Here is a 104,526-nt window from a genome sequence, read left to right as displayed (position 1 = left end):
ACAGCAGTGTTCACTTCCATGAAATTATTTTATTTCTAATGTGTTTCATGTCTTATTTCAGTTTGTCATCCTCTTTATTCTTACCTTTACTTGGAAACAGAATGATCTTATCTTGAAAAACCCTTCAACCTTAGTTTTTAATTTAAAAGGAGGACAGGGGGAAGTAGGAACTGGTTGCTACAGCAGTGTTATGGGTTAGCTGTGGCTATCAGCCAAACTCCCACCCACCTGCTCCATCCCTGCTTCCCATCCTCAGCAGGATGGGGAGAGAAAACAGTAGAACAAGAAAGACAAAAAAATTAATGTGTTGAGATAAAGACAGAGAGACTACTTGCCAGTTACTTTGGCAGGCAAAACAGACTCAGCTTTGGGAAAATTGACTTAATTTATTGCCAACTAAAATAAAAATGTAACTAGTGGGTAGTGGGAAACAAAAAGGCAAGCATTGAAACAACACTGTTCTTCCTTCCTTTCCCATGCTGAACTTGATTTCTTCACTCACAACTCTTCTACTTGCCCAGCCCCCTCAACCCAACTGAACACCGAGTAGGGCAGTGAGGATGGAGGAGAGGGAGGGTTAGTATACAATGGTTTCTCTCTGCTTCTCCTTCTTTCTGACTCTTGTTGTCTGCTGCAACATGGGCTTTCCATGGGTTGCGGTACTTCAGGGATATCTTTCTGCTCCATGGCCTGCAGCATGGTTCTCTGCTCTGGCACCCGGAGGAACTCTTCCTCCTTCTCCATAATGTTATATTTTTTGCTTCATTTATTTATTTATTATTCATTTATTGATTTTTTTACAAGTAGCCCATATACACCTTAGGTATATGAAAGGCAAATAATAATGTTATTTGTGTTAAGGAATGGAAATAACTTCTACATCAGCCATTCTGTGTAAGCTAGAGAAAATGGCATATAATTTTCTCACTAGGTTTACAGCACACATTTAATACTATACTTTTTCACTGACTTTTGTCCCTGCTCAGATAACAAACACCATAGTTATTTTTATGTTTTCAGAAGGAAACAAATGAAGTTAAAAAAGCTGAAGTGAAATCTGGCAATAATAACACTTTGTCAGAGCATAAAGGACTTGCTCAATAAGCAGGAAAAAGATTTTGGTACCTAAAAAGGGGAAGTATTTTTATCTACAATGCGCTTTTAATATATGAATCAGCTTCTGAAATACCATTTATATCATAGTAACTCCCTGTACACAGGATATTGGAAGGCTTTTGGGAGTTACATGAACGCTTTAAAAGACCACAGTAGTCTCCCCAAATTAAATGTAATTTAAGAAAAAGTGAGAGTTGGAAACAATTGTGTATACTGATAAGAAATAAATTAATAGATTTTTCTATGCTACTAAAGCATTAACAAGACCTGGAGCTTCACTTCATATGATTAAAATACTGTAAGGTTCTAGAACAAATAACAAACAATGACTAAGGACATTAATAATGTGCTTCAGGGCATGAGCCAAAGACTAATCCACAGACAGAAATATTTTTGTTTACTAGTACATTATCTAACTGTAGCATTTTTTGCCTTGTAGTTGACATGATCTATTGCTGATTACACCAACAGAGCATTTGTCACACCTGGAATTTACCTGTTATGAGATCTGTCTAAGTGTTCTCTATTTTGTACTCCACACCATTATGTTGTTTAAGTCCTTACAATTTTTAGTCTAGGCATTATATCTTCAAAGACAAATTAATAGAATGTGTATTTCTTAATAATAAGTTAGCACTTTTTTAGTGCAATTTCTGAGGTTGACCCAAGGAAGGCATTGAGATTTTTAATCACTTAAAAGTAAAGACAGCTCTATAGTTAGCATCCATTGAGGAAAGTACTGTTTCACATGCTTTATAAATATTTAATTATGAAAGAAAATAGGATGGAACTGTTATGGTACAGGTGACTTCCTGCATCTGATTTCAAAAAGGATTCTCAGTTTGAAGCCTGATCTATTTTAACAGTATGAAACTTGTTGTCTGCAGCAGTTTATTTCATGGTTACAATAAAATAGTCAAATTTGAGTGTTTAAATGGTGTGTTTAAATCCTAGAAAAGAATCAAAATGTTCTTCTTGGTTTGCAATGGTTATCTGATATTTTCAGCACATTCACTAAATGTGCTGAAATTTTCCTTCTTTTAATTGCATGATTTTGCTCTCATGTTTACATTTTAATCACTATTTTTCTTGTTTATGGTAACTAATTTTGTGAAGCTTTAATGATATGTAGATGTTAGCACTACGTTTTTGTCTTAACAAGTTGGAATCTATTTCAGCTTAAAAAGACTATGAAAAGTCTATTTATTCCTTCCAACTTTTATGTCTAAGGTTACTTGATAACATCCTTCTAATAGCCACAAAAGAGGACTAGGGCAGATGAGATTACAATTGGAAACTCATCAATGTAAATTGATGCCTGGACGTTGCCTTTAGCTGTCTTCAGCTTTGAAAGTAGGAGTAGTGGCTGGGAAAAAGTGCAAGGTTCTTTTTCGGTTGGGACGAGCAATAAAATTAATTCTACTGGAATGGATGAAAAAACTGAGCACTCAGCAGCGAAACCTGCAGATGAATTAAGTGTAAGTAGGTCACTTAAGCATTCTTGCTTTCTTGGCAATATTCTCTCTCTTATGATCTAAATCTTAGATATAAAATAAACTTAATATCTCAGTTATAACTTCCTGTTTCATAACTCCATCTGAAAATGTCAGCGTCTGATTTTATATCTTCAGATTTCATGTAACAGCTATATTCAGACAACTGAAATAATGAGATTATCACTGTGACAATATGAAAAGCTTATATTGTTGTCATGACAGCACATTTTTCCAAAAAGAAATCAATCTCTAGACAAGAAAGGCAATATTAAAGTAGGTAAAACGTTTTGCTTTTCCCTAAGATACAGAAGAGGCTTATTGCAGAAGTGTTAACTCATGACAAGACAATTATTAAATAATTTAGTGTATGGTTGCAGTCAATAGCAATTTTAGCTGGAAACCAGTTCTAGAATACAAGAACTAGGTTGCAGTAGAGAGGAAAGCTGAATTAAGAATTGTGATCCTTAATGAGGGAAGAGAACTACTTAACTTTGTCTCTGTTTTTCATGCTATAAAGTGTTTATGGTAAACTAATGCAACCTGGAGAAATGTTTAAAATGTAGAGCATAGCATTCCATATTCCTATGAATTCTTTGAAACAGAGAGAATTTTGCCATGCAAGCCTTGATTCGTGAAGTCCTTTGTTTTTTTTAAGACGTTTATAATTGCTGCAGAAGCAACGAAGACATTGTTTAAAATGAATACTTACAGTCCAGTAATGTCAATCTTGAGCAGTCTTTCAAGATCCTTGACAGGATCTTTGTATCTGGTTTGATCTATAGATACAAAAAGGAATGACATGGAAAAAAATTAAATACAAAATGTTCTAGGGGAAAGATTGATGAAAGTGGCAACTGTCCCTGTTGATCCACAGTGGCCTAAATTTCAGATGTCAGAACTGAGCATTCATTGGGCTGACTCATACTGTCCTATTGAATGCCTGAGTGTATAAGGGAACTTTACATGACAGATCAGAGCTTTAAACAAATAGGTAATTTGTATTTTATCTTTACATCTTTTATTCAATAAGACATTTTTAAAAATACAGAAGACAAGCAAAATGAGTCCTTGATAAGAACATGCAAAACAAGTGCAGTTAATTAGCAATATGGAAGATAGGAGTCTGAAATCTTCCAATTAAGTATGTTCATGTTTTGTTTGAGGAAATTGTAAAGTATACCACTGGGTCTTACTACCGTTCTTGTTGTTACTCATTAGTCATTTTTCTTCTCAAATTTAAACATCCTCAGCTCTGAAGTCAAAGGTTGCCAGCCATTGTATTTGACTATGGGACTGGCAGGTTATGTTTGATGGTGTTGCTCGTGGTCTCTCTGTGAGGATACATGGAGCTCTTTTATTGAAGTCATTGTCCCACTGAGTATTAAATATCTCCACATGTGGAGGTGTCCTGACCTCTCTGGGCATGGCTCAGGTGCATGGCTCTCATAGTTAAAACCCATATCTTTTTTCTTTTCTTCACCCACCCTGCCCCTACTGGAATTTCCCCTGCTGCCATGTGTGACTGTTGTGGCTATCTCCTCACTGTGCATCAGTGAGAAAAGTGTGGCTCTGTCTCCTCCTTAACCTACTTTAGGTAGGGAAATATGTAATTAGATTTACTCACACTGACTTTGCCTACTTGTCTCCAGCTAAATAATCACAGGGCTCTCAATTTTTGCTCTACATATGTCTTCCAACCCCCTCCTGCCTCTCAGTGGCCCTCCCCTGGAGTCACTCCAGTTTAGCAACATCTATGTTATACTGCTGACCCCCAGGCTGGGCACTGTTTTCAGGCGTGGGTCTACTAGTGTTGTGCAGAAGGAAACAACCAGTTATTGTGGATTATTTTACAGCACTGCTTTTGCAAACGACTACTAATTATGCTTGCCATTTCCTGGGCACCGAGCTCCATCAGCACATAGTTTTTGTAGCCATTATATTAAACTTAGTGTCCTGCATTGTTAACTCGGAGTGCAGTTCTTAGCTGAGTACCTATTGACTTTCATAATCATCTTCCTTCTCAAGTGAAATATAGTTAGTAATAAAAAAATGAGTCTTGTGTCCACACTTCTTAGTCTACAACAGGCCACGTGGACTTGCAGCGTACCTTCAGAGAGGCTTCAAAGAATGAAATGATGGTAAATAGCCCAGGAACTTGTTGAAGCCTTTCTCCTTGCTGCCTGCCCGTTGTAGCTCTGCAGAGGCTATAACGGTCTATAGAGCATAGGAACAGACCGATCTGCCCCAGTTAAGGTCTGTGCTCTTTTATGTGCATCTGTTCTGGTGTAATTGTGAACCCTTTAGAATATTTCTGTGTGGACACTGAAAGGGGAAGGTAATGGGACAGGTATGTACCCCACAGCAGAATGAAACTATCTGCACCTTGAGCAAATCGTACACCAACAATCATTGTTTTTTGTCAGAGATTCCTGACTTGCATTGCTGAGAGATGATGTATGTCTGAGTAGGTCCTAGTCCACAAGTGGCATAAAATCAGCTGCCAGGTGAGGAAGGGCTACTTTGAAAATGCCCTCAAAATGAATTAAGAGATTCTAAAGATGAAGATCAAAACAATAAAGCAAGCAAAAAAAAAAAATTTGATTTGTGCTTCACAGAAGACTTCACGCTAAAGCTCTTGCCACTGTTTGCTGACTGGTGTTTGTCAACATCTCCAGTCATGAAGAACCCACAGCTTCCTAAGGCAGCCTCTTGAGAACTCTCTCAGTAGCATTGACATGGTTTTGGAATATTTTTCCTGAATATTCCTTACTGATGTGGCAATATCATGGAATTCATTTTATAGTTGTGATATAAAGAGGAAATTCAAGTTTTTTAATGGTTCTGGTGTGGCTAAGTATCACAGCTATGCCTGTGTTCATCCATGACACACTTCTTCATTAACGCTTGGAGTGGTCCAGGAATTTGCCAGCTAACCTCTGCAGACATGAGACAATGAATTGACTTATGAAAAGGTGATTGAACCTCTAGCTGATCTCACAACAAAGTATTTGGGAGCCATGTAAGTTCTCTGAGAGGGAAGTTTATGAAGTTCCAGAGATTTCCCTAGGCAGCTCTTGCTGTGCCTGCAGAAACTGATAGACATTATTTTCATGCTCAAATGTGCTATTTCCTGCAGAGGAAAATGCCTGGGGAAGTGTCTGGAACAAACAGGCTTTCCAGAACGGACCAGACTGTAACTAGATCAGGTACTTACAGGAAGTAGGAACGGCTCCAGCAAATGCAGAAATGGTCATATAGTAGTCTTTCGTATGTAGATAAGATGCTTAGGACATATTATGAATGTAGCTTAAAATCTGTGCCTGTGGTTGAAAATAAACTGTCAAGGGCCTGTGTATCCAGGTGATGATCTTGCCCAGGTCCTGTCCCAGGAAGACTTGTGCTGTGTTCTCCTGTTCACTGGAGGAAGTTTTTTCTATAGGTAGCTGGGCATTCAGGAGGAGACTGTCCATGCCCGCTGCTCCTCATCCTAATGAGGAATGAATGGGTTGAGCCCACTTGTATTGGGATAGTTCTGCTCTCAGAAGAAAGAGGTCTGTTAATTTTTTTTTTTTGGGGGGGAAACAGCTGTGTCATTTTGACCATGAGTTGTGAGGTGTGTGTGTACCTGTCTTCTGGTTCCCTAGTCAGGAGACGACAAGCCTTAGTACTGGAAAAAGGATTGACTATTTGAGTACTGTGTTAACCACTCCCTCCCATTTCACACAAAGGAAGGAATGTATGGCTGAATACGTGTCTGATTCTGCACCAAGCAAGTATTTATTTAGCCAAGATTTGGGTCATGAGACACCTTGTTATTTTATGTTACCGAACTGCTGTTGGAAAGTTACAGTTCTGCAGTCCCTGTCTCAGCTGCTGACAGTGCAAGGTAACTCAGTGTTGCCTATCCTCTGGTTTAAAGAGAGATAATTTACCTTACACTAATGAGGTTTGTATTGGTAGGGTTGTGTTGGGTAGCTGTTGCATGTTGAGCTGTTATCCTAGAGTACCTTGTGTTTTCACATCCTTATACAGTAGAGACAGACTCTGTTCTATCTGCAAGTGTCTGGAAGAAAAGAACCCTAATTTCTGGCTGGAGTTTTAAACTGTGATTAAGTTAATTGTAGTTGTGCATATGCAGTAAAAAATAAATGTGTGGGAATCTCTTCAAGTTGATGACCAGTCAATAGCTTTTAGAAATGTTCCACATATTTTGTTGTCTTTCACTTTATTTTAGGTAGCCAACATCTCAGTCCAAATGGTGGCTGCAGAAGATAAGTTGGTAAAGAGGATCCTGGCAAGGACAAAACATGGCAAATTGAAGAAAAAAGATAAGTTGCTGTGGAATTTTCAAAACAAAATAATTCTCTTTACCCTCATTCTGTTCATTTTAGGAGTTGTAACCTGGACATTACTGTGGCTTTTCATTGGTGAGTTATTGAAAGCTCATGCTGATTTCATACGTCACTGTCCCCAAAAGAAATTTTAGCTGAGTTTAGGATCTCACTTTTCCTGAAGACTGTTTTTAAAGTAAACAAGGACCTTGTTTAAATGGAAGCTGAAAAACTTTTGGGTATCTTTGTTAAGACTCTACAAGTAATTTTAAGAACAGCATAGCTGCTGGCTTTAGGAAGAAGCGTGACTTCTTTAAGCGTGAGTTTTTTAAGTATTATACAAGATATTTTTTATATGTTGGCTAATTGCACAGACCTGACAGTTCCTATAAGCCTGATTCCTTGGAAATTCCACTGTGTTTCTTGACCTGCTGAAGGTCCTTTGTCTTTCATGCAGAATAGAGTTAAAGAAATTAAAGGGGAATAAAATACAGATGCGTCTAACTGGGCAGTAAAAGCCATGTTCTGCTCTTTGGATCCTTGATTCTTATGCTGCCTGAGATTCCTTAGGCATGCTCCAGAATCAGAATGTTGATATTGCCTTCATTATGCTGTTCCATTTATATGGTTTTATCTTATGTTTTGTGTAGGTAACAGGTGCTCAATACCTTCATATTAATCTAGAAATGATTGACTGTGAAGATGTAATATTCTTTCAGTAGAGCTGTTTCCATTTATAAGGACAAATAGATTAATTTAGCATACATTTAATCAGAAAAAAAATCTCACTGTTCTTAAAAAAAATAAAAGAATGAAAAAGAAAAGGGCTAACTCTTGTTTTTGATTCTTGCAGTTCAGGCAGAAAACAAAGATGCGTTGTATTTTGTTGGACTGTTTCGCGTTGCAAATATAGAGTTTCTCCCAGAATACCGGCAGAAGCAGTCGAAAGAATTCCTCTCTGTGGCACAGAATGTGCAGCATGTGGTAAGATGAGTGGAATGCTTGGCTAGCAAAAAGATCAGAGCTGTGAATAAGAGGTGTAACTTTTAGGTGCCATTGATTTTGCTGTGGTGTTCTGCTATTTTTTTTTTTAGCTTTTCCCTTCTGGAATACTAAGTCCAAAGGGTGGCTATCTGGAGGTAGGAAGAAGCTGACTGTTTCCAGTTTGCTAAACACAATCTGAGTTTTTAAAAGGTCTGTTTGACTTTTACGTTTAATAAAAAATTTACATATTTCCTCCCCACAAATTGAGGTCTATGAATAGAACTCTACAAAAACCTTTCAAAACTTAATTGCCACTTTCAAGATATCAAACTGATGAAGTCTTTTGCATTTAAATTGGTATCTGCTGCCAGTTCTCTACTTTAAAACGTCTGTAATTACCCTAGAGCTTTCAAACATATTTACATTTTCATTTCATTCTGATGCTAGGTATTCTTAAGACCATTATTCTTCCCAAACACCTTGCATCAGTCAAAGCAGAAATAGCATTCTGCTGTAGGCAGTTAAGGCTCCTCTGCAGTGGGAAAAAAAGGGATAGGAATCTTGGTTAAAAGAGAATTTGACTCTAAATACATTTGATGTGTGGAGGAAAAAGATATTAGTGTCAGAAAATGCGATACTGTCCACATAAGGATTCAAGCAATACTGTGAAAACTATTATTTTTTTGTTTGTTTAGCAATGTCAGGTGCAACCAAGAGTATTTTGAATAATTGCTAAGTTTTTTTCAACTTATAATATGAACTCATGCTCCTGTTTCCTATTTCTTCACTCCCAACAGAATCTGGATTACAAAAGACTTGAAAGCAGTCTGTTTTTCCTAGTCCTGCATGTTACCAGGTTCTTTTAGGCAGATAACCATGGCAGGATGTGTCCTTCTCCACTCTTGATGGAGAGGTCTAGCCTGCCGTGAGCCCTGTATCTTGCTTTTGTCCCAGAGCATCCTGCTGTTGTTGCACATAGTGCAGGGAGGTAACAGACAGCAAGTATGAACTGCCAACGTTACCATCTCCTATTTGAATGTAATTTGAAATTTATTTTTCATCTGTAAACTTTGCCTGAACTCACCAATGGATTTCGCTTTGCTGAAATTGTGTTTCATGGTGATGTGACTATTGACTAAGATTGCCAGTGGGAATGTGGGGGATTTGAGGTTTGTTTTTTCTCCTTGAAACCCTTTGGTTTATGGCTGCTGGGCCAGAGACCTCCAGAGTGGTAACAGAAGAACCTTTAAATAGTCTCCTTTCCTCTCCGATAATTAAAATAAGATATTAAATTCCTTGTAGCCTAATCTAGAGAAAGATTGAACTCGGCTCATTTTATTGAGGTCCTTAAAACCATTTATGTGTCAAACACCGTAAGTTAGGGACTAACATTCATGTGATTTTTACAGTCTTTTCTTCAAAATAATATCTGTGTTATTGTCCCTTTGGTATTAATTTTAAACATTAAGAAGAAGAATGAGGTTTGAACAGCTTGAGGGACATGCCACCTTGTGGCTTTAGAAGCCACGAGACTTAAACAAGAGGAAGGAAGTTTATTGTCACACTAGTATTGTCACATATGTCCAAAAAATGCTAGAATCACAATATTGCTTTCCCCAAAAGCAGTTCCAAAACATGAAATGGGCAGAGTTTTTCCTTCTCCACATATTTTGCACTGTGTATATTGAAAGAAACATGTTGATACCAAGCTGTTAGTGAAGAAAATGGTCATAAACTGAATAAAAATGTATGAAATTCCACAAAAACACTAGAAAAAACCTGTTTAACCATGAACATGATCGAACAGTGGAGCAGTTGTCCAGAGAGTCTGTGGACTCTCCATCTTTGGAGATATGCAGTTAGACATGACCTTCAGCAACCTGGTGTTGTTGACCCTGCTTTGAACAGAGGTGTTGGATTAGATGCAGTCCAGAGGCCCCTTCTGATCTCAGTCTTGCTGTGATTCTGTGGAAAAGCTTGGACTTATGCTACTAACAGCACCTTAGTAGTTACACACCAGATGTTATAAGCATGTGCTTGTTTCCTGAAGACCGGCCATAAGTTTCAGCATCAGGATAGAGAAGCCCTCTGTGTCTGGAATTTGCTGGACAAAGAATGGGCAACCTTTTCTAAGCTTATTTATTTGGAAAAAGCATTGCTCTACATGTCAAGTGGCCACGGACAGAAGGTTTGATGCTTTCTGGGACCATTTGACTTGTTATGGGTGCATTGAAGAATTTGTCTGTTCATGTCTGCTGCTCTGCCTACTTTGGCTTGTGTGTCTGGAAAGATGAGCATATTGCATAATCTTGGTGTAAAAGAGAATATTCCTAGGAAAGTCTAGGCATGTATCAACTCTAGGTATGGTGGATTTTCAAAAATGCTAAATCATAGTATTATCTCTTTCAGATGAACTTGGTCTACACAACCTCCTCTTTCTCCAAATTCTATAAGCAGTCTACAGTTTCAGAAGTCAGGTAAAACTGTGGCTAATGCAATTGCATTTATGCTGGGTAGTGTATAAAGTAAACAGCCCACAAAAGAAGCCTATTTTTGATGTTGTGATTTAATCTCTTTGCTATGCACTTGTACTGATAAAATATATTTATAACCTTATTAATTTAATAAAAGTAAAGGCAAACTAAAGTCACATAAGCAATTCCTTGTCTGCCATGAGCACGATCTAAGGTAAATAGAAACAATGTCCCTAAAGAGGTTTAGTGATACTTTGGCTGACAGGTCACACAGAATTTTAACCACAAACATGCTGTTAGAGCACAAGTCTGTATTAATTACTAAGTCGCACACATTTTATAGAAAATGTTATCAGTGTGAAACTACTTCTTACTGACAGAAGAAAGGGTGAATCTCTATGTTGTAATAAAGTACACTTTAATATTATGTATGCAGCTCATGCTAGAGGTTTAGTTATTCCAATCCACTTTAGCTAAATCCAGTTTGGGTTAAGGAACAGGAGTTTCTGGGGTACATTTGATTTAAAAGTCTCTCTCCCCACTAGGAGGTAAAGATTGGGGTGATTATGACCGCTAGTGATTTGCATAAGTAATCTAGGAATTGTTTCCCATATAGTGTAATGCACAGTACAAGGTGAGATGCACAGTGATGCAGAGTTCTGCATTTCTGGAGATGATAATTCTACTATTTCTGTTTTGGTAGTTAAACCAGGTCTAATTCGGGTACATATTATGATTTAGAGCTCCAAAGTCAGTAGCCCCCAAGAATTGAGTCTGAAGAAGACCCCTAAATGGGTGTGAAGAAGGTGTGAAGAGTTTCTTGTCTTTTCTTAGGAAAAAAAAAAAGAAAAAATACATTCAGTGTGTGTCAATGTAACAAGGCAAGATGGAAATGAGCCATGCACTTCTAAATTAATACTTCAGAAGCTTGTGTTATGAATCTAGTCTTCAAAAAACATTCAACATGATGATAATCTGTAGGACCTTTTTATTTCAGTAACAACAACAATGGAGGCCTTCTTGTTCATTTCTGGATCGTATTTGTGGTACCACAGGCAAAAGGCCAAGTGCTGTGTGAGGATTGCGTGGCTGCCATTTTAAAGGATTCCATTCAGACGAGTATTGTTAACCGGACTTCAGTGGGAAGTCTTCAGGGTCTTGCGGTTGACATGGACTCCATCGTACTAAGTGGTTAGTCTTAACACATGCTCATAACCTTGAGGGAACACTTGCTTAAACAAACATTTTTATCTTGGAGTAGCAAATTCTATAAATAACATAATCTTTATCCAGCATCTTCAGCTTCTAATACTAAAACTATTATAGAGAAGAAAAAAAAGATGAAAACCAAAACCAGATTTTAGGTCAAATCAAGGGTACAAAATGTCCTTCTGAACACCAATTGCAAAAGTTCCTGTAGTAGGAGTGCTTATGTTCATATTCAGGGTCTAGGTCCAGCACCTTGTAGACAGCTTGGATTTGCGTTAGTCTGTGATATTAAAAGTATAAAAATATCAAAGGTTAAGGTTCCCACATAGATTGAGCTTGATTGAAAATGAGATTCATATCTCTCCTTTATCAAAGATTAAAAAACAAGTTATAAAGCTGTGCATTTATTAAACAACTCCTGTGCCATTCCAGTCTGGAGAAGAAAGTATCAGTGTAGGATTCAAGTATATTGTAGGATTTTCAGCTCCATGAACAAAGGATAGAATAAGCTTCATTTGAACAACTCTGTCCAGCTGAAAGAGACTTTCTGAACAAGAGTGAGAAAATGACCTCCTGGGTACCTCTGTCTCAGTCCTTCAGTTAAATTTGGCTGCTTAATTGACATACGTTCTTTTCTTGCCTAAGGCACTAAGATATTTGAGGCCATCCAAAGTTGTTTGCAGAATTTGCAGAAGTGAAGGGAGCTTGGGCAGCCTCCCTTGTTGCGATAGCTGTTTTGTCCTGTGAATTTAGTGTTACTAATGAAGTGTGATTTAATTAAACCCTGAATTCTGGATTTTGGGCAATTTAGAAGATTCACTCAACTCTCTTTCTGTGCAGCAGGTCTTCGGTCAGATTATTGGTCAACAACAGGAACAGGTAATTCACCATTTTGGCAGCCTTTTGGCAGGGCAAAGGTGGAGGACAAAGCTTTTACTTAAAGCCTTTGACTCAAGGATACTGTTCAGTGTTAATTTAAAAGGATTAAATTCAGCTTTGGCATTTATGTCCTGAGTTGCTGTAAGAATGATCAAGAGTCTTGCATGAAACAAATATAACCAATTTATTTCCTAAACTCTTCTGATTAGTCATTTGCTGTTCACCCTGTGTTGAAGAGAAGATTTAGCTAATTACATTTGACGCAGATGTGATAAGTCTTTGGGCTGGCGGTCATCAATCAAGTAGGGATGTGCTGGCCTCCCTTGTTCTTTGGCACAGGCTTACTTTTAATCATCTGAAGTTGCACCCTTTCAGTTTTTGAAGAGCTTTATACCTTTCCATGTCTGTACTTGTCTTTTCTGAAACATTAACTTATACAGTTTCAACAATTACATTTTCATCTGTGATTTCTGCTTCTGTTATCTTGCAAGGTTTTAATTTGCATTCTTTCTCAGAATTCAACAATTACTTTTGTCAGTGCAGCGCAATCAATGTCTCCTAGTGCTGCTGTCCATGGGTGGACTTTGGGTCACAGACACTGGGCCATTATTTGCAATGCTTAGATTGATATCAGCCTATAAATTCTCAAAATTCAAGTCAAGTTTGCTACAATATTCATTGCAAAACCTTTCCTGACTTAAACTGCAATGTATAGCAATATCGGCATTCCCTTACATGCATTTTAATTCTATAGAAGACTGTTGTGCACTGGTGCTTACTTGTGTAGCAATTTCATTTCCTTGTTCATTGTTCCAGGGCAGAGGAATTAGTAGTCAGATCTTCCACTTCTATTTGTTTCAGAGAACATTCCCTAAAGGAGAAGAAAGTAAGAACAGTGCAACACAAATATTGATTCTACAGCTTTTTGGGGATTTGTATGGTATCCTTCACACAAAGGGAGAAGGATGACCTGTCATATTCTAGTCATCTTTCAGAGACTTATGATGTAGTGAACCAAAGGTGGCAACTGGTCTCTGAGAGAAGTGTATGCAATGAAGTTGCAGGGAAACAACAACACGGACTGCTGCAGGAGTTGAGAAAGACTTATACTGGTGCAATTTCATTTGTTGGGATGCTTTCAGTCTGTCTGCTTAGGACTACAGAATATGATGCAGGGGTTATAGTGTTAATGCAGCAGCATACAAGGAAGGTGCATCACATGCTTGTATTTTGAAAGCAATGAAGTTACTTTGGCATGAAGATGCACCTAGTTATTATTTCAGGCACAGCAGTGGAGTGCAGATTTATTGAAGAATGGGTGGGAGAAGGGACTTGCAGAGATTCAGCTAGCGTGAGTGACTTTCATTGCCATGGTACCTGGCCATGCAGATCCCCATTGGGTAGAGACTATATCCAGCTTTTGTTTCAACACGGTATTCTTGCATTGCTTCTAATTTCAAAGCCAGCTCCAAAATCTCTACATTACACTCCTCACCAGCAGTGAGCTTGTCACCTTATCAACTACTAAGTAGAAATAATGGTAGTCACATAATTCTAAAGATTATGGATCAAAGCTGACTTTGCTAAGGTTGAGTAAATAAGGACAAATAACTATTATACAAAAAGAATGTTATTGGGAAGAGATAAGAACAAGAAGGAAGAAAGAAAAACAAGGGCTCAAGTAAAGCTTTAAATAGTTATAACTGTAATTCAGTTCAGTGGTATGTGACCCTTACAGATTGTTCATGAACATTCATAGCATTAGTTTCAAGATTGTAAATTAGAAGTGGAAGTCAGACAAAGCCTGCCATTTCCTGGCTTGATTAACTGTTGGTTAAAAGGCCAACATTTAAGTTGAGTCAACAATTGATAGTGAACTTTCACAGAGCTCTAATTGGTTTTCCGTGATAGTAACTATTGCGGAGACTTATCTTTTTAATAGGTAGACATTAATGCAAATATTTGCTTTGAATATTATTCTCCTTAATTTGCATTTTCCTCTTTCTCACCTTTCAAAGATATATGTTAATAGTTTCAGATATGACCAAACAAAAAAATCCCTAAGCTTTTTGCTGAATGGTAGCTGCAATACTGAATTGAAATAAATTTTCTGATGAAATACTGAATTGAAATAAATTTTCCTGTCTAAACTATGACACAGCCTCACAGCCTTTCTTTTTTTTTTTCCTTAAGAAAAGTGTTTTGTAGGCTAGGCTATATTGCTTACTTCCTTTTCTAAAAGTGACTTGTAACGCTAAAAAAATTTTCAGCGCTCGACAGGACATACTCCTGGTCTGAATTAATTTTGACCCTGCTTTGAGCAAGGTGTTGAACAAGAAAGGTCCTAGGATCCAATTATTTCACTAGAATGAACTGATGAATCTGAATTTAGTGGTGGGACTTACAGCCCATTTTACAATAAAGTGTTAAGAAGCTGATGTTTGAACAGTAATCTAAAAATCCCAGAGTAATGGAAAATTGTAATTTGTTTTGTATTTTGTTTCTATTTTAATTCCTATAAATATCCTAACATCTGTAGGGCCAAACAATTGATTTCTGATTTGATATACATTTCCCAGTTAAGAGCTATTTAAGCATTTTATCTTCTGAGAGCTCCACAGATTTAACTGCAAACATCTGTGCAAAATGGCAGTGCTTTTTTGTAAATACCCTACAAGGACTTATTTACAGCACTGTTTGTGATGTTCTGAAGTTTTATGAATAGACTTTTCTTTGATCACGGACTTGTAACTGAGATGCAAACAAAGAGTAGCATGGACTACTTTGTTTTCACAATTAGCTTTGCATCCATATATTGCTTTAGTTTAAAATTATTTTTAGGATTTTTTTTTTAATCTGTGAAGATGTAATAGTTTTGCAGTGAGTCTCTGGTGTTGAAAATATGACTTTTCTACAGGAACAAATTGTATGTATGATCTGTATGCTGATCGCCTACATGAGCGCTTTCCTCTGGATATCCATGCTACCTCGGGGGGAACAATCTGCTACTTTAAGTTAATTGCATCAGTGGGCCATCTTATTCGTCTTTCAATAGTATTCCTTCAGATTGAAGCAGATAACTGTATCACTGACTCACTAACCATTTATGACTCTCTGATGCCAATCAAACATAAAATACTGTACCGGTGAGTATAAATTTCCATTGAGAATTCATTGATAAACCTCTGTTTCTTTATTTGCTTGTTTGTAGTCAACTGCATTTTTGGTGGCTTTTTGTTTTGTTAAAAATACTCTGATCTTCATACATTATACACATAACACCTGGCAAAAGTCTTTTTTGTCTGTTTTCACAAAAGTAGAAAAGTAGGTTTTGCTAATAAAAGAAAGACTAAAATATTCTTTTAATTCTTTATCCTTCAGCTGGAGTGCATCTTCATTTACTTGTAGAACTACGAGATGTTCACACTTTACTGGGTGGAATTCTTTGTTTCTTAACAGGAAACAGATGCTAACTCAAAGAAAATGTAAAATTGTCCTCCCCTAGGCAAACTCATCTTCCATATCAAGATTAGTACTCTTCATATGAAGCCTGAAGTTCTAAAACTAAATCTCACAATCCTTTGGCTACTTACCGGCACTCACCAGTGCAGTGTTTTTTTTAGCTGCTCTATTTGAGTAGTTTAGTGAGTCATTAAAATCTAGAGTTGAAGCTCTGATGGGTTGAGGGATGCAGATTATTTTTTTTTCATTATTATTTTTCTAACTTTTTTTCCCTCTCTTTAGTGATCCATTAGGCTTGCTTAGGATTTTTTTTTTTGTTTGAAAATCCTTGTAACTACTTCCATAGGGCTCTGTCATACCAGAAGGTGTAGACAGCTTCTCCATCAGTCAGACAAAGAGCTCAGTGTTTTGACCTTTGAAATCCTTTTCTCTGGCCTGTCAGTGTGTGTATAATCCTCAAAAAGAAGCGTTGGCTTTTCCTCTTTTCACTGAGTTGCCTATAAAACAGCATATGGTGTTCATCTACATGTTAGTATCTGTAGAGAACTGAGGATTTCTGCTAGGTAATGCATAGAAAGCAACAACTTTTTAAATCAGACTAGTTGATTGGCTCAGGTGCTTAATTTCTGACTTGAAGAATAACTTGCTAGTCTTTCCCACTCCTCAAACCCAAACTAAATCCGTTGGTCTAATAAAACCAATTTGCTCTTTCTACAAGATTTTCTTTACTGCTGGCTTCATTAATTTTTGCTTGGAGTGAAGGCTGACAATCGGTATTATCTCCTAGAACTAACCATTCCATCTTCCTTTTCATGTTTGCAATTCTTTTTTGTAAGAAGTAACTTTCCAATACTGAGTTTCTAACCGGCCTTGTAGTAGGAACTTCTGTGTATAAAAGCATGGAGGTTTTTAACTAGGCTGTGAAATAGATAAGCTCTGCACCAGTGGAAGATTGGTGAACAGAATTTCAGCAATATGTTGGGGTTTTGTTTTGGTTTGTATTTGTTTTATACTGGTTGCTTATCTATGTACTCTCCTTTGTCCTCCTCAGAGCTTGTGAACCAGCTGATTCATTGGTGTCACTCGTGTCCACAAATAATCTCATGCTGGTAATGTTTAAGGCAGCACAAATGAAGGAACAGAAGGAATTCCATGGCTATTTTGAGGTCATTACACAAGAAAGTAAGTTTATTATGTGTTTGAAAACATTTCTTGTAATGTTTCTGCCTAAGATCCCAAAGTGGCTGTCATTTTCCTGACTAAGGGTAAATGACTCCTATATCTGAGTTTCCTTTATTTCTACGTTCCTATCTCTCTCCTTCATCTTCCTCCGCATTACCAAGTGTCTGTCTTCCTTCTGAGTAATTTAATCTGTGCAGATCAGCTGTTCTTACATGAAATACGAAAGTAGAAGGCTGAGACCAGTACTGAGTTCAGTTGGTCAGGACTGCAATGTACCACCAGATGGAGTTGTTCTTCCAGGTGTTGCATGGCTCTGGCCTCTCCTGGTTTGGGACTCCGTGATGTCAAAGGTGGAAGGAGTCCAGCACTAAAGTGCTCTAAATGCACCAAGTTTCAGTAAGTAACACTTCAGTAGCCTTGTCTGCATTTTCTTTTGGTTCCCTGCCTCCCCGTTACCACAGAGGAGTCAGTTATGGTTTTGTGTTAAGTTCATTATCTGCTTTTTATTGCTTTAAGAAGTGGTTAGATCATAATGACAAACAGTACAATGAAAATCACACTAGTAGCACAAAGAATAAAATCTAACACAATCCAATGCAAAGAAATTCAAGCTGTTTAGAAAGATACTGCATTTTTTTCATGTTGAGTGTAATTATATATTAAAATACCATCATAAAAGCATATGATGAGTTCTCTATTGTAAGCAACTTTAAGTTCAGGACTCTTACTTTGATTGGTTGGCTGGTTTAAATTCAGGGCTGGTTTTCTTTGTTGGTTTGTGCACATGCGCGTTGCTTTTAATGAATTATCTCAATTCATTGAGCAGTCATAAAAACGTTTTGGCTTCCAGAAGGCTGGTTAGATTAGCATATTGTCCATTTCTCTTCTAATTGGCTGCATTTTAAGACTAGAGATCTTGATGTACTGCTGCAGTGTGAATGTATTTTGCAACACTGTTCACGAAGACTTGTTTTACGGAATTCCCTTCACTGAAATAACTGATGTAAAACCTGACAATATTTTCTTCTGCTCCAGTGCAGTACAGTAAGCATTCCTGGACTTTCACATCCCTGTTCTGACTGTGTTGTTGGGAACAGTGTCTTTTTTACAGCTCAAACACAGATGTAATTCCTAAGCTGCCTTGTTTTGCAATGGAAGACTACTGATAATTTCGGATGCTTAACCTTCTGAAGAGATTTGCTGGAAGTATATTAAGGTTTAGCAAACTTTTGCCTCCTTTTTTTCCCTAGAGTGTGGAAAAGCGATAGTGACAAAAGAGAAAATGGGCTATGAAGGGAGAATCACAAGTCCCTATTACCCAAGCTACTATCCACCAAATTGCCTTTGTGCATGGAACTTCCAGGTAACATGGATCTCTTTCTATTTTAGGCACTGTTGTGTCTTTTGTGCACACAGAGCCTGTAAGTATAGCAGAAATAACTGTGTATGGAGTAACCCACATCTGTAAGGAAATCGCTTCTATACAAATTACATAGATGAATAGCTGGCTGTGTTAGGATTTTTATTGGAGTTTCCACCCCACCTCCTTTTTTTTTTTTTTTTTTTTTTTTTTGGTGCTTATTCTTAGCAAAGAGAACATAGTTCCTAACCTGTCCTGTTATAAAGGCAAAGAGCGGAGATAAATTTTGGTGTTTAGCCTGCAGAATTACTTCACGGCAGAGAATATAAGACTTTAATTCCCTTCTTCCTTCTCCCCAAAATTTGAAAAAAAGAATATTTATAAAAGGCTTCTCTAACCTACTTATTACTTCTTCTTCTCTGATGTCTCTTGTGAGCCTGTTTTGTTGTGCTTCACGTCCTATCAGCACAATCCTACAGCCTCTTTTTTTTCTTGATATCCTTTTTCTCCATCTTTTCAGGTACTTCCCTGAAAACAAATGACTGAAATTTTACATTTGTTCAAAATAGTCATGCCTTGTCTGATGACATGAGTGTTCCCCTATTAATGCTGTTAAAATATGATCTTTGGCTTACGATTTGCCCTTTAGTGTTTTCCTCTCAAAGAATACAGCAATGGATTTTATGCGATCTACTGTTTACCCATCTTTCTGCTTACGATAGTCATGTCTGGTTAAGGTAGTGGCTACCTGTGTTGAATCACACCAATCTGAATGGAGTCCAGCTAGCGGTAACCGACAGCCTCCTCTTCTAGAAATCTAAGGCCATCACTTTTTTGCAAAACTTCAAGTCTTTAATTCATCCTGGACTTCTGAGAGAAATTTTTCTGCACACTTAACACAGGCAGTCCCCAAGACTTATTTCTCAAAATAGTTTAATTTTCCAGTTCAATGCTGAAACTTCCCTCATTTCCCAAATCCTGTTTTCTGTAAGAGAGCAAAAGAAAAATCTCCATTTCTGGATTCTTGTCCTGAACCAGCTCTTGTTTTTAAAGGAACAAGGAAGTTTCAATTAATTATGAACCCTCATGATACTGCTGGATTTAAAAATCTTTTGTAAAATGCTAAAGAATGCTCGCTGAACAGGTGCTAGGAGAAGACTGTAACGTTGTGGTAGAAATAATCCCTAGCATTACAAAGGTGACATATGTATTCAGTGCGGTATCTTACCTAATGCTCAATAGGGCTGTGTGTCCCTAAACGAGTAGATTTGGATGTGTTTGAGTGCTTTGATCTTCATACAAAAGATGCTTTCTATGGCCAGTTGCTTTTTGAAGATGAAAGGACTCTTGGCTAGAGGGGGAGAAAGCATGCAGCTGTGGTGGGGTTTTGCCAACCTCTGGTTTTGGTGAAGGCTGAATAGCTGGCAGGTATCTCAACTGCTGCTGTTGAGCTAGCATAGTCAGCACAGCTCCCAGAGCGTGGCATTTGCCAAGCACTGTAGCTGCTGAGACAAGACTTTTGTGTATTATGTCTACAAACTAAGAAAGAAGACTGCTCTGTGTTTCTTGCTCACAACAGACTCCACAGAAGAGCCTTGGTATAGCTCTGAAGTTTCATAACTATACCATCAGTGAGAAGAACATTAAAGGCTGTGAGCGAGGATGGTGGAAAATTAACGAACGCATGTAAGTACTTCTGTATGAATTATTAAACTAGCATTGCCAAAATAAACCTTTCCATCACTACGCAGCTTACTCAGAGTTTCCATGAGGACACAGATTCTTCACTGATGTCTCTTACCATTCTTTCACTTTGCCTGGTGGTGTAACTGAATCTTTGTAAAACGCATACATGTAAAATTGTCTTTAGAGGAATACCAGAAAGATGAAAATGAGAGCCTTTGGTATTCTCTGGAGAGAAAGAAATTAGAAGAGTTGAGTAAAGGCAGATATCCTGTGAACCCAAAAATAATTCTGGATTTTCTGGGATCATTGAACAAGGCCTGTTCAACCCCTTCCATGCGTAACTTAATTCTATGATTGCTCACAACAGTGCCCAACTTAATTAACTTCTCAGTGAAATCTGTTACAATGAGATTATTGAAAACAGAAGAGTAACTGCTTCTGCATTCCAGTCACTGGCTCTTGAAAGAGAAACCATACAGACTGGCTGCCAAGGTACCACTGTATTTCTTAAGGTTTTTTTTAATTAAAACATAGATGTTATTTTTTAGTAAAATACTGCTGCTTTCCCATGCACATTGTCCACCTATTTTTTCCTCATCCTTCAACCCCTGGCAAGGTTAGATTTAGGATGTTGGAATTTTAAAATTTTTTTAAACTTTCTTCAAGCTTCATAAAGTCAGACTTGAAACTGAATTTCTGAACTCACTAATGAAATTAAGTGAAGTCAGCCAGGCCTTTAAGAGCATAATTGAAAGAATTACAGAGAGGAGAAAAAACTTTCACTATTCTTTGGTGCCATGCTGTACGTGTATAGAAAAAAACCCACTTTGTCTGAAGCTTCGTTAGATGATCTTTAAGGTCCCTTCCAACTCAAATCATTCTCCTAAAAATGTGCCTTGATAGGAATAAATTGCTGCACTAGATGGACACATAAAAATGCTAGTCAAAATAAGCAATGTTTTGTGGGTTTATGGGTTTTTTTGGCCTTCATGCGAAGATTGTGCTAATAAGGTTCCTTCAAACCTCTAGGAACAACTTTATCTAACCAGAGACATTGAATGCAGCCATGCAATTCTCCCTCACCTTTCTTCCAATGGGCAGGCAAATGTTCGTCTGCCTAGTCAGGGGTTGTTGCAGCTGTTGAACTGCTTTTGCTGCAATTCTCATAGGCAGAAATACTGACGAGTCTCTGTAAGCAGACCATTAGAGGTTACAAAGAGGTTGGTGGTGTTTTATTTTCTTAGAGCCACTGGTGCAATATCACGTGGTCTGTGGTATAGGATGAATGTATATACTCGTTTCCTGAAAGGTATCCCAGTCCCTGCTTCAACATATGGCACAGATTCCCCTTAATTATTTTCTCTCTGTGATAATGGCACAGTGTTACAGACAATACCTAGCAACCTCCATTTAACCTGGAGAAATGCCTAGTAGAAGGCTTCCAAGGTTCTGTAGCTCTGTCTTACAAATCCCAGAAGCATATGGCATTTCTCACTGTGTATGAGAGGTAGCTTCCTTGATGTAGCTGTCTCGGCTCTTCCACAGATGGACAGGAGCTTCCTGTACATCTGGTGAAATGAAGTTGTTTTGTGTAGTTGAAAAGTGGGCAATGCATCCTGCAATTTTTTTTTTTTTTTTAATGGTGCTAAGGTTTGTTGGCGGGAAGTTGTGTAAGTCATTGACAGAAAGAGAAAACGTAGAAAATGTCCGAAGACTTCCTGTAGCAGGAAGTCTTCAGTCTTAGCCCTGGCAGGGTTGGGTTTTTTTGATGATTAAATTTACTATGGTATAAAGCTGTTAAATTAACTCTGTTCTTTGCATCTGTTTTCAGAATGCATAAGAAGATACTATTTTAAAAATTATTTTGTTAATTTATTTTTTGCATTGCTGGAAAAGAATCTCCTACATCTGTTAGAAGGATGTTTCATTGTCATAGGGTGCAACAAAGCATGTGTGGAAACGTATGAGTGAGCATTCGTTCAGAGGCATGCATGGGACACCAGGCAACATCTATCCACATGGAAATCACCAACCACTTTCCCCGCATTCCTTAACATGAAGAGCAGTCCTGGTGCACTGCTTGGTGTTGCCAAAATAAATGGGCAAAATAGCTACCTCTAGATAACAGTCCAACAGTCCATTTAACAATACAATAATCCATTTTCATGTTCTTCAAGCTTATTCTAACTGCAGTGTCTGACTTCACACTGCTGTCAAGCGTGTGTGCCAAGTGTGCTAAGTATCAATACAGCTGCTTCTGCTCTTGAATTCCTAAGTCTGTTTAGACTGATAAGTACTTTTCTTGGCAGGAGTTTTAAAGCCAGAGGTTTTTTTCTCATAAGTGGTGCATTTTTGGGGCACTGTAGTGGAGCAGAGAAAAGGGTCCTTATTTCTACTTTTTGAACAACCTGTACTGACAATGTTCACTGTTTTATTATATTTTAAAACTGTCTCCAATTTTTAAAGCACCACCCAGCAACCTTTCCCTCTTAAAGTGTTGGTTGGTCAGTTTGTTTTTTTTTTTTTTGTAGGGGGGAGGGCTGTGTGGGTTTTGTTTGGTTTTTTTTGGTTTTTTTTCTTTTCCATAAACAGTAGCATCTAAATTCTAGTTGCAACATCTTTGGCACCTTTGATCAAAGAGGCAATAGAAATTCATTAGCAACGAATACATTAAATGTTTCCTGGCATCAGAGAGCATTTAGGTTCCTCTGAGTAAAGTGACACCTAGGCAGAAATCCAAGGAAGCTTTTTGCCAAAATGTCAGCTTAAAGCAGATGCACACCCGAGGGTTGTTGGGTTTTTTTTTTTTCATCTAAAATAGTTAATTGAAGATATGACTCTCAAAGGTGAAGTTCCAAAATGCAAGTGGTAGACGAGGGCTGAGTGTCTACCTAGAAATAATTTCAATATCCCTAAATCTACTCCTTTCTGCCTCCAAAGTAATTGGACCAATTTTATCCCAATGCCTTTGTCTGCTCTTCTTTTGGGGCAATCCTCAAAATCAGAGCAGCTAAATTTACTGTCCACTATGCTGGGACTTCCCCTCCCGCTAAACTTACTTAAGTATTCCCTAAAATCCCAACCATTCAGAATAGATATCAGAAGTGGTGACCAAAATACCCATATTTGTCTTGATAAATATCTTTGTTACATCTCCATTCCTCCAGACTTCCTGGCAAAATATTCTGCTTGCATGTGTGCTGTCATGAAGGATTATGAACAGCATTTTGAGGAATGAGCACTGTTTCAGATTTTGGTTCTTATTTAAATTATGGCAGCTGACTATATTGCTGAATTTCAGTAATGTTGACATTTAAATTTTATGTAATGCAATTTGATGTGAAGGATTCTCTAGAACTCCATTGTACACTTTTAGGTACTGCGGTTACTATGTTGATCACCAAACAGTCTTCCACATTGCAAGTTCTGCTGTCAACATCGAGCTTCAGTGCAGTTCGAAGGTGTCAGAGAAGCCGCTTCTGGTGGAGTACGGCAGCTATAACATCAGTGAGCGTAAGATGGATTATATTTTTTTCAACCCACCTCTGCATTTCAGACTGTGAAGCAGCATTTTTCAGGTCCAGTAAAACTTAATATGTTTTATGCAGGAAATTCTCCGTTGCTTTTCGGTTTATTTCCTTTTCTAATCTTACTGGCAATCAAAGAGGATTTTCTAGGTCATCAAGGCTATGCAGCTAAGGTTTGTGGGCATGTGCTCTGGTTTCCTGTAAGCACAGGGTCTGCTGTCTTGTGCACGGTTTGTAAAGCTTCCTGCATCTCTATGGCCAGGATTGAAATCTGCTGTTACTGTTTGCTTTCATCGCCAAGGTTTTGTTTGGAATGTTTCTATTACAGAATCACAGAATCACAGAATCACAAGGTTGGAAAGGACCCATTGGATCATCGAGTCCAACCATTCCTAACACTCCCTAAACCATGTCCCTAAGCACTTCATCCACCCGTTCCTTAAACACCTCCAGGGAAGTCGACTCGACCACCTCCCTGGGCAGCCTGTTCCAGTGCCTAATGACTCTTACTGTGAAGAATTTTTTTCTGATATCCAACCTGAACCTCCCCTGACGGAGCTTCAGGCCATTCCCCCTTGTCCTGTCCCCTGTCACTAGGGAGAAGAGGCCAGCTCCCTCCTCTCCACAACCTCCTTTCAGGTAGTTGTAGAGAGTAATAAGGTCTCCCCTCAGCCTCCTCTTCTCCAGGATAAACAACCCCAGCTCTCTCAGCCGCTCCTTGTAAGACTTGTTCTCCAGCCCCTTCACCAGCTTTGTTGCTCTTCTCTGGACACGCTCCAGAGCCTCAACATCCTTCTTGTGGTGAGGGGCCCAGAACTGAACACAGTATTCAAGGTGCGGTCTCACCAGTGCTAAGTACAGAGGGAGAATAACCTCCCTGGACCTGCTGGTGACCCCATTTCTGATACAAGCCAAGATGCCGTTGGCCTTCTTGGCCACCTGGGCACACTGCTGGCTCATGTTCAGTCGGCTGTCAACCAGCACCCCCAGGTCCTTCTCTTCCGTGCAGCTCTCCAGCCACTCTTCCCCCAGTCTGTAGCGCTGCATAGGGTTGTGCCCCAAGTGCAGGACCCTTTTTTGGTACTCTCTTGTTCATTATCGGGAGGTCCCGATAATGAACAAGAGAGTACCAAAAAACCAACTTCTTATTCTAAAATTTCCATCAGCTTAAGTTGTGTACAAGCAGAAATCTGAGCTGAAATACAACTTAAAAATTCGATAAAACAATCTTCCAACAGTGAGTTTTTTCAAGTCCTGAAGCAGAAACTGTTTACTGATGCTTTTTCCCCTGTGTTAATCTTACATGTTCGTGTTAAAGTAGTAGAGAAGCAATGATTTCTCATCACTGCTACTTCCCATATTACAGCAATTTTATGCATTGCATAAGAGATGGTAACATTATTATTTTAGATTAAAACACAAACATTTCTGTAATCTATGCCACCTCAACACAGGTTACTAACTGAAGTTGCAAAACACTACAAAGTTTGGTTATTGAAAGTGAGACTGTCCTTTAAAAGAAGTTGGCATTACAAGCTGTTTTGTGTCCTACTATGTAACACAGACTGATCTGGACCACTCCTAGTGTAAAGCCTGCAGTACATATTGCAGTAACAGATTAATTTAAACTCTAGAAATATTTTTTTCTGCTGGTAATGCATACAGGCTATTACACTTAGATCAACTTCATAATTCCTTGGAAAAGCTTAGTGACTGTAAACTGAAATGAACTGGCAATATTTAGGAAAAGGAAACATTAATTGTTTCTTTTTTTACCTCCAGCATGTCCACCTGGATATTTCAAGTGTTCTACTGGCTTATGCGTCCAGCAGATGCATCGCTGTGATGGAATAAACAACTGCTTCGATGAAAGTGATGAACTCTTTTGTGGTTTGTATTCACTTACTAGAGATCTTGACTGGAAAACTCAATGAATTTATTCTCTAGCGTTAAAAGTATAGACTATCAGTCAGTCTCTTGAGTGCTTAATTTATATTTAATTAGCAAGAGACAAGTCAAAGAATGAAGATGATGTGGCAATGGAAAGCATGAGAAAGAAAGTTAAGTGTACAAAAATAACTGTAATAGGCTATATTCTAAGTTTTCCTCATGTGATAAATGCTAGTAATTTTAAAGTTCCATTTTATTTTGTAATGAGTTGTTTAATTTTTATGGAGGAGTGACAAGTTGTGGTGCATAGAGTAGATGAGAGTGATAATAACTGTCCATGGTTAAAAGAGGGTTAGAACTCGGGCCACTGCTCCTGAGGCAATATTTGAGCTAGGATGGGTCACTGAAATCTTTTGTATTCTATTTTCTTCATGTGTGATGTGGCACTGGTGCTCATCCTTGTACTGTGCAGTGAAGCTATGAAAGTAGTACTGGTGCATAATTAGAGGGTAGTGCTAGCAGTACAAGTATGCTTCCGTAGCTGATTTCACTTATGTTTTTAAAGTTGACCCTGAGTGGAACTGTAACTCCAGCTTCGCAATACAGGATAACCTGCTTGTCTGCAATGGAGTAAGTGATTGTGAGAATGGAAAAGATGAGCAGAACTGCACTCACAGTAAGACTACTCACTTGATTCTTTTTTTCTCTCTTCTATCGTCTGTCCAATCCTGACTTGAATACTAGATGCTGTGTTCAGAGAGTTAAGAGGTACTATGAACTCAGCTGTATAATTCTGTTCAGTTTTCTGATATACTTATAAACAAGCTATTATAGATTTTTAAATGGTTTCTTTTTAATGAGCTCATGAACATCTGTTTCAGCAAAATACTAGCAGAAGAACTAAGTACTCTCGATGCAGGACAGTGATCTAGGGATTTGAATATTGAATCTTGGATTTTATCCCTTTAAAGTGTAATTTGTGCAAATTATTTCCTGGATCTGTTTTACCATCCATAAAATAACTATGAATATAATAGCTTTTCTGGAGCAGTTTTCAGGGTTATAAGGTTAATGTGTTTGAAATATCATGGAAGCTATAAATTTAGCATTGGGCATATGAAAGTTTTGAGTCAGCCATTTCTTTAACTTTTTAGAATGATTGGACATATGAAAGGAAGCACAGCTGGGAAGTGGTACAAGTAACTTTTAAAAAGAAAAGTAATGTTTTTTTGACCTGCTTGACTAGGCATTTTGTGCAAATGACTACAGGATGCTTCTGTGCGTTGACAAGAAAAACAGATTGGGTTTGAGTGGCCTCAAAAATGCCAAGGCTAGGATTGCAGTTTAACTGGATACAATTAGTAAGACTTATTTCACTGCTTTCATTTCATATTTAATACTGGCACATAAAGGAGGGCTTCTCTCTAGGCTACTAGAAGTTTTCTCTTTCTAGCCTAGCGCTTTCTCTACAGCTGATTTTTTGCTACTATACTCATGTTCATTAGTCCTGAGTGAAAGGATGGGAGAAAATCCTTGTTGAGACTCAACTAACTTGATGCAAGCCTTAATGTAGATGCAATTCTACTTTAACAGTTAATTCTGTTTGGAGATTGGTTTAAGCCATCCCAGCCAAATTATTCTTTGGCTGTATTCCCTCCTATCTATTAATACAAATGCGTGTCTTTTATTTGTGCACACATGTCTTCATGTGCTAAGCTAAACCAATGGTCTTTCTCCCCCTTCTTCCCCCCAACTATTTCAGGTATTCCTTGCACCAACCACACATTTAAGTGCAGGAATAATATTTGCATTAGGAAACAAAATGCAAAGTGTGATGGGATAGTGGACTGTATTGATGGAAGTGATGAAAGCAGCTGCAGTAAGTCCCTCTCAAATGTTCAACTTTTCAAACTTTGAACTTTTTACACAATAAAGCCCTTTATTTCTTCCTGACTTGGAGTGGCCGCAACTCATGCAGTAGGTATTGAATTTTTATTGCATCCTCTCAGTGACAGTGGGGTAATGATTAACTGTCAGTTTACTTCAGGTCTGGTTGCAGAAGTTCTTGTGGCAGGGTGAGCTTACTGTTATGGGAAGACCTAGTCAGAAGTCTTAGTCTAATTGTAGCTTTGTTAAGAAGCAGGGAAACAGGGTTAATGGCAGAGTGAATTTGGGTAGCTGGTATTAGTTTTTTGCCTGCAGCAATGTCAGGTCTTTCTATTGGAGTCAGACAGTCTTTGGACTTTGGGGATGATGATGCTGTAACCACAATGCTTTCTCTTCTCTGTCTTTTCTGGATGGTGAAGACCCCATTATTTCAGAGCATCAAGCTAGAGTCTACTCTCAAATCTTCCTACAGTAACTGCTGTACAAGATTTTTAGTGTGTTTTGCTGTAAAGTGAACAGGTGATTATTACTGCACTGGCAATAAAAGTGAGGTTTGGATTAGTTGCTTAAACTGAATATTCTTGAGTATTTTGTCTGGCCCTCAGCTGTTTCTGGCATGCTACCTGTACATCAAAACTGCCAGCACCTACCTTAGATCCAGTAGATCACCTTAAAAGACTAGCTATATGCCTACTTGTGTTTGGAAACGCGAATGCTGCTTTTGACTCTTTGGTTGAGTGCTGGAAAGTGCCCAGAAGCATTAACACCTGTGTGACAGAGTAAGAGACTAAAACTCCTGAGGAGAGGCTTTATGTGCGTGCTCTATGGACTGGTACAAGCTTCTATTGAAGGCTCTTTCTTTGCTTTTCAAATTATATTGTGTGGCTTTTTGTGCTGAGACATGACTTCTTTGCCTGTGAGTTAGTAATATACAACAGTTTCAGACTTTCAACTATTTCCATGCAAATTAATTATTGGACCACCTGGTTTCTGAAATAATAAATGGTCAAAGTCTACATATGTGGCTGCTCTATAAATATTTTTCTTGTATTTTTGTGACTGTTTTGGCAAGAAATAGGTATCATGATGATGATTGATTTCATTCCTTCCTCATAGATCCTTTCACTTTAGGGCTGAAAGTATTAAAAAAGAGATATGAGAGGTTATCTATTTTTATACCTCCATTTCGATGGTTATTAAATCAATGGATTCTTTGGCATTTCTGACATAAGAAATATCTAGAGACCATTTTTTGCAGCAGAGATAGAAAAAGAATATTTTTATGGAGTCATCTTTTGTTTCTGCAACAGGGTAGCCAAAAAGAGAATTTTTCTGGTTAGAGCAGGGAGAAGAAATAGATTTCAAATGTTTCAAAGTGTGAGATTCTTTCTTGCCTTATGTGGGAAGAACTCTCAATTAAGGTAAGCACGGGGGATGGAGATCATAACCTGAAATATCCCTTGCAGGTTGTGGCAGCAGCAAGAGCAGCAATCCCATCTCTCGAATTGTAGGCGGTATGAACACTGAAGAAGGTGAATGGCCCTGGCAGGTCAGCCTCCACTTTGTGGGAGCTGCTTACTGTGGGGCATCAGTGATATCGAAAGAATGGCTTGTCTCTGCAGCTCACTGCTTTCAAGGGAGCAAGTAAGCAGTCTTCCCCTTAACTGTCCCAAACATCGCCAGAGTCCCTGAACGCCTTTAACTTCCAGAGTCTGAACCACATTGAGGCAGGATATGTCCTCATCTTTCACCAGCTCCTCTGTTAGGGGTTATTTTGGGGTACTTTTTTAAGAGATGGCTTGTTTGTTTGCTCCCAACCAGGCTGGCCGATCCCAGAGCGTGGCGTGCTCACCTGGGGATGCAAATACAAGGCCGTGCAAAGTTTGTATCTGCAGTGAGACGGATCATTGTCCACGAATACTACAACGACAGGAACTATGACTATGACATTGCACTGTTGCAGCTGAGCAAGCCATGGCCAGATACAATGAGCCATGTCATCCAGCCCATTTGTGTGCCTCCCTTTTCACACAAGGTCCGCAGTGGTGACAAGTGCTGGATAACAGGTTGGGGACAAAAGCAGGAAGCAGGTGAGTTTTATAGCTTCGGTTGGGATAATTTTTGTCCCCAGGGGAACAGTAATTTTCACAGCTGTATGTGTGGAACACCTGCTTTTGTTGCATGGCTGAGTTGTGCAGAAAATCATAATGTTTTGAATTTCCTGTCCTATGGAAATAGGTTCCTGCACGTATGCACCTTCATATGCTCAGGAAAATGGACTCCTGGTCCTGTAGATCTGGAAGTCCGGTGTGCTCATCTTGTTAGCTTAGACTTGCTGGGAGCTATGCTTACTCCAAGAGGACGTAGTATTTTTTCACCCCTTTGCTACTCTTGGAGGTGTGTTAGCACACCAATATGGACCCTTTGCTGCTTGCTGCAGGAGGATGAAAAAGCTAGGTCTCCTTTTTCCCACCTTTAGTCTCTGAAGGCTGAACAGTCCTGCAGCGCCAACCTCAGCTGCAAGGGGCAGCTCTGTCCTAAGAGTGTAGCTTGACAAAATAGCCATGCCCACTGACAAAAAGGTCACCCTGTAATGTCATGCTGCCCCACTGCAGGGGTAGACCTGATCCTCCCACCACCTTGTCCCTAGCTACTTCTTCCCTGCTGTGAATGCTGGTACCTTCTGTCCATCTTGTGGCCATCTTCCTAAAGCCCTTCCAGCGTAACCATATGTGTGGTGGCTTCCCTCAGCATAAACCATAAAACCGCCACTACAGCAAGCTGTATGTCTGCCTCTCTCTTTAAATAGCTGTGAGAGAATAGATGGTTGTGAACAAAGTGCAACCATCTCACCAGGAAAGGACGTATGGTCCTGATATGATATGGATGTATGGTGTGGTGCGGTGTCTCTCTTTGGCCTGCTGGTTAGTCACCCAGGCAATTTAAAATGTGATTATTAGAAATATAAATAAGTTTTCAAATCCTGAAAAGGGTTTTAGCATGTAAACCAGCACTTGCATACTCTATGTCGGTGAAATTTCTTTGTCTATATCCAGATTTTGAGAGGATTTCCTGGTGACATTATTAGAGCTGTGGTAGTGAAAGGAGGGAACAATTCTGTTTAAATCTGTTTCTCTGGAAGTGTGTATCTTATGGAAAAGTGTTTAACCAAAGCTTTCAGACAGAGGTGACCAGTTTTTTGAGATATGTCAAGTTCTTTAGGCTGCCAGAAGAACAATCTGCATCCTGTAACTCTGACCCAAAATTTTAATTTTGGATCCAGCACCTTCAGAGGCACTGCTCTAATTGCAAACATATCTTGTTATAATCCACATACCTTTGTAAAATCCCACTTCTTTTTAAAAACAAAAAGAAAACAAATTAAGAAGTCTCGAGATGTTTTGCAAAAGGCATTAGAAGAAGATTTTTGGCCAATCCTAGTAATTGTATTTGGTCAGACAAATGACCAAGACCATGTTACACAAATACCCAATATTTAGAAGAGTTTGTTGCAGTTATTTGTTTGGAATTTTGAATAACTTGGAGACTGAAAGTATCTGTGAATTTTTCCTGAAGACTTCCTGTTCTGTATTTAAATACATGTGTAAAATGTTAAATTCCGTTTAATCATCCTTCTTTTAATTTATTTTCCAGATGATGAAGGTTCAGCAATTCTTCAGAAAGCAGAGGTAGAAATTATTGACCAAACATTATGTCATTCCACATATGGGATTATCACAGCTAGGATGTTTTGTGCTGGACTAATGTCTGGGAAAAGAGATGGGTGCAAAGTATGTATCCTAGCACACTTTGCATAGAGTTTATTTTGCTTTTCATTGTTGCATGATGAGGCGTAAGAACTAGCAGTTCACCTTGTGGTCCATATTCTTCAGTTTTGGAATACTTTCTCTCAGTAAATCAGAGTTTTCAGAGTACTGCTTCTTTACATGGATGAGTAGCATCGCAAAGTTTCAGTTGCGGGCCAAGGGACAGTCAATTTACAAGTCCCAACAGCAAGTTGAAGTCAGGCAATTTTTGGCACAAGAGTGTCCCATTTGAAGAAAAAACTGAGAAACAAACTTGTTTCTTTTCAGAATCCTCCTTCCTAATCCCTCCAGGGTTATCTGATGAGATGCGGATTATTAGACATAAATTTTCAATGTATAATATTCTGATATCACAATGCTGAAAGATAATAAACATGGAGTTCTGAGTTTATTTCTAGGGAATTGTAGTAAAATCAGATATGTGCACACACTATATATATTATATAATATAAAATATGATATATGATGTTGTATAATATATACTATTTTATATTACATAGAACTTATGTTCCAGTTTTCACTGATGTACGTAAAAGTGAGAAGAACACAACAGCTTTCAAGGCAAGAAAAGTCTGAGAATTTTCTGAGGGAGTATAGTGCACCAGCTGATTTTAGAGTTCAGCAAGATCATTAACATTAAGCATCATTTACACTACCTGCAGAATTTTTTATCTGTCTGGCCACTCAAGATATTGCCAATGAAAGGCTCAACTTACAAGACTTTTGGCTGCATTTCTGTAAGGCCAAATGATGTCAGAGAGGTTGTGTGTACAGCAGAGTCTTAGAGGAAAGCATAAGCTTGGTCCAAAACTTCCCCCAGAGTGTGCGCACTTTTTTTTGTGTGAACCTCTGCCAATGTATTTCTACAAGAATATCTGATAAAGAAAGTGTACTATTTGCTTTGTCCTGTATTATGGAATTATATCATCCTGTATAAAGCTTTGAAGTCTCTTATAGACTTCATTTTAACTGCCCCAATCATAAAGACTTTGTGTGCCCTTAAACATTATATGATGGCTACTAGAGGGCAATGCTTGATATTTTTCCTTTTGAAAAAACAACCAAATAAACAAAAACCTCCCAACGAATCCATTGAGGGATCCAATTTCTTTCTATTTACCTTTAATTTCAAAGAAGTTTTATCATTACTAAATATTGTAATAGTGTTTTAATTTCATTTTTTTAAAATGCTTGCTATTTTTTTTAAGTTGTTGGATATGAAACCTATCTATTAAGTAGCAGATTTAGTGCTTAGCAGTAAGTTTGATGCTAGGAAACAAAATGTGAATTGCAAATCTAATCCATGAAAAGTAATACCTTAGTGTCTTTAAAGAGTGCCATCTCTCCTATAGAAGAGGAGATCTTCTATAGAAAAGGAGATCTTCTAGAAGAGGAGATCTTCTCCTATAGAAGAGGGGATCTTCTATCCTTCTAGAAGAGGATTTTTTTTGTCCTCACAAATTTTGATACAACTGTGCAATCTCACCTGCTTAAAGAAAAAAAACCAACAGTTAACTATCTGATAGTTTGAACTATGAGAATGGCAGTATATAATAACATTTGGAATTACTCAAGCAAAATATCTCCTGTGGTATTTTGTCCCAATTTTAGTAATCTGTACTATAAACACATACCCTTAATATATTCTTTTCAGGGTGACTCTGGTGGACCATTATCATGTCAAAACAACAGAGACGGAAAATGGTTTTTGGCTGGCATCGTTAGCTGGGGTTATGGATGTGGAAGACCAAATTTCCCAGGTGTCTACACAAGAGTGTCAAATTTTGCACAGTGGATTCACAAATATGTGCCTTCAACCTTGTAACTAGAAAGCGCTTTTCCTGGAATACAATATATCCTGGATATTCTGCAATAAAAATCATATTTGGTAAAACTGGTCAGTGGCTGAATTTTTTTGCGTGTTTCCCTTTATATTCTGGAATACACGTAACAGAAGTAACAAATGTTCTTTCTTCAATCCTTAGTGAAAGAGGAAGAAACTGTTCTTGTAGAGTCTGTTCTATGCAGATATCTGGACACACAGAAGGAGGTGCAATAAACTTCTGGCACTGTTTGTTTTCCAGGCACCATCTAAATGCATATGCAATCATCTACTGGGAAGATGTTGACCACCTAAAGACAGAGCTTAAGTCTTATTCATTTCCTCTGAGATGTGTATGGCCAAATACTGTAGTAACTGTGAAGTAGCAATCAGCTGTTGGTACTCTTGAAATGCTACTTTCCCTATCTCCTCAATCAAAAACAACTGACAGACAGAGGTAGAGGAGGGGACTGCAGAAAGTGAAACCCACAAGGCCCTCACTTTTGGATATCAGAAGTTCTGTTAATCTTATTCCTTTTCCAGCTTCCATTTTAACTAACTGCATGATTTGGAATTAACTGTATTTCCTGCCTTAATTTCCTCATATTTGAGTTCATCCACCTGATAATTTGAATTCTTTGTCCTCAGGCAACCTTAACAACTTATGTAAATAAGGCAGTTTATGTTTTTGCAATGAACTTGTCCTTCCTCAAATAAAACTGATGCTTCTACCCTCTGAGACATGCTGTAATGGAATTGGATTCTCTGAATGTATATAACTTTTTAAAAGTCCTGATAGAATTTTTATAGATGATGCAAAAGCAGTTTTATTCCCTGTAGGCTTTTCCTGAGGGTTTTTTTCCCATGGAAGAAGGGACAATATATTAATATAAGTCAGTCAGCAGGTTTTGTGTGTAGAAGGTAAGCTGTTGCAAAAAAAAAAAAAAAAAAAAAAAAAAAAAAAGACTTGAACAAAAAACTCTGTCTACAATTGTAGTTTACATTCCTGATCTATGAGGATTGCCTTCCAATTAATCTCTTTTATTGTCTCTGTGTGATCTGAGTGGAGGTTGGTTTATTCCTTTTCTGTTTCTGGGCTCGTTTTGATCGTCTAGATTTTGTTCTTTGTGTGCTCTCTCTCTCAACAGGTATAAAGTACGTTATTTCAACACACACATCCTTAATTTTCTTATAACACACAGAGAATACCTTGAACTTGTTGGTTTGCCTACTTAAAACTGGTTTTAATTTCAAACAGGAGATGCGATCATGAATCGCTTTGCTGTTACATTTGTTCTGTGGCATAGGGGTCTGGAGTCTCTTAACCATGCGAGGACGGACAGCACAACACCAATATGATGATACGTGCACGCCATTTTATTGTAGTTTGACTTACATATTTATAGTTTGTCTTATCATTCAACGCCTAACATAATTGGATACAACCATTATTCACGCACTCTTCATGTCTTCTAGCGACTATTTGATTAGTTAACTTGTTGCTATCACATGTTAGCTCTGAATATCCTGTTTATCTAGTAAGCATTCTGCTTTGGTTACTTATTTCCCTACTATTGCTTACATTGTTCCTTAGGAAGTACACTGTATTAGCACTATCAGCCCAAGCGTGACCTTCGTACTGTGCCCGCTGTCACATAGACCAGCTTCATGTTACAACTCAGTACCTGAATCAAGGTAAAAGACCTCCCTTCATGTTACAATTTAATAGTTCAGTCAAAGTAAAAGGCCTCCACATTGTGGTACAAGCTTGAGGCTGGAAAATTCAGATGGTCTGTGGAATTGTGCATTTCTTCTCTCTCATAAATATTTCTGTGCATTCCAGCAGATGTTCATTAGAAGTTGCTTCATTTACTTTGCTCTAGGAAATTTTATCTGTAAATTGCTTGTGTCTCCTTTGCATTGTGTCTTAAATTATTTCCTGCTCTTCTGTTTCTGAAAGAAGGGGGTAACTGATCTGTTTTCAAATGATGAGATGATGATCCTGCTTAGCCTATTAGGAAAACAAAGAGTTACAGTGATAGTAACTTTTCCTCCCCACCTTCTTTGATTGCAGATGAGCTGGCTCCAGCTTCAAGCAGTATAGCAAAAATGAAATGAGAGAAGCCTTGTGTGCGTGGCAGGGAGAGCGGTATGTTAGTCTGGGTTATATTTAAGGAATGAGGTTAATTTAGGACTTCCTTATTAGGTTTGTTAAAAGGCATTTGTCAAGGCATCGTGATGCAGGCTTTGCCTTCCAACCGGGTTTCTGTCTACAGCATATCGGCTCCATATGACTCTGAGCAGACTGCAGGGCAGGTAAGAGGCACAGCTAAGCTTTACAGTAGGAATGCAGTAAATGATCTGCCTGCCCACTCTAGTATTGGCTTTGTACTGACCTCTGTTCTTCATATGCAAATTGTTTGTAACCAAAGCGATAGAGGAATTTTCCTCTCCAATTATAGGGCTTGAAATGCATGTCACAAACATGTGGGTTTCATATGTAATATAGCTTGTAATGTGAAAGATATTATATTAATTTAAACCTCTTTGAAAACTAAAAAGGCAAATATACTAAGATGTGGTACAATAGCTCTTCTTGCGTTATCTTACTAGTACTAAATGATAACTTTCCGTGTCTCTCTTTAGGAAAGTCTGCATATTCGCAACTGTCCATCCAACCAAGAAGGTTTCTCTCAGAAGTATTATTTCTTCAAATGGATGAGGAGAAGATGGCTTCTAGGAATACTACCCACAGTTTGTCTAATAGTTACAGTAATCATGCTAGTCCTGCACTACTTATTCTGTAAGTGTTACTCTCCAGCACGATCTGGAGAGTATTTTGCATTGTGTGAATGGTCAGTAAGAAAAGCTAAGCACAAAGCAGCTAAGCATGTAACACATGTATAGATTTTTTACTCTCCCTTTTCCTTAATGTCTTTTATGAGGCAAAAAAAAAAAAAAGCACAAAATTTAACTGTTGGTAAATGCACAAGAATAATGAAGGTATGTATTTTATGTCTAATTTTTTCTATCTCTGCTTATGAATACTATCATTACTATAAATGCCACCTTTCCAAAGAACATATAGGAATCAACTGTCTTCTATTAATTTTTTCAAAATAGAGCAGGTACGTATGTAAGCTCCTTGCTAGATCTCAACTTATAGACATTAAAATCATACCTCTAGAAGAGGATGGCAATGCTGAAAATGGAATTTTAGCAATTAAAGCTTACTAGTAGAAAGGTCTGCCTGAACCTGTACCTCACTCTCCTCCTTTTCTTCTGAACATTATACTATCAATTGGATTGACTTTGTGCTCTGGTAATTATTGTGTGTTTCTCCTAAGAACTAATGCCAAGGACAATGCTTTTGCAAGGCTTGTTCCAGGAGATTTTCTGTTATGTTATTATGTATCCTAACTTTTTAACCATTTTTCTTTCCTCAGCTCCTACTTTCTCCTTTCTTTATATCAGTGGAAGCATAGAAATTTCTAATTTGACTTATACAAATGACCTCAATGATCCAAAGTCACAGAAATTCCTCCTGCAAGCAGAAGCAATCCAAAATTATGTAAGTTCCCACATAAGTATGGCAATAATTTATAAATATTTATTACAGAATCAGACTGCGAATGAGAAGAAGGCTCTAGTCTGTCACAGGGCTTGTTTTTCCTAAAAAATAGTAAGTTTAAAGCTTAGCAAGTGCCTTGGTGGTATACAGCTTTAGGAATATAGCCAGACAGCTGAGGTTGTGTGTCTCACAGTAAGGCAAACATTTCCTGGGCAGTAAAACCTGGGGGTTTCAGTGTTATGCACAAATTATTCTTCTTAAAGGGATTACGAGTGTGGGGTTTGTTTTGTTTTACTATATTCAAACATTCTTCCTTACTACAATTTTTTCTGATGTTCTCTTTTTATTATAGCCCGGATTCAATGCTTAATTTTTTGTTTTGTTGTGTTTTCCCTTATCCTCAGCAACAATGCTTGCTTTCTTGCACTTCTTACACGAGTTCCTATTTGTGAGATCAATACTGTTCCTTGGTTACATGTGAACGGCAGTCTTAAATACAAAGCAGTTCTCTGTTAGTCTGTATTTCCCTAAAGAGCTAATCAAGCATCTGAAAGCCACTTTGTGCACAGCAAATACAAGTTGTTCACGTCCAGATTATATGCTGGAAATTTAAAGACTAAAACGAAACTATAAATGTATTCATAAAGTCTCTTTTTCAAGGCTAATTATTGGGAGCTATTTCAATGGTCTTGAAATGTGATATGACATAAAAGTAATTTTTTTTATTTAGTGGAAATGAATGCACGTTTATGATCCTTATTTGACATATTTTCTTAAAGTGATGCACAGTGTAATATAGGAGCTGGATGACGAAGGGGAAAGAAAGAAATAAGACAAATACTTTTACAGCATAAGAAATTTTGACACTAAAATGTAACACTTTTTTACATTTTCTTTTACTGTTATTTTATTGTCAGTTTGCAAAATCCTATGAGTCTTCCTCCTGGGGAGAGTACTACTTGAAATCTATCGTGGTGACTTTCAGGTAAGTTTTGTTCCAGCATGTGGTATAAACTTGAGATATTCAGTTGTGTTTGTCTTATCTTCTTTTGTGTGTTTTAAATTAGTTATCCAGAAGAATATACTGATACCTATAATATGGAATGAAAATGTAGAAATGCACTTACATATGTGAGCTAAGAGCTAAATTAATCTCTCACCCTGTAGAGTTGGTGAGAGAACTTTAATTGTGCCTTGGATTATGGATTGTGCTGTAGTTTCTTCCTCTGCTTTTGACTTTTGAAATCACAGTTCAGAAGGTTTTTTTTCTCTGCCACTTGAACAATCTTATTTTGGTTTTGTCTATTTAAATGAAGTTACTTTTTAACTTCTCAAAACAAAACTCATAGTCATAATTTTGGGCAAAGCTCTCTACGTAAGCGCCAGGTAAGAAATGTAAATACACTAAGTAGATGGCTGCTACTGTCATGACAGGCTTTGAAAGCTTCTGAAAGGTCAGTCCATAGGCTGTTTCAAAAGGAAGAATGTGATGGACAGGCTCTTTGAATCATTTAAATAATTATTTTTATACACACCGATACAGTTATTTATTTTATCAATTACTGTGTGAAAAGTTATATCAACACAGGGACATAAAATTATGTTGTTATATGGTGTGAGACTAATTTAAAAATCTTAAGGAAAATGTGTCTAGATCCTTAATATGGTTTTAAATGTGTATAATTTTGTGCAGGGATGGAAACATCCAATTCTGTAAAAATTATTGCAAGAATTTTCTCTGAGGTCTGGTTTTTGGGTTCAGTGTGTTACTGTTTAAGCAACTTTTTTTTAAGTATTTCTACTGTGTAGAAAAAGCAATTGTTAGACAAGAGAGGTCTTTGCCACTGTGTTCAGCTGCAATATTTTGCAGAGCAGTTCAACTGGCTATGAAAATGTGTGAACTGAAAATGCAGACCAGTGGCAAGCCTGTTCAAAATATGATGCATTTTTTTCCCTCCACAGTGAAGGAGAGTCTGGACTTCGAGCTTACTACTGGAATACATTCTGGGCACCACAAGATATAGTTGCTTCTCTTAAAAAACTCACTCCAGTTGAGCAAAAAGAAATCTGTAGTAAGCAAGCAGCTCGCATGTTTAGTTCTTCTGGGGAGGAAGATTTGGATCTTGCGGCAATGGAGCTATTTGGTAACAATGTACCTGTCATTTGAAATCTATTCTATCTGTTTTTCTTTCTCTGGTTTGTGTCATCGGCTCGTGTAGCTGATAGTTATTAAATTTCAGTTTCAGATTCTGCAGAACATGATGTGATGCTAAAATCAGGTAATTATTCTTCAATCCCAGCTACTCTAACTTTCGGGAAAAAAAATCCAGTAACATAAAAATGGTAGTTTCCCAGTTATGTGTATATCTGTAGGGCTTACAAACTAAACCAGACTAGGGACCTCCCTGGGCTATGCTTCAAATAAAGGCTGAGATGAAAATGCCTTACAGCTTTAATTCTGATGTTCTGAATAGAATGGTTGAAATTTAATAGATCCTTCTGAATTGCAGTGTGCTGTGGCTTCTTCGCTTGGCAACTTTTAAAAGGCTACTGTATAAAATTATACATAATTTGTTTGCTTTGTGACTAGATAACTTTGATTACTAATAGTTGATGATCAGTAGATCATCTGTAGAGCTTTAATTCACTTTGCCTGGTTTCTCCATATCAAGCACACCTCACGATTGACTTCATATTCTAAGTGCTCTCATTACATGGAGAGGGGCGGAGAGAAAATGGCAAAGGGACTAGTAGGTTTCAAGCAGAGATGGCAGCAGCTGCAGCCAAGTCCCCTCCTGCTTGATGAGTGTATGATGAGCTGATGGTGGTGAGGCATTGCTCTTCCTTGGCCAGAGCAGAAGGTGCAGCCTGGTAAGGAAAAGGGAATAGTTGTAAAAGATAAGAAGTGCAATTGTCACTGCCTCTTTTGAAATTTTAACCAATAACTTAATTTATCTTTCAACTTAACAGTTTTTCGGCCAGTGATCCAGCTTCTTTTCTTTAGCAGTATCCTTTGACCTGTATGCCAAGCCAGGTAACAACAGGACTCTAACTCTGATGAATCCCAAAAAGTCTTTTTATCAATGGAGGCTGCGAGTTCCTTCTAATTATGTGGTGAGACTGGTAGTCATCACTTTGCATGGTGTCACTCCAGAGAGCTGTGCAACACACCACTTATCAGCATATGATTTCCTCCTTCCTCTGCAGAACAAGATCATTACAAGGTATGATAGAACAGAACAAAGGTGTTTTATTGAACTGTACAGAAAAAATCTGAAACAGTTGAAATATCAAAATGATATCAAGCAGCCTTCCAAAATGTAAGACTAGAAATACACCTTAATTAAAAATCTTTAAAAACATCTTCCATATTTCCCTCCCCCAATTAATTATAAATTCCTGTGGGTTTTTGCTCTACTTCATGACTAATTTTTACTGGTTTCAGTTTCATCAGTTAATATCACAACTCAAAAAGATACAGACCCATTTTTCTTGGAGTATTGTATCCTATTACTTTCAGAAAGCACATGTTTTATAGTAGTTCAGTCACAGGCAGACCCCTGTTCATGACAGAGGTGCTGTCTATGGAAGGCCCCATCCTCACAGTCACTCCATAGTCTGTTTTGATAAGTGAGATCATATGATCTTGGAACCTTCAGTAACTACACTGCTCTCACTTTACAGAGTCAAATTTCATGTATGAACATCACACACCTTTCTTCATTAACAAAATAAACAAGTTTAGGATCTGAGGATGGGTGATTTCAAGGGAGCAATTTCTTTAAACAACTTTAGGAAGAGGCTGTTGGAGCATGCAGACTCAGCAGTGTCTGAAACGCAATTACTTAGTAGTGCTTTAACTTACTTCAAATAAGTAGATGGTTAATAGAGATGAAGATGACCAACTTCTCCCTTTCCTTATGCAAAAAGTATTGCCATTGCTGACAAACTGTCAGAAGACCAGAGAGACATGAGCTCAGGGGTTTTGTAAGGAGTTAGATTGTAGTATAACATGGAGAATCCTATTCCAGATGCTGGACTGTGTCTGATCTGCTGCTGATTAAGGGTTATTGCCAAGGCTGTTAATCCATTTTGCATTATTAGCTATGGCTCAGCTTTCTGTGCACCGGAAACGTAGAGTCAGCTGCATACACGAAAGAATCAGGAAGCTAGCAAATCGAGTGTAAGGTGTAACATATTCAGAAAACACTGATGCATTTAATTGTAAGACAGAAAGTTTAAGAATGTGCATTGATGTCTTGCTATCAAAGAACTGGAACAGAATTCAGTGACAGAAATTGTTAAAAGCTCCATAATGCCTCCAAAATGTTGACTTTTTCGGTTTCTTTTATTGCCAGCCTAGCCTAGCAAATGCGCAGGTATCAGTTTTCCTCTTAAGCTAAAAGCAGATAGTCATATACTTAGGACAGATGCAGTAGAACTAATAATCATATCTACAATATGCATCACAGCCAGGAATTATTTTATTACAGCCGTTGTTCCCTGACATCCAAGTCTAGGATCACATATGGTGACTGAAAGGATTCTCACCAGTATCTGTAAACTGCAGTAATGCAGCTGTTCAGTGACAAATACTAAAGAGTGAGTGAGCTGAGATTATGAGATACACTGTAAAAGCAGCTATCTCATGTGGACAGTGTTTTTTGTATGTACTTGCCTTGCTTTTCTGAGGCTACTCTGACAAAAGGTACAGCTAGATGATAACCCAGGCTGTCCACTGGATAGAAGATCAAGATGCTGAAAGATTTCTACATGGCAGTGGGGAGGGGAATAGCATTGTTCATTTTATAAAAGATTTGATGGTATTATCATAAAAAGGTCTGCAAAACAGAAGCAAACCACAGATCCATTGTGTAGTGTCTTGTAGGAAATGGGAGCAGATGATAGCCTACTAAAAGCAGAAGTAGACTACTGTCAGTTTAAGGTTAAAAAATTTGATTTTAATGCTACCACTCTGGATCTCAGTGATGAGTCATACAACTTGATGTTGTCAAACTCTTACTATGCGGGCTTATCTTAATTGTTTTAATTTGCTGTGCATAGAGAAAGAAAGCTGTTAGAAATTTTTCACATGCAGGTTTGTAAATTAATGAAAAGAAATTCAAAACATGCTGTGGATTTCAAAATGGAATAAATAGAAGAGTGAATTTTACAAATGCAAGAAATAGCATCTCAAATTGTAAGTGATAGCAAGTATTCAGATTTCAAGATATAAATTAACTCCTTGTTATTGAAACAAAAGGAGAATGATAAGAAGTAATTACCATGCATGGGTCTCTGGATCTTATGTGGCAGCTTTTGTGGTATGAAATCAAGCTGAATGTTAATAGGTTGGAAATGTTTTGAGCCTGTTTTTTGTTGCATAGATCCTGCACAACACTGCTGTGCTGTGTTGCCTTTTCGTCACTACCCACTACTGAGCTGTACCACTATCACTACTGAAGTAACTGCATCTGGCACTGCCTTTCTGATGTTTCTGCAGGTCTGAAAACTTCAGAGCACCTGTTAGGCAAGAAAATCTGCAATGTTCACCCTGAGTGACTAAGCCTCAATGCTGGGAAACTCTGGTACTCATGTAGTATCAACTGTGTGGAAGAATAAGAGGAAGTGATAACCAGGGGAATGCTTCTGAAACACAGATGACTGAATCAGTGTTGTTTCTGCATGTTTTCTCAGCAAAGATAACTGGAATGTGGTAAATATTTTTTTAATGCAAGCTTCGTAATTTTTCAGATGGTGTGAACCTGGGGCCTGGACTCCTGTTATACGTTTGACATCGTCAGGTAATGTAATGTTGGTTACCTTCACACTGGACCAAAGAGAAGAAAGAAACATATTAAAAGCTCATTTTCAAGCTGTTCCTAAAATCAGTAAGTAATTAATAAAAACAACTATCTGATGCAAGCACACTTATTCCTCTTTTTGCCTCTAAAATTGTTGATATTGCCTAATATACCTGGAAGAGGGAATGTTATCATTTAAGTTGGTGTATTGTCATTCTGATACACTTACCAAAAAAATCTGAGAACCAAACATATAGAGAACATCCTTTGGTCTGAGATATTTCTTTGTCTTCCTGATTACTACCCAAGTCATCTTTCCCAGACATTACTCTTATTACAAAGGTAGAACTGTTGTTCATAAGTAGTGGTAGCAGATCAGATAGTAGCCAGCCAGATAGCACTACAGGTACTCCAAGTATAGTCAAAGCTAGATAGCCTCAGCGGCAAAGTAGTAGTTTTATCCATTTTGGCAATCTGTCCCAAGCTCAAGGAATACATGCTTAAAGAAAATGGAAAAGAAGACCAAAACCACTTATTTCTAATATCTTTTTGATCTTTTTATGAAAGTGCTGCTCAGCACAGTTAAGTGTATGAGAAACGTGTATATTCCGAAACTATGGAGTACTATGAATTTTGCAGACGTTCTGTGATCAGTGAAATATTTTGAATAACATTATTTTGTCACTTATGGAACAAAGCATAGGGGATTGCATGTGGGTAAATGTCTCCAAAGCTTGCACATTTCAGCTTTATGTCTCTGCGGATGCTGCTTAAGCAAATGTTCATCCTAAGCACATCACAAATTAGAATTGCTTCCCTGTTCTGAAGGGGGACATTTTGAATTATGTTTGGCCCAGGTTTTGCCAGAAAACCTTATTTTCAAAACTGTCTTAATTTCTGCTATATTCATATTCGTATTTACTACGTTATCTAAAGGAAACCAAAATCACTACAGAAGGGATATCTAGAAGAGTTCTTGGAAGAAAATAAAACCTCAAAGACATTGTTTAAATGTGGCATGAATTTTCAGACTGAGAACTGACACACAGACTTCCTGATTTATTTAAATCAGTCAGAGATTTCACTTCATTGGGCTGATTGCTTTTCACTTTTTGAAAATGTCTCCAGAAAGGTCAGCAGTAAATTGCAAGGGGGAGGTCTGTTGTGTCCACAGTTAATTACTTCTTCCTCTTATCATCAAAGAATACTTTTTAACCAAAACTCCATCCTGAGTAGTTCTGTGCTTATCTTTAACTGTAATTTGATAAAAAAAAAAGAAAAAAAGAGATAAATTCAGAGTGATGAGGAAGTGGAAGTTAGGTGATTTTCTTTTAACACAGTAAAAATTTGAGTTTAATACTGTCACAACCAATTCTAACTCTGTACATACAGAAGGCTCCTAGCAAGTGAAGTAGGCTTTGGACTTCAGCCCGGCAGAGATAACACTGTTCCTTGCTGATAAATTTCTCTCACAGTGTGTGGTGGTCATTATATTTCCTGGAATGGGACACTGAGTTCCCCTTATTACCCAAGTTACTACCCACCAAACATTGACTGCAGCTGGATCATCAGAGTAAGTGCTGGGAACTCTTCTGGGTAGTGATGACTTTATGTGATATAGATGTAAAATTGGGAGAAATGGCTTTCTTCCAGTGTGGGTGAAATGAAGGGGAAACGTATTAATACCACTGCACCTGACTTCTTAGGCACCCATTTCTTTCCTGTTCTACACGAAAAGGTTAGCTGTGGGAAGTAAACTTTGAGAGCTTCCAAAAAGTTAAGTATTATTCATAACAGAAACAAAGTGGTAGATAAGATGACAATTGCTAGAAGCCAGAGGAAATTGCTAATAACCAGGTCTTGGCTTCTATGTCAGAAAGAAACTGGTCGTGTAATCATGCCTCATGTGATGGATACCACACTGTATTTCCCTGAAATCTCCATCTGCATAAGCAGGACTTTGGCTCAGAAATGCAGCTTTGAATTTCCAACAAGCACTTTGGCAGAACTTAGAATCTGCTGATGATTTCCACCAACTTTCTGATGTATTTATCTGTTGCTCTATTAAGCATTTAATTACTTCTTTTACTTTCCCTGGAAAAAGATGTTCTTCATGTCTACAAGTTGGTAATAGTCTCTAACTTTCACTTGCTCAATGAAATTTGCTAGCAGCTTGTAGTAAAAACTCTCTTCTATGTGTCAGAAAGGGAAGAAAAAGGCTTTCTAAAACAGACTGGTCATAGCTAACGCAGTTGAGTGGCCAGCTACCATAGATGTCTTAAATGAACATAAACTCCAGGAAAAGGTGGCAGTACAAACGCAGCATGAACCTTGGATGCAGTGCTTTGTGCTAACTGCAGGAAGGCTTGCACTCCTTTGTCTGGCACAGCACAGCCAAAGTTGGGCCTAAAACGTTTTTTATACATGTTTAAAATAGCATTTCTTTTGGTTATTCAAAGGTATCAATTTACATCATAAGAAATGCACCATTTTGAATCTTATAATAAGTAAGCCAAGATTTACCACCTTAGAAGCACAGGCCTTTTCGTTTTGTGGATATATGTGTTGTGATATTTCTGCTCTCATTTTTAGGCACCGTTGCCTGGCTACAGGCTCTCATTGAAAATCCTCATAATACAAATTCAAGAGAAATCTCCAGGGTCCAGTAAATGTGATAAAGATTGGTTAGAAATCGATGGGGTTAAGTAAGTACATATACTGTTTTCTGGCATATTAGTTCTCACTTTGGCGTTCTGCTCAACATACCATACTTAAGAAGAGGGCATGTTGCCAATTCCAATGCTGAAAGATAAATTTCAACAATAATCAGTATCCTTCCACTGAATTTTGGCAGAATTTTGTTCTTAATCCTTCTCTAGAACTAAACTCTTGTCATTATGTTAATTTAAGCATCCTGTTTTTTTCTGGTCTTACGCATTTACTTACCTTGCTGTTCCTCTTAAGAACAATGATATGGAAAACTGCAGGATTTTACGCAGTTTCAGCAGAACTGTGAATTCCTGACAGTGGTCTTGACATCGATGAAAAGCCTGCATGATCTGAAGTTTCGTTTTCTATATTAGTTTTCAGTGATTGAAATTGTTTTCTGTAAGTAAGGAGAGGAAAACAAATAAGGGGAATTGCTTTTTGTATGCTTAAAAAAAATATTTGGAGTGATATGTCTCTTGAAAGGAACATTTTGAAACCAGCAACAGCTATTAGATTTGCTGTATTATACCATCACTGGATTTGTAGCCTTTTGGGTTTGCAAACCCAAATAAGAAATCTTAAATCAAGCATGATTTGAAGTGGTTTGTATTTATAAGGTAGATTCTGATGTTGCCCATCTTCCTGTATTTTGTTTCAAAGTCTGCTAGTCCCAGAAAAGTTGTGGAGTAGAAGCCATCTGTAAATAGGCTTCCTAATACTTCTGTCTGGCTGTTTGAACACATTAAAAATTAGGTGTTCTTTATTGTCTTATTTTAAAGCTTTTTGGCACTGATGCCCTTCAATAGAGGAGAGATAGCTGGATGACAATGGCCAATTCAATTAGAAAATAATTATTCTCACTTTTGCCTTGTTAGATACTGTAAAGCTCTTTCAGAAAACAACAGAAACATAGAATATGGTTATTCTGTTGCAATCAACTTCCATTCTGATGAAGTGGTCACCCACAAAGGCTTTTATATTGAGTACGAAGCCTTCAGTCACACAGACCGTAAGTGAATAAGCAAGTATTTAAATTTTTAAGGAAAAAACATGCTTGACAGACCAACAACACACAAATTGAGCTGCCTCTTTTTCTTAATATAATTACTAGAGATGAATGTTTAAAATGTTATTATATTGAAAAACTGATGTACAAAAACGAAAACCTACTGCAACCCCTAACCCTAGCCTGTAGCCCCTAACCCTAAACCCCTAACCCTAATCCCTCTCTAATTAATGTATAGAAGTGTAGAAAATCTGATAAAAGATGTTTTTAGAAGGTAGTACTTATTTTCTGACTTTTAACAACACTTCTGTAAAATGGGAAGTAAAAGTAAAATTTCCCAGTTTCTGTAGATCTAATTATTTGGCATTTTGCCAATATCTAAAAATAGCCATGCTGCTACATAAAAATAGGATGGCAGAGAGCCACTTAGAATGACTCTTCTGCCAACAGGAGGTAACCAAAAATAGTTAGTTTTCTCTTTAAAATCACAATTTCGCTTGCTCTGGATCAGTTTCCAGGTTAAGACAAACTATTGAAGGTTTCACTGAGAGATAATGAGGACTCCTTTCTAGCAGGTGTTGCAGAAATATGACTCGGTTTCTTACAGCCTTTTCCTGACTTCACAGTCTATACACTTCTGAATCAATACCTTCTTTTTCCTTTACCCAGTTTAAGTCCAGGTCATTAATGTTCCCTGTGATTTCCAGAGATCAGTTCAGTTTGTGAAACCTCTTCAGATCCTCAGCTTTCTTGACTGAATGTAGTTCTGTTCATTGCTTACTTAGAAGTATTTCTGTATTAAGCTCTCTGGTACAGATGTATGCTACATGCCTTTCGTTAGCAATAAGAGGCAGATTTTGTGGTCAGTCATTCTATAAGACTCGTATTTTCAGGGATTTATTTTTCCATTAATATGTGAGTCTTTCTACTTGAAAAACTTGCAAACTATACTGTGCCCTGTGGGTACTCTGGTTACTGCTTCAAAAACTGACAAGTCAAAGCCTAAGAATACGGAGTGGTGTAGTTGCCACATCAGAAGGATGAGGTGTCATCCAGAGGGACCTGGACAGACTGGAGAAGTGGGCCTCTGAGAAACCTCATGAGGTTCAACAAGGCCAAGTGCAAGGTCCTGCACTTGGGTTGGGGCAATCTCCTTTTTCAGTACACGATGGGAGACAACATGCTTGAGAGGAGCCCTGCAGAGAAGGACTTGGGGGTGCTGGTTGATAAGAAGCTTGACATGAGCAGGCAATGGGTGCTCACAGCCCAGAAGGCCAACCATATCCTGGGCTGCATCAAAAGAAGCGTGGCCAGCAGGGCGAGGGAGGTGATTCTGCCCCTCTATTCCTCATCCAGACTTCATCTGGAGTACCATGTCCAGTTCTGGAATCCTCAATGTAAGAAGGATATGGAGGTGCTAGAACAGGTCCAGAGGAGGGCTACAAAGATTATCAGAGGGCTGGAGCACCTTCCGTCTGAGGACAGGCTGAGAGAGTTGGGCTTGTTCAGCCTGGGGAAGAGAAGGCTCAGAGGAGATCTTACAGCAACCTTCCAGTACCTGAAGGGGACCTACAGGAAGGATGGGGAGGGGCTGTTCATAAAGACTTGTAGTGATAGGTTGAGGAGGAATGGGTATAAACTGGAGAGGGGCAGATTTAGGCTAGGCATTAGGAAGAATTTCTTCACCGTGAGAGTGGTGAGGCACTGGCACAGGTTGCCCAGGGAAGTTGTGGCTGCCCCATCCCTGGAGGTGTTGAAGGCCAGGTTGGATGGGGCCTTGGGCAGCCTGATCTAGTGGGAGGTGTCCCTGCCCGTGGCAGGGGGTTTGGAACTGGGTGACCTTTAAGGTCCCTTCCAACCCAAACTATTTTATTATTTTATGAATACCTTTTTCCTACAGAGAAAATCCCTAGTCTTCATTGTGTGTACAAGTCCTTACTTTCTGTGTGCTCTACCCCATTTCTAGCACCAAGCCGGCAGAGCAGATGGCTCAGTCATGTGATCAATCCTTAGTCACAATCTTAAAACTCACCAGGAGGAGTAGATTACCTGTGGTGTGTCAGTATCAAGCCAATACAACAAAGGCATTTGTGAGGGAGCAGAATGCATTGAGAGCAGTGGTGTTCCGTGACAGCTGTGCCTGTTCTAATACTAAGAGGAAGAGAGGGAAAAAATACCATTTTCTCTCACGTTTTTAGTAGCTGTAGCCACTACCTCAGATTAGCGTCTTCCTGTTGTTGGGAGCCTACCAAAGCATCGTTATTAAAAATCACAGGCATGGCTGAGTTGACTTGGGAAGTGAATGCCAGTCATCAGCTGAATAGCTTCAGGGAGCGGTGAAGAGAACACAGAGAGGCTCCTGCTTTAAGCTAGTGCTGGCTGCATAGTGTGTGCTTTTCCCCCCACTGGCATCACATGCAAAGACAGTGAAGACGACTAAATGACTCTAGACTGGAACTGGTTAAATAAATGTAGGACAAATGTGTCTAGTCCTTCAATCTTATTTAGCTGTTAATTTGCCTGTGGTGCTGAAGAGGAATAAGTTTAAGTTGATTTGACCTGGGCAGAAAGAGAAGATTTTTGGCTACTTATTCTTCCACAGATCGATCGATCTAATCTATCTATCTATCTATCTATCTATCTATCTATCTATCTATCTATCTTCTTTTCCTTCCTTTCCTTCCTTTAAAAAAGTGGAAGGGAACAAACATTTTTGGTATATTTAGGAGAATTGAAAGAGAAAAAATCTTTTGGCAAAGTCTGTTTCACAATGACATTGCTAGATTTGAAAATTATTTGATGAAACACTTATTCACATCAAACATGAACTTGGAGTATAATACACAGAGGTGAGTTTCTACAGCATTGTGTCAGGAAATTAGTATTTCTAATACTAAGAAGAATGCCTCATTTTGAATTTTCCCCCTCACTCTCCTCTTCCTTAGATGTTCCTGTGTAAAATCCATTATCTTAACAAATTTAAGAGGTATTGGCTATGGGTAGTAATTATATATCTGTGCTGAATCAACCCTTAGAGTGAGGTAGTGAATGTGAATGTAGTTTTTAAAGTCCATTTAGGTGAATATTGATTTATATAATTCAGGCTGCTTGATAAAAGTCTTCAGCAGATTATACCAAGTAAGATATAAATTCCTTTCTTAACATTCAATTTAGTTTTTAAATGGCACTAATGTTTTTTTAATATTTCTTCATAGTACAGTCCTGTGTTACAGCATTTAGACTGTAATAGCATTTCTAGTGCCATTAATTTCTCACTTTTCCAGTTTGCCCTTAGATGTGCAGATAGAATATACATTCCTTCAAGCAACCAGTCTGAAGGCTGGAAAGGCAATGCGGATGGTAGTGCTGAATTAGTTTTCGGTAGGGCTGTTTTTCCTTCTTTGTGTTCTCCTTTAAACAGTTTGTTCCAGGAAGTTTAGAGTCTGGTTGAAATCATCTCTAAAATATTGGTGGCTGTCTTTAAATTCACATGAAGGATGTGGTTAAATATCTAAAAGTCTGGAAAAGAGGCTGTGTAATGCATTTCTTTAAAGAGTGGGAGAAAAAAAATATGCAACAAGAAGTGAAAGCAAACTATTTGTAAACAGTAGAAAAGTTATTAAAATCAGCATGGTTTTTATTTTGTTTTAGTTCTCTGCTGTGAGAGGATAAACAGAGAAATTGCACTTCATCACTGTCTTGTTTGACAAATGTATCAGGAAGTAAAAGAAACATTGTGAGAAAAAAATATAGAAAATTGTTTCCAAAGAGTCCTTGCCAATGACTCATTACACAAACTGAAGGATATTTTCATTGTCCTTCTGCCAGTATCTCTTATGAGACTTCTCATAATTTTTGTTAGTCATCTAAATGATGGATTAGAGAAGGTAATTATGAAATAGGGGCAGTGACACACAATGAAATAAGAATGTATTTAAGATGGATGTGTTTATAAATGATCTTGACAAGCTGGAAAACAAGTATGGAGAAAATGATAATTCCATTCGATAAAGACAAGATTTGAACTTTGGTAATCAAATACAGATGCGGATTTCTTAAGATACTTTTCTGTTGAAAAGTGGCTGGGAGGTGATACTGGCTCAAAAGCTGACTTGACAAAGTCATAAAATTTTCTGTGTGTGGTTTTGTCTTTGTTTGGTGTTTTTCCAATTTTGTTTTCGGTCTGAGTTTTTTTGTTGCTGAGTTTTGTTTGTTTGTTTGGTTTGGTTTTCTTTTTTTTTTGAAGTATCACGCTAGGATGTAAGACAGGAGTTTGAAAAGATCTTCCCAGTCACCAGTGGGAAGGCTTCAGCTAGAGTACTGTGTTCACATGGGGCACTGCGCACCAAAGAACACAGGGAACAATGAAGAGATTCCAGAGTGACCATAATGTAAGGCAAAGTCATGGTGTAGCCAAGTTAGATAACGGAACAAGTCTCTGTGTCACTGGAGGCTATCGAAACCGAGACAGACTGTGCCTGGCAGAGATGGCACAGTAACACCAAGATGACCTCTGGTAGGGGGTGTAGCATATGGCTGCTGGCCAGCTATTTGGATTATAAAGTATTTACAGACCTTTATTCTTCAGGTTGTAGTCCAGAACAGTTGAACTGTGGTGATAAGAAGTGTAAGAGTCAGTATAAGACTTGTAAAGATGATGACAGCTGTGGGGTGGAAAGTGATGAAAGCAACTGCTGTAAGTATATATTTTTAGATATTTTCCAAAAGATGGTGGAAAGCAGAAGCACGAATGTGCTTATTTTAATGGATAAATGTAGTACAAAGTACAAGTTTCATAACAAAGCAAACAAAACATACCAAGTTGGACTAGTTCTTGGAAGAGTGTAGACAAGAAATTCGTGAAGCAAAATTCAAAATAACAGTGAATTTAGTTAGATGGCCTAACCACGCTTGCTGGTGATCTTATTAGAAGGGCATATTTTCCCCTAAGTGCTGCCAGATCAACACCAAATTATGTTATGTGAGAGAGACATAATGGCTTTGGGACCTTTGCACTTTGTCACATGCATGATATCTTTATTGTAGATCCACCACGTTTATGGACATTGCTAGTGCTAATAGTGTCTCCCTAGTGACTTGCTGCATTTTGCCTCTATAATTTTTACCTAGTTTTGAATTTTAGGTCCTTGAACTAGCTAGGAGTATGCCCTTGATAGTTGAAAAAAAAAGAAAAAAATTCCTGCCACTGTTTGAAGATACTGTAAATAACTGATACTAAGAGTGACAGTAATGAAAGCCTATTTCTAAGATCTGTCAGTATTCCCACATAATAAACCGTGATAGTCCTTAGCTAAAAATCTGTTGGAGGGACATATAAAGCTTTTTACACAATTTTCTCAACTCTCACTTAAAACTAAAAGAGTTGACTTACAGATGATATCTTCTGTGAAGACTTAGAATTTGCAATGCCAGTAGTATTAGTGAAAGCAAAACAAAAAATCAGACAAGCCTAGTTTGCTCACTTTAGAGTTAATTAAAACAGGAGTCAGATTCTTCTGTCTTTTTCCTCATTGACAGTGGTGATTGAAATTGGTGTGATTGTTAATAAAAGTGGTGCGTTTCCCTGTTCCCTGTCCATAGAGGGACTGGTTTAAACAAGTACAGGCTATGGCTTCAAGCAAACTGGAATGTGTAGCTTTGAACAACTTTCACCATTGAGTAGGATGAACATGAAAATTTTTAAAATAATTTTAATCTGTGGCTCCAAACATGTGACGCTACATTCTCTCTCTTATTTCAGCCTACAAAAGTTGTTCCCCTTATGCATACAAATGCATCAATGGAAAATGTTTGCTGAAATCAAATCCTGAGTGTGATGGGAAAAGAGACTGTGCAGATGGATCTGATGAAATGAGCTGTGGTGTGGTAACACTTATTTAAAAAATATTTCATGACTTGGGAAACTGAGTCAGGAATTTGTACTATGGTCAAGTGTAATTGGATTAAGAATTGATTAAATCAGATGGGAGTTTAAAAAAAATAATTTTGTAAACGTCTGTAAGAAAACATCTGTTTTGAATTTTGCACTGTTTCATTTTAAACTCATCGATCTATTCTGTGTGTAATGTCTTTGTGGTTGTTAACTGAAATTCAGTGAGGGAGCAGTGCATGAAAGGAGGCAAAAGACAACAAATTTTCTACAAGTGAGCTTTTGGAATGTCTTATTGAGTTACTAACCTCTTTAGAAAGTGGTATTCAAGGATGGTCAATGTTTGGTTTATTCTTAACCTGCCTATTGAGTGCGGGCAAGTATACTTAACTTTTTTACCAGCTGCACGGTAAGAAAATAGTTCTTTTTACCAACAGCTGTGAGGCCTATGGCTGAAAGTTTATGTATTAAGCATAGCAAAATGAAATGACCTTGTGTGCTCCTTTACTAGTTTATTCAATTATTTCTATTAGCTTGTGGAAGACGCCAGCTTAAGAAAAACAGAATTGTTGGAGGTGAAGATGCAAGATCTGGAAAGTGGCCTTGGCAAGCAAGTTTACAGATGGGAGCCCATGGCCATATATGTGGTGCAACTGTTATTTCCAATAAGTGGCTCATATCTGCTGCTCATTGCTTCCTGGATTCCGAATCTGTGAGGTATAAAGAAGTTATACTGTCATAGGATATTAGTAGTTTAAAACCTTACCATGTTGCTTTCAAAAGTTTACAGTAACTATTACTTGTCTAGATAAGTTGATTCAAGCTATAACTCTGTGACACGATATCAGTACCCGAACCATGAATATTGTATTCTGCTGGCTTCAAAAGTCCTAACTATCCAAAATAATTATTCTGCCTCCATTGCCAGTGAATCTTGCATGATAAAACATATTGTTTTGTCAGATTCATGGTCCAGACCATTTTTGTAGAAGACAGGGATTTTCTGAGTAGAAGCTATGTCCTTTTCTCCCAAGAAAATGGCTATTTATTGGTAAGTGTACTGTAAAATCCACCAATATTCAGTTTAAGTAGAGTAAATTGAAAAGACATATATCACACATATTGCAAGGAGAAACAGAGTTTAATAATACACTTTTATGACTCCCGAAACATGGCGCATTGCAAAGAATTTGTCTTATATCTCCAGGAAATTATTATTATCAAAACGGTAAGAAAAAACATTATTTAATATTTTAGAAAACAGAGACCATAGTACATTCCTCTTTCTAAGTAGCATTCTACTCCATTCACTTTAGTTTGAATGAATCTCGTGAAATACTGAAAAGTCAATAAAAAGGAGTGAGCTGACACTGCATTACTTTCCAATGGGACATTCTGAAAACATTCTCTTTACAGATACTCCAGTCCTTCAGGATGGAGAGCATATATGGGCTTACGTGCTATCAATGAAAAGAACAATCATGTAGCTATGAGGTCAATCAAAAGGATTATTGTCCACCCACGGTATGACCCATCTATCTCAGACTATGATATCGCCCTATTGGAAATGGATTCACCTGTATTCTTCAGTGAGCTGGTACAGCCCATTTGTTTACCCAGCACCTCTAGAATATTTATGTATGGAACTGTCTGCTATGTAACTGGCTGGGGAGCCATAAAAGAAAATAGTATGTTCGTTTCCTGGATATACTTCTTGCAAATTTGGCATAATTTTAAACTCTAACAATAAATTATTTATAGTAATAAGAGAAAATACGTGGGTTGATTTTGTATGTCTATTAAAGGTAGAAAAATCTCTCTTTGGGTACAGTCTGTGAATCTTGAGTGTTTACTTGGATGGCAGGTGATAAAAGCCAATACTTGTACTAAGGTGTCACAAAAAATTGAAAAGTAAATGATCACAGATTTACAGAAATGTGCCCTTTTCATGCTTGTGGCACATTTTCCCTGGGGATTAGGTCATAAGGAATCTTACAGGTAAAGAAAACAGTGACTTGCAACTATTGCAGAGGAAGAATTTGTCTCTAAGACTGTTTGAGAACGTGGGGCCATGAAGAGCAATAACTGCAAAGATATTGTGGAGGGCTTTTTGTTTTGTCTTTCTTAACAAAAGGCAATTTAATGTCTGCCATCTGAAGAGTCCTACCTGTGTAGCTTGGCATAGCAGGCTGCGGTGGGGGAGGCAGGAAAAAAGCAGAGTTGGGAGGGGCGATGGAGGAGCCCATGGGATCTTGTCCCTGTCTCAGCATTAAACAGAAGCCAGCTTTGAAACCTGGGCTGAAAAAGCTTCTCAGCATTGCAGTGGTCCCCATGATCGTGCTGAGACATAATCCCTTATGTTTAACCAAAAGTCATGTACTATGGTAATTCTAGCTTTCTTAATATGACTTTTTAAAGAGATTTAAATTGAGATAATAATGTAATAGCCTAATGAATATAATGCCTTCATGGTTGATGCTGTCGTACAATGTCTTGCTATTTAACAAAATGATGTGGGTAACACTTAACAGTTAATATAAAGGCATACGAAAAAAATGTATTTTTCTATCTTACCTGTTTCATTCTCAACTCACCCTTGCAGCTGAATGAGCAAACAAACGAAATCCCAGTACTTCCTCTTATCATCCAGGTATTGAAAAGGTTGTGTTACCTGTTGATCCAAAACATGACTAAGGATATTTAGTTCACAGTGACACCATATGACAATATTTGATTACAGAATTAAGATCTTAGCATCACTTGTGACTTACTGGTTTGGTTTGGTTTTGTTTTGAAATATTTTTTCACCTCTCAGCTTCATTTCTCAGTTCCTTCCCTAGAACTGAAAGGATGGAAAAGAATGTAGAAATTTCATTTACTAGGATTTTGAAAATGTTTGGAGCATAACCATAGTGTAAATAACAACAAAAAACTTTGTGAATAATTTGAAATGGCATTCAAAAGTACTCACACTGCTTGGAAACCTGTATTATAATTTGCATGGATTTTTACTACTATCTGGCAAAAAAAGCTCAAAAGAATAAAGATTAAGGAAACAAAAAGATGGTGCTTAGGGATGTCTATGTCTAGAGGGTGCCGTAGAAAACATTTTTTAAAAAAAACCCAAACCTGAGGGCAGGCAGCAATTGAAGAGAGGGGAATTATTCTCCTGCTATCAGAAGGTTAGATTTTGAGTTTGGAACAATTCTCTCTTGTTTTTTGACAAATGGTATCTATTGTATTTTGTATTTGTATTTGTATACTATTTGTATATTTTTCTAGGTCCACTTGCCAAAACACTGCAGGAAGCTCGAGTGAAAATAATTAACCAAAGTGTTTGCAACAAGCTGTATGATGATCTCATCACGTCACGTATGCTGTGTGCTGGGAATCTTAATGGTGGTGTTGATGCATGTCAGGTAATCTGGAACTTGTAGAAAAACTATAAAGGAATGTTTTCTTTCAGTGGAAAACTGTTCAGAGTTGTTTGTGATTTGTTTTTTTTTTTTCCTTAGTAACAGAGTGAGATGGCTTGCATGTATGGCTAATTTAACATGACAATTAAAGGCTGTCCAAAATAAGGAGGGAAATTTGGCATAGATAACCTCTGAAACTCTTGAGAAATGTTGCTTTGCAAAAACAGGTGGTAAAATGTCTTGAAAATAATTCATTTTCACCTTCAACAGCTAAATATCCTATAAGAGACTAGAGATGTAAGGATAAAGGCAATAAAGTTAAGGCAATATGCAATTTTTGTTATTCATACTGATTTTTTTTCCCCTTTCTTGATGTCTGGATGCGAGATTAATAAAACACTGTAACAGTATAATGAGTAATGTATTTTCACAGTCACAAAGAAATGCAAAAAACAAGGGTAAGCTAGGTTTGGTAAATGTAGTTTCAGTGCTGCCTTTTAGTTTCAAATGTTCATTCCTATATATAATTACAAGTTTTTATTACCTTATGGTATCATAAGTTATATGACCCAATTTATTTGCACATACAGTCAGAAACTGCTCTTTGGATGTACTTCAGCTGTCTTGTCTCTGCCTTCTCAGTTATCAGACTAGTTGTGTACTTCATCATTATTTAAATTTGTTTTGGTTAGTATCCATTGTAAAATTACAGACATGGTCATTATAACAGTTATTGTGCAAAGGGAGAGAAACACATAATGGATTTTAGACTACGGTAATTTGATAGAATTTTTGTGCAATAGATAAATGTTACTATTTTAATGTAATAGGATAATTTCTATAAGATTATAGCTCTTAATGGGTCAGAATTCTTTATATGCAGTAGACTATTGGCATGATCTTTCTGCTGTCTCTAAATTCAAATTTAATGAATTATTATTTTTGCTGACTTTATGTGCAGTTTCTGCACCTTAGACCTTGGAACTGTTTTGCAAAACATATTGTTCTAGAAGTTTGACATTGCTTAAAAGAATGTGCTGCTTATGGAATGCCCTTGATTTTTTAGATGGGCATTTTAGCTGATTCTGCTATATGCCATACTATTCAATCTGGTTTACAACATAATATGCAGTGTTTGAGTCTTAGCATGCTGGACCTCTGGGCCCCGAAGTTCTTAGTATGAGTAGCACTTTTGCTATTTGCTTCTTTTCTCTCATTAGTGTAGTTCCTCCATGGTGCTAGAGAGGAATGATGTTGGCAGTTCAGGAAATCCCCACAGAACCCGAAACCCTTTTACTACAGTTTCAGCCTTGTGGGCATCTTGATTTATTTCATTTCTTCCTGGACACCCAAGCTGTGCACGTACTGCCCAGGTTATGCAAAGCTTCCAAACACTTTTCATCTTTAGATCATGTGATACTTACATAGAGAAAATAATTTTTTTACTCTTTTAGATACTGATTTCTTCTCACAGTAGGATATTCTTTGGTCTTGGCTCCTCTTTTTAGTATCCTTCCTCTCTCCACTGGCATTACAGCCCTTTTCGTCTCTCAGAACTGGCTTTGGTCATACAGAATAGGCCAGACTATATAGCCTCCTTTCTCAAGCTTTGAGATCAGCCTCTTGGATTATCAAAATTGCCAGTGTGACAGCAGCCTGAGAGACACTGCTGTTCTGGCTTCTGCTCTTATCACTAGATAATTTTGTTTCGTTGGATGGTGAAAGGTTGCTATTGTTACTCTTTTCTCAGCACGAGGCTTTCTTGACCTCTTCCATGTTTTAGTTCCAGCTGAGGGCAACAAATAAATTCCAGGGTCAATTTACAGAGATGAGCTGCATTCATTGTGAATGAGAAGCTCAACATGAGATGGCCATGTGACTGGCAGCCCAGAAAGCCAACCATGTCCTGGGATACATCAAAAGAAATGTGACCAGCAGGTCGAGGGAGGTGATTCTGCCCCTCTACTCTGCTCTTGTGAGACCTCACCTGGAGTACTGAATTCAATTCTAGAGTCCTCAGCACAGGAAGTACGTGGTTCTGTTAGAGTGAGTCCAGAGGAGGGCCACAAAGATGATCAGAGGGTTGGAGCACCTCCCATATGAGGATAAGCTGAGGGAGTTGAACCTGTTTAGCCTGGAGAAAAGAAGGCTCTGGGGGGATCTTATAGCAGCCTTCCTGTACCAAAATGGAGCCTACAGGAAAGCTGGGGAGGGACTCTTTATCAAGGAGTGCTTTAATAGGATGTGGGGAAACAGTTTTAAGTTGAAAGACGGTAGGTTTAGATTAGATACCAGGAAAAAAAAATTCACTCTGAGGGTAGTGAAGCACTGGAGTAGGTTGCCCAAAGAAGCTGTGGGTGCCCAATCCCTGGTGGTGTTTGTGGTGTTCAAGGCCAGGCTGGACGAGGCTTTGAGCAACCTGATCTAGTGGAAGATGTCTCTGCCTTTGGCAGGGGGGTTGGAACTAGATAAACTTTAAAGTCCTTTCCAAACCAAATCACTCTATGATGCTGTGATAACTGGTCAGAGTTCTGTGATCTGGTCCATTCACAGGAGGTATAAAGGTTTAAAACAGAATCACAGAATCACAAGGTTGGAAAGGACCCATTGGATCATCGAGTCCAACCATTCCTAACACTCCCTAAACCATGTCCCTCAGCACTTCATTCACCCGTTTCTTAAACACCTCCAGGGAAGGCGACTCGACCACCTCCCTGGGCAGCCTCTGCCAGTGCCTGATGACTCTTACTGTGAAGAATTTTTTTCTGATATCCAACCTGAACCTCCCCTGACAGAGCTTTAGGCCATTCACTCTTGTCCTGTCCCCTGTCACTTGGGAGAAGAGCCCAGCTCCCTCCTCTCCACAACCTCCTTTCAGGTAGTTGTAGAGAGTAATAAGGTCTCCCCTCAGCCTCCTCTTCTCCAGGCTAAACAACCCCAGCTCTCTCAGCCGCCCCTCGTAAGACTTGTTCTCCAGCCCCCTCACCAGCTTTGTTGCTCTTCTCTGGACACGCTCCAGAACCTCAACATCCTTCTTGTGGTGAGGGGTCCAGAACTGAACACAGTATTCGAGGTGCGGTCTCACCAGTGCCGAGTACAGAGGGAGAATAACCTCCCTGGACCTGCTGGTCACACCGTTTCTGATACAAGCCAAGATGCCATTGGCCTTCTTGGCCACCTGGGCACACTGCTGGCTCATGTTCAGTCGGCTGTCAACCAGCACCCCCAGGTCCTTCTCTTCCGTGCAGCTCTCCAGCCATTCTTCCCTCAGTCTGTAGCACTGCATAGGGTTGTTGTGCCCCAAGTGCAGGACCCGGCATTTGGCCTTGTTAAACCTCATGCCATTGGTCTCGGCCCAGCGGTCCAGCCTGTTCAGATCCCTTTGCAGAGCCTCCCTACCCTCCAGCAGATCGACACTTCCTCCCAGCTCAGTGTCATCTGCAAACTTGCTGAGGGTGCACTCAATGCCTTCATCCAGGTCATTGATAAAGACATTGAACAGAGCTGGACCCAGTACTGAGCCCTGAGGAACCCCACTTGTGACTGGCCTCCAGCTGGAGTTAACTCCATTGACCACCACTCTCTGGGCCCGGCCATCCAACCAGTTTTCAACCCAGGAGACTGTGCACCTGTCCAGGCCAGAGGCTGGCAGTTTCTGAAGCAGAATGCTTTAGAAAACAATCAAAGACATAAAGAATTTGTGAGCCCAAATGCATTTTTATCCTGTGAATAAAATTAAATGGGAAGATTTACTTTCCTAGGTTGCTATACACATCTGCCTGTTCCCTGTGAGAAGCCAGTTCTTATTTCCATGATCCTTAGCTGTTTTTCCTTCCTGTCCCTCTATAAAGGTAGATACAGTCTTGAAAATGAAACTGCTGATAATACTTAATTGTGCCTGGGGTTTATTTTGGCTTGGCATTTCAGGTTGGTTTGGTTTTTCTTTTTTTTGGTTAGGGTGCTGTGTTATCTTTCTGAATTCCCGCTTTCCATCCCTGTGTTCTCCTCTCCTCACTCAGACCGTGATCAGTTGCTTTATGAATCCTGTAAGGGTATATTAACAATGAGTAGTTTTTTAAACTTCTTGCTGCTGCTTTATATTCATGACTGTGCTGCTTTCATAAGTTGAAATAAATTTAATACATTTGACATCTAGCTGGGTACATTCTACCCAGAAATATGATCCTAATATTAAATTGGGACTTGGTGGAGAGAGGGGCAGTTATTTTCTGTCTTTAAGCAACCTGTTACAATGTTCTCTGTGTCTGTGTGTGTATGTGTGTGTGTGCATGCATGTATACTAAATGGCTTAACCCCCTCAATTTTAGGGAGATTCTGGAGGTCCCTTGGCCTGCACAGGAAAGGGAAATAGATGGTACCTTGCTGGCATTGTGAGCTGGGGTGAAGGATGTGCTCGGCGCAATCGTCCTGGTGTTTATACTAAGGTGATGGTACTTTATGACTGGATTCGTCAGAATACAAACTGATGTGCCAAGGAGAAAATGCAGTTCGTCTCTCTTATAAAAGCTGATTACTACGGTAGCCTATCATGTCCATCTCTGATGTTATAACATGAAAACACTCTTGACTGTTTGTTTGCGGAAGAATGCACGTTCTTAATGAAGAAACTATCATTTGTTGTTTATCTAGCAGTAACTGTTCAGATTCAGAGCAACTTCAGATTCCTTATGGATTCATCTTCCTTATCCCTAGAAGCAGAAATAACATTGACTTAAAATAAAATTAACTAGAACCTGTAACAAAAATCCATCCAAATCTGTCTTTTGCAAACGTTCTTTTCTCCTTTCATCTCCCTGGCTACCTATATGTGTTTCTACATACACACGTATAGATATTCATGGGCACATCCTGCATATACTCAACTCACATATATTATCTTAGTCATGTTACAGGCTTTTAAACAAATAATTATTCCATGTTTCTTGAAGATGCAAATACTAGAATCAGTATAGTGTAGGTAGCTGAGAATAATTCATTCTTAATTATGCTGTCACTGCCTGACTGTTCCTTTCTGGGCTGCAACTTTTGAGCTTTCTCCTGTGTTTTCCTAAAAACATCATATATATGTAGCTCACAAACATTAGGATGCAAGAAATTTTCATTAAAGATCTGGAAGAGCATAATTTCAGTTCTTTGGGAAGGTGTTTAAATAATACAAAAGAAATACTCTATTTTAATTAATTAAACAAAAGGAGACAATTTGAACATAGCTGTAGGGTCTGATTTTCTCAATATGTTACAAGTGTATTTTCCTATCTCTGGTGTATTTTGTGCATTTTTGCAAGGTCTTAGTGGGTTCACACTACTTTTCTGGATGTCCTCGGTCCTTTAATAAACACGTGCTAAAAATGCAAGTGGCTATGCTTTATTTGTTCAATTGTGTCTCTAAAACTCTAATCCCCAGTTGCAATCAAAACTACATTTGTACGTTGGAATTCCCCATTTATGTAAGGCTGAGCCTAAGTTGCCTGTTTTACTAAAGCACACATTTAAGGGCACAAGTTTCTTTTCCTTATGTTGAAACTAGAGATGTCTTCACCACAGCAGAAAACAGTTTTCCTTCTGTTCTGTTTTAGATAAAAGCCTAGGCCAGAAAGTTCAGATTAGTTCTTGACTTCCCAGTTTCCTTGAGAGTTTCTCATCATTATGCGTCAGAGGGGTCAGTTACTTGACATGCAAGAAAGGCACACCCAGATGAAAAACTCAAGAATTTGCAAGCAGCTCTGCACAGCTGTAAATAAAAGGACTTTGGCTTTGGCAGAGTGAGATCTGTAATCATTAACTCATTTGACTTAGAAAACCTGTTTCGGTTTCACACAATTCAGTAGGAAGACAAGGTCTTTTACTGTGAATGAAAATTAATTAAGCTCTTGTCCAGCAGAAGTACTGAGAATCAGCACATAAACGCTTTTCTAGTAAACATGTCCCAAGGAAAATGTTGTGTATCTGGATACACATTTTGATCTTGATGACTGCTCGGCTTCATTCTCAGTCCTTCAGAGTTTTAAGGATTCTGCAGAACCAAAAGGTAAGATATCAGTTTGTATTTCTGTGCGCTCAGCTTTGTGGAGTGCCTTTGCCTGGATGGCTGTGACATAACATCAGGAATCTGAACTCCTGGCAATGCTTCAGAAGTCAGTAGCCAGATGAGTTGCACAAAGAGAAAATCTGGGAGGGGAAAGCATCCTCAGTATGTGGCAAGAAAAAGAAGGAGCAGTGATGTGAGTGGATACTCAGCCAGCAGGGGAGGAGTTGGACAAAGAGGCTTTGTTTCCTTCCTTAATGCACGATCCTCTCTGTGCTGGGACAAGAGAGTGAGTAAGAGTGCAGTTACCGGCTGTCTGCCCAACCCGTTTGATCAGGAGGGGAGAGGGGTGCTCTGTGGGAAGGAAGGAGAAACACGAGGATGCAGTCAGAACAGGAGAAATGAGAGGAGGTAGGATGGAAAGGATACTGGAGAGGTGGGAGGGAGGAGTTAGCCCCTGGCTGCACTAATTTGTTGTGAGTGACTATAAGTAGCACAGGAGCGTTCTTGTGGGAAGCTAGTGTAGATCAGATCTCAACTCACACCATGATCTTCGTAAAATATGCCCTGTTAGAGCACAGGCTGAAATTGAAGGCAGTGTTCCTCTTCTCTTCAGTTTTGTCCTTTTGATTTTTCACATGGAAGGAGCTTCTCAGGTTTAGGCTGGCTAGTATGTGAACAGACATAAAAGGTTCTGTAATGACAGATGTGATTTGAGGCTACATAACAGCTAGTGAGAAGACAAATCATGGGACAACAGTCAGTAGTGTTAATTCCTTTATTGACTATAGAGGAAACTTAAAATTGGAAATGTTGATGGATATTTCAAGTTCCCTTCACAGCCCAACAGAGCTATGAGCTATGGGATCCTTTACTTGGTTTGTGCCGTTAAGATCCACATTTTTTCATTTAGCTGTGCGGATAATAGCAATTGTATTTTACTCTTCTGGCTAACAGCAGGAGAAAAAGTTACCTGGTTCCTTTCAAAAACTGCTTCAGCAAATGACAGCATTGCTGAAGGTTTAGTCACCTGCTTATGCATGTCAATGGCTGGTACAGTAAGGCGGACAAACTGGAAAACCTAGTATTGCACAGCTGAGGGCTGTAGTTCTGGTGACTAGGCAAATCGATACTTTCTCCGCCTCCCATTTCTCTGTAGCTAGTGCAGATGACGTGTTTTGTCCTTCCAAGGAATCCCCCTTATTTATCAGTGTTTTGGGATCACTCCCATGAAAACTCTCCCAACTCTCCCTGTTACTGTCTCCAGCCTCATACCAGAAGTGCTACTGACCATAACTACAGCTAAAACCAGAAGGAAATGAGTTGCCTCCGTGCTTGCTTCAGAGACAGAGGTCTTCCCACAGAAACAGAAGCTATGAAAAGGCAAGGCTTTGGTCAGGAGCATGAGATTATTGAATTACAAGAAGATAACATGAAGGAAAGTGAGGCTGATCAGGATAAGCCTCTAAATGGCCAATCAAGAAAGGTAGGAATTTATTTGCTCCTTTGATGCTTGCAGCTGGGGAAAATACCACACAGCAAGAGGAAAAAGCCTTTGAAGGAATGTTCTTATAGGGGTGGGTTAATCTGATGTTTCAGGGAGACAGAAAGGTTATTCACTTGAAAGTAAAGGCTGAAACCTGTTAGGCATATTCCTTTTCTTCTTCTCTATGAAGTATGCTAATACTGGAGAGGGATTTTAAGCTTTTCTATTTTTTGTTTTGGATGTTTGTGAACTTTAACTTAGGAAATGAAGTTGTAATTGGTACTCTGAGTTTTGCTTTCTCTTCTCACGTGCTGTCAGTGGGATTGGGCGCAAAACCAGAAAAGAGAAAAATTGAAACCCACATTAAAAGCAAGCTTTCTTCAAGAACAAATTAATCAGAAAACAGCACTGCCAAAACACAATTCGGATATTCTGCAACAGACTATGCTGGATTCTCTCTTTTTTTATCCTTGACTAATTTCTATGTTGTAACAATTATAAATTTTTATGAATAGTGTGCCCCAAAATCTCGGTTAAGATCAGCATGTGAGTCCTAAGGGAGGTAGTTTCTAGCATTTAGCTTAAAACTATGTAATGGGCCAACACTGGCAGAGGAGTAATATATACTCACAAGTGACTGCTGTTGTACAATGATTTTCATTTCTTACTGAAGAACAGAGGGAATATCTGTGGCAGCTCAGCTGTATTAGCCACACCACCCCCTCCCTTCCTGCTCCTGGCTGAGAGCAGTGACTGCTTCCTTGTGGGACCCCCACTGATTGTCACAGGTTCATTCCACCAGCTAGGCAATACCCCCATTTACTCTTCTATGTCAGGGACCAGTTACTTCTCCTCCTGCCTGGTAAGCTGTACCGGCTTGCTGCAGGGTCAGAAAAATTCTAGGGAGGTGCAAAGAGGAACAGTAAACGGTGGAGGAGATACAGGGGTGAGCTAGATCTGCTTGACTGTCTTCAGAAACTTTACCCTTAAGTTTCTGTTCAACCTTCCCCTTCCCAGAGCTGATTTTTTATTTGGGCTCTGTTTCTGCTGATTCTGGCAATTGGCTCCTATCCTATAAGGATCCCCTTTAGGAATCGCTGGAAAATAATCATGCCTTTTTTCCTGCTCAGGTGACAGGTTAATCAGAAGAACTACCTTGTCCACTGGGGAGAGACTTTCTCTCCTGCTCCTCCCTCCCAGCAGTCTTGTGATGTATCTGGGCAATGTCCAGAGGGTGTTGGCCCAACTGGTAGGGGATAGTTGAAGAACCGAATGCTTGCTTGAGATCAAACCAGTTTGCTACACGTGATTAAGAATTACATTCTTTTAATAGCCTAAATTTGTGGCTCAATCAAAACTTGGGCTTGGTAACTGCCTGTTTCAACTGATATTAGTATGTCTGATTTCATAGCTGTACTCTAGGCAGTAGTTACTGGCTTTTTTTCTTTTTCCAGATACAAAATTATATGCTAGTGTCATGGATTAAACTGAAGATTCATTCTTTTAAAATATTTTAGAAATCAAATAAAAAAATGTGTGTAAACATGGGCACACCTGACATTACACTGTAAGAAAAATCATATTCATCATTCCCCTTTTGTTCTCCACCAAAACAAAGTTCTGAATGCAGGGGTGTCTGCAGAGAACACTTTCCCTTTCTCTGCCCCCGCTCCTGGAGAAATTATTATTATGAGATCTTTCTGTGGGTATCTGTTTTCTCTCCCTGTTCATCTGCCACCCCCAGAGAAGCTTTAAGCCAGCTGGTGGATGTCAGTTAAATTCAATGAAAGGCTCTCTATTATGCTGAGCTCTTATAAAGTTCAAAAAGTAAAGGAAGGTAACCTGGGTCAATGCCTCTAGCTAGCAACTAGTTCGTGCCAGCATGAATGTGTGTGGCCTAGATAGCCTACAGCATGTACTTTTCCTTGCCTGGTGCTGATGTAATAAAGGGTACGCAGTTTAGAGCAGAATTTGTGGTGGATGGGAAGGAGGAGGAGGAATTAAAAATGCAGGATGATCTACTTGGGGTTTCATGTCCTTCCTTCAGTCTTCTATCTGTGGGACAAAATAAGTTGGAGTTTTTTATTTATTTTGCTGTTTCACCTAAACTATTCTTTTAAAACATACTAGTACTGCTAGAGTAACTAATTAAAATGCTAATTTCTGCGATGATCTTGAGTCCTACTAAAAATTAAATGAAAGGCAGGTATTCTCCTTTCTCTCTTATGTGAACATACATACATGCACAATTGTTCTGAAAATTGTGATCTCCTAGAACAGGTGAGATAAATATACTCAATAGCTTTGAAGTTTCCAATCTGCTGAAAAAAATAGGAGTCTACTATAAGAGTCTTAATTTTTTTTTGGAGTGTTTTTTTAATGCAATAATAGCTCATGAATAGCCCTCGACTTGCTTTGGGTGATGGCATCCATGAGATATGCAGACTAATATCATCAACATAGCAGAGGTGAATGATTCTGGGAAGTCCCACACAGCTTGCAGAACATACAAATTAAATAGCTGTAGACAAAAAAACCCCATAAATTGGAAGCCACGAATGTACCTTTGTAGCACCTCAGCTTAATGGGCAATTCAGGAGTTGGAAATTCTGCACAAATGGCAAAGTCTCTCTTTCAAGTAATAATAGCCTGCCTGTGAATGTTTTGCCTGCTGCAGGTCTACATTCCCACCTGCAGCAGTACTTAAGGGTGGTAACTGCTTCTGTAGGGCATTGATTAGCAATGAGACTCTTCCATCTATGTGGGGGGGTTTATTTCTAAATGTTACAGTGGAGACTTGCTTAAATAAATTTTCCCACCTGATTTAATTAATCAACATGCTCCTTCCTTTTGTAATTAGGAGAGAGATGACTGGAAATCATGCAGAAAAATAGTTTTCTGGAAGTGTAAACTGTGGATGGTTATAACTACAATTTTTCTAGTATTCTTCCTGGTCATTCTCATCAGCCTAATTCTTTATTCTAGTAAGTATCTCGTTCTTAGTTAATCCTCTAATAAAAATGTACAATATGTACAATCTAATATAACATGATTTTGTCAATAATAACTTTAAAGCTCCTTCTGTAAATGACTGAAGGGACTGGGATGCTGGCTTCAGAGGGTGGTGTGCTGAGTAGTGATTGGGAATGCTTTTATTCTAGCGGTCAACAAGCAACATTTATCCTGATCAGATTGTAATTCCAGTTTGTAGCTAAGTGAGAAAATGTAGTGAGACAGAATAGTTTGGGTTGGAAGGGACCTTAAAGATCACCTAGTTCCAAATCCCTGCTGTTTGTAGGGGCATGTCACCAGACCAGGCTGCCCAAGGCCCCATCCAGCCTGGCCTTGAACACCTCCAGGGATGGGGCAGCCACAGCTTCCCCAGACAACCTGTGCCAGTGCCTCACCACTCTTATAGTGAAGAATTTCTTCCTTATGTCTAGTCTAAATCTGCCCCTCTCCAGTTTATACCCATTCTCCCTAGTCCTATCACTACAAGCCTTGTGAAAAGTCCCTCCCCAGCTTTCTTGTAGCCCCCCCCAAGTATTGGAAGTACATCCTCAATGCACTCCAGGAGTCTCCTGGATTGCCTACAGCTTGCCATGCTACTTTTCCAGCATATGTCAGGGTGGTTGAAGTCCCTGAGTAGGATGAGAGCTTGCAAATGTGTAGCCTCCTTTAGCTGGAGGAAGAAGGCTTCTTTGGTTGGCTCTCCTTCATCAGGTGGTCTGTAGTATACACCAACCACAAGGTGTCTGTTGGTTCCTCGGTCTTTTATTGTGACCCACAAGTTTTCAATCTGTTTGTGGTTACTCTTCAATGACAGCTCTTGACATTCTATCCCTTTCCTGACATAAAGAGCAAAGCCTCCACCCCTCTTTCCCAGTCTGTCCCTTCTGAACGGCCCTGTAGCCATCGATAGCCACACTCCAGTCATGGGATTGGTCTCACCAAGTTTCAGTGATAGCAATGAGATCATAGCTTTCCAGTAGTACAGTAGCTTCCAGCTCCTCCTTCTCGTTGCCCAAGCTTCGTGTGTTTGTGTAGAGGCACTTCAGCTAGGCTGCCGGTCACATCACCTCCTTAGTGGACCCTTTATTACTTATAAGGTGTTTTGGAGAAGTTTCGTCCCTGACACCTACTACTTCAGGTGCCTCCCACTGATCTCCACAGGACTTCAGCCGTGCCATGGCATCCCCAGCTTGCGCCTGGACAGCAGGTGGAGGGCTCATACCAGTACCCCGTCCCTCCAACCATTCTCTGTCCTCCCACCACTTGTCATAGGCAAGCCTGACATATCTCCCTTCCCCTTCTCATCTAGTTTAAAGCCCTGCAAGCTTGTAGATAGGGCTTTAAACTAGATTTAAACTAATGTGGGTGGGTGATTGATCTCAATGTGCTGTAACCTTTCCTCAAGTGACTTGCATTTTCTTTCTGTTACTCCTGAGAGTCATAACCTAGGAAATTTGTGAGAAAGCAAGGGTACTGGGTTTTTTTCAACACTTCTTCTAAATGAAACTTTTCTCTCCCCTTTCTGTCTCCTTTGGAATCTTAGATGTTTACACAGATGAGGATGACTATTGGGATACTGATGCACTACTAAATACTGGAAATTATCGCAATTTTTCAGGAACATTGGAGTTAATGTGTGGTCTGCCACACCTTTTCTCTGAAGACATTACTAAGAGGGTATGTGTTGACGTGATTCTTGGTAAAACTGATTGGTTTTGAAATGTAGATTTCCTTTTAAGAAGTTTCTGTTTCTCTCTGTAATAACTCGGCCATTTGCAAATCCAAACTTTTTCTAGAATAAGTTAAGTCCTGATTTAGAAAAAGGAATTGTCTGTTTTTAAGGACACAAACAATTTGCATTGATTAAAAACAAACAAAACCATAACCTGATATTTTTCCTGCATTTAAGTAATGTTTGGGACGCAGTGTTCACCTTTTTCATAGAATCATTGAATAATTTAGGTTAGGAGAGAGCTGGTGAAGGTCATCTAAGCCCAACACCAGCTAAAAACCTTGTTTGTCACATTCTTCTGTAAGTACACGATGACAGCCTGCGTTTATAGCTGTTGTTTATATTGAGCCATCACAGTTCTGAGTTACAGCTGAAATAAGCTCAGCAGGCATGGCAGTGCTGATTTAGACTTATTGTGGAAAGGGAGTCTGAATAGAGAGTCCCTTCCCTCTGTCAAGTAAGAGTAGCAGGGCTTTTTAATAAAAACCCAATCCAAAGAACATAAATTGCAAACAGCAACATGAGCTCATACTTTTAGTTCACCCTGAATGCCTCTATTGTGTTAGGGTAATATAGTAATCACTCAAACACACAGATTAACTTGTGTGTCAAACTTAAAAGGATTGTGTACCTTTTCCATGGCAGATATTTGCTGATACTGGCCCTTCAGCACCTATGTTTATGCCCCCCTAAAACACACTGTAAGAATGATTCATGATACATTCTTTCATGGGGAAAACAGATACTGAATGGAAGAAATATTTTTTCTTTCTCTTTTTCTTTCCCTCTCAAAGTTAAGTGATGTCTACAGTTCATCTCCAGCTCTAGGACGCTACTTTAGGTCAGCTCAGGTGGTTTATTACAGGTAAGTAATTCCCGTCACAAAAATTATCCAAAATTTCTCAGCTTTTGATGAGACATGCACGTGCCTATGCAAATAAATAAATAAAATAAATAAACAAGGTTCATGGGGAGGAGAGAACTCTTTAGTCCCCAAAAGAGCTAAAGCAATAGAAACATACATGTAATGAAAGGCAAAACAATAATATTGTGTTGCTGTTTAGATCTTTCCTTAGCTCCATTTTAGTTTGGACAATAGAAGCACATGTCAAAGCAGCTCTCAAAGTTGGAGAGACTGATAGAGCAGGATTGAGACTCAGAGAAGGTGGCTGAGTGGAGGCTAGGTTGGCCTGAGCAGGAGTTGTTTACACATGAAGGAGAAGCACAGCCACTAAAGGATGTTGGGGACAGAGGAACAGCAGTGGTGAGAAGAAGGGAAAAAACATCCAGGCCTGGCTTACAAAGGCAACAGAAAGCTTCAAGCTGGAACAGAGGGAAGAACTTACTCTTGGCAGAAACTGGTGTTTGACACTAGTAAAGTTTTAGTCTATGGATCTACCATGAACTTTAAACAAGAAGGAGGCTCAACAGCAGAAGGAAATGTGGGTCTGGAAAGATCAGGTGAAGCATGATCCTGCCATGGGGAGATAGTAGAGAGGCAAGGAAAGGTGGTTTGTGAACTTCCCTATGGAATTCTGAAAAAGCACTGCTATAAAAGAGACTAGAAAGGCAGGGGAAAATCATGGAAAGGAGATTTTCATAAAGCCCAAGACCCTTGAAAGAACATGGACAGAGGAAAATGCCAACCCTGGGCTGGGGCAGGGGGTAGTTATGAGGGCACATTGGAGAACGTCCTCTCCTGTACTGCCAGCTTTGGGCATGCTGGCTCTGTTGAATGAGTGAGCCTTACAGGTAAAAAATCATAATTTAGAAACCAAACACAAAGCTGTAGTTCTGCACAAATATCGTGACTAGATGATCTGTCTCTTCTCTTCTCTTCTCTTCTCTTCTCTTCTCTTCTCTTCTCTTCTCTTCTCTTCTCTTCTCTTCTTTTCTCTTTCTCTTTCTCTTTCTCTTTCTCTTTCTCTTTCTCTTCTCTTCTCTTCTCTTCTCTTCTCTTCTCTTCTCTTCTCTTCTCTTCTCTTCTCTTCTTTTCTCTTTCTCTTTCTCTTTCTCTTTCTCTTCTCTTCTCTTCTCTTCTCTTCTCTTCTCTTCTCTTCTCTTCTCTTCTCTTCTTTTCTCTTTCTCTTTCTCTTTCTCTTTCTCTTTCTCTTTCTCTTTCTCTTCTCTTCTCTTCTCTTCTCTTCTCTTCTCTTCTCTTCTCTTCTCTTCTCTTCTCTTTTTTGATATCTTAAATCCTGGGTGTACAATATGTAACTGGAGTTGTAGGTAGGGGATTTGGTAGACCATAAACAATGAAATCCCCATAGATGTACTCCAGTTTGGTGGTTTACACAGTCCATTCCAGATCTGGGGTAGGATCGTAGCTAGGTTGTGCCAGGTGCTTCTAGCAGGCAAGCAAATTTTATGACAGGTTCTTAGCAATCCTATGTGTGAGGTATTGCAGCAACTCTGCTCTTATTGTTATGTACTTTTTAGGCACAAGTGCTGAAAACCTCACCCCCTTAGGACACATGTTCACTTGCCCTTTGTGTATTTGAAATCATGTCTCAGTCTGGCTTCAGGTATGTGCCTAGTTTCTGTTAATGTTAAGAGCTGCTCTGAGAAAGAGGAAACTGGAATCTTTTATGGCAATTTTCTTTTATAATGCTTTTCTTCAGAGCAAGTTTAAAAAGAAAATTCCACACCAACATTGCTACGAAACATCAATCTTCTCAAAAAAGAAAAGATCCATTAGTGACTTGAAAACATTCATACTTGACTTTGTTTGTTTTTCAGTAATGCAAGCTCCACTGTATTTTATCAGCTAGAGTTTTCTGTACCACCATCAACAGAGGGTTTTATGGAAAACACAATGAACCCAGATTTTATAAGGAATGTTTTACGTCAAAATATTTATGATGAAGAAGATACTTTTAATCCCGAGACATCAGAATGCGACACATTAAAGCTTGATCCAACTTCTCTCACATTAACGTGTAAGTGCTGTATGTTAGAGGGACTGTTTCTTTACAAAGAGAGGATGTATTTATTTGAAAGAGGGGTATTCTTGCTCAGAAGAAGTTGAGATTTGTTAGGAAATATATTTTGCACAATAGTATTAAGAAAATCATAAAATATTCAGTTTTAAGTCTTGCTTAGATTATCAACCTAGGATTCACTATTTCTGATGAATAGCGGTTATAGTTACGACACTGGTTAGATAAAGACTCCAAGCAACTTTGTCAGATCTCCTCTTGCATTTTATACATACAAAGAATATGTCCTCATACTTGTGTGTACCATAAAGGGGAGCCAAATAACTGAAATTGTGTCTCCTGTTTGCATATTCATGTCTGAATGCTTATAAAAAAATTTCAATCCAAGTGAAACAGGATAAGTAATTTGGCAGTTTATTCTTGATTATTTTTTCACAGTCAAGGATGAAAAATCCTCCTGATTTTTATCTTTCCGGAGTTTTTAGAGAAAATTTATTATAGATAGAGATACTTTTTAAAGAAACCAAATATTCATTCTTACAGATTTTCTAGGTGGTGATGATCACCAATAACTACCAATGACTAGATAGTGATTCCAATACATTTAGATTTGTCTTGATGAAATGTCAGTATAGAAGTCCTATGAGCCACACCATAAGTAGATTTGTGTGTCACTTATAATGATTTTTCTTGGTACTTTTTTCAAGGGACAAGAGAGAAACAAGACTAAAGCTCTACTTCTCAATATCATTTTTCTCCTTATATATTGACAGTATTCATAGAAAACGCAGTGAAGAACGGACAGGAAGGAATATGCTGAAATATCTAACTAAAGATTCATCTTAATGTTAACAATGTACTGTTTTATCTTTCAGAGTAATGGTGGAAGGACTCCTCATATTCCTCACCACCTAGAAGAGATGGATTTCTCCTGTCTATCAGTAATCCCAGGGTGGGGAGCTATTCATTTGGTAGAAACACTTCTAAAGATGTAAAAGTCTTGTAAATAGTGTCTGTGATGCAGTATTTTAAACAGAAAATGTGGTATATTTATAACAGTGTTGTACTCCTAGAACATTACTACCTCCTTCTTTATTATCATCTTAATATATTAACAACTGTTTTCACTCTTGTGAAAACTATGCATCTTGCCTGATGCATGTTTTGTTGACTTTGAAATCTCTGCTTTACTTTCCCTTACTACTAAGTCCGTGTTCATTGCATGAACTTCAAAAGCACATGGCTCCTTTCTTCTGCTCTTAGCTTATCCAAAATTATCTACACAGCTTCATCCTTAATGCTCTATTCCACCCATGCTCCAGTCTGTTACTTTTCTCATGCCAGCTTCATGTGCCATGCTTCTCTGTTGTTCTTTCCCTCAAAACAGCCTGAAAACTTAAGTAACCTTTCTATTTTCTTTAACTACGTGCAAGACCTTTGCACTAGTTTAAGTGGATTTCATCTCTCATCATTTCTTTGTGCATCCTGCAGTCTTCCTGGATAAGATGGTATCTGCTCTATTTTTTGCTCCTGCAAAGTAAAATAGAAATGAAGAAAGAAGAAATGTTGTGAAGAAGCTTGTTTTACTCACTAACACATCTAAACTCAAGAGGAATCTTGAAGGGGTCAGTTTAGCTGTGTTCTTTAATGGTTACTGGTGCATGTAAACAGGCCGTTATTTGACCTGCATTTGTAAATTCAAAGTGAAACTAGTCTATACCTTAATTGTACTCCCTACCTCTGCTGTGGAGCTAAAAAAAGAACAGATGCAATATATTTGCCTTAATAAGGCAGAGAATAGTTGTTCTCGTTAACAAGAGATCGGGTGAGTGGTACCAGTGGGAAAAGGAAGGTGTTGAAGGAGACCATGTATGCCGGTGTGGCATGAGACTTATAGCCAGTAACTGGCTATAACATGAAAATTAAAAATTAAGCATTCATTTTACACAGAATGTGATGGATTCACTACCATTTTAGTGAAGTATAGCTTCTCGTCATTTGTTTATAGCCAGTAAAAACATTAGTTCAGTTGGATAGTAAAATTTATTCTAAGAAAGCTTTCGTATTGTGGAAATATCATATGGGAAAGTGTATTTTTCTTTTTCTAATATTACTAGTTTATTTAAAGAGTAATCTGAGAACTTTACCATGCATTAAATTATTTATTATTACTATTAAAGTGATTGGTTTTATTCTTCAGCAGCTTGCCTTTCAGGCATTTAAGTTGGAAAATAAACATTGGACTTCTAAATGCTGGGAGCTGTATGAAGCATCTGTCTCACACAGCCATACACTCAAACATGTATTTGTTGTTCCTTGAGTTTTAACTGACCTTGGGAAACAGCCTCAACCAAATCAGCAGTTCCCATGGGTCTCATATTTATGGCTAATTCTAACCCCATTTAGATTTGTAAGATGTAACTGACCATAAGAACTATCATTTCTCTTAATGCAATATTCTACACAGCATAAAACTATGAGATATTCCTTCTGATTCTTATGTTGGCTTAGGAGAAAATTAATGGTTTGTATGGTTTGTCCCAAAAGCAGCAGGGTACAAAAATACCAGCAGCAAAAAAATGGTTTGCCTTTGAGATGCTGCTTTATGTTATTGGTCTTATGAAGATAACTGAATCCACCCCTGAACTCTTCTTTATCTTGGTTTTGCATCTGAGAACTGAAAAATAGCATAATTATCAAGCTGCTTTATGGTGATACCTCCATGTGCACTAAGAGTCGGCAGAAAAAAGAAGGTGCTAAGCATTTAGTTTTTTTCAGCCATCCTCCTCTTTATGCTTACCCCAGCAATTCTCAAGAAAGATGAAAGTGGAGTTATAGCAAGATGTCTTGATATTCAACAGGATGTGTTCAACTTTACAGCCTACATCCAGTCATACTTTGAACTCTAATTCAGGAAATGTGAAAAAAACCCCAAAATGTGGCAGCTGGCTTTATCTCTTTGAAGTAAATTGATCATATTAAAGTAAATAATCAGATTAATTAGTTATGATCTCATCCATTTAGGACAAAGGAGTATGAAAATACATTATTTCATCAAGTCAGATATTTTGTGAATGCTTAATGTTGATGTTAATAGAAGGAGTGTGGGTAATACATAGATGACTGAGGCGACTGAACAACAATTAAAAAGGAAGAAAATAGATAATTCTGTTAATTCACCTTGTAGACTGCACAACCAGACCTTTAAAATCTCATCGCAGGCAGTCATATGTGTACCACAGCAACGAGTACATATTTTGGGCAGATTCAGATGCCTGTCACTGCAGCAGTACCTGAAGAGTGCTGTTCTAGCAGTGTGTCTGTCCACTGCTGCATACAACCATTCACCTATGGGACCATCCTCTGCTCCCAAAGTGCAGGCACAATGCTCAAAGGCACCACGCTGCAAAGCCAGGGCCGCAGCCAACGATCACACAGAGGAAGATTTTGAATCAGTAAAACCATTCAACTTTATCTTTCAAATTGTTTTAATACAAAAGTGGAGGGAGCAAAGCAATGTGATTAAGCAAGAACATAGGCAGGTAATCACTTTATGACCTCCGGTGAACAGTTGAATAAATGGATTCAGTCCTAGGCGCATGTCCATAAATGTTGCTTGCAGAAGGATGATGGGCTACAGGGTGGTTAAGTTCTGGTACCGCAGAGAACTAAATTTGGAGATGCCAGCAGGAGTGAACTGGAAGTGCTGTTTCACAAAGTCAATACCTGAGAATCTTCTACTGAGAGATGTGCAGTTACTGCCTGTGCAGCATCAGGGACTTCACAGGATTCGTAGTCTTCTAAGTGGCAGTTATTTGAAGTGGCTGGAATTTTTGCTTTGCATGTAGTTTGCTGCTTTTTTTTACTTTAATGCCAAATTTGTTAACCCTTCACTCTAAGACAAATACTATTACATTAAAAGGGAGTGGAGATGCAATTTAAGAGATGAGTTATTCATCCAAACTGCACATTTTATCAAGGTGTGTATATAATGATATATATCGAGCAGGTCAGAGAAGCTTCGGAAAAGTGTAAGTGCACCTAGCACAGGCTCTATGCCTTTCATTTTCATGAAATTTTGGGTCATGAGATGTGTCCTAATGAGTAAGCTTGGTAATGACAGGAAGGTGTTTGAGGACCTGGCAGTAGAGGTAGGATGGTTAGCAGAGCTGCATTTTGCTGGCTTAAACATTCAAGTAAAGGAGTGTCTTGGGAGCAGAAAGCGTCCCTCTCTAAGTTAACAGGACATAATCATATTCACTGTGTTCTTCAGCACTGGAGATGTTTTCCTTCCTTTTGGGCATATTGAGTAATGCATATTCTGTCTGAATATAGGTGTTAATAACAGGGGCTTCGTATTTTGCATCGTGGCTGACAGTAGAGTACCACAGTTCACTGGAATTCATAGAATCTTTTTTTGCAAAACATTCCTGGAGGGTGGGGGGAAGGGTAGGGAGGGAGAGAGAAGTTTTACCATGATTATTCCCCGAAAATATTTGCAACACGAATAAATCTGGTGTTGCCTGTGTACTTTCTCGTGCAGTGGTGTTGACTGATGTATAAGGTACTGAGGACAATTTGTAAATCCACAGGCATTTCCCTACAGTAAAGGTTGTGGCTGGACACGAAGAGCACCCAGCAACACATGCATGCCTGATGTGCATCGAGGGTGAAGGCTTGACTTTTGTCCTGAGGTTGGTACCATTTAGCAGTAAATTAGGTAATAAAAAGCTCATGACACGCATGAAGGAGAACAATGTGACAATGGCAGGTGGATAACTCAAATTGTCCTTTGCCCTGGGTCCTCCCAAGGCTGTCCCAGGAAAGCCGTGATACTGATGGTACCAGGGTGACATCTACCCAGCTACTGAAAGGGAGCAGCTTTCCAGATCCCCTTACAGATAGGGGTGGAGGGGGAATTACTAAAGTATGGTATATGTTATCAATGTGTGTGATGGAAAAGCATTTGGGGTTTACACGGGATTTATTATGGGGTGTTTAGAGGAGGATCAGGGTGATTTGCAGAACAAAAAATCAGAGGAAAGTGGGAGGATAAAGGGAGAGAAAGGGAAGTCACAGCCAGCTGCAAGAAAGACTATAGGGTCTGGGAATCAACTAAGACCGCAAGCATGTGTGTGTACACGTATCTGTGCAGGAAAGACACAATCCTGGAAGGGTCTCTGGCTTCATGGGACATGTAGTGATGGCTAACCTCCTCCCTGGAGGTCTAATGCTCTCCTTGGAAACATAGGGAGGAGAAAGAAGAGCCACAAATGAAAGAGAAGGTAATACGGTGTGGGTAGATGCCTTCAAGACTCTGTCTAGACTTGCCCCTCCATTTGCCTCTTGAAAGTGTTTGCTAATGGGTTGTGGGTGACTGAGCTTCTAAATAGTTAGCAGGATGACTCGTTAAATCTAAAGTGAACTCATTAAGTATATGGAGCCAGAAGTTAAAACTTTGTTTGCCCCGATGGTCTTGATTTGAACCTACTGAACAATGAAGCCAGTGAATAGGTATGGGCTTTATAGTGTGATTCTCTATTGTCTACACTAGTAGCAGTAATTTAAGTGGGTGTTGTTGAACTCGTGCTGACATTTGTAGCTACCTATCATACTCTGTAAGCAGGACAAAGGTCTCTACTCCACGGGTTAATAAATGCAAAGGGTTCAGCCTAGAATTAAGGAATATTTATTAGAACCTAATTCCTGCAGAATCCACCTCAGATTTTATCAGCTTATATAAAATATTTTGTCTGTTTGGATTCTGCTTGATGTGAAAGATCTCCTGACTTTACTGAAAATAATCCCTCAGTTTTGATTTGAGCCTTTATAAAATTTTGAGATTTAGAAATTTCAGAAGTTTTAAGGAGCAGAGCAAGGAAAGGAACTCCCCACCTATCTGCAGGGGCATGGTGCTCTCCTCCTCTGAACACTGTTGCAAAGAATTGGGAGGGCAGCAGCATTTCTCCTAACGTGACTGTGAAATGTGAACAGGTAGGCTCTTAATTTCCGTGAGTGACCGTCTCCCAATCAACTGAGTGAAGTCAGGAGCTCTTCTTGTCTCTTCTAACATGTAGATCTACCTGAGACTTGTTCATAGCCATATTTTCCAGAATGCTTCCAGTCTACAGTTTTAAAAGGCTATTGTCATTGACCTTCCCTTAACAATGGGGAGATCAAAGAGCACAAGTGGAGTGTTTTGTCCCAAACATTGATGGTACAGGAGGAGTGAGCAGGAAGTCTCTTGAGATTTCAATTGAATCTCGTTATTTGCTGGCCAAGTTTAATACTCAGAAGGCGCATCTCTCCTATTGCACTAACAACCCTCCTGTCTGTCTTCAAACCACATTCTGGGGCTTTTACTTAGGATACTAAAAGCTCTCAAAACCAGACAGCTACTTGGCAAGTTCCCCATTGCAGTTTCACCCCCTTCCCTTCTCTTCCCCCACAGTCCACCCCACGCTCACATGTACAAATGATGAGCTCAGTTAATCACACTCTGCTATAATCTTTCCCACTTTCTTAAAAATTTTCTGCTGAACACCTACATATCTGCCGGGCATCAACTTTTGTTTTACTGATGTCATCTTTATAAAAATACCAAACAACCATATTGGGCTGCTAAATGGCAGCATTTGGCCCCACAGTACATAGGGCTCTTGGTGCTCACTTGTCACTGGTGATTCAAGAGGCAACTTCACTCATCCTCTGGTAAAATGAACTATGTACAAAGCAGAGGTAGCAACCCATATATTATACTTCGCTGCTGCCTCTTAAGGCCCGAATCTAACCCCAAAGCAAGGCTGGGCAATGTGTTAGTCATACCAGTCTTTCCTGCGTGTCCTCTCCTGCAATGCAAACATTTGATCCCTTCTTGTTTGTAAGAAACTAACTGTTCAATCTGACAATGTAATATTTGAAGGCCTTTATTCCTCCTTGAAAAGTTAGTGAGTTGTTGGAAAGGGAAACCTCATTCTGTTCCAAAAGAGACTTAGATTTCATTGAGACATCCACTGTTTTTGTCCTTTTAAGACTCCAAGTATTACATCTCCTTTTGTCTTTCAACTGAAAACTTCTTTAATTATTAAAGCTAGTTGGCAATAGTCCAGTTCAGTGGCTTTTTATTAAAGGATATCATCCTGAAACTGAAACTTTTTTTGTGGAAATATGCCAGTTTTGATGAAACTATAGGCAAGAGAGTTTATGCTGGCTACCAAAAGATTAGGGGAGAAAGGAAGGAGGAGGAGGGAGAAGTAACCACACATCCATAGACTGCCTGGTGTCTGGGAACATTATCTAGCACATGATCATGAGGTACAGCCTCCTGCATTCCCTGATTTGGGCCAGGCAGCATTATACGCAGCCTCTGAATTTACAGGTGAGTGTTGTGGTCTGTTTGTCCACCAGCTGCCTAAGAGTGGAGCTGCATTTCATTTTTATAGTTTGTGTGCATACATTAATTTGGTATGTAGGCTTAAACTGATGTGTTTCTGCATCCCAAGCAAATACCCCGATCATGAGCTCTTGTGTCTCCTGAGGTAATGTGATGGATGCCTTGTTTCTCTGACACATGGATGTTTGGGATCAACTGCCCTGAAAAGCAGCAAAACCCATTCCGTTTTAGTCATTACCTTGATGGTACTTGGTGGATGGCTGTCAGTTTGTGCTGGGGAAAGAAGAAAAAAAAACATGGGATTGTCATTCTTCAGTGCAGAAACAGGACACAAGCACTCTCTGCAGCACAGGGTTTGCTTAGACTCAGCTACAGACTGTGCACAGGCTTTGCAAAAGCATGAGCTAGTGTGACATCAGTAACAGAAAATGTTGAATCTCTGAGGGCCGAATAAATCTGATTGTTTTTCAAGATTTATCTTCTCCCTAGTTTAGCACTCACATCATGCAGCACTGCTTATAAATCTTGAGAAAACCTAGAGGTGCAACCTTTTTGGTTTTATTTTTTATTCATCTTTTCTTAACTGAAATCAGTTTTACATGTCTCTGCTAGAAACAGCTGTTCCTGTGTGCTCGCTTTTAGACTGCACTTCAGGTTTATGGCCAATGCAGCCTTAATTCTGCCTGGGATCACTGGCTGGGCGCTGGAACGCAGAGGCACTATGTGATGAGCCACATGCCCAAGTGTGCACTGAGTGTGCACACGGGTTCAGAGGGCTTGGGTTTTTCTGGAAATTTTTGTGTCTGTCTCATAAACATCTAAATGACAGGGAGTTATTGTTTGTATCATCCTTTCTTACAGCTTTATTTTTAGCTGCCTATCTGATTCTTGTGACTAGGCTGATCGCACTACTTGTTGCTCCTGTAAAATTTCAGAGCTGAGCTTTCACTTTTGCCTAAGATGAAGGGGGTTTTAAGTGTACTTATTTTGCAACCTGACTGAAGGAAAGACATCAGTCTCTCAATATTGGGTTAAAGCTGCCATCTTAGAGAATTTGCAGTGTTTTCAAACATTATTGTGCTGCCTTGATGCAGCCATGAGATTGCCGATTTACATGACTAACAAGAAGATGTTCCTCCCTAAGCAAATACCACAGCTTGTGAAAGTGACAGAAGTATTATAACCTCCCTACATGAACGGCTTTGCCCACTGACGAAAAAGGTGGCAGTCTGAATCAAAACCAAGACCTCGTGTTTCACATGAACACATGTGATCCTGACTACCATGTGAGTCTTCCTTATTTGCATATTTAATGGGCAGAAACTATCTTACTAGGGGGATACCTCATCCACATGCATGTTTAGAAAAAAAGTCCTAAACTGTGCTTGTATGGAGAATGGGAGCTGGTATGTGACAAAATGCAGGGCATCTTGTGCTGCCTTCCTTCTGCAACCCTCTGCCTTGTTAGCACAGGGGGAGAAGAAGGGCTGTAGCACATATGCCCCATTGACTGGGTGCTCCTCCAGTGCGGTTTGGTAGGTTGCAAACCTGCAGGCCTGGCTGTGATGCTCAAAGGCCAATTTCACTGTCACAGGAGGCAGCTGGGAGGTGGTGGCCAAGACGTGTGGTTTAGGAGGCCAGAGGGGATAGCCACCCTCCCATGCTGCCTCCTCCAGAAACAGAGAAAAAACAAAGAGGCTCCAGATAATGCAGTGTCGTGGGGTAGCAAGAGGGCAGGTAGCCCCCATTGGGAGCAGGGAACTTTCCCCTGGGTGGGATGCAATATGTCTCACTATGGCTGCTGCCCACGGCCATACCTCTGCCTGCTGTCTGCTTCTGTAGTGATCCTGGGTGCTGGTAGAGGCTTCCTACCAGCTTCCTACACCCTCACCCATGACATGTTGTGCCACCCCCACCTTGAGGGTGATTGAGAAGCCTCTGAACTTACTTTCCTTGTGGGAGTATCTTTTTCTCCTGATGGGGATTCGCACTTTCCACCTAAAGTATGGAAATAAGGGTGGGTAGGTTAGGTCTCGTGCTAGTTAGTCCTCATTTTCTACTGACAACCCCCGAGTGTTTGCTGTCATATGGGGAGCCCACTCCACCAGCTTTTTGGACAAAACACTTTATGCACCTTGTCTGCCTCTATTCTCTCAACCTTTCCTTTTTTGACCCCGAGAGGCAACCTCAGGCAGGCACTGAGCTCTGCCCTGGGAGCTGTGGGAGCAGGGGTTTCCCAGGTGATGAGAAGCACACCTCACAGGTCCACAGATGGAGGTATGGCAGGGACAGGCTGGCAGCTGATGGCAGATGTTACAGCATTCATCCATGCCTGTAAAGTACGGCCTCTCTTCCCCTGAGCAGCCTGGCAGTAGCTCAGGGAAGTCTGTGATTTTGAGGAGCAATCAACCTTTCTGGGCTTGTCTGTATTAAATGGGTGAGTAAGCAGTAAATATTGGGAAAAGATAGGAGGGAACCAGCCCCCAATTATTCACATACATCTGTGCAGTAGGGTGTCTTGGGTAAAATCAAAAGAAAGAGAAACATGGCAATCATGTAACACAAAGTGCAAACTAGTAGGTGAGTGTGAGGCTGCTGAACAGGCCAGTTCCTGACACATCTAATCTCCAGCAGCATATAAACTTTGCTGTGTCAAGTAAAATACTATCATTCCAGGTTTAAGTACTAAAATTATTTGGCAAATTTAAAATCCTTTAAATTATATCCAGGTTGCTCTTACCAAGGTTTTTAGTGATAAGAGTTAGGCTGACTGTAGCATGTGTTGTTACTTGTAGTTTACAACTTTGTGCTTGTAAGTTGCCTGTAGAGCAGTTCACAAATCTTTTAAAATGTGTTATTGATATTTATGTCAAACTTACAAATATAATAAAAATATACTAAGGGATTGTAAAGCTGCCAAGTCATATGAAGTTGGGAAATGTGCCTAATTTGCCCACTGAGGTGCATTATGAGTCACTCTCTAATTGCATATTTGCATATTCTTTTTCTTTCCCAGGACTGTAGGTAAATAGATAACATCATGACTCTTTGTTACTGTTGATATTTTCCTTGCTAAATGTGTGCTCTTAGATCTTAGTTATTTCATATACTAACAAAGTTCAGGAATTAGCATGAAATAATTTCCTTCTGCACACGCCCCTGATGTTCTTATCAGCATAGCATAAAATTTCACAAATATTAATGAACTTCCTGTTTAGCAGGAGAATTTAGAACACTTTTATTACAGTTGGGAACAAAGACAAAGCTAATCCTACCTCATTCCAGGTGACCTACCTGTTTTTCTCTGAATTTCGTATAGCATTTTGCCTACACTGAGCATAAGCTCCTCTAGTTTAGCTGGGGGTGCCAGTGTGAACACATCACAAAATTTGGTCCTAGAAGTCCTATGAGATACATTTTTAATTTAAAATGTATGTATATGTTATATATATTTATAATACATTTATAATACACAAGATTCATATGTCAGATATCATGAATTTGATATTTTTGTTTTACAATCATCTATTTATTCCTTTTTTTTTTGTTTACATTCAGTTGGTTCCTGATTTTTTAGTCCCTTACTTGGAAGGAAAAGCAATTCAGGTTTATGAGCTTGGATAGCTCTTCCCCTGGCTGTTAAAAAATAATTAGCATATGTTTCTGTGGTAAATTAGAACTATAAACTGCTGCACAACCCTTGGAAAATTCTTCTTATTTAGTAAATAATGTGGATCCTTCAGGAAAATATGTAGTGTGGTCTGGGAATTGAAAGCATTTCTCAGCATCTGCGTGCATGCCACAGACGTGCTGGATCCTTTCAGTCAGGTCACCTGCAGTTAGAGAAGGGGAACCTAACTTGTATGTGGTTGGAGGGGTTTTGAGGGAGTGGGGTTTTTTGGAGGTAATTATATGCACAGCTTTATCAGTGAAAATGCTGGTAAACGGTTCTGGCCAGCAGCCTCAAAAGAGGAAAAATGCAACTCAACCATTAAAATGAAAACACAAGTGGAATTAATTTTGTTTCTATAGTTTCATTTTGCTGTTTGCAGAGTAGCTGTATGAGCTGTTGTGCGGGCTCCAGAAGCTGTCATACTCAGGAAGTGGACAAGCCAAATATAGACGTGCCACTAAAAAAAGTAAACTCTCCAAAAAGAAGAGATGAAATGGCAGACTTTGGGATGTATAGGAAGAAGAAAATAGGGTGAAGAAATTAAATACAGAGCAAGCAGCAGACTCTGTAGATAAATGCTTGGATCTGAAATCTTTCAGCTCTGGGTTGTGACATTTTCTCCCAGCAATTGCAGGATCAAATCATCTATTATTAAGAGCTCATTTTTGTGTTAAGATCACTTTGCACACCTGAAACTTCAGACCAAAGTGTCAGGAGGTGAGACAGTCAACGTCCTTTCTTCCTGAGGGACTTCCTGGGCAGAGATAGTGGGATGCTGATGGTAGGGTCACACACACATCCACTGAGACACCTTTGTAAGGGGTAATGCCAGCCTTGCCTGCTTTCAGAAATACAATGTTCCTCTAGCCTGCTGTGGGACATAAAAGCACTAGCCTTCAGGAGAGAGAACTTCAGTGGGGAGCCACTGCATCTGTTGTCTCCATCTAACTTGTTCTCCCTTGACAAAATGTTCAGAAATTGTTTTGCTGCTACCTGGCTGCTTAAACCACCTGTAACAAAAACCTACCAAACCCTAAAAAAACCTCATCAAACTAAAAAAAAAAAGGTGCCATCTTTGTCCTTGACTAGCTGCTGACTTAAAAAGCCCAACGTTCCATGGATTCAGTGTGTTCTAATTTCTGCTACTCCTGCAACTGCCCCTGTGTCCTTCACCCTGGGAGCCCACTAGCCACAGCTGGTCTTCACCTACTCATGGGTTAATTCACCTCGAGCTGATGAACTTTGCCTGCTGACCTCAATGGAGTGATAATTTGAGTTTATTTCCTCCACCTGACTACAGATTTTCCCAAGCCTTTTAAACACTGCCCCATCCACAGATGCTTGTCTACTTTGATTTTTTCCAGAGCTGGCTAAAGCTACTCAGGAGAGATGCCAATTGCTGGATGGTGTGACTACATTCCTTGCGATTTTCAGTTTATGACGATATAAGCTGTGGATGCAGAACAAAATGCTTTGGGAAGGATTTTTGGAGGTGGGATGATGCTTAGTGTCTAAGACAAGAAACAGGAGTACTTTGAGGGACTTTAGCACAATTGCTATGGATTTAGTACTGCAGCAGTACTAAGCGTCTTCAGGAATGCAGTATCATGTTGGTGTGGATGTGCTGACTGGTGTAAGATATTTACAAACTCGCTGTGTTATAACCTGAGCTTTTCCTTTAGCTTGCCCTGTGCTGTGGAACAAAGGAGCCCTTCCTAGCTGACCCTTAGCCTCTGCCTCTCATGCTGCCTGGTACGCAGCGGCAGCCAGGGCTGGACCCATGCAGCATGACTGAGCTCTACCAGGAATGATAGTTCTTTAAAAAAAAAACAAACATACCCTCGTCATTTCGCTATCCCTCTGAACTTCCATGAGGTCTGTGATTTTTCAGAAATACCCAGCTTTACCAGTAATCAGGCAGCTGTAACTGAAGAGTGATGGGCTACACAAACCTCAGTGAACTGGCACCGCTGGAGATGGAGCAAGATGCATTGCATTTTCTCTCCTTCCTGCAGGAGCAGCTAGCTAATAGTCTTCCTGCGTGACATCTCCTGGCAGTAGTTTGTTACAGAAGAGTTTCTGAGAGCAAGGAAAGTAGGATGTGGAGCTGCATGAGCACAGGCTGTGACAGGCACTGTGCCAATGCCACCTCTTATGGCAGTGAACCTTCCTATCCTCTCCTCTGATGGGGGATATGGCCCTGTCAACAGCTAGCAGGAAAAAAATCTGCTTTATGAATACCTTGCTCATGATGTCATGATTCTTGCTCCTGAAAAGTGATCAGGAATGTTTTCAGAAGCAACAGAAGTCCCATCTGTGAGTGTGACATAGGCACTTAAAGCAGCAGGGATTCGGCAAACTTAAGAGCTAAGAGTCTGAGGTTGAGATTGAATATGCATGTGAGCTTATCAATGCTTCCTGCTGTCACAGGTGAGGATCCACCGGCTTCACATGGATTTTGTTGGCCTTGATTCAAAGTGCTTCTGAGAGCAAGGGTTCATGTTTGCAGACTTTTGCCTTTTCCCCCAAGGCCAGATAAAACAGTCACACCTTAGACATCTGGCCACAGACCTACAGAGAGGTAAGGGATGCACTCTCTTTGGAAACAAGCAGGACACTTAATTTTGGCAATTGAATGCTTCATCTGAGCCTCCTAAGATAAGTAAGAGGCAGGATGCAGTACTTGGAGACTACCTTTTTCTTTGATCTGCTGAGAAGGCAACGAGAAAGACGGGGAATTTTTCTCTCTGTAGATTTTCAAGGAAGTAGTCTGTCCACTCAGTAGTTTTGTGGTTGTTGCTACTAGGACGGGTGTTTGGAGAGACCTAATGACCATCCCTTGGAAGTACAACAGCACAGACTGAGCACTAGGGCAGTATTTAACAGAAGCAAGGCTGTGACATGAATACCCGGTGAAGCAATGGCTAGAGAGGCTGCATACCTGGGTGGGAGATCCATAGAGCACCTGCTAGTCTGAAGTTATGTTGCTTTTTCCATTTGTCTTTTCCTATGTTTATGGCTAGCCAGGCCAGGCAGAAGACCGCTGCATACCACAACACAGCAAGGTTGGAGGGCGAGGGAGCCCTGTGCAGGTGTATCACTGTGGTGCGGTCCCCCAGCCTGGCTTGGCCAGCCCGGACACCCTGTACTGAGCTACCATCTGTAGTGCCAGCTCCTACCCACTTCTGCCTGGGGTTCTGCCTCTCACCATCACTACTTTCACAAAACGTAGGTATTTGAGGTTAAGCACCCTTCTTGAAAATCTGAGTTGATGCTTTCCCAGAGCAAACCTCAAGTCCTTGTCTGAGCCAGCCAGTTTTGGGAATATGGAGGTGGATGCCATTACTATTACTTAAAAATTTCCAGCTACATGACTTCGTTTATCTGCTTAGTCATGCAATGCTTCAAGAGCCCAAGCTTTCCTGCATGTCCTGTGTAGATGGTATAAACTTAGAAATATCCAAGTTCTTTACCATATCCAGGTAACAGGGAACTGAACAGTTGTGACTCCTTCTGGAAACCCTCACCACAGGGAGGGTAATGATGGCAGTGTATTGACCACAGCAGAGGAGCAGCTTGGTCAGGGCCTGGCAGGGCTCAGGGTCCCCACACTGAGCATCTCTGCAACAGGTGGTGCAGAAGGCATCCAGCCTGTCCTAGCTGACTCCTGGTGTGCATCTTCCTCTGTCCTCACAACTCCTTAGGAGGTAGTCTATCTCTACTCACTGTTGTACATAACTGTAGTGTGCTTATATATACCATGTACAGCACTCAAATATATTGTATAACTTAATCTGTTTCTATATAGTGTATATAGAAGCTTGTCTTTATGAGACGTGGTGCCAGCATATAAGAGATGGCAAGGTGAACCTGTAGGTGTAGTTTTCCTGCCAGGAAACTCAGAGCAGGTGACAAGTACTCTCTGTTCCTTGTGTTCCTTGTCTGCAACATTCTTCCCCACTTCATCACGTTCTCAGTGCTGGGAGCCTATGGATGAAATCACCTCCCTAAAAAACTTCCCTAGACAATGCTCTTTGACATACTGAGAACTATATTGTTCATCTTAATTTGCTTGCTAAATTACCTATGTTTAATCAAGAAGATCATCATGGTGCCTTAAGTGGTTCCTTAAGACTGATCCATTATATGTTCATGTTTTTAATAAAACTAGTTTCTTAGCCCTCTTATTTAGTAATTAAATACAAAATTGTATTGAACCTACCTTATTTCTGGTAGGCAGTTTCCCATCCTTCCACTGGATCTCTGCACCCTTGGGTAGCCAATTTTGGTGTGGTTTTCCTGCTGACTGAACTGTTTTCTGCACTGGCAGTATTACAGAACGAAACTCAGTGACCAAAGAGGTTCAATATCTCTCACACGCTAACTGTACGCAGCACTTAGATATTGTACGCCTATAAATAGCCAGCTAAAGCCTCCAGCATAGAAAAGCACTGATGAGTCGGGGTGGGAGGGGAAGAAGAGAGGAATAGCTGAGTGACGTGGCTTCCTGAGGTGTCTGAGCCAGCAACGGTTTGCTGGTGCTCCTGTTTTCAATTTAGCAGCTTGGGGTGCATTCAGCAAGGGGAAACCACATGCCTGGCCATCTTGCTCTTCTGAAAAATGGTGTGACTACCTGAATGGTAAAACCCAAACCCTTCAAACCTTAAAGAAGTACAGCCTTTGCTACCGAAGATTTCCAATGCAATCTAGTTTTGCTTCCTCTTCTGTTTTTTGTCTTTTTTTTACCACTTTTTCTTCCTCCTCAGCTCCAAGGAAGAAGAAAAATAAAAGAACCAGAAAAGCAGTTTGCAGGGCTAATAATTGAGACCATAAGTATATTTTAATTCACATGTTGTAATTGCAGTTGCTGGAAAAGAAAAAAAATAATCTCTGTAAAACTTCAGGTGTCTGCAGCAATTTCATCAAAACACAGAAAAAGCATCTGGTGTTAACAGGACAGTTTCACAAGATGTTCTGTCTCCTGGTAATGTGATTTTGCAGACAGGTGTAATCCACCATGAGTTAGGTCTCAGCTAAGCAGTCCCCCTCTTTCATTTCTCTTCTGCACTTTGCTAGACAGTCCCACACCAGACTTCAACACCGGTAGCTGTAATTTGCAGTCCTTTATCTCAGCCAATGCCGGTGTGGTAGCAGAGGGAAGGAATACAGTTTAGGAAGAGACCACAGATCAGATACTTCTAGGTGAAATGACCAAGGATATACAGCAGTGGCTGTGTACAAACTACCCTTGTGATGTCCAATTTAAAACTTGTGCACAAACACAACACTTTGGCTGTAACTGCCAAAATGAGCACCACCTGGTCCTGCAGTATGTCTTGGCTACTCACGGTGGCTCCTGCCGCATCCTGCCCTGTTGCAGCAACGTGGGCTGGAGCACACGTCAGTAGGTGCAGCTACTGTCTTTACCCCAGTGTACTGCAGGCCTCCCAATCCAGCTGAGATGTCGAGGGCTTTGCCATATGCAGGCATTATTTTTGAACATGTTATAAAGTGCCAGGCCAGTTCAATTGCTTTTGACAAGCTCCTTCCCAATAGTGATACCTACTACTAGTACTGATGGACCAGCTTCCAAAAGTCACTACAATTCAGCAGTGGATGAAACCATCTCTGTTGTGCTCTCTTAACAGGGAATGCCTTGAGAGGTGGTGCTGAATCCTGCTGACTAAGTAGGAGCTACCCAGTTTTTAACCTGGGTTTGGGTGGTTGACAAAACAATGTTATAGACTACAGTTGTGCCTGAATGTCTCCCGTTGGCAACATTTTCTAGTTCAGTTCTGTGATTTATCAATATCATTACTCAATTGGGCTGTGTGGAAATGTTGTCATTTAGTAACTGTTCAATTAATTCTTGTATTTCCCTTTTTTATTTACTGGAAACTAAAGAGACCATCCTAGTGAGGCAGAAAGGAAAGGAAGAATATGAATCACTGAATTTTTCAAGCAGTGGTTGCAGAACTGTCTTCTACCTTATTTATTAAGCTTTTACTGGTTTTGGAAAGTGGCTGAAGCTCAGGCACAGTGTGCAGTTCTCAGAAACAAAGCTGCTGTGCAACTGAAACAGGGGAGAGTGGTATCTGAACTGACAAGCAAGGAGGAGGTGTGTAATCCACCAAAAGTCAATGCAAAGACAAGCGGATCAGGAACAGACTGAATAAATGCACTCAAAGTTACACTCACAAAACTGAAATAAGTGGTGAGGTTAATAAGTGGACTTCATATTCCTGTTTGCCTTACACTTAAACTAATGAATCAACTGCAGGCATTGGCTGGAGAATGGAGGTCAGAAAAAGATGCTGCAGCAGCTGGATGCTCATGCAGGCAGCCACACATATAGACTGGGGGTGTCCCTGCATGCCTGGGTTCTCTGCGGTGTCAGGAGCTGCTAAGGAATTGACTGAACCTGGGAGGAGCAGCTAGCATGCATGGCTTAGTATCACCTAGTTGAGGATGCTGTAAACAAATTAAAGTCAACGTGATTTTCCAATTACAATTTAGCTACCCTTATCATTTGCTTAGATGTAGCTAAAACTGCAGATTTGCTCTTTATTGAAAGGCATTTGATATAGCAGCACCCAGGTTTCCAGGATTGTTTGGAAATACTTTCTGAAGATTTATTTTCTTGCAGAAAATAAAATGGCTAAAGCTTAGAAGAGCATTTTCTATGAGCGGAAAAATATATCAAGTGGGCTTGCGGTTCTTTTTTTAAATCAAGTGCAGTTCCCTTTGTGATCACTAAGTGGTGAAGTTCAGCTTTGTCAACACTATCTGCAAACCTGTGGAAAGTTCTGTTAATCTTTTGTTTCAAAATTGTAGCAGAGTTAAGGCAAGGACACCAGCAAATCCTGGAAGGAATCTCTGCATAGATCACTTGCGCCCTGTTAGGTTTTGATGCAAAAGGATGTAGTTTCAGCAAATCTTTAATGTTTTTTTTCTGGTTTTGGAAGTTCTGAGGAGATGACAACCAGAAATTGAATGTTTTCTTGTTAATCTCCCTTTCAGAACTGGCAATTTTCCCTCTGACTTGGCCCAGAGTCTTGGTCCAGAGCTTTCTGAATGTATTTGCATTGCTTAATAGCTGTAAAATGGTCTGGCAAAACCCACGAGAACTATTTTTCATCGATTTCACATTTTGGTCAGGCCAGAACGCCCTTCCAGAAATCTTGCAGGAAATTGCAACTATGAAAATAATTCAAGGAAAAGAAAATGAGATGTAATACCTTGAAGGAAAAAAACAACAGCATGAAGCAATCACAGTTTGCAGAGTGGTGGGAATGATTTATTGAACCTACTCAAAAGCACATCCAAAATGTTTCTTTAGAAAAATACTGATAACTTGAGCTGTTCCTACTTTCAGATAATTAATTACCCCTTGGGAGAGGAGTACAGAAGTAATTGTGGGTGTGTAAGCATGTCTGAGAGAGTTTATTTGTCGTGTTATGGTTTGAGCCCATTGGATTCCCCCAACCTATTTGCATGATTCAAGGTTGATCTGTGCAGCAATTCAAGTAAAAGAAAACATTTTAAATGCAATCATAGTTATCTGGAGTAGTGTGAATTTGCAAAAACATTAGCTACCTAATCAGAAAGCAGAAACATGAAACTTAGTTTACCATTACAAGTTTGATTAGCAAATCAGGTCTTGCAAACTGGTTGCCCCACTGTGCAGTGCAGGAGTGGCCCAAGGGCTTAGGGTTTTGTGACCAACAGGATCACAGCCAGCAGAAAAAGAGAAACACAGATACAAAAATGACAAAGCAAAAATGCACTAAAACAATGACTCAAACCAGTTGTGTGAGCCATTTTTATGTCAAATCATGTGAGAATGGAGAGGAAGCAACGTACTTGTGGAATGGCAGCCCTGCCTTTCCAGAGGACGAGGGCTAGGGAAGGGTCATGGACCTGCAGAGATGAGGGTAACTTCAGTGGAGGAGAGGGGAGACCAAGGCTCTGCTTTTTTACTGTGGTAATGCGTGGCCTAGGATTGGGATCTTGGCTTGTTCTGGTCTCCTTACAAGGGAAAAAAAGTTGCATTACAATAGCATCGGCAGCTCCTACATCTTCATTGATTTATATGTGGAGTGCAGACCTCTAACAAGGTCCTCTGAATTAAATATTGGGGACAGCTGTACTACTCATTGCTACTCATTGGCCTGAACTCCTTTCTTTGAGCTCAGATCAGGGTCAGTTTTCCTCCTGCTTTCTGTAATGTTGGGTGCTCAGACAGCTTAGAAATCTGGGCTTGTATTTAGGCAATTATAAAAACCTAACCTTATGGAGAAGGAGTTTGTGAAAAACCCAGCCTTGTAACTTGTTACCCCTGTCTGCCCAGCAGCCCAGCTGGGAAATCTTTGGTTTCTGTCTCTGACATATGTTGTCATGTCCCCTGAAATTTTTATTATTCAACTAAGTGACAGAGGGTAGGAGGTTCTTAGGAGGCCAGTCTTACGGTATCTGCAGGGAGGGGGAATGTCCCTAGAGCGAGAGCAAAGTGTATAAAAAAAGGGGAAGCTGTGCACAATGGATCAGTCATTTGCTTGTCTCGCTGAGGGTGCAGCTAAGATGATGGTTGCTTGTCTGCTTCTCTCCAGCATCTGGACCATTGCATCAGGTAACTCCCTTCTCTATCTCTCTTTGTAACTGTAGTGGCTTTAGGGACCTTGGTGGCCCTGAAAGGCTGCTGCTTTGCTGCTGGGTGCTGCAGGCCCCTCCGAGCATCCCCCAGGGTGAGCCTAGCAGTAAGAAGGTACTTGTGGCAATGCACACGACTGTTCCCATGGGTATTCAGATATGTCAGTGATGGTTCCATTGGCAATCATCCTCTCCTTAATTTACCATTTACTAGTGCATTTATATCTGCAGACAGATGTGTGAATTTATTGCAATTTGCAATCCATAGATCAGGCAATGGCAGTGTTCAAATGCACCCCATGACCTGTATGACTAAAGTTTGATTTCATCTCCTGTTGTGGCTGGAGTTTGCATGAGAGTATGGTACTGATTTGCTTTAGCCAGGACAGAATTATCTGCAGTGATAGACATGGTACTTGCAGGTGTATGCTCAGGCCACTAGAACTATGGACGCATAACATTCCTTTCTGTAAATAAAAATCATGTAGAAAAGCCTGAATTTGTTTCCAACTAGCTTTCCTGGTTGTGGCTTGCATTCTACCTTTGGCACTACTGAGCTCTGAAGAAGCAAAATGACTGGCACAGCTTCACAGCTGTCATCTTTGTCTCCTCCTGAGATCTGCCTGCGTATGGCCATAGACGTGGAGAAGGCAGGACCTGAGGGAGCTTTGCTGGGCAAGTTAGACAAGAGTGCCTCTCAGCATTGCAAACAGCCTCCGGCCTCTAAAACCTGCAAAGATATTTTCCCAGCTGATTTCTCCCTTCTCATGCTAATGTACACGTATTTTAAAAAATATTATCCTAAGGGGACTGTGGAGCTGAGCTGTCAAACCTGAGAGTATCTGTTTTGCTTGCCTGTCCCCTTGATAGTTTTTCCACGTGTGTCTGTGAATTGGAAGAGGAGATTGAAATTTTTTTTTTTTTTGGTTTTGTTTTTTTTTTTCACTGGAGACCTTTAATACCACAGCATTTATGCAGTTTCCTTCTGGTCCTACCTATCTTGCTTTTTCCTTGTGGTTTTCTGTTCTCTTCACAGTATTTCACAACTGTGGATGCACTATGTATAGATATACATGTAAGAATTTTTAGCAGCTTTACTAATTTGCTTCTCACCACCACGCAGGAAGGCTCAGTGAGCTGCACTGGCAGCCATTTGGACATTAGCATGGCTGAACTTTTAGGGAATCTCTCCGTCCTCTCCCAGGATAACAGTCTTAGCAGACAGAAGTCTGTCATTCCTAAAACTCCAGCTGCCTTTCTTGGGGGCCCTCTCTACAGCACAGGTATCAGGCTGGCAAGTTACTTTGTGTGAGAGGTTTCAGATCCACTGAAACTCTCAGGGAAATTCAGAGCTGCATTTTCATTTTGTTCCTTAGATAGAGGGGACAGAGTCACTTTCCAGGGCTGCTGGAGGGTGAGGGGCTGGGGGGACCTCTGTCGGGAGTGGGTTGTGGAAAGATGGTAAGAAATGCTGAGTGCAGAACCCACTTCTTCCTCAGGCTCGGTGAAAGTGATGCACAGAAAGGTCCAGTCAGTCCAGGTAGGAGGAAACGTTACAATTTCATGCCAGTCAGTCATGAAAGAAGATGTGCTACAGGTGACCTGGCAGAAGGAAACAGATGGACCTGAAGACAACATAGCAACTTACAGTAAAATGAATGGCCAAAAGATAGCAAAGGGTTACGTTGGCCATGTGAGCTTTGCCCACAGTGAGTTACAAGCCTCGGCTATCTCCCTTCGTGGAGTCACCCTCCAAGATGAAGGATGCTACAAGTGCATCTTCAACACGTTCCCCTTGGGGGCTGTCACCGGCAGAACGTGTCTCAATGTTTACGGTAAGGCATTGTAATTACATACAGGCTGTCATATGAGGACCAAATATTTTTCCCTGGAAAAACCTTCCCTGGTGACTGATCATTGCTAAACTGCTGTGGGAAAGGTGACTCAGCTTCCTCTCTGCTCTCCTTCTTTCTCTGGTTTTACCTCTGATGGGAAACCAGCATTCAACATTTCTTTAATTCTTTCTCGCTTTTAAGTCAACAACAGAAAGATCCAACAGCTGATGTGTAACCCATGATGTCCTCCTTTCCCTAGCCATGCACTGTGCTGACAGGTGACCTGCCGCAACTGTGGATACTCCTCTGCGTACTTTCACTGTTGCTTTTGCCTCCTAAGCTTGGAAATCAAGCACTTTTTTCTTACTCTGCCTTTGATCTCAAAAAAATTAAAGGTATTGAAAAGGAAGAGAGGCATATGCACGACCACAGTTTCCGGGAACTGATTTTGAAGCTATAAGAAAAATGAAAAGTTAGGTTAGGCTCAGTAAAAGACTGCAAAAAAGAAAAGGAGGGGGGGCTGAAATACAGTGCAGTCTGTGGGCTTTGCCACATGAATATCATGTGCAGGTCAGCATCAATTAGCTTTGAGAAGAGAGTTAAATTGTAAGTCAGGGTGGCAATATTTGACACTTCCATATGAAATTGTCAGCTAGCAAGTGCAAGCTGAAATACAGACAAATAGAAGAACTCAAAAGGATCCAGCATGAAAAGCTGTTTATCTCTTGAGGGAGTGTTTTGATTTGCTGCCTGTGAGAAAGCTGAGACATTAAATGTGCCCCAAGGACACTTGACTTTCTCATTCTTGACTCTGCTGTGAGGATGCTGGCCAAAGATCATGTTCCATGAGGAAAGCATCAGTGTCTAAGACCTGCTGCTGGTGGTATGACCCCTGCAGAATATTTTGTTTATCCCTAGTACTTTCTGCTGACAAAGACACAGACACATCCCCACTCGCATGTGCCAGGAGTCCTTGGTGTGGGGAAAAAAGATGCCCCTGGCTTATAGCAGTGAGATGACTTAAGCAATAGAGCAGAGGCAGGGTGGGAAATAGGAGAGAAAACCAAGTCTGGTGCAAAAAAATTCTTTTTTCCTTTCTCTTGGGAAAGCTCCTAGGGCAGAAAAGAGAGTTAGGAGAAATTCACTCAATATTTCAGATATGAAGAGGAAGATGTTCCTGAAAACACCCATCCCTGAGTCATTCAGAAGGTAAATACTGATTTATACACTAGAGGAAAATATGGAAGTGCCTTGTGAAGGGACCTCTTTCTCATTTATCAGGTACATCTGAACAGAGTTGGATTTGGTTTGTTTGGTTTGTTTTCTGGCTATGATTCATCCTTTAGCAGAGCACTACTACTACTACTATTACAAAAAAAATGTTTTTCTGCTACCACACACTCCTATGAACATCACTTTCTGCATCTTTGACAAAAACACTTCAATTGAGAAGGGTTTCACTTCTCTCGCAGGCAGGCATAAGTCCACTGCCCCTGCTGCACCAGAATGGGCTCACAGGCCACTTCCAGTTGATGGCTTACGGGGAGTCGTGGTGGCTTTCCTGATATATACTTCATCATGAGTAAACTATGTCAGTACTATGATGGAAGATTTTGATTTATATGTGGCGTATTTCATTGAAGCTAATTTATGTGATGCTACTTAAAAGTCACAGTTTTACTGACTTATTCCTCAACTCATAATGATGGGAACAACTTGTCTGAACAAGCCCAGAGGATGGCCTGGGATGGAGTGTGAAGTCAGCAGGGATTTCCCAACGCTCAGTGATTCAGGGCAAGGTGAGGGAGCCAGAGTCACCTGCTGAAAATTAAATGCTGCCATGTCTTTGCCCTGGAGCGGGGACTGCCAGGGAATTTACAACCTGGTAATTGCCCAATTACAACAGCCTCAGCAAGAGGGGCTGTTCCAGGATGGGCAACATCCCTGCATGATGAAGGGAAGTGAAATTGCATAAGAACTGGATACAACCCTGTGAAAAATAAATAGGTATGAGTGGAGGAATTTCAGACCTGTCTGGTTGAAAACAGCAAACCCAAGAAGAATCAAAAATTTCCTACCCTGTAGCAAAACTCGTTGGAACAGAATAGTTTCACATGTGCGTGGTGGGTCTTTCTTGAACAGCCTGCTCTCCTTACCCCTCCATTTTGTTTTGTAAATGTTTTGCTGACCTTGGTCACCGAAGAGGATGAAAATGAAACCCAGAGAGAGGATTGAGTGAGCAGGTACAGAGAGAGTGGGATGTGCCACATGAGAATGGGCAAGACTTGCTGGATGACAAAATTCCCCAGGCATTTGTTGGGCAGTCTTTAGGGATCTTCTGCCTTCATTATAGATGGCACCATTCATCTGGAAGTCTTGAGCACAGTGGAGAAATGCTATCACTATTTCTTAGATGAGAATTTAGGTATGGTGTTGTTGGTGAACACCCATATAGTTAGAAAAGGCTTTCTGTCTTCACTAGGCATAACATAATTCCTAAACTTTTTTATTAGCCTCTCCAAGGCCACTGTCAAGCCTTTAAATGCAAAAACCACATTATGACCTGACAGCCCCCCTTTAATTGCAGAAGGCCATTGCCGATGTACTTCACTAGAAGGACCCTTTTTCCAGTATTTATTCCACAGCTTGAATTTGGAACACTTGTGTTACTGCTCTGCAGGAGCTACTAAAGCAAGTACTTGCGCACATCTTTAGTGGATACTTTTTCCCTGGAGACAAATACCTTGATGAAAGTCAAAAGAAGCAGTTAATTTAAGTATATGCGTCAACAGTGGGCACGTGTTAACAAACAGTGTAGCAGGACTTCACTGCAAAAGCAAGCACTCACGCTTTTTGACTGTACATCTATTACAGACACTTGCTAAGGGGAAGCTCAACCCTACAGGATTTTTTTTTTTCATATGATAATCATTCCTTGGGGTCCAATGTGGGAAGAAAGAGGACTGCTTAGTCACCAGAATAGCAGTTGTGGGAGTGCACGCGTTTCTGCCAAGATACTGAGCAGTTTTTCTAGTCCCCACTGGAAATATGTGACAGCTTCCCTTTACTGCTATTGTACATTGCAAGCTACTATTTGAAACTGATGCTGTGGGTGGATATGTTATTTTTGTGCATCCCGTGAGTGAAAGGAGAAGTTCAGAGATCTCTTGTTAATCAAAACATAAACTGTGACACTTTTCACACATGGGAGATTTTGAGAAGTTCCAGCTGAAATCCCCTTCTACGCTTTTCTTCTTGCTCACAGATAAACAGTAGTGGGTTTCACCAACTCCCTGGAGTCTGAGCTTTTGTCTATGGGAGATGCAAAAACTGAGAAATACATCCCTTTTTTTCTAGGCAGGCAAAGCTTATAGTAAATAAATAAAATCTAGCCATAAAACCAAACCAAAATAAAAATCTTGATGGTGTAAAATATCTTGCTTCTGCCCTTGGACAGTTATGGCTTGCAGGATTCAGACAACCTCATGACCTGCCTCTGGAATTGTACCAGGAGGTTATAGGCACTGTTATGCATCTGGCACAAGTCTTTTCCCCCTTTCAAAGGATATGTGGAGCCTCCCACACCTCATTCATAAGCAAAACTTCATTTGCCTTCCAAAACAGGAAAAAAACTCCACTTTTCCTAAGAAGAATAAATAGGAGGGTTGTTATTTTTTTAAGTAGGATTGGTAAATGATAATGACATGTTTGCTAGTGTTGGCACAAAAATTAATTTAAGCATAAATATTGTGCTGACCATTGTTATTTTTTAATATGTAAATATTAATATTATACACATGGAGTACTACTTAATGTAGTAATAGATACTTTTTAAATCAGGGAGCATTCATATTAACTCAGACTTGAATGAAACTAGGATTGTCCCTGCACTTAAATTGTTAAAAATTCTCAGAAACAGGTAGAGTGTGATTTGGACCCCTATGCCATCAGCACATGCACTGAAGTAGAAGGCAGGCTGGTGATTGAGCAGGGACTTGGAATGCATGACTTCCAGAGGTCCTTTCTGACGTAGATTATTATTTTATGGCCAAGGAATAAACAGGTGATTTCCCACAGGTCGAAGGTATATCCTTTGGTGTTCAGATCTCCCCTGGAGCTATACCCAGGATGAATACACCTTCATACACTCCTTCCCTTTCTTTATTCCTATTAATTACAGTTTGTAGAAATAGGAATCAACAAGCATACTTTGTATGAGTGAGTGAGTAAACATGAATGATGCCTGCAGTTCATCCTTCTTGATGACCAATTATGACAGCATCCACAAATCTTTGTGAGTTAGAAGGAGTTCAGAACTAATGATCTTTAATGAGGGCTTTGAGGGATACTTCCCCAAACTCTACACTAGAGAGAAGGAAGTTGTACAAGCACAAAACCTCCACAGGTGAAATCCTGCAATGTAGCCACATACAAATTGTATGTTACTCTCTTGCATTAATAGATGCATTTAATCCTTTTGTCTACAAGCCTGAACATCTCAAATGGTAATAAAGCTAATTCTGTAGATACATTTAAGGGAAAAGAACAAGAATTTTTACTCCTTGGAGCCATTCAGTCCTTTCAGCAAAAAGATGACATGTAGTTGCGTGGTTTCTCTACCTGTTGCTTTTTACTTCGCCATGATCACCACTTCTCAGTTGGGATGCCACAGTGCTGCTGTTAGCAACAGAACTGAGGCACAGAAACTTCTACCCTCTTGCCATTTGTTTTTGCCAAGCTCTTAATTTCCAGTCTGCTGCCTGATCCCTTTCATGTCACTGCCAGGCTTTGGGGAAAGGCAGGCAAGATTAGATATCAAGGTTGTCCTCCAAGATAAAGGTAAATACAGATGTTTTTTGCTCAAATGTAAGCAGAAAGTAACAGATATTATTGTTATATTTGCAGTGATCTCAAATCCCAAAGTGGAGGCTAAGCTTATATCCAGTCCAGACAAACCTGAAAACTCTGAGAAAATGGTGGGGATGAGCTGCTCAGCAACAGGGAAGCCAGCTCCAAAAATTACCTGGCACCTTCCCAGGATCCTGCAGCAGAAACCGAGGGAGTACCACATCAGGCTCAGCAACCAGACTGTGACTGTCATCAGCAATTTCACCCACGCCCACTCCAAAATCCTCCAGGAATACCCGATCACCTGTGTGATCCAACATCCCTCCCTAAACAGGACCCTGGTCCTGCCCATTGATAGCCTGGCACAAGGTCAGTATGTAACCCTGCTCCTGACTTGAAGTGGAGACCATGAAATTCTTCCTGGGATAGATTAGGAAATACCTCTGAGTGCTGGGGACAGGTGAGGAAGGCATTTGGAAAAGCAGCTGGGGCTGGGGCAGCAGAGGCGATAAGGAACAGCTAGACATTCTGGGTGATGGCATCCAATGTCCAACTTCTCTTTGAGTCTCTGACATGCCATGATGTGCTCCAGCCTCCCTACCTCTGCTAAGGACTTGCAGGGTTTCCCTATCACATAGCTTGATGCACAAACACAATGTCCTGGTTTGGGTTAGCATGGCATCACACCCCAGAGATACATCTGCCTGTGCATGTGTGCTAGCATGTGTTCCCAGTGTCCCTCTCTGCCATGTCTCACCCCAGGAACTGGCCAAGGGATGTCTGAAACAGATCTGGGATATTTTTTTTAACCCCTTCATGCACAGACTGACTACCTGCTGCTTTCCCCACAGGTCCAGACAGAAGCATGGCACCGGCCATTGCTGTTGTGTTGGGGGTGCTGGTCCCCCTGACTTCCCTTCTCTTTCTCGTCTGCCTCCTCATCTGCTGCCTCAGACACCTATATGACCCAGAAAGAAACCTAACCTGGCCATGTTGGGTAGGTCCTTTTGCCAGGCGGCCACAGGGCTCACACCTGCCAGTTGCAGAAATGCTGCAACCCAGCTCTGCCCAGCCACTCCAAGGCTGGCTGCAAGCTGCCCAGCTCAGGCTGCACCTGGGGTGGAGAGGGATGAAGGATTCAGCTCTCAGCCAGACAGTTGGGTAGCAGCACAATGGGAAGGGGAAACCTGAAGGTCCTTAGCCAGGCCTATAGGCACTTAATAGAGATGACAGCTAGAAAATATTCACTTTCTCAATGACGAGACGTGGTGAGGGAGAAGGGTCACTCCGTTACTATCTTTATACACAAAATAGTTGTGCAAGCAGTGGCCGTACCCTTGCACCATTCTTCCGCATCTCTTAAAATAACCTCCCTCCAGCACAGCCAACGCAGATCATGGAGGAAGCAGCTTTGAGGATAATTCTCAAACACAAGGGAGTCTTTAGAGGAAAAATGTACCCCTGTGCAGAAAACCCAGGAGAGCACTCTGCAGGAGGGGCTGAGGTTGCTTCTGGTTTTCCACTGAGTTCGCCCTGGCCCAGGGTATGGAGGATGCAAGCTTGAGGCAGGGATAAACCAAGCAAGGCTGCATCACTTCAGAAAATCGCAGCCTGTTGCATGAAGGCACCTCATTTTTCATGTGGCATATGTCTAGGGCATGCACTCTTACTTTTGACTAGTGTTTTGGAGAAAAAAAAACAGTGGGAGGAAAGATGATAAATGTCTTCTTCCACAGCACCATGCTTCTAGACCCAAGCTGGAGCCTGCTGAGGGGGTTGCAAGGGGAAAACAATAGCCTCCCCTCACAGAGAGACACACAAGGACCTATGTGGTAATGCACACGGCCTGGATTTTTACCCCCATGCTTAAAATATCCATATATCTTGAAGAAAAAGAAAACACCAACAACCTCTTTTCTGTTAGGTCCTTCATGCCTGTACCAAAGCCAAGAAGGGTGGGCAGCACAGAACTGCAGGCAGGTGGGCTTCAACGGTGCCTCCCAGCCCTGGTGTGACGCTGAGCAGCTGGCCACCCTATGTGTGCGAGAGAGAAACTTCTTGCAGCAGCATCTTGGGATTCCAGCAAACCTCCTGTGACCTACTCTGAGGGAAACGCCAATAAGGACTATTTATAACAGATATTTATTTATTTTGTTTCACTATAATATTCTGTTTTGTGGAAAAAAGCTATGAAGTATTTATTTGAGACTCTAACTGGCTGTGTGGATCTGCATAATGAAACTCATGCTTTGTATTGTATGGGATTCTGAATGTTATGTTTAGTCCTTTTGAATATTTTAACATTGTAAGCTCAAAACAGGATGAGGGACTGTCTGGAACAGGGCAGCCAAAGAAGACCCTCACCAGGAGCCAGGGTGCAGAAAACCCGTGGAGCAGACTATTGCCCTGCTGTGAGCTTCAGGGGTTTGAACTTATTCCCCAAAGGGCATGAAAGATCATGCCAAGACTGTGACCAGCCTGAACTTGTAATCCCTGCACCGGGAGTGACATGCTTCAAGCCAGGATTCATCAGGAATGAGGAAGCTGCCAAGTCCAACTTCACCAGCCTTTCCTAGAAAGTAATGTAAAAATAGAGAGCACTTAGAGGTTTCCACTCCCCCCCTTTTTTTTTTTTTTTTGCAGTTTCCACAGTGCACTTGTTAATTTACCTAATCTACCACAGAGGTCTTTTGTTCCCAGACTTCTCACCTGCCCGCAGAAGGAAGCAGGGAAATAAAAGCACAGTTGGAGGGACAGTAGGCTGCCTAGTGGATCTTGTGCATGTTACAGTGTAGTAGCTGGGGAGTGCAGTGGGAAGCAGGAGGCTGATGACAGGCAGGATTAAGTGGTGTGATGCTGCACGTGAGCAGATATACAGCAGCACAGGACAACAAGAGTTACCTATCACTAAAATACATGGCTTATAGCCTATAGGTCAGATTTGAGCGGTTCTGGAATTCCCTGAATACTGCCTTATGCTTATGAAATCTTTCCCTGCAGAACCAGGGAGGCAGAAATGACCACTTCCCCCAGCTGATGTGGTCTTGTGGGCAGCAAGAAAATGGCTGGTGGGGACCGTCGTCTCCTCTTCTCTTGGATTCCCAGAGCAGGTGCATAATACCTGTTTTTTCCTTGCCCATCAATTTCAAATGTGCATCCAAGATGAATCAGACTGAGTTGTAGCCAGAAGTCCAAGTAACCTAAAAATGAAAGAGAGTGGGGTAGTTGAGAATGAGTAAACCCAGTCTTTGTCATAAAATGCTTTTTTAGGCTCCCTAACAGTAACAGAACAGCTAGTGAGTATGGGGAAAGTGGAACTGGCTGCAACAGTCACAACTGGGAATTTTTCTCCTGAGCCCCGTAATTGTCAAAGGACGAAGCCACATTTTTTCCAAGCTTTCCCTCTGTTGTGGCTTAATTTCCACCACCTCTGCAGGGGGAAGGAGCTGGGGGTAGAAACACGTTTTCTCCACATTAGCGGTTCATGGGGAGCAAGACGCAGGCAAGAGGGCAGAGATCAGCCAGACCCTGGCAATCCTCCTGAACAGGCTGTGCAAACTCAGACCTTGCCACTCAGCAGAGTCCACACTTATGCTTCAGGCCAGGATTGGAGATGGGTTTTTGAGTTTTAGAGGAAGGTTTTCACTAAAGTTTAAACCAATGGGTGGGTTGTTTGTTTGTTTGTTTGTTTGTTTTAAAAAAAGAGAGAAATTAGTCTCTGGCTGAATCAGAGATTCTGGAGAGTGGTAATGAAAAGGATTTTCAGAGAAAAGAGAGAAAGGCATAAAGGTGGCAATGAAACTTTGTACACCCAGGAAGATTGCAGAGTTTACCTATGATTATTTTCTACAAGCTGATCACCTGGATTGGGGAAAAGCAGGGTTTGGAGTCATAAAAGTGTCTGTTTACGTGCACAATTGTGATTTGTTTTACTATTTAGCCAAATGCAGAACTATGAAAACCTTTTGTAAGTTTCTCCTTAAGAGCACAATAGGACTAGAGACTGACTGAAAGAGTAGGGTAGCTTACAAACATGCTGTACAGGAAAGGAAAATCTTACTAATCTGTCTTTCACAGTATTAGAATGAGGTCAGCAAATGACATCCGAAGGCAGAACACTTAAAACCAATATATGTATTTGCCTTCATGCTATACAAAGCCAGCTACTAAAATGCAGTGCCATAAAGTGCCATATGCTAGTGCTGCAGAGTTAATGGAGTGTGTAATGTACACTATGTATAATTAACTGACTGTTAGCTAGGAAAAAAAGACTATGAAATAGACACAAACTACCTTTCAGGAGACAAACAAGCGTGTGACTGAGGTGACCAGAAGTTTTTACTGTGGGTGAGTAACATCATAACTGTCTTTCTGAGATTTCTTTTTGATTATCTTGTGCTTGTTTGAGTGGTTATCTCTGTTACCAATTTGGTAGTGATTCTTTGGAGGTTATATTTCAGAAGGGTTTATATAGATACTTATTATGTCTTCTAATAAATAGTATCTAGCCCATAAAATGTTGCAAATTTTGAATAGGTCTTGAGAAGTAAAATTAAAACTGATAAGAAATTAAAGTGAAATGAACTGCTCTGTTTTTCTGCTCCAACATGATTGATATAAAGCAGGTTAACTTCACAAGTAAATGGAAGGAGAACATATTTTCAAAATTTACTTTACATTAATGTTTTGAGCTACTCTTCCCACCATCACAAAAAAAAAAAAAAAAAAAAAACACAAACCCAAAAAGCAAACAAAACCACAAAAACCTAAATGTCCTTTTAAACTTAGTCCTTAGGCTACATACAATGTCCATGTTCCTGTTTTGTCACGCCAGGCTATTTCAGAGATGTACTGTGTCAGTATTTTTCCTGCCTGGGTACTGGGTTCCCAGTTCTGAGAACAGTAAGGTCTAAAGGAATCACGCCAGCAGCTCTGGCTGAAGATGTGACTTTGAAACATAGCTGAAATGCTGCCCTCCAATATTTTATAAGTTACTGGCTGAAATCGGAAGAATATTCTTTTTCTGAAGCTACTACTGTCAGAGGCATGGGACTAAATCTACACAGTGAAAAGGTACTTTGTTTTGGTGATAGAAGACTGAAAACATCATTCATCATTTCTCTGTTGTGTGGCCCTGGGAGAACGATTCATCTACTAAATACCACACTAGTAAATTTTCTTATGAACTCAGACATGGAAGAAAATATTACCTATTGTATGTCTTTCAGTTTTCAGCACCGAGTCCTGGCAAATCAGCTGAAAAAAGAGAAACACATGAATTGAGTGCATTTTTCTCTTTCATAAATGAAGTTATCAAACCAGGCAGATAAAAATCAAGTATATTTTTGTTTTCACTCTTAGTATACCAGAAATTACTCATATTTTGGAAGCCATACAAAGGGCCTTCTCATGTCTCTACTGCTTTCATCTTTGCTCATATAAAGCTGTATGTGAAAGGAGTACTGAACTCTTGTCCAAGCTGTTTGCATGTGGACTCTATTGTAGTCTGTTCAGTTTGAAAAAACCTTCATGAAATTTCCAGGAAGCTTGAAGGAATCCTCAGGCTAAGACCCATACACAAACTAGAGATTTAACTCCCCTTGTCAGAGGTTGAAGTCCTTAATGACCCTAAGGAAAAGGGAAGAAAAGCAGCTTGTCTTGTGAAAGAGAACATGAAATTGCACATGAGAGACTGAGATGCAGTGAAAAGCTTGCAGAAAATAACCCCTACACTTTTAAACTAAAAATTAGAGACTTTTCTTTCAATTGGAATATTTCATTTGATATTATCCTTCAAATAAATTACAAAATGTCCATCATCTCATCGTAAATATCCAAAATTACATTTTATGCTTAAATAAACAAAATTCCTTCACAGGCCTTAAGCCTTCCTTTCTGCAGGAATGTAGTTTTCATAAGTGAGATTGTAGCGGTATTCTTATCTGCTCATCAGTCAAGTAAAAAAAAAACCAAAACAATCTTTGTTCGCTACAGGTTTTTCTGTCAATACACAAATGGGCAATGTCCTAGTATAATTTTCTGAAAATATTTGCATATCTACTTCAGAATAGTTTAATTTTAACAGTATTAAATATAGGCTTTCTCCTTTCTAGAGAGTAAGGCTCTGTACTCAGTGCTTCAGTATCTATCTATGTATATAACTTCAACATTTCTTTCTGAAAATCTTTATTGTAAAGATTTCTGACCATATCAAGACAATCAGAAAGCAGTCCACCACGTCCAGCTCAGGCTGCATGAGGAAACCAAGACCTCACTGCATCACCAACAGGAAGTGCTGAGCTCCTTGCACGCTTCTCTAAGGTGGACATCTTCTCACTAGGATGCAAAAGGAGTGAGGCTGAACTCTGGATCATGGGTAATAATCTCTCAGCCCAAAGTTTGGTGATGGTCCAGACTTTCCAGTGGGCTCTGGCCCAGCAGAAGGAACTTGTGGTCATTATGCAGTTTTAACTCCTCTAGTCTCATGCTTGTAACTCTGTATCATTCTGCTGCGGAACTGCCAGACATAGATTTGGAGGCTAACTTGGAAAAACTGAAGCCAAGAAGCCTCCAGGAAACAGCATCTATCATACTTAGTGGGACTAATGTTTTTTCCTGAAAGGTGGGAGAGAGAGAGTCTAGGGACCCTGTATTTGATTCTTCATTCCCTTAGCACATTTCTTCTTCCATTGCTCTTTTTCTGGCCAATGAGATCCAGACCTGAAATTATGCCACCAACAAGTGCAATACCTCTGCCGAAAAAACCAGCAAGTTTGTTCTTTGCTTTCATGTTACTTGACCCAGACACACAGTTTGTCTCTCCTGGTCTGTTTGAGGTTGTTTTCTCTCCCTGATGCCATTGCATTTTTGAAGATGCTGTCCTCTTGCCTGGATTACCCCTCCTGTGCTGAACATTCCTTGCCCATCTCCATCCTATGCCTGTCACGAGGCTGAACTGGGAAGTAGGAGCTAGGGAGGTAAGAAGGGACCAAGGCAAAAGGGCACAGGCAGAGCCTGAGGACAGGAGAAGGGGCTCCAAGTGGAGCCAGATGAAGGAATTACTTCAGGTTGGCAATTTGTCAGAAAACATGTCTATAGGATTTGGCTGCTTCCAGGAGAAGCATTTCTTACAACATTAGCTTTGCAATGAGAAGGTTGTCTGGGATCTATACCGCTCTGTGACCTCTGAACTTCTGCAGGGCATTAATCAACAAATTCACTTGGGAAGTTTGGCCAGCTTGACAACCAAGCCACAGAAAAGAGTGCCAAGAGCTTGAGAAAAGGAATTTGAGGAGTGCTTGGAAAGCGTACCACTTGAGTGCCTGAACAAGTGTCCTGTTCTGCAAAGTCTGCAGAGTTAATTAACAATGGGTGTTCTCTTTTTT

The 104,526-nt window shown here is 39.8% G+C and overlaps 4 protein-coding genes across 16 annotated transcripts; all 4 read left to right on the top strand.

The window, feature by feature from the left end:
- Positions 1-6,856: 6,856 nt before the first annotated feature.
- On the top strand, positions 6,857-33,135 carry TMPRSS7 (transmembrane serine protease 7). Of its 4 annotated transcripts, XM_009557161.2 has the most exons (17): positions 6,857-7,039; positions 7,797-7,927; positions 10,337-10,404; positions 11,399-11,592; positions 12,451-12,489; positions 15,407-15,635; positions 17,003-17,133; positions 18,384-18,496; positions 20,073-20,179; positions 23,556-23,692; positions 25,489-25,596; positions 26,162-26,272; positions 27,359-27,475; positions 28,950-29,127; positions 29,305-29,573; positions 31,138-31,274; positions 32,965-33,135. In XM_009557161.2, the coding sequence occupies exons 1-17, from the start codon at positions 6,868-6,870 to the stop codon at positions 33,133-33,135; spliced, it is 2,412 nt and encodes an 803-aa protein (XP_009555456.2). In that variant the 5' UTR covers positions 6,857-6,867. The 4 variants fall into 4 exon arrangements, with proteins under 4 accessions (XP_009555456.2, XP_053935747.1, XP_053935753.1 ...); XM_054079772.1 differs by lacking the exon at positions 12,451-12,489; XM_054079778.1 differs by lacking the exon at positions 27,359-27,475.
- A 1,437-nt stretch (positions 33,136-34,572) lies between these two features.
- LOC104056005 (transmembrane protease serine 7-like) lies at positions 34,573-60,983 on the top strand. 5 transcript variants are annotated; one of them, XM_054088373.1, is made up of 18 exons: positions 34,573-34,827; positions 35,207-35,281; positions 35,779-35,935; positions 36,579-36,703; positions 37,621-37,688; positions 38,666-38,847; positions 38,944-38,982; positions 39,708-39,927; positions 42,458-42,594; positions 43,983-44,080; positions 45,100-45,212; positions 46,092-46,225; positions 50,811-50,918; positions 51,984-52,103; positions 52,646-52,829; positions 53,529-53,800; positions 55,395-55,531; positions 59,857-60,983. In XM_054088373.1, the coding sequence occupies exons 3-18, from the start codon at positions 35,851-35,853 to the stop codon at positions 60,013-60,015; spliced, it is 2,181 nt and encodes a 726-aa protein (XP_053944348.1). In that variant the 5' UTR covers positions 34,573-34,827; positions 35,207-35,281; positions 35,779-35,850; the 3' UTR covers positions 60,016-60,983. The 5 variants fall into 5 exon arrangements, 3 of the variants coding, with proteins under 3 accessions (XP_053944348.1, XP_053944339.1, XP_009555504.2); XM_054088364.1 differs by having other exon boundaries at positions 35,207-35,448; XR_008453576.1 differs by having other exon boundaries at positions 34,573-35,448; positions 53,529-53,636; positions 59,857-59,993.
- Positions 60,984-61,337: 354 nt separating this feature from the next.
- Positions 61,338-72,906, top strand: C1H3orf52 (chromosome 1 C3orf52 homolog). 3 transcript variants are annotated; one of them, XM_009557211.2, is made up of 7 exons: positions 61,338-61,577; positions 62,842-63,060; positions 65,921-66,044; positions 67,616-67,749; positions 68,599-68,669; positions 70,544-70,743; positions 71,619-72,906. In XM_009557211.2, coding segments are annotated over exons 2-7 (699 nt in total). In that variant the 5' UTR covers positions 61,338-61,577; positions 62,842-62,892; the 3' UTR covers positions 71,621-72,906. The 3 variants fall into 3 exon arrangements, with proteins under 3 accessions (XP_009555506.2, XP_053944379.1, XP_053944371.1); XM_054088404.1 differs by lacking the exon at positions 61,338-61,577 and adding an exon at positions 61,845-61,863; XM_054088396.1 differs by lacking the exon at positions 61,338-61,577 and adding an exon at positions 61,868-61,985.
- A 17,392-nt stretch (positions 72,907-90,298) lies between these two features.
- On the top strand, positions 90,299-101,721 carry LOC104056007 (OX-2 membrane glycoprotein). Of its 4 annotated transcripts, XM_054056889.1 has the most exons (6): positions 90,299-90,438; positions 91,958-92,293; positions 97,199-97,510; positions 97,993-98,138; positions 98,878-98,973; positions 99,066-99,193. In XM_054056889.1, the coding sequence occupies exons 1-5, from the start codon at positions 90,348-90,350 to the stop codon at positions 98,935-98,937; spliced, it is 945 nt and encodes a 314-aa protein (XP_053912864.1). In that variant the 5' UTR covers positions 90,299-90,347; the 3' UTR covers positions 98,938-98,973; positions 99,066-99,193. The 4 variants fall into 4 exon arrangements, 3 of the variants coding, with proteins under 3 accessions (XP_053912864.1, XP_053912862.1, XP_053912863.1); XR_008448268.1 differs by having other exon boundaries at positions 97,993-98,973; XM_054056887.1 differs by lacking the exon at positions 98,878-98,973 and having other exon boundaries at positions 99,066-101,721.
- Positions 101,722-104,526: the final 2,805 nt, after the last annotated feature.

Source organism: Cuculus canorus, chromosome 1 (genome assembly GCF_017976375.1).
Source record: "Cuculus canorus isolate bCucCan1 chromosome 1, bCucCan1.pri, whole genome shotgun sequence".
Taxonomy (NCBI): Eukaryota; Metazoa; Chordata; class Aves; order Cuculiformes; family Cuculidae; genus Cuculus; species Cuculus canorus.
This window is presented reverse-complemented; position numbering and strand designations above follow the sequence as displayed.

Bases quoted from the DNA above. Each gene is read 5' to 3' on its own strand.
- C1H3orf52 (XM_009557211.2), top strand. From the start codon at position 62,893: ATGAGTTGCCTCCGTGCTTGCTTCAGAGACAGAGGTCTTCCCACAGAA. The intron at 63,061-65,920 runs GTAGGAATTTAT...TTTTGTAATTAG, and splicing joins TAAATGGCCAATCAAGAAAG to GAGAGAGATGACTGGAAATC. The intron at 67,750-68,598 runs GTATGTGTTGAC...TCCCTCTCAAAG, and splicing joins CTGAAGACATTACTAAGAGG to TTAAGTGATGTCTACAGTTC.
- LOC104056007 (XM_054056887.1), top strand. From the start codon at position 90,348: ATGGATCAGTCATTTGCTTGTCTCGCTGAGGGTGCAGCTAAGATGATG. The intron at 97,511-97,992 runs GTCAGTATGTAA...CTTTCCCCACAG, and splicing joins CATTGATAGCCTGGCACAAG to GTCCAGACAGAAGCATGGCA. The intron at 98,139-99,065 runs GTAGGTCCTTTT...CTTTTCTGTTAG, and splicing joins ACCTAACCTGGCCATGTTGG to GTCCTTCATGCCTGTACCAA.
- LOC104056005 (XM_054088364.1), top strand. From the start codon at position 35,371: ATGCAGGCTTTGCCTTCCAACCGGGTTTCTGTCTACAGCATATCGGCT. The intron at 39,928-42,457 runs GTATGATAGAAC...GTAATTTTTCAG, and splicing joins CAGAACAAGATCATTACAAG to ATGGTGTGAACCTGGGGCCT. The intron at 50,919-51,983 runs GTAAGTATATAT...CTCTTATTTCAG, and splicing joins AAGTGATGAAAGCAACTGCT to CCTACAAAAGTTGTTCCCCT.
- TMPRSS7 (XM_009557161.2), top strand. From the start codon at position 6,868: ATGGTGGCTGCAGAAGATAAGTTGGTAAAGAGGATCCTGGCAAGGACA. The intron at 12,490-15,406 runs GTAATTCACCAT...ACTTTTCTACAG, and splicing joins TTGGTCAACAACAGGAACAG to GAACAAATTGTATGTATGAT. The intron at 27,476-28,949 runs GTAAGTCCCTCT...TATCCCTTGCAG, and splicing joins AAGTGATGAAAGCAGCTGCA to GTTGTGGCAGCAGCAAGAGC.